This window comes from Catharus ustulatus, chromosome 21, assembly GCF_009819885.2.
Source record: "Catharus ustulatus isolate bCatUst1 chromosome 21, bCatUst1.pri.v2, whole genome shotgun sequence".
NCBI classification, from domain to species: domain Eukaryota; kingdom Metazoa; phylum Chordata; class Aves; order Passeriformes; family Turdidae; genus Catharus; species Catharus ustulatus.
The window spans coordinates 11136637-11257700 of record NC_046241.1 but is presented as its reverse complement, the minus strand read 5'-3'; the positions used below and the strand labels follow the sequence as shown (position 1 = coordinate 11257700).

Below are 121064 nucleotides of genomic sequence, written 5' to 3'. Positions count from 1 at the left end.
CTAGCCATTATATTTTCAAAATGCAAGTCAATTTTTTTAAAAAGTACAGGGAAATTGATAATAACACAATGATAAAAATCCAGTAGTTTACCGGAGTCCTGTCTACTTTCAGAGATGGATGTGATAGCTGAATAATTTCTACAATAAAATACACAGTTGGCATTCATAGGGGTTCTATGGTGGGATTTTCTTTTCTAGTGCCAAAGGCCGTAAGTTACAGACCTTTGTCCAGTTACAGAGATCTCAGACATAGAGTATCTTTATTGCTGGGGAGAACACAGGAATAAAACGCTTATTAAAATTAAATGCTTTATATTTTATTATTACATTTAAAATTGTAGCATACCCAACACAGTTCTCTGTTTCAGAGTCAAAGTTGTGTATCTCGAGAGGGATGTATCCTTGGTGAAAGAGATGTCACAGCAATTTCCTGCAAGACATGTAAACGGTGTTATTAGGCACTTTGCAACCATGTGCAAATATCTGTAGAAAACAATGGACTGAGGCCTCAACCACCCTATGTGGATCAAATAATTTTTTCCATTGTGAAGGTCTTTCCTAGATACATTGATCCAGTTCACAAATCAAATACATTTACTAGTTTACTCTTGTACAGTATGAAAAAGGGCTGCTGCCCTAAATTTCTGCCAAATATAAACTTCTGTGGAAATTTTAATGTGATCTTTAAATGGTATCCTCTGCCTTCCCACAATACAGGTAGCACTCCACTTTCTTTCCTTATAACCAATGTTTCACTTTTGAGCTTGCAGTAAAGTTTGATATAGCCATGTCATGTCAACATACATGTAATAATGTATCAGAAAAATTAACAGTCATCTATACAATTCAAATTACAAATTGCATTTGTCTGCTTTATGAACTACTTAGAGAGAAAAACTCTCCATTATTAGGACTTGAGGAGGAGAAGACAGCTAGTGGGGTAGAGGCCTCAGCAACCAGGACGAAATGCCTCAATACTGTGACAAGTCAAGCAGAGCTGGCCATGGTCAGGATCAACTCCCTTTGCCTCTGCCACCTGAGGTCACCCAGTATGTCTGTGGGGTGAGACAGGTTTAAAGCTGGGAGCAGGGACACTGGCCTGCAGAGCAGGACAAGTCCAGTCACTGCAGGGTACCAAGGGGACAATGCTGGACCAAAACTGAGGCTACCTGCGGTTAGGGCCTGCACTACAAGGTCTGTCAGACCTGAGCCTGCTAGGGCAGAGCTCAGCCAGGGGCAGAGGGCCCAGAACAGAGCTTAAATGGACTCATGAGCCCATAATGGGGTGGCAGGTGGGCTAGTCACGGTCATTAGCACCCACAGGGCCCTGACAAAAGGTACAGTAATTTCACCATTATAAGCCACACTGACTATAAGCCACATCTCCGGGTGCCAGCAACTTTTCATTCTTTGTCCATACATAAGCCGCACCTGATTATAAGCCGAATGTTACAATCCAGAGTGTGATAAAAGGTATCTGTTCTATCACCATCTGTTGAGGGTGGGGGCAGTGATCCTGATCTCAACGGCAGATATTCTGCTAATGGGCCATCCATTGAAACCAGGCAGGGCATTGTTCTTTATCTTTTCACAACCCATCCTTCCTCCAGCCAGTCATTTTCTGCTCATGGCCATTGAGTCCCACTGTGGGACTGATAAAATTACTGCATCCCGTTGGGAGTTGCTCCAGCCAGGGGGAAGAGCCCAACAGTTCTTACCAAGATAAAAACAGAGGTTTTGGGACACTAAGGGAGCCCCTTTCTCCACTGGACTCCAGAGGGAAACGGGATTGCTCCACATCACCACTGGAGCTCCGGAGGGAAACTGCACCTTGTACAGGAGCACTGCTCCAGCTGAGCCACATCTGTCACTGCAGGAGGATGCAGCCACCATGGAATGGGACTGCTGCCAACACCCTGCCTGACAGGGTGTCAGGTTGTACTCTGACTGTGTCAGGGTTTGGAGTTTGTTTCTTTGTAGTGCTGTATTTCTATTTTAATTTCCCTAGAAAAGAACTGTAATTCCTAATTCCCATATCTTTCCCTGAAAGCCCCTTGATTTCAAAATTATAATAATTTGGAGGGAGGGGGTTTACATTCTCCATTTCAAAGAGAAGCTCCTGCCTTTCTCAGCAGACACCTGTCCTCCAAACTAAAACAGCAACTTTTCCTTCTTTGTCCATATATCAGCCGTACCTGATTGTAAGCCGCACTTTGGGTTCAGACCAAAATTGTAGTCAAAATGGTGCGGTTTATAATTGTGAAATTACTGTACTTCCTTTTTAACTGAGGTACAAGAACTCGACATGCATGCTTATAGGCCAGTTACTTAGGGAAAAAATACAAACCACGAAAGCTGCAAATTTGGAGGCTTTTCCAGTTTTATCCTAGAAATGTTGATTCTGTTGTATTTATACTACTAGATGGCTAGACACTGTGCTCTATAAAGTCTGTTCAATTATATTACCATTCATTCACAAATAAAACATGTATGCTGCCTTTTAGCGAAAACATTCCTTCTGCACCTCTACTATTCTTTTTCAGAATATTTTATTGTCAACAGCATACATACCCTGCACATTTTACTTACAACCAAATGCTATTACTGTTGTAGTAAACAAACTTTTTTACATTAAAGTATTTAGTTAGTAAAACAATTATTATTATCAACAAACTGAAAAATGCAGCAACTTGATACAAGACTGAGGTAACAAAATACTTTGCCAAAAACCTAGATTCCAACGCCAGAGTTCTTACAGGTGAGACAGTTCACAAGAATTATAGAAAGAATTCTTTACACAAATGGCATGCAGTGGACTGCTGGAAAACACAGCCAAAAATAGTGCAACCGTTTCCACACAAAACAAACCAAACTGCTGAAATTGATTAACATTATAATGTGACAAGTCAGTCTCAATTTGAAAACTAGTTTCTTTGCCTCATTTTAGTGCTATTTGGAAAAACATGCATTTTGGCACTGAATTACATCAAAATTGCACATTTAATAAACTAATAATATTATCTACAATTAATATATCTTCACAATTGTGAAAATAGTAATTATGACACAATGTTTACATGTTTTATGTACCTTTTGCAGTTGTTCTCTTTGATGAAGGAAAACTTGTATGGTTTGTGATATTTTTTGTGAAACTGCTGTAATAATCAATAGTGATGGGCAACATCCTGTACCACAACAGCAGCTTTCAATGAACTACAGAAGTACCAGGTAATAGCAAATGGTACCAAATGGCATCATAACACCTCTAATCAGCAGCTACAACCTGTTTAATACTTAAAGACTAATTTTAAAATGGTTTAAGATGTTTTACTAGTATTCTTTCACTGCCTTCAGTACTCTTTCATTGCCATCAATCCGAATTTCTCAATACTCTGCAGCAGTTTCATAATTGTGCTATACTGAAAAGACGTTTAATCTCGTTGACTAATCATAAAAATCCACAGGTGCATAATAATTCAGACTATATCACAGTCTAACAGTCTGAAGTCATTTACTGCTGACAGGATGTTACCACATTCAAAAGCTGCTACACCACCTCTAATGGCATTAGATGCTCCGCCCTTGCAGATAACCATGTTTTTCCTAGTTCAAAGTTAAGTTAGCAAAAAAAGAGAAAAACGATACAAATATATTTTGCATTACCATTCTTTTCACACAGTTCCTCAGTTGTCAACTTTACATACACTTTCTCATGTCCCAGGATCTAAATGCAGTTGTCATCAGGAACTGGTCTTCTTGAAAAGTTGGTATGTATTAGCTTTCAGGATTGTAACATGAACTCTTAAAAGAAAAAAATATTTACTTTTGACCTACAGTTGACAATACAGGTGTTTTTTCTCCTTGTTGTTAAAGAAGTTTCAAAATAAAAATGTTCAAAATCATGGAAGTCCACAGAATACATACTGCTAATGCCAGGGAGCTTGATCTAGTAGAGGTTCTGTTCATTTAAACTGACTTCCACAGTGTTCCTGGTTTGCAAGCTACAGGCTAACTTGCCAATTTCTCCTCTATGCAATCTTAGGAAAGTCAGAAGAGGTTTTCTGGTGATTGATGAAGTCTGAATAATGATGCTATATGGCAAAAGAGCTTCAAACAGAAAAAGTGATGAATTCAACATATGAACAGAAAAAGATTCTGACTGCAGGAGTGCCAGGGCACAGCGGGAATACAGCATAGAGAGAGCTGCTTCAGAGGAGAAGGCCCAGTTACACTTCATTGGTTCATTTGTTCTCTGGATGTTGACATGGAGACTTCTTTGTACTTGCTCCACTGTTAGACAGTCTTTCACTGCCACCATGATTTTATAAGAGCAGCACTATCTACCAGTACTAATGTCCTGAAGTTGCAACACATACCGGAATTGTTTGGAGCCAAGTTGTCCACAGAAGGACAGAACAGAAACAATGATATGGAGTCACTCTGAGGAGCCAGGACCATGTGATACATAACACCTGATTACCTGTGCTAAGGGATTTGAAACAAACAATGTTCAGACTGAACCAGTATGCCACTGGTAAAAGAATGGAAGACAAACTTCAGCATAACATAAATTTAAACAGCCTTAAATCCAGCCTTAAATCTCAGGGTATTCCTGAGCAAAATAACTGAATGAAAAAGAAAACCAACTGTCCTATGCCAAAATACATTTTCCCCAAATAGCTCAAATATGAACAGTAGAATTGTCCAGAGATTTGATAGAAAATTCGAGGCAGCCACATTGCCAAGCAACTCAGTGCACCTAGATTATAAAAATGTTGTTCCACAATTTTCTATTCTAATTGACACTCTGGAGCAAGGTAACACTGTCAATCATTCTGTGCATTAGAAAGAATTGAAACCCAACATGGGCCAAATATTCTTCAGTCACACAAAGCAGCTTAACAATAAAAAGAACCACTTAAAAAAGAACAGGCAGAAGATATGAAGCTCAGTTTGAGGTCAAATATCAGTTCATGCAGTCTCTGACCACAAATAGTTGAGGACTCTAGAATCCTGCAGGTGTCAGGATTGATCTTCTGTCCATCTAACTTGTCTGCCTTCACTCAGTGCATGAGACTTTATCTGGTCCTATGGACAACATTCACTTTCTGCTTTTAAAAGCTGTGTCAGAATCACTTTCAAGTTACATAGGAAAGTGCTGAAATATCTGCGGCTGGCTCATGTCAGGAAAACCATTCTCCTCTTCCTCCTTAGGAAGAGTAACCTGCTTCTTCAGTTTGGCACTTGAAGTCACACCAGGTAGGAGAGGAAATTATTCGAATGACATTAGATTAGCAGGTACCTGGAAGAGATTATGAATAGAATCATTACATTTGGGATAGATCTCCAAGATCATCAAGTCCATCCTAATATGGTTGCTTTCATTTTCCATGAGACAATCCCTTCTAAAGAAGAGATGAGGCTATCTTGCTTGAAGCAATTGAGAGTAGGAGTTATATGCTCTTAAGGTAACCAAACCAATACCTAGACCTGCACAAAAAGTAATTTTAAATAATCTTTCTTTGTCCTATTGAAGAAATGGATCAATGTACAGAATTATGAACTATGTCTGTCCCCACAGGAATGCCTGTGCACACAGATTGAAAGATGTACGTTTTATTGTACGGATTTTCTGGAAAATAGGAAAAAGTGGGTAGAAATAGTTTTCACAACCTTACCTGAGGCTTGTTGCTTTTGCATGCGTCATCCAAATGTTTATGCCATAATATTGCATGAAACCTTGAGCCAGTCTGAAACTTGTAAACATTGCCTACAGAAAGAAGAAAATGAAAGACTCTGAACCTGCAGACAGACATGTAGTTTCAAAGGACTCTGATTTCTGTGCAGATACCAAAGTCCTGAAGTAAACTCTTAAATTTATTTGCACCTCAGATGCTCAAACATGATGCTGCTAATATAATAAATACCACGTGAGGCACGTTACCCAGCAATTCTTGGGTGAAGCAAGTATGAGAACATATGTGGCCTCATAGGCAGAAAGGCCAAATTTCAGCCACAGAAAAGACCATGTAGGTCGGTGTGGGGCAAGAAAACAAAGAACACTTAGTAATAAGAGAACAAAGACCGCTTGGTTAAGAAGAACAAGGACTATTCAGTCAGGGCAGAAGAGATGTAACAAAGTTTCTAAAATGTAACAGGCAGTAGAACCTCGGTAGTTTGCAGAAAAAATTGTTATACAAGCACTTGATTTAAAGAAAAAAGGCTGATGTGAATATTAGGAATGTGATCCCTTATATTATTGGTTAGCAGATGCATGAACACTATTGGCTATCCAGGTGCATGATATTCTAATCTAACAGTGAAAATATTACAAAATCTATATACACTTTTAATAAATGTTTCTGGTTATACCATAACTGGGGACTGTGCATCATTCATACGCCGCAGGTCAGATCTAATTTAATCCTGGCTTTCTTCTCATCAAGGCTTCTGATAAAGTTTTTCATATTTGTAAACTTAGTTTTCTTCAATGTCCTACTGCAAATTGTTTCCTGCAATCAAATATTTTGTGCATTTTAGTTAACACCCAGATGAGGCACTTCACACATGGGACACCATATCCAGCACCAAAGCTGAAACCATGGAAACTGAAGAAAGCCTCAAGAACCTGTAAGCAACCACTCAAAGTGCAAAATAACTCCAGTTTTCTTATCTTTTGAAGTTTTTGAAGTTTAATCAAGGGAAAAGAGCTATGGCACTGCAAAATTAATTATTAAAAAGTAATAATTACGTAGCAGACTTATTTTGGTAAATGGTTTGATACTTAATTGGCCTCAGTGTAAGTCAAGATTTGATACTGACTGATTTTAAGGAAGCTGCCCAGAGACTTGGAGATCAATGTATGGAGACACATGGACATGCGCAATCTCATACTGACTGTGGAATTTCTGCAAAACTTACAGTAGCTGTCAAAAGAAAGGAATTTTTCTGTAGGCACCACTGAAGCACCACAGCATATTGTAGAAACACTTTCCATTTATTTTGTACCTTCTCTTGAAAATTCTGAATTGAAGATCTCCCTCTCCAGTCTTTTATGAGTGCACTGCAAGTTCTGTAATCTACAAGCTCATTAACAGACATTAATCTACATCCTGTCACAGAAATGCAATGCAGACATTGACCATCTTGCAATATCTACCTTTGTCAGGGTTATTTAGCTGGAAAATATCAGGATGCTCTGGGTCGTCAGGCAGTGCCACCATCCAGCCCACAATGGAGACTTTTTTCCCAGGTGTAGATTTATACTGGAAAAGACAGACAAGTCAGTTATAGCTGAGACTGCGGCAGAGATTAACTTCTGACTGTAGAACTTTGCGAAGAAATATGGCTTAGCCTGGAAAAGGAAGTACATTTTGGATGCCCTTTCAGATCTACTTATGAGTATTCAATTTTTGGTTTTAGAATAAATTTAAAGCTTACATGTTTTCTTTCAGTGCCTCTTAAAGCTTTTGCTCCAAAGTAGAGAAGAGTTGATCCTGAAAGCATGACCCAGTATCTAGTCCACGAGGACAGCTGAATGAAAAAGGGGAAAAAAAGACTTAGGAAAAACTCTGCATATCTCTGACATTTCAAAAAGCTATGCACAGGCAAGTCCAAGTGGCACCAAAGTTGATTTCAGAAGCAAGGAATGGAGATAAAGAGTGTCTCTTGGTGTAAACCAGCCCAGCTACCTAAATCTTGATGGCTGGATTTGAATACAATCCTTCTTAGTTAGGTATCAAATAAATGTGACAGTACTGATTGCTTAGAGAAGAATAGTTGCTGCCTTCTGCTCTACAGATCTTAGGCTTTTGATTTAAAAAAAAAAAAAAAATTTGAGCTGACAACTCTGCAATTCTTCAAATCTTTTAGCTCTGAGCTGAATTGGGTTGCATGTGAAATACATCAATCAACTCTACAGAAAACAAATAAATTATCAAACACATAGGACTAGAATCATGTGAAATTCATGAATTCAGGTTAACTATGAATTGCCATGACTTTGGTGTTATGGGTGGCTGCCCTGCAGCCTATCCATTTTAATGTGACACCACAAAAACACCAAAGTATATTGTAGAAATATGTTCAATTGAATTTGTACCTTCCCTTGAAAATTCTGTATTGAAGATCTCCCTCTTCAGTCTTTTATGAGTGCCACTGCAAGTTCTGTAATCTACAAACTCATTAAAAATTATTAATCTATATCCTGTCACAGAAATGTAATGCCGACATTATCCATCCGGCAACATCTGTCTTTGTCAGGGTTATTTGGCTGGAAAGTATCAGGATGCTCTGGGTCACCAGGCAGTGCCACAAGATTTATTTCTGCCCTCACAATACAGCTTTGTGTGCTGGTTACAAAATTGCTTCACTCCTGCTCTGCGGTATCAACTAGAAATGTGACTTGCACCTACAGGGAGAAGCAAAACTGCTGTACATCAAGTGACACACAAAGGTTACAATCTTACTATAACCTGATTATAACTTTGATCAAAAAATTACAGTTGTGGTATCAAGCTGCAGGTTTAGTCTAATCCTGAAAATTAAAACAGCCACTAAGTAATTAGGACCATAGGAATAATTATAATTAGAATCACTTACAGTAGGTTTCTTGCCTTCTTTGAGCAGTGTTTTTCTTCTTAAAGGCCCTTCCATGGTAATGACTCCTGTGGAACCACCTGCTGTGCAGCTGCAAGCACCCGTGGGACTGCAGAGACAAAGCATTCCTCTATGTATTTGAGCAGACAAATAAAGACAGTAAGTACCAACTTATTTGAGCTCTAAATACATCTATCCTGCACTGCTTTATGTATATTGCATCATCTGAAAAGTGACTCTAGAATATGTGTTTTCCTAACCTAGCTATCAAATAGGAACCGGGATCTTTCAAAAAGGTTCTATTCTGGGGCCTAGACATGAAAAAATAAAGCAGAATAAATACTGAAACCCAAAGTCAAAGTGAAAACAGGCAATTTTATTTTTTTTTCTGGTAAATTTCAGAAATTACCTGAATTCCAGAAAATTTTTGGCTTACAAAATAGGCAGTAAGAGTTCTTACAAATGTTACTTTAAATTAAATTAAAATACCTTGTCTAATTGGAAAAGAGTTCGGAAAACGATATGGTAATAAATTAAATAATTATTAATAATTATTAAAAATAAGTTAAATAATTTAATGTACAGAGATTACAATAGTTTTTCCTTTTCCAGAATGAACATAAAACTTCCCACATACAACACTGTGAAAGAGATACAACTGATAGAACCCAAGTACCAGCAAAGTTAGGAATGCCAACAGCCATTAATAACACCACAACAAAATATTAGGTAGGTTATCTGCTGCTAACTTCTCTTCATTGCCATGTGATCACAACCCTGATGTTCTTACATGGACCAATAAGGTTTATCAGCACCAAATAAATCATGTCTAATAGTGAATACAAGGAGAAGGACATGTATGATCTACCTCTCAGCTGTAAAAGGAACACTATTGTGTCTACGAATGAGTCTGAACTCATGCTGGTGCCAAGTGATATGCACAACCACATCTAGGGAAGAGCAGCCCCTCCTACTGCCCGGTGCATCTTCTTACATTGCTGGCACCTGCCTGGTCTCTAATAATGTGCATTCTTGCCAATTCTGTATTTGACAAGAAACAGTAGGCTTCAGAAAAGGAAGAATGACCACAAGAATTAGAATTATTTGATGGTGGATAAATGTAAGCAACGTATTTTAGGGAGTAATTCTTTGTGGATTTAATAGGGTTTTCACATTTTTATCTTCTTATATTTTGTATTTCTAGCTTTTGTATGTTTTTGAAACAGATCTACTATGGTCATGTTAAGAAAGTCCTGTATTTTCCAGGAGCAGGTGCAATAGTTGAAATACTGTTCCAAAATATGTTCCTTTATGAATTTATAAAGTATGCATTTTTATTTCTGTCTGATCTCTAACTTGTACTGTTATCAGATATTACTGCCACAGGTAAAGCAGCTGTAATTTATACATTATATTGATACTTCTACAATGGCTGAAGAAAATTAATTTAAACAAAATTAGATCTGACTGGATTTACTAAATCACAGTATTTGCAGAATACTGATTCAGGGCCCATTTCCTTAACTGTTGGAATATATGTCTTCATTTGCCAGCATCACAAAATTTATCAAGTTCAGGTCAGGTATACATGCAAGGACTGATTTTTATCCCTCAAACTATATAAAATTTTCTGTGTCACCTCTCTTAGATCTATAAATGGATTACCTGCTTCTGAAAAGTCCACATCTTAGTGAGTAACTGCCTGCTACATATGGCTTGCAGATGTTCCCTCTCTTACTTGAGGTCCAAGGTAATACCCTTTTACTGAACAAAATCAAGACACCACACTATAGCTCTCTGACATGGACTGATGTTATGGGTAGCTGTCCAGTAAATCAGGAAATTGATTGTGAGAAAGTATCAACAAGGTATATCCTTCTAACATCATGACCTGTTCACAGGAGTCAAAGATGGCCTTCACGACAAACCTGCTTCTGTAAAGGTTTCATAAAACCCTAAGTAAAGCCTAGTTTTCTGCAAAAATGGAAGCCAGCCATCATTAGTTAAATCAATAGCTAAACTGAATTTCACCTGAATGGGCCCTAATCCTACTTTACCATTAACAGGAGTTTTTACAAGCAGGAGGGGAAGACTGTGTAAATTGTAAATACAATGATATTTGGACACAAAATACATTACACTAGGAAAGTGTAAAGAGCCAAATTGAAGTTTAGCACTATATAATAAAAGAGGCAGACCCTGGACTGTACCTGTAGACACAGCTTCGACTCCGAGGAGAATTCCGGATTGGTACCCTCCAGTTAGGCCCCAACGTGGCATATAAACGACCCCTGTTTGTGAATGCAAATATCTGAGGATATTCTAGCTTCAGATTACAAAAGTTAGGATTTGGTAAACATGACAGAGATAGCTCCTAATCTTTTCAGGTCCAATACCTTTACTTCAAAATGCTTTATTTCATAATGTTTGCCATTTTGTCCCTAACTGATCAATAATTTGATAAAAATAACTATTGATTTAGGGCTTACCTATGTTAGAGATAATTTGTGAATTTCTTAGCTAAGACTGTAGAGTGCTCAGTGAGTGTACATGAAGACTAACTCACCTTTCAAGCCCTGACGGCAGCTCCTCACTAAATTCTGAGCTTTCACTGCTATCTAGAAAGAGAGTAGTACAGAGAAGGAGTAAGAAAACCACCCATGGGAAAATACAAAGCCAATGTATGTGGATCACCAGAATACTCTTTTATATAGTACCGTGGACACCGCTTACTCAAATCATGTGTTTAAGTAGAAGTGTTTAGAGTTCGTGGTAAAATCTTAAGTTGGAAGAGGCTTACACGAGCCTCTCCATTTATAGTATTTCACACTAAATTCACGTTACTGCTGTGCTTTAATACCATTACTTAAATTTTCATCACGCTTTTACTTGAGAAGCTGAGTACTTTAGGTACATAAAATCCAGCTCCTTTGTAAGGCAATATTTCTACCACAATATCTGTAAGTTGACTGAAGTTATTAGACACGGTATCATGGTTTATTTTCAAGAAGAAAACACACCTCTAATAGAGGATATGTCAGCTGCATGCTGCTGCTAGATGTTATTAAAATATATATGGTATTTGTAACTAAAGTTCCTATTTCTCCTTCAAGGCCATCACCCATTTGTCCCTCTGTTTCTGGCACCACTTTAATTTGCCCAGGAATGATTTTTTCTCACCACTTTAATTTGCCCAGGAATGATCTTCTAATGCTCAGTTTTAACACAGTAAGCTGTGCCTGTATTTTCAGAAGTGCAAAATCATCTCAGTGTTTAACTCTTGGTCAAGTTAAGTGCTATCTTTCACAGTTCATTTCCTATTCTAGAAATAGCCAGAGTCTCTTAAAAGGTGGTGTTCTCTTGCTTAGAACACAGATTTGTGATCACCTTTTTGATATTACAGTAATTATTTTACTAATTATAATACCATAATGTGTTTATGTTTCTTTTTAAGTCTTAGAGAGAGTAGTGCCAAACAATTCCCCTACCTTCTAAAACATATTGATAAAATTAAAGCTTTCTTTGTGTAAAGGTAGCTTTTAAAATACATATCTACTTTTGCCCTGGTAAAAGCTGACAAACGCTTTGTGTCGCACACTGAACATCTACAAAACCAATCTTCCTTCATGCCCCTTTTACCAAAAGCATCAGTGGATAACTGAGGAAAGCTGAGGTAATGCTGACCAGGTAGCAGCTGAGATTTACTTTCATCCATGAAAACAATTAGTCTTTGCACAGGAACTAACATTCCTAATTCTCTGCTTTCAGGTATCTGTGAGTCTGCAGCGCCCTGGGCCACGAGCACCAAGCAGATGGTACCTATGGAGAGGACACCTATGGAGAGGATACCTATGGAGAGGACACCTATGGAGAGGACACCTATGGAGAGGACACCTATGGAGAGGACACCTATGGAGAGGACACCTATGGAGAGGATACCTATGGAGAGGACACCTATGGAGAGGACACCTATGGAGAGGACACCTATGGAGAGGACACCTATGGAGAGGATACCTATGGAGAGGACACCTATGGAGAGGACACCTATGGAGAGGACACCTATGGAGAGGACACCTATGGAGAGGATACCTATGGAGAGGACACCTATGGAGAGGACACCTATGGAGAGGACACCTATGGAGAGGATACCTATGGAGAGGCCGTTGGCGAGGCGCGCGCCGGCTGCGTGGCCACGCGCGGGGCTGTGACACTCCAGAACGCTGTCGTCCAGCAGGTGCCGTGGCCGCTCCGTCGGGAAGGTGGCGCTTTTGCTCTCCACGACACTCAACTGACACATCATACTGGAACATGGAAGAAGAGAAAAACACGAAACCCCTCTTATGTCAACTAACAGCAACCCTTGGCTCATATTATTTCCTCTCAGCCTCTGTCTCAGCAGCAGCTTATTAAGGAGCAGGCAATTCTATGCTACCACTTACTGTACATATGCTCCTTTACTACCAAAATGAGTTTCGGATTTTACTTCTCTTTGTCAGTAACAATTATTAAATATCTGCAAGTGGGAAGTCGTAAATGTTTTGACTGCTCTCCGTACTAAACCTGAATGTCCTTGGTGGCAGCAAAGGCAGAAACCCAGAAAAAGGAGGCACACCAGGAATCCAGAAACCAAACTGGATAAGCAGCTTTCAAGTATTGCCAGTGCCTGGCACTAGCAGAGAATAGGGTCAGCAAAAATAACAAAAGTGTCAAGAGAAACCTAGAGAATACATAGTAAAGCCTGAAACACCGTTGCAATATAAGAAATGCAAAGGACAAATACTAGCATGTTATCTGCGGCTATCTTAAATTTTCATGACACATGTAACTGCCTGAGCATGAGACAGCTGGGATTACGCACTTGTTTCCCAGGCTGTGACTCTTCCGGTGCCTTGGTACAGGAGGTGTAGATAGACTTGCTGCTACTGAGGCATCAGGACATGTGGGTCTCCTGCTGAATTTCATAACTGCTGACATGTCAGATGGACCTAAAAGACAGAGATTACTTAACACTGAACTGATGCAAACCCCAGAAATTTCATTGGCTGGTGTGTTTAGGAACTGTTTAAAATTAATTTTTACAGATAACCAAAAGGCACCATTCCTGAAGCACTGTTTCTTGCACATTAGGGTTACACCATCCATTTTTGTTATAAATTCATCTCCACAATCTTTGCTTATACTTTTAACAATGGCATCTTTTAAATACTTTTAACTCTTGGCATCTTTACAACAGTTGGATGTGTCAAAGTGTAATATGCAGAGCCATGAAGTCAGTTCGTACTTCAGGTGTGATCAGGAACATTCACACGTGTTTTGAATTTTGTTCACAACTTCCTGTTGTGAATAAACTGTAAACAATCTGCTCATACTGACTCACTGACTTACTACTGGCTTGAGTATGTAAGAGAAACCAAGGGCTTTTCATATACTTAATGCCCAGACAGATGCATTACTTCTCAAACACCCATGAGTTCTAGAGATGTCTCACTGCAATCATTCTTCCTCTCAATTTACAGATTTTATGAGGCCTCACAGAAAACATGGACAAACTCGTTCCAGCTCCTTCATGCTGTTCACAAAAGACAGGCAGTGACCTTTGCAATACAGTGGAAAACATGGACTATCATCATCCTCAGTAAATGCCAGGCTCTTCTTGGCTTCACAGCAAACAGTTGAGATTTCACTTTTAAACATTTAGTTGTGGCATTGGTGCTTGTGACAAAAAACAGTGGTCATGAAAGTCTCTATCTGCCCCATATCCTTCTCCTTGGGACAGTCCAGGTACCAGCAGAACAGACTTCCCTCTACATTACAAATATCACTTCTTGGAAACTCCAGCAACCTCAGCTTAGTCAGCTTCTGTGCTCTAACCAAACCCCACTCATTAAGAGGTGGACACAAGAAGAAACTTTGTGATGTGAAAAGCCATGTACAATCATCATCAGAATCTTTGCAAAAGTGTTTGCAAATAAGTAATAAACTGAAACAGAAAAAAATCCAAAATACCAACATTCCAAAGTTTGACAACAGGATGTGAACATGAACTTTTAACAGAAATGGTTCTGAGAGACAAGACTTCCCAGGGAACTGGTCATGGCATCAAGCCTGTCAGAGTACAATGTGATTCTGGACAACATTCTTAGTGAAATAATTTAGTTTTATGTAGCCCTGCAAGGAGCAGGAAGTTGGACTCAATGATCCTTATGGCTCTCTCCCTACTTGAGATGTTCTGTTTCTATTTGTTGTATAGGCTCTCTCTATTCTGAAGCACCCTGAAGGAAGGTATCAGCTTCTTCTGCCTTGAACTGAAGATTCATGAGACACAACAAAAAATACGAGAACTAGTAATGAGTTTGTCCCGGTAAGAGGCATAAAAACCCAAACAAATAAATGCAAGATGTTTTCCTGCCCATACTCATTCTACAATATAAACTTATATCAAGTTGTATGGAACATAAAAATTAATTCCAAATTACTTGTATTTTTATTCCCCCATACCCCAGACTCTGGAATTTCACTGTGAACTGGACTGCATTTAGGAAAAATTGTGAAGGGTTTTTCCTAGCAGTAAGGGGAAAGATTTAATCCACAGAGTGTTCTGCACATTTCAGTAAACAGTTCATTATGCTGCTTAATTAGTAACGAAAGGAGCCCCAAGGCAAGCAAAAAGACAAAACTTCTTTTAGCAATACAGAGGAAAGGGACAATTTTGTTAGAGGAACCTTCAAGTACTCATCAGACCATCAGTTTAGTTGGAGAATAAAGACAAAACAGTTTTTAAGCCTGTTTTCCGCCTCATTCACATATTCCATCAGGACAGCATTTTGCCTGCCTGTCTTTGCTACCATCACACAACTGCAAATTTGTGAAACACAACAGTCATAGCATTAGTCACTGGCATATGCAGCTTCAGAGAAGGTCTTATACCTGATAGCCATGCGCAGTTTTAAAAAATGCACTTTCAGTCATTACTTCATCTAGAGATTCACCTAGGAACACACATCTGGGATGCTGGAGAGGGCCTATTACAACCTTCTTGCCGCCCATACAACTAAAATTTTGATGCATTTGGGCTGTAACACAACACTGGAAGCTTCTTCCCTAAAACCAAAGCAATACATCTTCAATTTCTGCCATGGAGGCGAAGCACAAATCAGGACAGAAAAAGTATGACTATGAGCGCAATTATCTGCTGCCTGGTTTAATGTAAAAGCTGTATGGATTCATATTTCACCATTAGGTCTGAAAAATCTTATCTCCTGCATTAGTAGCAAGAATATACATTTCACTAACGTCTTTTACCACGGGTTTTCATTACAAATTAAAATTTATGCAGAGACAAAACAAATGCCTTCACAAGTTTCAGAAATGATTACAAGTTATTTAGTTTGGAAACCTCCAGTTCTTCTGATGGACTAGGTTCCCCAAAAAGGAGTTTGCTCTACATGCTTTGTTTGTAGTGCCTCTCCGTCAGACACTTTTCAACTTGTGAACAGGAAAATACTTGGGACTACTGAGGTACTTATTACCTGCTAAGAGGCCTAAAATACATTGGAACTGATACCCAGGATAAAGACAGTGGCAACTAAAAGAGAATTTTCCTGAAAATTAGGAGCATTTATCAACAAGAGTTTAATCTGAAACCCAGCATAAACTTCAGTGTTCATGTGCCCACTCTGAGGCTTGTCCCTTAATTTGGCTGCAGGATTTGTTCATTTTTATACTGCTTCCTGCTGTCATGCATATGTTTCTGGTGCCAGTTCTCAATCCTGATTTACATTAAGTTTTTTTCAAGTGGATGACATTAAGTTCTTTAAAGTTCACTGAATGATACTGAAGCATTCTTTTTAGCAAGCTACTGAAACCACAGCCTGTGAAAGAGTAGCAATCTTAAGGCACAACCCTAGAGGATTACCAGTACAGTGCACTGCTTCTTCATACAGACATTGCACCACATGTAGAAATAAGTTAAATTTTGTAACACATAATAGTTTAAAGGTTAAGTTTCTCACTGTGGAGATTCAAAGACCTGAAAGCAGTTCAATTAATTGTGTTCCAAAACATTGATATGCAACAAAACAAAAGCATGAGACTGTATCAAAATTACTTTATCAGAAAGAACAGCAAAATGACAAGTCCAGTGCTAACACAACCAAGCTATTACAAAATCAAAATTGGCTGGATTTGACTCCAAGTAGGTTCAAATGTTACTATCAAAAATTACAAAGAGTAAGAGATATTATCTAGCAAGAAATAACAGTTTGAGACTTTTCACTCTACACTCCCTTTTTTTCTTCCTCTTTCTAGGGAGCATGAACTGAAATTTACTCAAATATGACTGCAACACAAAACTAAAGATTGATCATTATAAAGATGATAATTGCATGATTTAAGTAAGAGCTTTTATTACCTGGACAGCTTCAGAACAGAAAAAGTTCATTAAATTGGCCCCCCTCCCCCTGAAACATGATGTAGCATGTCTAAAAATACTCCACATCTCAGATTATAATACAATAATAGGGAGTGTTATGAACAATATGAAAATAATATTAGGGAATAAAATTTCAGTTCACATAAAATATTGCCAGGCTTAGGATGTGATGTGTCAAGGGTGACAGAATTTATGTAAAAAGGTGTAAGAGTCTTACAACTTAAGACAATCATCCAGCTTAGCTTCCTTGCTATTATATATGGATATCACAATTGCTTGCATAAGTCCTGTGAAAGAAGAAAATGGACCTGGGTTGACAGACCACTGGAACAGGTTAGGGTGCCAAATGCCAATGAAGAAGGATGATGAAGTCTATAGAATTCTCCTCAGCTGGCTATACTCAGTTCAGCAAGAAATTTGGGGTGCAGTGAGTGTCAGCATGAATTATGGGGTAGAGGGAAGATGACCTCATTTCTGTAAAGGAATAAGAGACAAAGAGAGCCCACGCCAAGAAGGATGCCAAAGAGGGCAAGCAGTGAGATACTGATGAAAACTGCATAGACCAAGGGATGTTTATGGGCATACCAGACTGCTGAGCAATTAGTTGGGGAAGTTATGCTTGATACTGCTGATAACAAAATTCCAATACTTAAATTCATTTGGGATTGAGTTATTTTGCCCCTTTTTTTCCAATAAGTGAAGTAATCTGCTACTGCTAACTCTTGTCTTTACTCTTCTGGCTCCACTCCTAGTGCATACTGTTACCATGATTGCTATTCTGTTATTTTGCCTTTCATGGAGACAAAGCACTCTTAGCAGGATTTTCCAGTCAGCTGGCATGAACAAGGGTTAGTTTGGTTTTCATTATTTCTCAGCATCATTTTCAAGATTATGCTGACATGTACAGGAATGATGTATAAAAATATTAAATGTTATTAAAAATTTGTTTGCATTAGGGAACGTGAGACAACTTCATCAGAGTGAGCCGAGTGCTGTTCAGAGATCTGTGGCAAGAACATTTGGAAAAGTTTACACATATCCCAAAGGATCTTACTGTTTTTTCCTTTGCATAATTTTTCCATGAATAATCCTTCAAATGTTATAAATGAATGTTACTTTTGCAATCCTTCAGTAAAACATGTGAACATTTACAGTCTCCAGAGCTTTTAAGAAAAGGAGCAGGGTGAGGGAGTTACAGTTCACAATTTTTCTCCACTAAAAAACTATCAATAAATCAGTACCAGATATGCAAACTAAAAACTGAAAATGAGTTGAATATTATATGATAAAGAACTGACTGATTTTTCTGAAGGACGAAACAGTCTCAACTATTTTTTGGTGAGCAGTTAAGTAAAACTTACCAGCTTTGTTTCTAAAACTTAACAAAGACATGCCAAGCCACAGACTCTCTAGTTAAATCTTCACTGTAAATTTTTACTATTCTGTTTCCATTGTAACCAGTATGTGATAATTCAAACCTTCAAAGAGAAAAGACCTACTTATAAAACACACAATAAATAACTTTAGGTTAATTTTGTGCACAGAATCAAGAATGGCACCAAAAAATTACATCTAGAATGATGGCTACTGTAAAAGAACAGTTTTAATTTTCAGAGTATTGCTTTATATTTCAACGAAAGGCTACTAACGCATACAACACGTAAGAGAAGTATGTTATGACTGCTTCTCAGACAAGAGCAAACTAAAAACAAAAATCTGAGTTCTTGACTGCATCTCCCTATGCTCCTCCAAGCTCCCCAAAATCTGTCTCTCTCACACACTCTCTCTCACACACACACACACACACACGTACTTCTGACTGCACAGCAGACACACCTGAGTGTATTTTCTTCAACTGCTTCCTGAATAGAAGTGATATTTTTCAATTTTAAGTGCCACTTTTGTGGAATCACTAATTGTCAGCATTTGTGCTACTTACTCTGCACCAGTGGAACACACAAACTCCAGACTTACACTTCAGCAAAAATGCTGAAACTTCTGCAATTGGATCTGCAAGGCAGTTATATGGGCTTGGGTGACATCAAGATTGGCAATGAAGACATATCCATTGTGAAAGTACAGCTGCAGGGAAACTGAAATTTGGGTTCAACCAAATACATTTACCAATCCATCAAAAATCCCTAAACTTTTTAGAGAAACTATTTCAGGTGACTGCTGCGAAAAAAGTCAAGAACAAAAAACCAAAACCAATTAAACCTCAAAAAACAAGGCAGAAAAGTCCTTTGTCCTCTGGCTGGTCTATTTTTGTAACATTCCTCAGGATAATAGCTTGGTAGTTAAAATAAGCATGAGTGTACTAGGTCATTAGACTTGCTTGGTAAGGAAGTCACAGAAAGTAATAGAAAGTGATAAAGTTAAAAATGAGCACAATCATTCTCTCCCTAGAAACTTCATATTTGTTTTGACAGAACATTATTCTACAGTTTTTGTGAAGCTTTGGTATGTTAAGAAAAAATCCACAGTACACTAATTCCACTGGATTTAGTGGTTGATAACATGTGAATCCACAGATTTGTCTGGCACTGATTTGTTTCAAAAGTACTCCAGTGAGTTGTAAAGGTTTCTCAGGAAAAGTATCACAGAGGAAGGGAATGTAAACCAAAGAGTAAAGTTTTCTGGAGAGTCTGTAAATTTATGTGAAGAAAACTTAGTTCTTCCATTCCTGTCCTAACTCCTGTGTAAGAAAAGCAGGCATGATACACATGAAGCAATGATCAAGAACTTGAGGATTAGACAATCCTCATTTCCACAGAATGACTGGCTGCTAAAGCACTTAGCACAAACTATTTATTAGTTGCCAAAGCAACCAGTAAAACAAATGGCAAAACTAAATGTCAGACTCAGTGTTTACATGGAAAATGATGGCGTGGGGGTTTTTTATTCTAAAATGCTGGAACTGCTGTAGAGATATCACTAATGTAGTATAGCTACTTCAGAGGGTTACAAATGTGCAAACATCCTCAGTCTGTCTTCCTTCTGTTTCTACATTTTCATCTCCTAGATCACATACTCTATATCCAGTAATTGACCTCTTCTAATTAATTAAAATATATATTCCAAATTCATCATGGGCTAGCTCTCAAAGGTGAGTGGACTTGGCACAATGGGCTGAATTTTACCCCAGTGGCAAAGAAGAGAGTATACCTGTTTCAGATTAAGTACTCCACATTCCTGGTATGATGGTAACATAAACTTCTGGTCTAATTTTTTTCTCCCCTCAAGAATTACACCAAGACCTACTTGGGGAAAAAAAAAACAAAAAGAAAAAAAAAAATAACAAAAAGAAAAAAAGAAGAAAAAAGGAGGGGGTGAGGGTCCATCTCTGACTACTGCATAATAAACCCTCCAAAAAGAGGGGTACCCACAGCAGAGGCCTGGCTGCTGCTAAAATTAAATGCTAGGTGTTAACTTTAATGAAGGGGTTCATTAAAAATCACAGAATTGTTCAGACCAGTCTTTGGGTCACTTAGTATTAGATACAATTTTCTAGATATGGTAATTATTTTACCATTATTTTAACTTTTTATATTGTTTTTCAAGACAGAATAAATATGTTACATTGCAGAGAATGAGTAACCACTCTGCATGTTCTGATTAGCACTGTGCCCTGAACTTTTCTAAATAACATGATGAGAAGAGTATGCATAACAGAACATTTCTCCACTGAGCTACACTTGGTGTGCAAATTCTGAGGAACTTCAATTGCTTAGAAGGCTTACATTTGCCATTGCATTAAATCTTTTCCTTTGTTCTGGGAAAATGTATTGAGTTGCACCTTCTAAAACAACCTAACAGCTATACCATAAAGGACAAGCACCTCTCAGCTAACACTACAGGAACACAGATGTCTTTTACAGCTAATTCAACTAGAAAATGTGAACAGCTAGCATACTTTAAGCTCTCCAGCTACATTCTCTCTCTCTCTCAAACCACAGCAAGGCAGAATGAACAGACTTTAGTTGCTGCCAAGGAAGTTGTGTGAATCACACGGTTCCTGAAAGCATTCAACTAAACTCCTTAAGACTCCTTAAACGCTACTTGCAAGGGACAAGAATCTCTGCAGTGTTATGGACGACATTAAATCTTCTTGTGAAAGCACTATTCACAATTATATATGCATTTGGTAATTAAATGAGACCCTCTTAGCCACTAATATACAAAACATAGCTTGTTGTGAGGCAGTCACTTTAATCAGATGCCTGCCTCCTGTTTGAATTTACTGGAAAACTAGTTGGCAAAAGAAGTGGAAAATGGACACATGGTTTTTTGCAAACAGAAATGCTGTAGGATTTAACTGTTTTTATTAAGCCTCACACTCATAAAGATATTTCAAAGGGAAATAAAGAAACCCATGATGTCTCTGGCTACAGGAAACTGTTAATATTTTTTTGAAAAAGAGAAAACTGGGTAGAAGATAAATTCACAGTGCTGGCAAGTAAAATCCATTTCCATCATCAACACATGCAATTACATTTTAGAACACAAAGATGACACTATTCCCTGAACTTAATCCCATTATAGACTTTGGAATTATTACCAATGGCATTGAGGTTTTTTTCTGTCCTGGAAACACATGCTGATCTCTAAGGAGGCAGCATGTCACAGGCAGAACTCAACCAGACTTATTGCTATTAGTGATGTATTAACCTTTGGACTATTGATACAACTGAACTGATGACTGACCTTACGGTTTTTATTTTAGCTTTAAAACAGTTAATTTTCAGAGTATTGGTATTTCAGAGTATTATCAGACTCCCATGCCTTAAACTACTGACTGGAACATACTCAAAATATTCAAAGTATTTTGAGATCATCTATTATCATTGTAGTTTACCAACTGCAAACGACTTACTTCTAGCATACAATGTCTGAAGCAGAATTAATTTCAAGGTAAAATTTGAATCCAAATAAAATTGACAGCAATACCTGCAAATCTGTTGTTTTTATTTTTCTATGTTCTAATATCTCATTACTGATATTTGAGTATTTTATTTATCGGTTTACTGAGTATTTCAGAATTATTCAAGACTAATATATGGCTATACTCCTATTTATTAATGTTGTGAAATTAACAATAACTTATTGCCTTCACGCTTAGTTAAATTTCAATTTGAATTCATGCTAACTTACTTAATAAACATTCTCCAGGAATAAAGTTTTCAGTAAAATTTATTTTCAGTAAAATGTATTGGATTCCATTTAGTAGCATTTTTGCAGGCACACAGGTGCAGCTCACTGAAAAATTCCTGTGGGTATTACAAAATGCTGATGGCATTCATTGCCTAACTGGCAGTAACTGAGAACTCTGTAGCTGAGCAAGAAATACAGCAGTCCACAGAAGGGTCAAGCTTTCGAAGGAAATACTAAGAGAAGAATGAAGCAATAGGAATGACTCAGCACTTGGTTTCTAGTCATCATATTAACTCTCACTCAGAGTAAAGCAACCTTACAGAGCACTTAAGGGCACTGCAGATACAGAAGGGAAAATCCACCCTCTCCTAATACTGCAATATACTATACAACCACATATTCAATGAAGTAGGTACTACTGAACTTTGTCCCAATCATTTTTTGTGGACTCCAGCAGAACTCACTGCAGTACCATGCTGTAATACTTGCCTAGATCAGGTAAGTTAAAAATTCTCATTTCCAACTTTGGAACTGTAATTTTAATTGCCTTCCATCAGAGTTCTAATAAGGTCTCAGTCCTTGATTAAGACTTACAGAGAACTGGTGATGATCACATACTATGGTGCTATGACTGAAACTATATTCCATAATCACACAAATGAAGTGTTAACATCAAAGCCTAAGAGTTGAGCATGTAGACGTAAGTAATGTAAGTTAAAAGCCAGAAAACAGAGATTTTACTTGTCTGCTGTACATATGTAAGAAAGATGTAATCATATGAGAGGCAATGACTTAGTTTCAAGTCTCCAGTATGAAAAAGCAAATCCTCATAAAAGCAAAATGTGACATGATGTGGTGGGTTGGCTTTCATGGGCTGTCATTTGCTCACTGAGGTGCTGTATTACTCCTCATCCTTCACAGGACAAGGTGAAGAAAATAAGATACAAAATCTTTGTGGGCTGAGATAAAGGCAAATTAATTTTCAAAAGCAACGGCTGTGTGCAGAAGCAAAAGAAATCAAAAGAAAAATTTATCATCTACTTCCCATCAGTGGGCGAGGAGCATCCATGCCTAACCAAGCATTGTAGTGCATGCTTAGGAAGACAAACACCTTGAAAAGAAATGCCTTCCTCCTCCCTTTCTCTTAGGTTTTACTGATGAGAGTGTCATATGGTACAGAATATCTCTTTGGGCAGCTTAAATCAGCTGTCCTGGCTATGTACCCTCCCAGCCTCTGGCCCATTCCCAGCCTGCCTTTTTGGCAGGGGGTTAGGTTTGAAGAGATAGCCAGTGGGCACTGCTTAGCAGAAGCCTGGTACCTTATCAACACCTTTCCAGACACAGAGTACATCACTGTGATGGCTCCTGTGGGGAAGTTAACTTCCAAATGCATTTCTGTATGAAGAAAGTACATTAAGAACTACTTTTGAACTCATCTGATTTAAAAAAAAAATACAGTGAACTATTTATGTTTTACACAGCAATTAATAATACTGAGCATCAAGCAGGGAAAGGGAAAGCACCTTCCTAAAGAAACTGAAGACCAGGTCAATTGTTTATCTGACTCTGGGAATAGCAATCACAATACTAGAACAAACAAGAGGTTCCCTGTAAATGACTGGTCATTTGACAGCAACCAACATGAAATGCTGAGAAGCAGAAGAAAAACACACGGGATGTTTCTTCGTTTCATATTTAGCGTCTTCCTTTTTCTTTCTTTCATTTACTTTGCCTTTCATTGGTGAGAAAAAAAGACATTTTGAATGCATGTCAGATGCATTCTAGACTCCTTGGGGTTTTTAAATTCACACATGGTTTTACACAATGAGACAGAAAATTGGTCATTCAGGTTCTAGAGATTAAAACAGAGCAGCTTTTGAGATAATGGCTCCTATAGCCTGATGTTTGTTTAGTCTGGTCATAGCAATAAACAGCAAATTAGTATTTGTCAACTTATGGATGGCACTCTGGTTTTCCAGATGTTGCTAGAAGCTATTGTTGCTACATATCTTTTGTCCTCCTGCTTTCCACAATGAAAATATTTTAAACATATGTAATCACATGGAAAGAATGGAGAGAATTTACTATGTTTTTCACTGTATTGGTTTTTTTGTACGGTAAGAGGGCTCTTTTTTCTTCACTTATTAAATAATGACAAAAATGCAAACATTTGTAGAAAATCCCACAATCTGATACCTGTTCCAACACTAGCAAACACCCTGTGACATCCTTTGACCTGGAACTGCTTTTACACAAGTCAGCAATCTTTCTTGCTGACTTATGTTACTGAAGTACCTCTGGGTTTTCCCATATACTTAAGTGGAGGATTTCTGTAATTAAAATTGTTTCCTTACTCGAATTTTCAAATGATGTTTTATACCTGCAAGATCTTCTTTGGAGGAAACCAGTCGAGGAGAGCTGTTACCTGGCTCAATTCTTAAAGATAATCTGGAAAAACAAGTTTTTAGAGAAATTAACAAAAAAAAAAATCTCAACAAAAGTTGAAAGAAATTGAAGAAGTAATTATATTGGCAATGCCAGCTAGGAATTTTACTTTATTGGAAGTGTAGTTATTTATTCTGTGATGCAACAAAACAGTAATTTTTTTGAACTAAATCACTACCTGTCAGAACCAAAAAAGAAACTGTGAGGAAAGTCTATGAAAGTAGAAAGAGAAATCATTATTTAATCTTCTCTCTCAGTTTAAAAATGTAAGTTCATACAGTCTTTCACCTAGGGAAAAAAACCTCAAAAAGTTAGTAATTTAGACACAAACCTAACATTTAATTCCCTGTAAACATGAAAGCGATTTTACTGTAACCATGTCAAAATGTGCACACAGAAATAGCTATTTCGTTACTGTAACTTAGAGAAAAGAAGCTTAATAGGGCAAAGGGATCAACATTTAATAGTAAAATTAATTAGAAGAATGTATTGTATGCCACGCTGACTCACTCCATGTGTTTCATTATGCGCTCGCTCACTCGCTCACGCACGCACTCACACACTCACTCACACTCTCATGCACTCATTCACACACACACTCACTCACACTCTCATGCACTCATTCACTCATTCACTCACACACTCACTCACACACTCACACACACACTCATGCACTCACACACTCACACACTCACACGCTCACACACTCACTCCCTCACACTCACGCACTCACACACGCACGCACTCACACACACACACTCACACACACTCACACACTCACGCACTCACTCACACACTCACTCACACACTCACGCACTCACACACACACACTCACACTCACACACACTCACTCAGTCATGCACTCACACACTCACTCACACACTCACTCACACACTCACACTCACACACACACTCATGCACGCACACACACACACACTCAGTCATGCACTCACACACTCACTCACGCACTCACTCGCACTCACGCACTCACGCACTCACACACTCACTCACACACTCACACTCACACACACACTCACTCAGTCATGCACTCACACACACACTCACTCACTCACGCACTCGCACTCACACACACACTCACTCACTCATGCACTCACACACTCACTCACGCACTCACTCACTCACGCACTCGCACTCACACACACACTCACTCATGCACGCACGCACTCACACACTCACACACTCACACTCACACACTCACTCACACACACACACACACACTCACTCAGTCATGCACGCACACACTCACACACGCACTCAGTCATGCACTCACACACTCACTCACGCACTCGCACTCACACACTCACTCACTCATGCACGCACTCACACACTCACGCACTCACTCACTCACCCACGTGCTCTCAGCACTCCAACAAATCTCAGTCTTCCAATGCACATCACTTCTGCCATTTCTCAAGTTTAGGCAGCCTTAACTTGACATTCATGGGTTCTTTACTCTGTACCAGTCTGACAAAAATATATGAAGGACTACAGTGTTAAGTAAATTTTAATGGAATAGGCATAAATCCAATGGAAATAACTGCTGTCATTGCACAGCAGTGAACATGTGCAAAAGCTGGAAGGTTTCTAGCTGCAGCACCCTGCTGTGCACCCCAAGTAAAGGCTTTCTGACTTCAGATAAAAACATGCAAAGGGGCGGAGGGAGAAACCTATTACAGCATTTCAAAATACCATGTATGGCTCAGCCATCACTTTTCTTATTATTCTTCGTTTGGAATACCTTTCAGTTCCTTCTCTACAATATTCCAACACTGTCAACTATGCTTTAATGTGAAGTCAGTTAATGAAGCTACAGTCCATTTCATGTTTTCTAATTTCTATTCTTCTGGTAGTACTAGATTCTCTTAACTACCCAAAATAATGTATTTCAAGTAGGTAATGAATAATTTTCTTTCTGTCAACTTGATCTCTGTGACCAAGAAGCAGTAACATAACTGTATTAGAGAGTTACAATAAAAGTCAGTGCACAATTCAAATGTTGATCACATGGGAATTTTTTTCAGTATGGAAAAAAGACAAAAGAACTTAATGAATTCCTTCCCTGTAAATAAGGTCCTGCTGTGTGAATTTATCTTCCATGTCTGTAGGAATGTTCCAGTTGCATCCCTTGCACAGTAGTTATTATTTTGTTCACTTTCAAGGCTGATCTGTTCCTCACACATTCAAACTTTATTATTCCCATGCTGTGAGCTTGATTTTAGCAAAGAAAGTTTTTTAGCTTTGGTTTTTGTTGTTGTTGTTTTAATAATCTTATGCAGAAACCGTGCCACAGATGCTACTCAGAAATTTGGGTACTAAGCCCATTTTACTGGCTTAGCACATATTTGACAGACCAAAGTCCCCAGGCAAAGCAAGCATTTCAAATTGTTTCACAGTTTTTCTCCAAATGCAAGCAGACCTTTCTTCTGATAACCCACCACTGTTCCACAATTGCTAATTTCTTCCGTACCTGTCTGTACAGCCTTTTTAATTTTTCTAGCTTTGAGAAAGTCATCTCTGAAGCTCCTTCCTTATCTTGCATCACAGAAGGTACTCAGTTTCATTAGTCCTCTGTGGCAATAGCCACAGTTTATTTGGTCACAGTGGAAACATCCATCTAATAAGTCCTCACTAAATATAATGCTAAAATATATGATTGCAGTTCAGCCCACACAAGCTAATAGCTTCTTTCTTTTACAGTGATGTGATTTGTAATGCATTCCTCCTGGAAATTTTTTGCCTGGTTAGAATAAAATTAATTTAAATCTGAATGTAAAGATTAGAGACCATATTTATTCCTAAGCATGCTGAACTGAATTGTGCTTATTAAGCAGGTCCAGTCTATAATATCAGTCTATAATTTCAATATTTACAGAATCACATATATTTAATAGCAAAAATGGCAGGACTACACCACATACTTGATAAGGCCAGAAATCATTTGTCTAATGTCACAGTTTTTACCAACTTCACCAACTTACTGTGTATCACGCTCCTGGATCCAGTACAACTCTTACGTTTGAAAAACAGCACGGGTGAAATATTGTCTATGAATATGTACATCAGAGGAAGTACTACGACCTGATAACAGATTTAAGGCAAGTGCATTCTTACACTTTCGTACACTTTCAAAGGCAAGCGAGATCAACTTCCATGCGACTATTTGCACTATACTATTTCTCTTTTTCTGCCTAAAATTGTTCTTGTAAGGAAGAAAAGAAGAACATAAGAGCAGGAAGAAAGACCTAACACCTTTATGCTTTCAACAAGGTTTTAGGAAGAGGCATGCTATGATTGTAATACCTATAAAGCACATGCATTGTGTGCTGCACCTAGAAATTCACTAACAGAGCAACAAATGACTCTTCAGTGCTATAAAATGAGATGACATCACTCTCCACTGGTCATCTCCCCAGAATATGTGAAGTTAGATAATGTTGGTTATCTGATTGGTTATGTTAAACTGCACTCTGAATCTTAGCCCTTTCTAAGTCTCTGACAGTTTGGATGACAACTTCCACGATGCCAGAATTCTGCAAAGTTTCCAGAAAAACTAGAATGCAATTCATCTATTTTCAATCTACAAAAATACAGGATGTATTAAAAGAAAAACAAATAAATGTGAGCCTAAATATATTTTGGTAAATATAAAATACTCATGCTGAAATGTTATATTTTAAATAAACTGTTGCGAAAAGGAAATATAGTCTAACAACGAGTTGTCATTCCTGAGTCACCTTCTCTTCTAGTCCCCCTCTCCTCCAGAAGGCTGGAAACAATCAAAACCATTATTTATTTCAAAGAAGAGATACTGACAGTCAGTACAGTTTCAACCAGTCCCGGCTTGTTTGTCACCACCCAAATTCAATTTTGCAATTCCTCTGACACTCCATTTTCTGTGAGCAGCACCAGTTCCACACATGCACACACATGCTCAGTGTCTCTCAAACAGGACTCCTGGAGCGAGAATCTGTGGCCCCTGAGAGGCCTAGTGTACTAGTACTTTCAATAGATCAGTGCAGACTTTGAGACCTGATGTGCTTACCACCAACATGCATCGTCCATATCTTCACACACCAAACAACATTCTCACAGCTGACCGTCCCATGTCATTCACTAGCATTACTTTAAATAATAAACTACCTTGGTTCCAGCATGCCTAATAAATCTTTCATAAGGCATAAAGACACTCTGTTTGTGCTTGCCCCTGCGTACGATCAGAAATTCATCGAAGCATTGGGAAGGGCTGACCAGGGACATAATGAAATCATCATCCCTGGAAATGTTCAAGAAACAACTGGATGTGGCACTCAGTTTACCTACTCTAGATGACAAGGTGGTGATCAGTCAAAGGTTGAACTTGTTGATCTTGGAGGTCTTGTCCAACCTTAGAGAGTCCATGCTTCTATGATTCTATTTTGGGTCTTGTGGAAGAGGCAGTCAAGCCACAATTACAGCAAATGAACCATATGGCCACTGGACCACTACGAATCTCAGACTAACGGTGAAAGTTTTCTTCCACCCTGCCTTTCACCACAATACTTGGTGGGAAGGATCCAGGGAATATAGCTGCCTGAGAGGCTTATTGAAGGTGAACTGCAACCAAGGTTCACTGTTACATGCACTAATGTAAGTACTAATACTTCATGTAAGTACTAAGCACCTGCCATTTAATCCTGTTCCCATAGGACTGGAACTAACATGGTACAGATAGGACTTCCATAGCACCAGCACTGCTAGGAGTCCGTACAGACTTTTAATTGACTAGCAATTTCTCTTGAATGTTTTCCCAGAGCATCTTACCTTTGTGAACCTAAATTTGAATTGATTTTTCTGGAAGACATCTTATTACTTTATTGCCTAACGTGCTCTGAAGAACCAAATTAAAGGCATAGATAGCAGCCTCATTGTCCTGTACAGACAGGTAATAATGTACTACAAATAACAGTCTTCACACTGGTTTCAGTCAAAAAACAACTGTGAGAATACAAGGCCTGACCTAACAATGCCAAAAGGTCTGCAAAAAATTTTATAGGAATGGCTGCAAGGTACGTCTGGTTAGGAAAGGATGTGGCATTGTGCCACAGTGTTACATACTGCTAAAACTGTGCAGCTTCTGCAGTATATGGGCTGACCAAGAAAGATCTGCTATTTTTAGCATATGACATCATTGTCAGGGGTTTTCTGGAGCATTCCTACTTGCTGACAAGCACAAACCTAAAGGAAGCAATTGGACTGGCACAAAAAATTGTAGAGAAAAGCTTTATTTATATAAAGTGACTGCCATATTTTCCTTTCCAGTGTAATTGAGGTTCTCATTTGGCAAAGTGTGTGTTAGGATTCTGCCAATACATTTTAGGACAACTATCTAAGCGTCTCTCCCTGACAGACTGGTACTGAGGTAGTTCTGCTCTTCATGCCAAAGGTCACACATACCTCTCTGCAGAGAGCACTAATGCTGTCCCTGGCTCAAAAAGAGCAGTCACTGCAAAGAAAAAGATGGAAGAGATTTTTACCTACTCTAAAAACTTAGTACTCTCTGCATTTTTAAGGCTTACAGTTTCTTTTGGCATAGGACCAGAAAATGCTATGAAACTAAAGATCCATTAAGGGAAACTGAGAGGAAAATGTGAAATCAAATACTCAAAACAAAATCCAAAAGCTTCTTCTTGCCAAGTACAAAAATGGAAGAAGAATGAGAGTTTTCTCATGTGATGAGTTTTGATTAATTTAAATTAATTTTCTAAAAATTTAAAGTTTTATTCTGATGAAACAAACATGGTAGAAAAAGAAAAAAATTCTCCAATGTATATAAGCTGTAGCAACTTTTCTGTGGTAAAAATAAAATCTTTCCCTCTTTTTTACACCTTTTGTGACTTTAGTCCAGTTTTTCCTTGCCACAGTGAAGCCTGGAAAGAAAACTACTAAACTTCATTGAATTAATCTCACAAATTACTAAATCCAAAGAAAAAGTATTAAATTATCTTTAATATGTATCAAATACCTTCAAGCATTACCAGCAACTTGCTGGTAAACTTACATAAATATTCAAATTTAAAATAGAATTACTTTCAGTTTTTACAAATATTATGTTATGGTATCATATGCTCATGGAAAACAACTTATCTAATTCATTTTTTCTGAAACAGTACAGTTCAGGAAAGCTGTTGTATACATGGTGTTAACACCACTGCACCATCAGGAAACTCCATCTAAAAACCATATTGAAGAATATGAACAGTTTCTTTAATCCAATCCAGGGGTTGTAAAGCCTCTACTAACTACACCTTCTTCACCTTTACCAATGACTACTTAGTTTAATTTTTCTCTGTCTTCACAACTTTAATGAAGCACAGAAGTGTGTGGGAAATTAGTAAATAATGTCCATTTGCTAAATTTTAACACTGAGACTTAAACCTCAGACTACCCTTAACAAAAGTCTTGGACTGCTTGATCTTTTCAAAGGCTGTGTGCACTGCTCATGGTCAATGTGCATCGCTTGCACAATGGGTCCGTGTATGAAACATATACAATGTCATGGAAGTAAAGGAAGAATTTGCACATTCCACCATCAGTACTCTGGCAGGAATTCTAATTCCATGGAGTAAATAAATTTTGCTATGAAAACATTAAATACTTTCTTCTTTTTTTCCAAATTATTTTTCTACAGAGTCATCACTATTCTTAGTATCTGAGACCAACCAGACACAAAAGCACAAGCATCTCAAATCATCAAAGCAAGAGCTTTTGCAGTGAATGACCCAGTGCTTTTTCAACTTCTTTTGCAGAAGTTTAGCCTAAGCACAGGGACAAATTTTAGGCATTTTATCTCTATTTGAAGTACGCCCTGAAGAAAAGAACAGTACTTACTTGTAATTGTCATCTTCTACAAATTTCTGAAGTTCTTCAATGTAATGGACAGACTTCAAATACTTTTGCACATGGGGAAGTGTTGTGAGATAATCTGTGGCAGGTTTAAACAAACAAACAAAAAACATTAACATTCATGTCATCCAAAATTATTATTTTTTCAGGGTTTTTTTTCTGGTTCTTACGATACCTGCACGGAAACAGAATGTGAACCTTCCTAAAAAATAACTTGGGCAGAAATACTACTTTAACTCTAAAAAGGTGCTAAAGACTTGATTGAACAAAAGTGATGCTCTCAGTTGTTAAAGAAAATACAGATGCATTTCATCATCATGAAAACTGGTGGATTTTATTTGATGCTATCTCACTGGTGGAAAAAAATTATCTGCTGCAAAACCCACTTGCATTTTTGGTTCATTGCTCTGGGGAACATCAAAGCCTGAAGATTTGGTACTAGTGGTTCTCAGGAACTGAGAAGACTTCAAAGTTGTTAAATAACTAATTACTAATTACAATGCTGAATACCAAGAATGAAAGACATTAAGTTCAGAATGACAGAAAAACATTTTGACACATAGTGCATAGACAGGAACATGCCTTGTAGTACCCATCTTAACGTTTGTGCTCTTGTAAAGGTAACTGTTTTAAAGGCACCCATTTCCCAGAATGCTGTTTGAAGGCTATATTTTAATTTTCATCTTGATTTTAACAAGAGCACTCAAAATTTATGCACAGCACTGCAGGAAGCTCCCAAAATTGTAAAAAGGAAAGGGTCAGCGAAATAATGAGGTTTCTCTGTCAACCAAACTACTAAGAGACAAAATGAAACTCACAATAAGAAAATAACACCTGAATAATCTAGCTATTCAGAATCATGCATTATTATGCCTAGTTCCCACCTTTAAATACCTCAAAATACTGAAGCTGACAAAAAAGGATAAGAGCTGGACACTTAAGCATACACAGTTAACATCTCACCTTGTTTTTTCACAATCTAACATTTTTTTTTAAGCTCTCCAAAACTGCAGCTTTTTGATTTTCTGAATTTGATTGTTTAGCTGCACTCAAGGCTTTTCAGCTTGTTACATGTTTAAGCAATGAAAAGTCATGCTAAGTCACCAAGAGTACATAGATAATTCATTAAGGCAACAAAACCAGCACATTTCTTGATATACAGCTTCACTAGCAGGCTAGAACTGCAGAGATTATTTTTAGAGTAAAATCCTTTTAACAAAAAGAAACAATCCCTTGAACACACGTGCAGAAGCTCAGCGCAGTTGAACAACTGCTGTATAGACTGAAATATTTGTATTTCATTTTGTAAATATATCACCAGGACACTAAAAACAAGATTATTACCAAATGAACACATTCCACACTCTAGACAAATAAAGGGAAGATATCAAGATTATTCTCTCTGATTGCCTCTGGTGGAAACAGTATATAAACCAAATGCAATAGCTACACTTAAAAGTGTGTAGTTTGTATCCCACATGTAACATTAAACTCTACACAACCTCTGATTTAGCTCTTACAGCTTAGAATACATGCTTATCTGCCCTATTTACTGCTAAGATTGATGCTACACAGAAGGGGAAACTACATCACGTAGTAGTGTTCAACTCTACTAACATTAGCCTCCTGTGTTCCCTCAGGGCCAAAATCTGCTTCCACAATTTCGCACTAAAGAAATTTTAGTTAAGGCCTGATAAGCATAACAAAATTTACCAACCATAGTTGCAGGATACTTGCAGATCAGCTATTATTCGGAGAATGTTGTTCATTTGATTGGATCTTTGTTCATTCTCCATTATGCTGTCTGAAGCAGGATATGCAGAATCAATGTAGATTAAATCCAAGAGATAAATTCCTGAAACAAACAAATCAATCAACCAATTGATCTAGTGTTTCAAACAGAAACAGTTGCATAATTTTTAATGAATATAGCAGCCAGAAGCTGTTTACCCCACTGTGGTCTAGGTCCATTAAACAAAGAAGAGTTCTGGATTTGTATTTTGAAAAATTCCGTAATTGCTGTTTGAGTTCTATGACAGCCCTTAAAAAGACAGAATAGCTTTTTTGCACTTGGGCTACTGCCTACTATGAGTGATTTGCAGGACCATAAAAAGGACACGAAAAAAAGAATGAGAGTTGCCCCAGCTGGTGGTGCTGACAGTGGGGGGACACAATGCTGCTGGCTCCCATGACCAGAGACCACTGCAATGCTTCCTTTGTCTGCCACCAGTGTGAAAGATCTCCATCAATTTTTCTGCCCTGAGACTTAGGAATACTTTATGGAAATCCCTCGCAAGACTTTTTCTCACTTAAGCTGAACTTGTCACGTGTCTGTTTATTCAGCTCTCTGCCATCTTGACCAGTACATTGCTCACTGGATCACACTGTGTTATGTCCAGCATTAGCCAGGCTGCAATATGAAATTTCTTTACACTGCTAAGGGAGGAATGAATGAAGAAATCATATGACCTGTCATTGAAAACTGAGGAGACAGACAAAGAAGCAGCAACAACCCAGAACAAATTCAGTTTGTTATGAACTGTTAAATGCTTTGCTTGGAAACCATAAGACCATAACTAAACTGTCTCTCAAGTCCCCAGCAATCTGTGAATTTGGACTGTGAAAGAACTATCTGTGTTCATTAGACCCACTGACATGATAAATAGGAGAGTGCTCCAATGACCAAAGGTAATTCAATAACCCAACCAAAATCGAAACGGACATTTAGACCTTGTAAAACCTTGTAAATGAGTGGAATAGAGTTGGATTAAAAGCTGAACCACAAACAATAAAAGGGAATTTCCAGTCATGCTGGAGTTAAAACAAAGAAAAAAGATGCTTAGAAATCAGGTCAAGTTTTACAGTCTAGTTTAACTTTCTGCAATGACTCAGATCAGACCTTCAAAAATTTTCTTCTCTCTTGAAGAAGTAATATATGTCATAAATATGAGTACAGTTTATAAAGTAGAAGTCCATATGACTCAGACTACCTTAACAGTTTTATCTTAAGAGTAACCTGGGGTATTTATTGCTTTCTCCCAAAAAGTACCTTCTGAAAACCATTCAACTTATCTTCACTTCTCTTTCTACACATTTCTACCTCTATAAGGACAGAATGATGTATCATCAAAAGTTATTAATGTTTTGAGTGATGCTGTATTTGCTCTCTTTTCTTAAAACAAAAAGAAGAAACCTCTGTTATTGTAATTTATATTAGCAGTTATATTTGTAGTTCTGGACCTACTGATTAAGTATGTTGATGTGATTCTGCTTCTCTCAGTTACAGTAATTTCCCAAGCCAAAGGATGAGTGAGTTTAAAGGAAGAGGAAGTAATCAGGGTTTGCTTTCCCAGATTATCAAAATATACACAAAAGCAGAGAGGTAAAAAACAAAGAAAGTATGACTTTATGTGATTAGAAGACAATTTTCCACAGGTTTGTCAAGGGCAGCAATACCTGCTCTTTCTTTGTCCTTTTTCACTCTTGTGAAGATAAGCTGTTAATCATACCACTTTATTATATCTCATACAAAATTTCACATATCATACTAGAGAAACATGAACAGCACTTTTGTCCTGCTTTGTTTCCACATCCCAGTCTCAGTTAAATTTTAGAGGGGAAAAACAACCCCTATTATTATTTTCAGCTTTTCTGAATTTTCTCTGAACAAGGGCTTCAACCACACTGGGAAACTGCTTCAGTCACACTCGAGTGATCCTAACACCTACACAAAACCAGCACGGCCCAAGTATCTTACACTTCAGAATGAGGGGATAACTCCTATTTCCCTAGTTAGAGTGGTTTTGTAGCAGTTTAGTGTTGAGCAAATCCTGAGTCCCCAAGGTTTTGCAATGACCTGGAGATCCTACCCAGACGAGGTTACATACAGCAGCTCCTCACTGTCCCCTCTTGTCAGCATCAAAACACACCCAAGAGTTACAATTAAAAATTCCATTTGTGCACAGCCTCTGCACTGCAACTCATGCCTTATGGCAGCCTGGGTCAAAGCCACTTTCCAGCTATTTTGGGCAAGTCTGCAGCTATTCTCATAGATATTAGAAGTATAAACACACTTCCACTCTGTAGCAGGGGTTGTAAGCATTTTTTCAGGACAAAGAATCAATTTTCCAGGACAACATACAGATGAGAACCAACAAAGTACACAAGCACCAAAAAGGACCAAAGGATGTTAGCCTAAGCCCTGTAAATTCCAAATAAAAGTGTAAGGAAATGAGCTTCTGGTAGGTAGCAGGGTGCAGGAAGAAAAAACCCAAACTCATAGACATCAAAAAAATGAAACTGAATGTAATACACTAGAATATAAAGGAATACTTTTTTTGTAATTACACACCAAGCTACACCTTTCCCATATTGTTCCTCTCCCTTTCTATTGTTCCTCTCCCTTTCTTCCTTTAAAGCAAGAGGGATAATTAGGTTTTTATGTTTTTATTTAAATCTGGGAAGTGATATTTTAAGCTCTTCTATATATATGATGTGATGTGATAGCAGGTATTGATAAGGATCAGTTTGTTTTGCACATAGGAATGACAAAATTATTCTCTTCAGCAAAAGACTTCAAGAACCGTTTCTCAAAGGAAAGCCTCAGGGCTGCCTCATGCCAAAGCAAACACACAGCACTAGCTTTTCAAATTTTGGCTTGCATTTGTGCTACTGTGCACTGAGAAAAGCTAGGATGTGAGGCCATCGGGATATTTTCCAGAGGGTGAGCTCATGGGCAGCTTCTTAGTATCATTTTCCAGTGATACTCACTTTTCTCCATTGTCACCAGAACAAATTTTTGCAGCTGGATATTGTATGCAGACAGCAGTGTTCATTAGTTTATGGTCCCACAGAAGTAACAACACATGCTAAGGAAAAGCACAGCCAAATAATCCAAGATCTTCATTAATGAAAATCACTCTGTGTAAAGGGGACCAATTATTTTTAAGTTGGCAAAAGAAAACCAAACCTGTAACACCAAGCTTTTAAACTTCTAGTGGAGAGATCAAACAAAGCAGTAATATTAGCAACAGTTTAAAGACAGGAAAGCATTAGTACGGCAAAAAAGTGAACTTCAAATGTAGCAGCCAATGCCACCCAGCTAGCATATCTTGAGTGCTCCATCCACGAGACAGAAATTTCCAAGAAAATTTTACTGAAAAAAATATTTATACAGAACTGGAGTGTTCAGCAGGATCCAAACCTAAGTCTGTGTGCTTGTGTCTTGATTTATCGTTAAGCTTCTACTATTCTCTTTATTCAATACTCAAGGTTTCTGAGAAGGTAGCATTGAGGTAGATAATAAATAAACATACTTTGGAGTTGATGGGTATTAACAAAGATGTCTTAGGAAAAACACTCTGAAGCCTTTGAAAATCAGTGGTTATTCAGCTTCAGTTCTGAAGAACCTGAGCTGCAGCATGCAAGCTTTAAAATATTCATGAACAACTATGGTGTGCAGTTTGTTTCTTGTTAAGAAAGACTGGCATAACATGCTATAAAGACAAAACACTTCCAGTCCAGTAAATCACATGTACAAAGCTATACAAATGAGAAAAACTGGGCAGGTATTGCTTTAAATACCAGTAACAGAAACAAAGAGAAATCTGTTTTTTAAGGCATTTGCCTGCAAGTTAGAAAGCCTGGGTTCAAGTTTTCTATTCTGTCACAGATTTCTTTGACCTCAGCAGCACCATTTATTTTTAACAATTCAGAATTTCAAATCTCTTTGTGGGTTTATGACAACTTGCAGGTACGAACACCTAAAATTGTTTCACAAATATACACTGTAACAAAACTGATAATAAAAAAATCTTTGCAGATAAAGACTGAAAACTTACATCATTATCAACTGTGTCTTTTTTACTTTTTATTTTTTAAAACCTTTTTTTATAATGAATATAAAACTATACTGTAAAATAGTAGGGCAAACAAACTAAAAATTAGGTGGTTAAACCACACCACTACTGCATACCTGATACACATTTTCATGCACAGTGCTTTGTTAAGGGTCTGTGCAATTCTGCAAATGCAAGTAAGCTAGGAAACAGCTATTGTATGATAGCTGACATTCAGACATTCACTACTTTGCAATAAAAAATAATTAGCTAATAGAGAAGTATTTCACACTAGCCTAGGGACTTCAATTTATTATTCTTAGGTAACATTTTGATCAAGTACTATAATAAAGTATCACATTTATTTGGTAAATTGTACTATTACTGTGAAAACCACAAACACACGCTATAAAAGGAGGTTAAAAGAAAAGTTTCATGTTTTATTGAATAATTTAGTTCCCTACTTACAATCATGTACACTTCTAAAGATATTCACAGCCCTTGAATGCACATATGCTGCCGTGTAACACAGATGCCTGGGCATCGAGTAATCCTTCAGGACAGGAAGCAAGGTCTGCAAGATACGCAGTAACTAGCACACGTAGCAGAAGAGAATCTACAGGAAGTAATTATTTTCTATTTTTGCTCCTCTCAAATTGAATAATGACACTGGTTTGATAGCAGAGCCAGAAGAGACAACGATATGTTTCCAATTTGTAGTCACTATATTTATGAAAGCATTTTCCTACATACAGTAGTGTGGTTGTATCACACTAAACAAAGCAGAGGATAGAGGAACAGTAACTTATCAGTTAACTATGTGGTAGAAAGTCCAAATTACAAGAGTCAGCAGTTTGTAAAACCAAAGACACCATTGTTAGGATATTAGCTCATAGGCAAAAAAGCCAACTTTTTTGGTTTTGTGGTATTGCTGGTTTCAGGAAGACTGGATATTTTCCACAGATTAAGGGCTGGAAAAAGTTTGTACAAAACCAAACGTATATACTGGTTAACCTTGGCAGGATTTGGAATACTCTACAATAACCTGAAGACAAACCTTTACGAAGGCAACATCATGTGATTTGTAACATACAGAAATGCATGCATTATAAAATGTCTCAAGACAGACTTTACCCATTTACAACGTGGTCCCACGGATGGTCATTAAGGTAATTACAGGATTGGAGGGCTTGTCATAGGAAAAAAAGGCTAAAGGTACTGGGTTTGTTCAGCTAAAACAAGTGAAGGGGCAGGAAGGGAACCTAACTGCTCTTCCAGGACCTATGGGGATGGAAATACTCTCTCCAGAATGATAGCAACAGGTCAAGAAGTCATGGGAAGGCGTTGTATCTGCATATAAGCAAATTTCTTCTCTGTGAATACACTTAAATATTGAAATAGGTTTCCCAGAGGAGGATGGCAATCTCCCTTACTGGAAATATTCAATATATGGCTTGACTGGACACTGGATAAGCTAATTTACAGCCCTGCTTTCCACAGAAGGTAAACCAGATGATCTCCAAGGGTCTCTTCAAGCCACAACTCTACTGTTCTACGACAAATTCGATAAGTGTGCTAGCCTATACTTGTGTGTCTATTATTGAAGGGGAGTTTGGAGTACAGCAGTTACATGGACTAACTTGCTGCAGCAGGAAGGCTCTGTATGTACAAGCAGACAATGGACCCTGACTTTAACTGTGAAAAAAGCAAGTACTTCAAGCACTCTATTTTATCATGAGATATAAGCAACATTTACCTTGTAAAAATGTAGAGCTAGAGAGGGCACCTTATTTTGGCTCAATCTGGCTCAGCAACATTAACAAAATTAAATTAAAATTTTATGTTTATCCTATGGTCTTTCCTGAGGAACCTCACCCTATTCAACCACTGGAATTAATCATCCCACATTTGCCACTGCAGCAGAAATAATCGGATGTTAGCACCTTTCTGCTAGTAGGATGTTTTATTCTCTAATCATAGACTTTAATGCAAACTCAGTATTCTCAATATGAAAGAAAAATCAACTATGAAATCTTTTGCAAATCACATCGTTCAGCCTAAAGCCCCTTAAAAAACCAATGAACTGTACTTCACAGTATTACAAACCCAAGAAAAAGGTACGCCCATTTGGTCTAAGTAGAACGCGCACACAAAGGCAAATCCCACTTTTCGGTCCTTCCCAAAAAGCAAACACCTAAAGTTATCCAAACAATTCAGTTATGCTACAAACACCTGGCACGTCCAACTAAAAACTTCCTGCCACCTCTCAGGTGAGCACAACTTTTCTCTTTCCCTGTAGACAAAACTGCAACAGGTTGAAGAAATAAGCTTTGTCATACGCTATTTGGAACAACCCATACACAAGGGTTTACAGGAACAGGTTCTTCAGACAGCTTTAAGAGACAAAAAACCCTCTCAGTACCTAATCAAAAGGCTGGTCTCTGTAAAAATATGTTTCTTGTTCAGCAAAGAGGACAGTCAAAAAAACAGAGTTTGGCTATTTTTGATTTTTCAAGTATTTTATTTATAATATAAATACCTGTAAGAGAATGCTAATAACTGAAAAATACAGCGCAGGAGAAATCTCTAGGCTCCTTCAGTGAATAAAACATTTAGGCATTTACCTGCACTTATTTAAGTGCCCTAAAATCAATGGACCTGAACTATCTGTTAAAGAGCTTAAAAGTGGTTACGGATACCTTATAAATACGGGCCTAAATAAACAACCACATCCTCAGGAAATAACTGGTTTTTCAAGAACCTTGGAGCTGCAGGGCATAACTTTAAGTTAGAAATCTGTATTTTCCTACAAAAGCAAAGAATCCAAAACCGTTCATTTTAAAACTAAAACTAAATACTCCACCCAAGTAGTAATCTAGCTAGAGAATCACCTATCTAGCTCTACAAGTAGACAGGAATTGGAGAAACTGATCAGGAAATGACGACAGGAAACAACCACTCTTGTATCCTGACAAACACTCACGGCCACCCACTCCCTCCACTCTTCCTGCTCCCACTTCCCTCCCGGGAGCAGCTCTGTGTATCCTAGGCTGAAAAAGTACCTTGGGAAGGACGGAGTATGAATCAAACACATGTTGAAACAAAGTTCAATGGGAAAATTGCTAAATCTGTCAAAAGTTAACAGAATTATCACTTTCTGGTTCTATGAAGCCAACTTTTTCAGTATAAAACTGGTACATTGGAAAAGCTGTGGACTGCTTTAATCCCAAGCACCCAGATTATCTTCCTAACTAGCACTGAAATGGCCACTCCAGTCAGTGGTCCTCTCTCTTTAGAACAGAAAGGAATAAGCTTCTGAGTTAAAATAGAAAAAAATTAACATAACAACAGTAAGTTGAAGGAATCACAGGACGTACAGGAAAGGTACAAAAAACTACAAAAACTAAAGGCATACTGAATTGATCATGTAATATAGTTAGACATGGGGTTTTTTGCTGACATTCACTTTTAGGATGGAAATAATTTATCATCACAGTAACAACTACTTGTTAATGTTTTGATTTGAACACAACTAGTTTTAATACAGTATCTTTAAACCTCTTTATTTGTCCTCTGGTTAATTCAAGCGCTCTCATATTGGCTTCCTGAAACTCTACAAAATCCAAATATCTTCAAAACTGATTGACAAGTTGCAAACACATTTTTACAATATGATATATCTTTCTTATGATGTCAACGACATACGGTGACTGAAACAACTCTTTGGTTTCCTAAACTGTAATAAAAAAGAACATTTTTATGTGGCTAAGTTTCACTTTTAATTTTGCTAATTTCTTTGCTCAATTCCCAGTAAGTTATAAAAGCAGATTTTACATTCATTCATTCATTCATTCACTCATTCATTCATTCATTCAACAAATCTTTTTTAAACCCAGAGTTAATACCCAAAAACCTTCTACACACAGGGAGTTCCATAACAGCAAATTTTTAGAGAGGTTCTGAGAAAATTGCAGGAATTCACAGCATTCAAATGAGAAAATTACCAGGACCAGTACGAAAAATCATTCAAAACGCACTGAGGTTCAGCCAAATAATGAATTCTCAATCTTCATTAGAATGTTTCAAGAGCTGGTTTAAAATTGGACAATTTACTGTCCATCATTTCTGCTTTCGAGCTGCTGCCTGACAAAGATGACCTAGGAAGTAGTAAGAAAGGAGCCCCTCAGCGCTCCGCGGAGCGAGCGCCCGGGATGCACATCCATCCCTGCATCCCGAGCCCGCCGTGACGAGCTCGCAGGGCAGGAAGTGCCCCCCCCGCGCCCCGACATCTTGGTCCCGTGCAGTCGCGCTCCCTCCGCGCCGCTCGATCCAACAAGGCGGACCCGCGCTGCCCGCGGGCTCCCCCGTGTCCTGTCCACCCCGGCATTAGCGCTCTGCCGCGGCCCAGCTCGGCGCCCCCCGGGGCCGGGTCCCGCTCCGTGGGCGGGGAGGGCTCCGCCGGGGTGGCCGCCGCACGAAGCCCCTCCCGGCAGCCCCGCTGCTGCCGCCGCGGCCCGGGGGCGGAGGCTGCCCGCCCGTCCAACCAGCGCCCGGCAGCTCGCCGCTGCTTCGCCTTCTCTCCCCCTTTCCCGGCCAGGATAAGCCTGCCACAAAGAGTAGGGGTTCAAATGAGGCTGCTCCGGGCTGCCTGAAGGGACGGCCGGGAGCGCCGAGCGCCCCGCGGGAAGGCACCGCTTCGGACACGGGGCGCAGCCCGGGCTGACGAGGCCACAACGGTCCCTTGCAAGAAACACGCAGAAGAGGAAAAGAATTGCGCCAAGTAGGTGCCATCTGTTCCCAGCACAGCACACGCGGTGGCCGAGGCGATGTCACGGCGGCCGGGCCGCTGCTGACGGGAGCGGCCGGGGGCGCAGCGCGGCGGGGACGCGGTAAGGACGGGCAGCGCCGGGGCTGCCGGGCGGGTGCGGCGGGCTCCGCACGGAACCCTGCGAGCTCAGCAGAGCAGGACTGCTTCCTAACATACAGCACAAAGCCTGTTTTTTAACTTCATAAAACCAAAAAATACCCCTAAGTCCAAACAAAAATCCGCCACATATTAAAATACAAGTTGTAAAGATCGCTGAGACATTCATTACGTGCAGGCAGAGAAAGCCTTGATATTTTCAAGAATACGATTTTATTTTTTAAAAAAATCTTACTTGTTTTTGCACGTAACTTTGATCTTCGCACTTCCCTAAACTTGCCATCCAAGAATTTTTCTAGGACATCCTATTTTCTAAAGGACTTCTGTCTTAAAAATTATTTTCAGTCTTTTCAGTCTTTTTTACACTCATTTCTGATTAGGGAGATACAAAACTTTCTCATACTTTAACAGTCTATAAAGTAAATACTTGAGGTATTTCACAAAAACTTAATTTAAAAAACAAACTAGCATTTATGAGTACATTCATGTAGGCATCAAACTATTACACTAACTGCCGTTTTTCACGGGTAAAATCAGTCAGATTTATTAAAATAAGAATATTAAAGTTTAAAGGCTATTATATACAATGTCCATGCACACATATGAGCACACACAGTATGAGCATTTTCTGGCAGTGATTGGATTAAGTGAAAATAAGGTGAGGCCGCCGTTAAGGGAAGCAACAACAAAAGCAGGGCTTTCTTTCAGTAATTACATTCCACGTCTATGACAGAACTTTAGTAAAGCACAAAGAACAATCCACAAACAACTAAAATACTTCGTAATCACAAAGAAAATTTGTACTTCTTGTAACTGAAGAAGCTTTTGCCAAAACTTGAAGAAAGCTACAGGGCAACAAAAGAGACACAATCTTCTGCAGTTTCTTGCAGCAATTGATAGTATTTCAAAACAAAAGCTCTCCAAGACCTCATGAAGACACTCTCGTTCTGAAGTGCTGCTTTAGTCATCCATTCCCCTCATTAGAAGAAGTATTGCCTTCTAAGAATACTGAAATTTTAGTTCAAGCACCAGTTCAGTCTTAAGTGGGCAGAAAATCTGACAAGAGAATGTATTCTAACACAAGTATCTTAAAGGAATTCATTGGTTAATGCCAGTGTGGCACTTTTTACAATGGAAGCAAGTAACTGGTGGCAAAACCACAAAAGTGATTCCCTCCATAAGTCTGGAGTTAAATTTTTCAATTCAGTTTAGCACCATGTTTTCATAACTAACACTGTATGCTACTATGTGTCAGCCCTTTCCTATGTATTTACTTTAAAACTTAAAGCCCAACTTTAAAGTTTTTTCAATACATGTGGTGTACATATTACTGTGCTGTATTTTCACTATGAATTGCTGTTTCCTTTTACAAAACAAAACAAAAAAAAAATCACTACCCAGTTTTTTCAAAGCAATACTTTTCATCTAAAAGTCAAGATGTAATCTTATTCTAAAAGAAACCCTGTAGCACTGGAAATCCCTCCTCTTAGACAAGAGCAAACTTCACATTAAGTTTGAAGACTACCTTCGAGAGGTAAAAATTGATAGGATAAATTAACATAAGTCCATGGAAGAAAAGGTGTGAAGGAGTAAAAACAGAGCATGAGCTCTAAGAGAAGGGGAAGGGAGTAGGAAAGCAAGCAGATCCAAAAAATTCATGCTTGTCTGTCTTATCACAATGGCGTTGTGAAATCCAGATCATATTACTGGCTTGGTGCCTGGAACATGCCAGCTAACTGTAAGTCCACAGACACTGGCTATCAAAGGATTCTGCAGAAGCAAAAACCTAAGATTTGTTAAAAACATGCAACACCAAGCTTTCTGATCTTTTCATAGCAGGATATTACATTTTCAACGTAATTGCTTTGCTTTCATAATGCAACAAAAATGTAAAACTGCACTAATCTAAAAACATCTTTCAGTATCAAAGACAAAAGTATTAAACACTGAAGATGTACTAGCTGTTCCTGTTTCTTCTTTAGAATGCACAGTTATTGAATTATGTATGAATTCACAATAAAATAGAGCAGTTTACAGTTTAAAGAATAAATGCTGTCATAGCTAACACTATGCCCTTTGTGAACATGCCTTCCTTTGTATGCCTCAGTGCCTGAGGACTCTGCACAGAAGATGGCATATCAGAGGTATGGAGGAATAGACAGCCCAAAAAGGACTCCTAGCCTCATTTTATTAAATACAAACAGCACAAGAGAGCTGATTAACCCACAGAGCTGAATTTTGTAACAGTGGTTTAGCATAGCTGAATGAGCTCATCTGCATGTACTGTATAATTTTTTCTTCATAGTCAAAGCAACCATTTCAGAAAATACAGTGTTACGCAAAAGTGTGTGTTTTATCCTTCTTATATGTGTGTTTTTCACCTATCTGGGTATTCTAAAAGGCTTTGATGTGTGAGAGTAATTACAGTGCATTCAGTTCTGGGACACAGGACCTACAGGAACTCTTAACAGTGCAGCCTCTAGACTGTAAGCCCTTCCTCAGTCAGAGCAATTTGTAGAGATGGAAATAAATGCTGATTGTCAGACCTTGCCTATCCATTCTTTAATTAAATGGAAGTCACCTATTACAAAAAAATCCGATCTCCCTGAAAGAAATCCAACCCACACCACAAAAATAAAACCCTATACAGAAAATTGATTGAAATATTAGAAGAAATTAACCCCCCACAATCCTGAAATTAACTTCTAAAGTATGTAATACTCTGGGAGCCTTTTTAGGGAGGCTGAATGACAATTATTATTTTAAAAACAACAGTTGTTATCCCAAAATTACAATGACTTAAATGGAGAATCCTATTTTATTTTGACAGCTTCTGAGCATTCTGCTTAAGCCATGTAGGAAACCTACTGCATCACCTCGTTTACAATAATTATCACAGCCCACTAAACGAGTAATGCCTCCTTGGTTCCTCAGCTGCAGCATAAAAGCCAGTAAAAATCTTTTCTAACTTGCTGAAGTTTGCTATGTCTGCATCATATACTAGGTTCTCACTATCAGTTCCATAAACTAAACAGGTAGTGTTTTTTCTTATCTTTGCAGTAAACTCAACTGTACTGCAATCCAAATAGCTGCTTAAATCCCCAGAAATGCTCTCATTATAACTTCTCAGTTTTAGCACAGAAAATTGCCTTCTCTGTAAAGGAGTCTCCAGGGGTAGCGAGAGTGTCACGTATCATGTGCTCAAAAGCTGCCTTTCCATGGATCAATGCATCACAATGTCACACCTATGTTTCTTCGGCTTTGTTGCAGTTTACTACACATAGAAATACAAGAGCAGCAGCCAGAAGCAATTCTATTGCCTTTACCTACTGGGATCTGTTATGTTCCTTATCTGTAGAAATAACCCATAATAATGCATTTTAAGGCTACTTCAAACTTCTATTCTGGTATGAAATTCAGACAATTATTTTCCCCATTTGTCTTAGTTAAGGTTTTCCACACAAGATTCATGCAGATCATTATTTTGCTTTTGTACTTTTCAAGAATGCTATTTCACAAGTGATGTCTTGTGATGTCTTAAGTATCAAAACCTTTCCTCCTTAAACCTACTTGTAGTGTTAAGCAACACATAATAAAGTTCAATGCTCAGCCACCATCCAGTAGTCTTCCTGCTGTTTTAGCTCTACTTTTTGCAGGACACTGAAAAGCACAAGTATAAAAAGGACGTAGTATAAACTCCTAGACACAAAATGCCAATCTCTCAATGGCTGAAAGACTGAACATTGCAAAACCACTAGAGATCTAGATGTGAGTATTGATACTATATACTCAGGCTTTCATATACACACTTTTTTCCACACTAATAAGGCAAGTGTCTCTGTTATGAACAAGTGTCATTTGAAAAAAAACCTAGCCACTGTATCAAAAAGCTACTGGCAACATTTTCGGATGAGCTTAATGATTCTATGATTATAAGTTATGTTTTCCATCTGATGGAGACAGACCCTCATTTATACACAGAATCCCACAGGCAAAATATTTCATAAAATCTGAAAGAGACAATGAACCAGTCTCTTTAGTAAAAATGAGATCCTCTGAGGCATGGCATCAAAACCAACAATTAATGAAAAAAGGTATACAGTTTGGATTATCCAATATGAAGTATATTGTAAGTAGCTGAAACCCAAAAAGATCATAGTGCTGACATTGCTATCTTTAATGCGCCCTCTTAAGGCAAGCTGATTAGAATAGAAATAGAAATGAATATTTGCCAAACACAGTATTTTTCATATAATATTTTAAATATATTTAGAAATATTTTTAATAAAGTATAAATATTTTTTACCTTTATAATTCCAGGATCATGACAGTGATTAAACAGTAGGTTGTGAAACATCTGTGTAATTTTATATTGTAAAATACTAAAATCTTGAAATACATAAATTTCAAGATATTCGTAAAAATTAAAAGGTAACACATTTTGACTAATGAAAAGCTGCATATAAACAAGACAGAATACAGGACAGAAAAACGGTTTCAAAGGAAAGCCAAAGTAAGATTTTATTAATGTTTTCTCTCTAAAGGACAGAAAAAGCAATCAAATGCTGGAACATCCAATATCCCTTTCAGAAAGTTTATTTCCTATTTTGTCACCAGATCATGGAAATATCCTTACTTGGATAAACAATGAATGAGTAAGCCACCTACTTCCAATTATATGTACAGTTAGGCAAACATCTGGTGTACAAGCTGAAATTTTAACTAAAGCACTTATGCTGGCTAGGAGTATAAAGCTGCTACAATTATATGCCACACAACAATGCTGCCAATGCAGTTATACTGGCAAATTGGAAAAAAAAGTATTTTGCCTGAATTAAAAGTACAATATACTGGCAAGTAGGACTGAGGTTTGGTGTATCTGCACTAGGGCGAGTTTGCCCCAACTCAGTTGCCATGAAAAGTGCTTTTAGAAGTACACGTCTTGAACAGCCAGCCAGAATCTAGAAATGAAATAATGAAATTACTTCAATCTGTTTAGAAGCTCCATTTGATAAGCAATCAAAATAACTTCTTTTTAAGTGTGCTTCATTCACATGGTTTTTGTTGGTATGCTTGCGTGTTAAAATTTTGTCAGTAGCAAAAGTTTTTTTCAGTAGCAGTAGCATGAGGATAAGAGAGAGACAATGCTGTATTTCCAGTAATGAAGAAAATTTGCCCCAAACCTGCAGGTGTTCTTTTAGGTTGAAAAGTCTACAGCTGCCCAAGTGGAATTCTGCACTGGGAACAAATATGGCCCCAGTAATACAGTTTCCTCCCCGTCCAGTGCAGAAGAGCTATTGGCAGAGGGGAAGGGAGACAGAGAAACAGAAGAACTGAGTGATCAGCAAGCAACAGCAGCACTCAAGTACAGGGTGTATCAGCAATTACTGGGCACAGGAGAAAACTGAAAGTTAATGTCCTAGACATCAGATATAATCTTCCTCTCACCTGGGAAGAAATACTAATGTCCTAAGAATCTAATGTTCTGATACTCAAAGAGGAAAGTATTAAAAAAACATTAAATCCTTCCTTAAAACTGTTTCTCTGGCTTCCCTCCCTACTTTCTCCATTCCAGCAAGCTTTTTTATCCCTGAAAAATTAATCATTGAGAATTGTTCAAATGACCATGTTGTGAACTTCATTTTAATTCAACTGCAGAAAGGAAGGAATGCCATTTATTCATGTAGTCCTTCACAATATGCAACAAATAGGCCTCATTCTAAACATTTTTTTAGCCTAACAAGAACAGACAATAAGAAATTTACAAAATTATCATATACAGACTACAGGAAGAAAGCCAGCTGATGACAGTATGGTTCTTGTTTCTGCTTCTACTGGGGCATTCTCTAACCAGTGTAATTTTCCTTAACACTGCTTTTTCTTATAAGAAAAACATCTTAGAAAAGATGACATGCAGGCAAGATCATGACAGAGAAACATTTCAGCACGGTCTAATTATGCTGATGTCATTCACTGGTGGCCTGCTGTCTGCAACCACTGGTCAAACCCTAGAATAGGCTTCCTAGAGAGGGGTCACCCACATAGTCAGGCAGTGGGACTAGACGATCATTAAGATATGTTATAACAAGGCTGCTGAACTCTGTCCCATTATTTTCGAACACAGTTCTTAAAACCAGGAGAAAAATCTGTAAGATGTTGCTCTTTCTTCAGCTCAGAAAAGTTTCTTTTTTCTTCAGAAAAGTATGGGCACCCCACAGCCATACTCAAAAATATGAGATGCTGCAACAGACAGAAGTGAACTCTGAGGAAAAAAACAGTTTCTTCTTAGTGGTCACAATAAGTACAGGTTTAGAGAGGGGAAAAAAAGATATTAAAATTCCAACAGCGAAATAAAACCATTTTACACCTATATGCAAGAGACATTTGCAAAACCAGTCATCTGTGCAGGAACATGAGGCCTGGAAAACTGCCAGGTTTTCCAAGTGTGACCTGCTGTGCAAATGCTGATTATGCAAGTTAAATCTGTCTGGAGTGAATTTACGCTCCCTATTTTCCAGGGCTCCAAAATAGCATTGCTTTACTTACAGAAAGCATGTCAAACTCCAGATCTTCATATGACATGTTTTCAAGATTTTTGAAAAGTTCTGTACAGCACAACTCCTTTCTACTTGCAAAATGAAAATGAGTTTATTCTAAATAAGAAACTGAGGCAATTTTGAGGAGGATTAAGTCCTGGTCACTTTGTTTCAATCTTTTACAGAAACATCAATGGCTTATTTCGAAAAAAAGAAAAATGTGAATGACAACCGTATCTCTTCTCAGTACGAGCAATAAAGGATGCATATCCATCATTAGCTTGAAATTAAAAAAAAAAACCTTCAACATCAGCAGCTGCCTAGAATCATAAAACAGTTTAGACTGGATAAGACCTTATCTTCGTCTTATACAGCAAGTCCAGTTTCAAGATTAGATCACACTACTCAAAGCCTTACCTAAATCAAAACTTCATGTATGTCCAGGAATGGAAATTCTGCCACCTATCTGGGTGACTGCTTCAGTTCTCAGTCACCTTCCCAATGAGGTTCATTTTTTAATAAAACCCAATTTTTTCCTGAGGTAATTTGTATCCGCTATATACTTTCACTGTACACTTGCAAAAATAATTTATCTTCTTTGCAAACACCCATTAAGTAGCTGAACATGTCTTTCTTTACCTTCTCATCTGGAGGCTACACAAACCTTGTTCTTCCTGCTACTCTTCATTCATCGTGTCTGCCAACCTCCAGCTATCCATGCTGGATGTACTCAGCTGGACTTACTTATTTCTCACTAATGTTACTATCACCATTTCATGTAATTTAAAAAAATTATTGTACTAAAGATGACCAAACAGTAAGGCGAAGATACTTAAATACTGAATGATTATTTAATGAGAAATGTTTTACAAGCTAAGAAAAACACAATGGCAACACCACCTTGGTTAAAAAGTATCTGTCTTTATACACTGAAAAAACCTCCTTTTTCATCCATTTTATTTAAGAAAACTAGGTTGCATATACATGTAAGTATTGAAAATCAACACCAAAAAAGTTTTAGAAACACATGACATCCAAGTGCTGTTCAAGTAGCTGAGGGTGGTTTGTGACATGGGTATTTCTGGCAGCAGTGACAATGCAAAGCCCATGTTTCCAAGTCTACTGTTGCCTACAAAGTTCTGGTGTTGACTTACTTTTTGAAAGACTGTGAAAGCCTCAGCTGTCCACCTTGAATATGAATCTGCATGGAGAACTAAATTAGGGTATTTCACCAAAGGGCAACTGTTATAATATGTCAGTAGACACTACCAGCTGATTTAGATCACCATGCATCATCACTGTCTACCATGCACATATGCAGCTATTTTTCCCCTTTCAAGTAGGGACTCTGAAGTGAGATGACTAGGCTGAGTGTAGAGACAGTGTCTTCAGTGAGAGTCACTGCAAATGTTTCAGTTGTAAATTCAACTAGTCTAGAAAAGTAACAGATTTTACTGCCTATAATCTCTGAGTAGTAGAGTTTTTAACTTACAGTTATTAAGGACCAATGTAAAATTAGTTTCTCCTTTTTTAAGCAATGGAGGTTCAACACTGCTGAATAAAGTAAAATTGCTACATGTCATCTAAGCTGAATCTCTTGCAATATATATGCAGTTATAAAATACTGCAAATTAATTGTTAGACATTTTTAGAACTTTTAGCAGCATTAATACACATTAACTTACATTCTATTTACATGTAATAAATGTAAATAATGTAATACATTGAAAGTGTAATTAATATTTCAATGAAAACACCAATCTTGAAACTTTTGTGGTACTTGCCTGGAAGAAAGGACATTTCAAATCCTTGTATTTATTGCTTACTTTCTTACAGTTCTTAGCAGGCTTTAGATGAACTAGCAACTAGTAATTACAGTTCTGACCACAGAAAGACACAATTACTCCCCATGATGTCCACTTTAGTCAACAGAAGTTAATGCCAGACAACAAAAATAGCTAATTTGTACACACAGTTACTATGCACTATTTTCTAAGTTTTAGAAGAGATTATCATTTGTAAATCCACACTGATTCCCTCCTCATTACTTACTGATAAATTTATTTTAAAACAGATTTTAGGAAGTTCTTTGCAGAAGAATATTTGACCGGAAATACAGGATCATGATGACAACAAGATTCATCTGTTTAATGCTAGTAACTGTTGTGGGAGTTACTACGAGTGAAACACAGGAATTTGAAGGCAATGACAAGGAAAAGCCTCAAGAATTCATTTATACGAACAGATACAAGCGTTCCAGTGACACACAGGACAAATGCACTTACACCTTTATTGTACCTCAGCAGAGAGTGACAGGTGCTATTTGTGTTAATTCTAAGGAGCCTGAAGTTCTGCTTGAAAACAGGGTAAATAAACAAGAATTACAGTTACTTAACAATGAACTTCTTAAACAAAAGAGACAAATAGAAACTCTCCAGCAACTGGTAGAGGTGGATGGTGGAATTGTTAATGAAGTTAAACTCCTAAGAAAAGAGAGCAGAAATATGAATTCTCGTGTCACACAACTCTACATGCAGCTATTACATGAAATTATCCGAAAACGTGATAACGCCTTAGAACTTTCTCAACTTGAAAATAAGATTTTGAACCAAACTGCAGACATGTTGCAGCTTGCAAACAAATACAAAGACTTAGAGCACAAGTATCAGCATTTAATGTCAATTGCCAATAATCAGACAATAATAATTGCCCAGCTGGAAGAACATTGTCAAAGAACGCCATCCATAAAGCCACTGCCACAAACTCCACAACCTCCAATTAAAGTGTACCAGCCTCCTACTTACAATCGCATTAATAACCAGATATCTACTAATGAGATTCAAAGTGACCAGAATTTAAAGGTTCTGCCACCTACCTTACCAACTATGCCTGCAGTTACTAGTATTCCAACTTCAACTGATAAACCATCTGGTAAGTAATACTATTGATATATTTACATTAGTTTATGCTAATATGCAGTGGGTAACATTTTAATTGCAATATCAAAAATGATGTCAGAATTTATTTAGCTAGCGAATTTTACATGTGTGCTGTAATAGAAACACAGAAAGAAAGCAAGAAAATTAACTGGGAATGTCTAAGACAGACATACTAGCCCCACAGATTTTTCTCACGTTACTTTGCCAAGACAAATCCATCATTCATATTACATCTATGAGATAAAGGACTTTCAGAAAAATCTTACTAATCAAGTAATCTAAATTTGCTCAAGACCGAGCTGCTACAGTTCACGACATCTGAAGGAGTTTGTGTAAACATGTGTGTTGATCTAGCACCTGATAATGTGCTTGTGTAATTAAAAAAGGAAAAAGTATCTGCTCTGTACCTTATATGGGGCACTTGTGCTTAGGAGCAAATGGAAGCAAGTGGTGGAATAGTAAGGGGATATTTTACAGCCCTCATTAAGAGTCTTAGGAGTTCTGCCACAAGCATGATTTGATGACGTGAAATGACATTAGAGATCAACGCGGTAACAAAATCACAGGTAAAGAATTCAGTTTCATCTATGGTCCCACATTTGAAAGAAAGCCAAACCCAAAACAGTTCAGTATGTGATCCATACAAGAAAGGTTTGCTCTTCACTGTGTGGACAACACATACTTTCAGAAAAATGACGGTCACAGATCTCTGTTTCAGTTAGCTCTGAGTTCAGAGTATTGCAGGGGAACTGCACTCAATATATTTCATAGCTATTTGCAAAATATTCCGAAGGACATCAACAAACTTTTTAGGATTATCAAATAAATGCAACTGCCACATATTAAAAACCAAACCAAAGGACGCCCATCTTGTTTCTCCCTGGAAATATTCACAATGAAAGACACATAAGCATGTAAGCACTGAGTCTCTTAAGTTTTTGAGTCTCTAAAACATTTTCTTACAAAGCAATATTTTCACAGAATTGCCAAAGATAGCGCACCAAAGCCTGCATTGTGGCATGCAAAACTTCTGCCAGAAATATCATGATTCCAATGTACTATGTAAGGAAAAATTCTCAAAAGAAAATCACATCTACTACAAATCCCTTGGAGCAATACACCGTGGCCTCTCTAAAAATTACATTTTGATTTCAATCTCAAAGTAGGTCCACGCTTGGAACAGTATTCCCCTATCTTTCTGGAAGTGAAATACTTTCCCCCTTTATTTCCTTACACTCTTTGAAAACTTGTTAATTGGCGCACATCCTCCTTGTGCTTTGAAGCCCTTAAACTGGAGCTGAGGATTCACTATCAAACAGCAGAACAGAAAAGTTACTTCAGGTGCACAGTAACTTTTGCTGATGTATCCTCATACATCTTCCTGCTTTTGAAAAGTAAAACACTAATTCCAAACCAGCTTACAATCTTGTAGAACTTCCAGAGGAAGTGCTGGTTATCCAGCAATTTTTCACACTGATCTCCAGAGGTCCCTTTGTCAGTCCACAATTCTAAGATTTCACATGTGCTTCTTCTCCCTGGATCATACAGTTTATCAGAAAAAGAAATTTCATGCTTCTTTTGCATAAATTGATTATAATATTCTCTCATTTTCTCACTTGCAGCTTTTTATTTGTTCAAGCAAGTTTCCAACCACTGAAGTTAAGCTAATTAAGCTTTTATTTCCACGTATCCCCCTTCCCCTTTCCTTACATTTCTTTTCAGTCAAGAAGCAGTTAATGAATTATGAAACAGCATAGGACTGAAATAATTTAAAACAGAAATTACTCTTGATAGCAGTATATGCTTCAGTAAGGCTCCTACTCCTTCAGTGGGTGGGGATAATCAATCCAGGGTCTCTAATCTCTAATCCTGAGGATTCATGTTGACTTCACTCTTCTACTCAGGAAGCAAAACAGCTGGGGGAGTCTACCTGCAGATATTAACACAGACTCTAAATAATTTATATCTTAATTTCTCAGACTCATTAAAATAGAATCAGTCTTAATGCTGGAGAAAAATTCTTGAAAAATCAGGAATATAAGATAATTTCAAAAAGCATAAACTCTTTATAGATTCTATTGCACTGAAGGAAAAAAAATGCATTCTCCTTCTGAAAACAAGACTATGTTTACTGCAATTTCTGTGAATTATATATAAAGTATATTAAGACTCCTGTCATTTGTATAATGTTTCTCTCACAAGCACTCCATATTAAAAAAAAAAAAAATCTTAATTTCTATGTTATTTTGTAGTTTATTAAGGTGGTGGCAGTAAGACCTACAGTCTGAATTTATGTTGGTGCTTCCACTGTTAATGTCTGTGCCAGTTACATTTTTGGGGATCTAAAAAGGTGAATTTCTCAATGATAGAATCAAGGTCAAACTTACTGTGTTGTTTTCTAAAGGAAATTCTTATCTATGGAGTCATTCATATTTAGTTTCTTCAAAGATATAATTCATGGCAAAAGTACCAGTACAGCTGCCTAAATTTCTTTTTTTCAAATCTACCTTTTGCAGTAATTCATTGTGAGATATTTCAGAAATAAAGTTACAACAAATGAATGTGCTTGAAAATACCTGGTGGATACTTATCCTTTACTAAAAAGGAAAACAACATACGCTATTCAGTGAAACCAATCTAATATAAAATGCTACCAAGTCAAATACTGCCCTGCATTAAAGAAATGCTCAACAGCAGCTTGATGCAAAGCCTTTCTATTTTGACACAGGGCCCTGGAGAGACTGTCTACAAGCATTAGAAGATGGCCACGACACAAGCTCCATCTATCTTGTAAAACCAGAAAACACGAATCAGCTGATGCAGGTCTGGTGTGACCAACGGCATGACCCCGGTGGCTGGACGGTCATTCAGAGACGGCTGGATGGCTCTGTCAACTTTTTCAGGAACTGGGAGACATACAAGGTTAGGATACAAGAGCAGATTCATGCTTTCCACCCTCTAAAATTTACTGTTGGATTTAATTTAAAGGGTGATCTTAGAGTCTGTCCAAGAGCCGACTTGAAAAAGAACTTGTGTGTTTACCCTTCCAGAAAAAGGAAGTCTCTACAACATAAGTTACTGCAGTTTTCTACTTGAGAATACACTCAGATTTATCAGTAACACAGATGCAGGATATTAACATGCTTCTCTTGCTTCCTTTACAGCAAGGATTTGGTAATATAGATGGAGAATATTGGCTTGGATTAGAAAACATTTATTGGTTAACAAATCAAGGCAACTACAAACTTCTCATAACAATGGAAGATTGGTCAGGTCGAAAAGTATTTGCTGAGTATGCCAGCTTCAGACTGGAGCCTGAGAGTGAGTACTACAAGCTGAGACTGGGACGCTACAACGGCAATGCGGGAGATTCTTTCACTTGGCACAACGGCAAACAGTTCACCACCCTAGACCGGGACCACGACGTATATACAGGTAGGAGGTCCCTCTCAGCTGCCTTGCTATTTTCACCTTTACATCCGTGCCTCCCTCGCTTTTCTATCTCTTTTTGTGTTTTGAAAAAGGAAAAACACTTAGGGTCATATATACAAAAAAAAACCCCAACAAACCAAAAGATATTGCACTTATAAAGGGATTTGTCAATTAGTGCCTTATGAAGTACAAACGGATGTGTCAACCCTTATACATACCAACACCAAAACGAAAAGTTTTTACACTAGTCAAGGGTCTGTAAAATATGCTATGAAGGGTCATTTGAGACAGTAACACATACTGATTTTCAGACAAGAGAAAGTAACACGAAGGATTCTCTCTGTAGAACCCAACTACTTAGCTGGTTCCTGAAGAAGCCTAAGTTCACTTCGTATCACAGGATATCTACATGTTAAACATACAGTTACTTAAAAAAGCCCAGAAAAACCAACCAACCAACAAAAAAACCTGAAGTTTTGTACACAGCCTGCTTGCTTTAAGATTTTTCATTTGCTTCTCAGCCTGAACTGGAGCCTTCTTTTACAGGTAATTGTGCTCATTACCAGAAGGGAGGATGGTGGTACAATGCTTGTGCTCACTCAAACCTCAATGGAGTCTGGTATCGTGGAGGACACTACCGCAGTCGATATCAGGATGGCGTTTACTGGGCTGAATTCCGGGGAGGATCGTATTCACTAAAGAAAGTTGTTATGATGATAAGACCTAACCCTAATACATTTCATTGAAATAACTCTTCTCTTGGTTTGCTTTGTTGTTCTAAAAATCACATAAAGCTACAATGTTATTACCAGAAATTATCTTTTCAGAAATGAGGAATGTAAAATACTGTACATTTATTGAGAAGATATGAGGGCTTGTATATTATATTTTCAAGAATTATCCCAGGAAAAAGAGCTGAAGAAAAGGAACTGTAAAAAAATTCAGAACACCACTTGGTAGTATTAGAACTTGCAGTTTAGATGAAAACTGTAGGTAAGCTTCCTGGTTTTTACTCCCTGTAAATTAAGTTTGGATGATAAAAATATTGCTACCACATTTAACTATTTTTGTATGTTATGTATAAATATTCTCAAATACAGGAAATATTACAAACTGTACAGCAAGAGTTTTATTATTGTTATTGTTATTATAAGCAATCATTTGACACAGGAATCATATCCTTTGAACTATGTAGCTGGTATATGTACATCAATGTGATGATTATGTAATCTTTGTTAACTACCATGAATAAAGTTAGCACTACATAATTCTGTTTTGAGAGCAGAAAAAACCATTATTGTCCTGATAAATCTGGCCTTTTCCCTTTACTATGTCCATTTAGATAATCTGCTCCTATAAAAATTCACCATTAATTCAAGTATTTTCAGATTAGAACCACAAATTATTTTTCTTTCCAAAATGAAGTATGTACTTGCATATGAAAATTATACCACACAACTTTTACAGTATTTTGTACCTGACTTCAGTGATTACCTGCTGTGTAGCCTCTGTAATCAGAAATGGCTGGATATAAATTAAAAGGTCTATCCAAGTTTGCAGGCAAATGATGGATACCAATTTCTAAGCTATTAAATAGCCTTAGCCTTTAGTTTAAAATTATACAGAAAACTTATCAGTAGCAAAAAGAAGCTATTTTTTAACATATTTCACAATTATAACATTACTGTCAAATTATTAAATAGATTTACTTATTTATATTTAGAGGTCAATCACACTTATGAAATATAGACTGGCATAATTCTAATATTCTTCTGAGATAGGTTTCTATAACAGATTGCTAACACACCCATTACAAAACAGCAACTACTACAAAAAACACAAATTATAGAATGCATAAAGAGGCAGAGTAAAAGCCTCTAGAAGTTCAACATTTTTGGTCAGCCTGTACCGAGTGTTTATGTGTGTTTGCATACTTTTCTCTTATAACCTCATCACATCTTTACCACAGTATGTGTGATGTAGCATGTGTTGTATATAAGTGAAAGTAGGGTTTTTAATATATTAGATTACCCCTGTAATATTATAACCCTTAATAAAGTAACAAATGTTATTTTGACATGTTGAGATTTCATTTTGTTGTAGTTCAGATTACTTCACATTAGTTTGCCTCTGAGTCAAACAGACTCTGATATGCTACCACTGTTCACATGTGTGAAGTGTTAAAATATTTCAATATAAAAACAAAAACAATTTTCAGCTGAGAAAAATACAGAATTTTCACACAGCCCAAGGAAGAACAATGTTTTGTAGGTGATATGAAAGGCATAAATTTTTCAAACAGTATTCAAGCTTTATCTTCTATGGGTTTGCCTACTGAATTCTGGAAAAATATTTAGATTTGAGATTAGAAATATTAAAGGTCCTAAAGCCTGGCTGCAGTGCTCTTATAATTAGTAGCATTAAGGTTACTTCATGCTTGGCTTGAGGAAAGAACCGAGAACTTGAGGTATCCACTGTGCACATCTCAGGAATGAGGCATTCCCTCGAAAAGCTATTACAGTTGTTTGTCTGTAGCTGGAGATATGGCTGGAAATACGTCTTCATATCATACACTCATAATAGATTTTAAACCCATGCTCAAGCTGACAATCTTTTGTTAAAAGAATCATATTTCTTAACCTTTCTACCTAAAAGGTGAGTAATTTTCCTAGATACTTATCCATGTAGTAATTAAAAAAGATAATGCGAAGAAGTCTGTTCATGATTACCTGGAAATACCAAATGTGAGAACAGAACTTACTAATTTTTTATATAAAATTTGCATGTTTGTGTGAAATAATTTTAAACACAGAGCCTGGCACATCAAAATAATTAAACATTAGGGATTTGGAATTTATACTGTGAAGTTATTGGTAAGTACATTACCAGAATCACAGATTTCACTGTGCTTATTTTTTTAAAAAATTCACACAACAGGACTCAGTTTGCACTAGGTCCACCTACTGTAGTAATGACATTACTACAAACTGTCAAAGGTCTTCATTTTTCTCATTTCCCTAATTTCCAGAAGTGTCAATTACATTACTTCGTTGCTTCCTGAATGTACATCCTTGGCAACGCTGCAGTCTAAAAATCCCATACCATATACTTTTCTATCATTTGCAAAAGCACATTAGGTGAGTTTATACAAGAGAGAATTGCACAACTACGGAGAAGATTTCTAACAACTTAAATTCTCCTGTAAACTTCCATTTGAAGAAATGCCATAGGAAACTGAGGTTGCTCTTCTGAATTTTTGAAATATCGCTACCTTTTTCAGAAGAGTAAAGAAAATGCTGTCAAACTAACACATTATTTATGTAACAGAAATGAAACAGTGGGGCTTCACTATAGCATTGAGATAAAAGGCTGTGACAAGATTGATGTTACCTCAGAAGACAACTACTCTTTTGTATACACATTTCCAAATAATTCTTTCCTGAAACTGTTCTATTATCACTCAAAGTTTTCAGAATTACCCCCACTGTAATATTCCAAGGAGAAAAAAAAGCAAACAGTGCAATAAATGTATAGATTATAAGATCACACATCATCACATCATCTTTGTTCTGTAACACACAAATACAACCTAAATGATCACCAGCAATGAAGACAAGAAAACACTATGACTAGGAATTACACACATGAATTCTCAAAATAACGTGACTGCTATTTTTTCTGTAATCACCCTGTGGCTAAACACTTTCAACAGTCCACATCACAGCTTTGTCAATATTGTGATTTGTTTTTTTCTTTCTTTATCTCTTTCTTTTTAAAATTGAAAGGCCTGTCCGAAAACAAAACAACCGTTGCATCTTTAAACAGTACTTCTAAACATAGTAAGGAATATATTAGTCTCTCATATTATAGCCTGAAGTTGGAAACATACCAGTAGTTGTCTCCTGTATTCATCTGGTTACACAAAATGTCCAACTACACCTCTTAGAACGCAGGGAGAGCCTTACTTTACAAGAACAGCAACACTGCCTAGTCTTGGCCATCAGCAGGGAGAAGGTCTCTCGAGTATGAAACACAAGATACAACATATGGAGGAGGATTCAAAGTCTCAAGGAGACTGGTTCAAGACCAGCACACTTCACGTGCACCCTCTTCCCCTACAAAAAGGATACAGGACTGAAACGCTGCCCAGGCTGGTTGTCAAGGATGATGCCAAGTGGCATCTGTACAAAGCATGATCAAGTAATCCAAGGACTCTTCCTTTTGGAAGAGAGGTAATTGAAGATTTACTGTGAAGGCAACAGATAATGACTGAAGTCCATAATGCCAGGAGTAGCCTCAAGCTGTATAAGGAATGAGGCACGGTTTATCTAGTGAAGGTAAACATTACCATGCTCAATTCAAGCAAAACAATGTGGAACCGGACAGAGTTGAAGAAATCCTGCCAGCTGGGTGCTGAGTACTGTGCATGCAAGCTTATGGGTGTTTAAAGCGAGAGTGCAAGTGCTCATGGAAGATAAATCTACTGAGGCACTAGCGGTTGGCATAATACAAGGAGAGCAATTCTGGCCCAGGAAGACTAAGCAGAATTCTTGAGTTCCTGTCACCCAGAGTCAGCAATTAAAAAACATTTATTCTTTTTAGCTGTAGTTCAGCATCTGACTAAATCACTAATAAAGCCAGGAAAGAATTCATTATATTGGACTACTTTCATTAACAATAACATTTGTGCAGAAATACCTCTGGGTGAAAAACTGACCAAAAACACAATTCATCAAATGGCTACTTGATGCATGTCACAAAAGAAAAGGAGACAATATCAAGACTAGACATTATTTTAACTGTAGGTCTCCCTTTTAATACATCTGTGCATCGAATTAAACATATTTACTCAGCACTTGAGAGAAAAACTCCTTCCAAAAACAAGTAAACATACATATAGCCTAAAAATCTCAACCTGACCTAATTTTTCCAAATATGAAACGGAATGAACCATTCTTGTACATACAGTGTTCTTCAGGTGCACAACATGGTACATTAGCACTTGTCTGTCGAGCTACAGATAAATAAGGTAATTGCTCACACTCACCTAAATATGGAATTGTAGGAACCATTTTTAAGCTTCTGATGTACTCTCGTGTCCTTTTATAATTATCTTCCTTAGACAGTAAATAGTCTAACTTCTCAAAGGTGGTCTTGTCTTTTCGATTCAAAAGCTACAGAGAAAAATGAAGATCATAAAATTTTCAAAGACAAATCCACACAAAACTAACAACCAATAACTTCTTGAATTGCCCAGTGTGAAAAAAAGGATAGTCTAGTTAAGACTAAATTTATCATCATCATCATCATCCAAAGCAGCATGTTTGAAAACATGCTACCTGTTTTAAAAAAAAGGCAATTCGGTTGAAGTCTTAAGGTATGAAAAACCACGACCATTATGACTGACTAATTTGTCAGTGATTCTCATTTGCTACATCAGTTTTGAATAACCTCAGCGATATTAAATTTTTAGAGAAAAAAATTGTTATAATACAGTCTCCAACATTCTCATAACTTAGCAGAGTTGATAAAAATCCTCTGAACTTAAAAAGTATAAACAGTAATGGAAAATACTCTAAATAAATGCAAACTTTGCCATTTCAACAGTACCTTATTAAAAGTATGACAAAACTTTTCAGAAAAAAGTATATGGAAAGGAAATTATTATGATATTAAATCCATGTTTTCTATTTATTAGACTTACTACAAAAAGCTAGAAAAACATTTAGGAATGCAAAAATCCTAGGCACAGAGGGCTGAAAAGTAAACAAAAAATACACAACTCTAGCTATAAGAACACATTTCCTGTTTCAGCTGGTTTAAGAAACCTCAGCAATATTTTTAAGATGGTTTTAAAAGCCAGTTGAGTTGGAGTGGGTGGAGAATTATAGCAGTGTACACTGGCTTATTGCATGTGTCCTTTCTGACAACAGACAGCTGCTCCATAGTACATTGCTTCATATACCTTTTCCTCTGGAAAATTCGAGTTCTTGTACTACTTGGCTTTTAAGTCTAGCTGTTCATAAAAAAATAACATACAAAGGATAAAAATGAATACTTCAGAATGATTTTGAATAATTTTGCTGCTTTCATTTTCATTTTGGGAGCACTGAGAATTGCTTGAGGCCCTACCACTGAAAAGTATTTTATTTTTGAACTCCTGTGCCTAGAAAGAGCCTGGTACCTCTTTAGGTCAAAGTCAAATTAGTCACATACTTCACTTCATACATGAGCAATTTTCCCTACTTATTTCCAGTTTCATCAAGCAGCTCAAAACATCAGGCACTTACTGTTTAATTAAGACTATAATCTTATTCTGAGCAATTAAATATTAAAATAATTGCAAGCATTTTAAAAGCTTGATAAACTTATCTAAGATTTAAGCCTAGCCATCTTTATTTATAAGCTCTGAACATTCAGTGTGATCCATGGTGTGTGGAATACTTAATTGATGAGAATTACCCAAACCTTAAACATTACAGAGAGTAGAAATAACCTATAATTGCATATTCCTCTTTAAAGAAATACTTAAATTTACTCTAAGTTTTGCTAAGAAATTCTGCTTTCCAGAGACAGAGTTTCTGAAAATAGAATTATCAATGATTTCAACTTCTAAAATACATAAAAATTGAAAGGTATCACACAATAGTCACAAAATTAATGCTTGCATATTTATAACATGCCTTTTCCCTTACTTTTAGCTAATGTATTAAATAATAAACTGTTTTGGATGAGGCGACACTGATATACGTTCTGTACAAGGGTGTTATAAGATTACTTATCAACAAGTCTTCTTGAACATATAATCAGTGGCTTCTAGAACACACAAGAAAACAGAAAATTTACAGGAAAATAGATGCAGCTGAAACTCTACTTTTCACAAAACATGCTGCAGACCACGGCTTCTCCCACCACAGTACCACAAAAACAAGAACATAAAAGCATCTTCCTCCAGAGTTTACAATATCACAAACTACAAAGAACCTCAGAAATCAAGACAGAAGGGACAAGGGTCAAGGCAACACTTACAGCCCAAGTTTTGGTCAGCCTGAAGATAGGTGCGCTTTGTAGTGCTGAGACAACAGACATGAGAGAATGAAGATTATTCAGTTCCAGAAGCTTCTGAAAAAAGGCAATAATAGCTTTTAGCACATTGAAATCAGGTTGATTAATATCAAAGTTGCATTAATAAACCATAAATGTTTTAATTAATAAAATATAAAGTTTTAATCTATGACTGCAGACAAAATATTATCCAATGCTGTCATGTGCAAGATTCTTAAGACCACTCTAAAAGTTGCCAATTTTACAAGTATACCCATCAATATAATAGGCATTTCAGTTTCAAGAATACAAACAGTATTTGATTTCAGTTTGTTATTTTCTATGTCTGCTCCTTCAGGAACAGAAAATAGCAAAAAAGTATTTGATGTGCTGTTCTTGAAAAGTCATGTAATTTTGGAAATTAAAGATTTAATCAAGGAAAAACATTATAGAAAGATGCTGACAACCCTCTTAGAATTAACACTACTCTTGCATTTGTACAGTAATTTCAAGACTATAAGGTGTACCCTTTTGACTAAAATTTTGGCCTGAACCAAGGGAAGTGCGCCTTATAGTCCGGTGCGCCTTGTAGTCGTGAAATTGCTGTAATCTGTTTTATAGGAAATATTTACCTCACTTCGATGTACCTTAAATTTACCCCGTGTGTTGACAATTACTCAAAACACTGATCTCAGGCAGACAATACAAGTCGTCAAGATGATAATGCTTGCTACAACAAGCACAAAAATGTAAAATAGAAAAATGTAAAGCTTAAAAAGAGGTTGGATTCATCCTCAAGTGATCCATTTACTCACTGCTCAGAAGCATTTGAGGAAGATCTGGACTTTATGGAGGGAAAAGCAGGAAAAGTGAAAAAGCAAGAGAAGGCAAGAGAGCAGTGCTCCCCTTTGAACAGGCTAAAAAAACCCCAACCAAACACAACCACTCTTATTTTTAAGAGCAACCGAAGACCTCCAAATTGAACACTCTCCTATTACAAGGACAGTTACCGGCACAAAAAAAAAATCCAGATACATTTTCTTCTAAAATTACAAAACTGCTAAGTAAATTGATTGGAAATATGCACAACTCAAAAATTGTTTAGTACTACATGGAAAATATTATTTTAATTACCTACACGCATACACAATTTGCACATATAAAATCTGCACTTGGGACTTTGATGCAAGTGCTGTATCATTTATGGTCATAAAACAGAAAAAACAGCTCTCATGCCTTTATCTTACTCATGTGGTACAACATAACAGATGTGCTAAAACAGAATTGTTAGCCTCTGCAATCCAACAAGGGCTCACAGGAGTAGTGCAGAAACAAACAAGAAAGAATTAAGGTTTTGAACGATAGTGTAAGAAATTTGCACTTACTTTAGCTATTTTCACAAAATGGCTCAGTATTTCTGCCCTTATTTTTAAGGTCTGTGCTGTTAATATTTCTCGTACAACCCAAAAACTGACCTATGAAGTAAACACATACAAGTTTAATTTATTACAAAAAAATGGACTTTATTAGTCTATTAGATGAAATATTTGCAAATTCTCACAAAGCTCCAGGAAGAAAACAGGGTAAGGAAACTCCTTCTGTCCCCATGAATTCTCATCTGTATCACTGCAATTGCCCTGAAGCACTACCACAAAACAAGGTAGAGAAGTGAGATAACACAAAGAAAACTGAATGAGCAAGTGAAACCCAGAAAAAAAAAAGAACAAAATTGCTAATGTTGCACCATAGCAAAACAAATTAGGAACTAATCATTAGGAACAAATGGACTAGAGGAACAACATGAAAATGTGGACAAATAATGGAAAATGGGCTGTCATTTAAAAATCTTAATCCTTATTTGGAAAAAAAAGGTTTTAATTCACATGAGCAGTTTCATTTAACTTTATACTCCAAGACAACTGTCAAACAGCACCTGTTCACGACAGTAATCAAATTATATACCTGGTTAAACCTTCTAGTAAAGGCAACAATATTTGGAGCGAGGGTGTGTTTTTCTTTCTTATTCCATCCACAGCTGGCTAGTTCCTAGGAAACACATTAAAAATTGCCTTAAAAACAGAAATGAGTTCTTAACACTAGTTCTAAATCACTCTTCTGTTTTCAGAACCACAAGTCTCAGTTTCAGTCAAAATGTTCAACTTTCCAAATGTACACTACTAATTTTAGACACCTTCATATGGAAAGGCAGAATCAGCCAAAGAGAATTCTGCCTCTGAAAAGCACTTTGTAATGCTGATAAATGGAACACACTCTAGAGATCTGTACATGTCTGTGCAAGCAGCAGGGAAAGCACTTCCAGTTCTGAACATAATCTGCATCTAGAAAAGTACAGCCATCTCCTTTGGCAACAGATGACAGATCAAAGTAGCTCATGTTGGATTACAGATTCACAGTGCTAACAGGGAATATGCCTAGGAAAATATTAGTGTGGTGCAAGAAGGTGACCATTTTTGAACAAAAGAACACTATTTGAATCATCACATTTCCTCAGGCACTGAATTCCAAAGATGTAAGCAGATGGTTTAAGAAAACCTACCTCAGGTTGTATAGCTTTAAATACTGGCATATCCATCAACGTTATTTGGCTCTGCAATGAAAACAGAATTATACATCATGTAATATGAAGAGTTAACAATGACATATTTCCATGTGCTCCTCAGTAACTACAAACCACATACATATTCCTCATCGACCAGAACTAAGCTATGCTAGGGTCTCCTAAAAGACTTAAAAAAATACAGATGACTTTATATAGTACCACAAATATGCTGAGTCAGATCAGTTCTAAATGAGCAAATCCCAAGACAGGTTTATTTTATTGAAGTTGATAAAGTGAGAAATTTGTTCTCAAGAACACTGGAAGTTTATTTAAAATACTTCTTTTTTTTCTTTTTAAGGAAAAAGATTTCATGTTTTTTAGTACTCTGCAAACCTTGAATAGTATACAGGCTTAAATGCAAAAATAACATTTCTACTTACAGCAAACTCCTCAGGAGTTACTTTCAACACATCAAATACAACTGCATCGTAGCTTTTATTGGCATAATCTGAACTTCGCCCATCCAGAGAATCTGAGCTGCTACTACCCTACAAAGACAAAATAGTAGGCTTACCTGCAGAATGATGAATTTAATCTCAAAATCAGGAAATAAACGTGTAAGAATACTAAGTAACAACAAGAAAATGTATGAACTTCAAGAAGTTTCAGACACCAAATTATCAAATTTAGTTTTGCATTGTTCACAGAAATTTCCAATTTCCTTCTGCAAAAACTACAGTGACAAAATTTTAGCTCTATGAAATTTTCAGCTTTAGCAAGCCATTTTTAAAATCACAGACTAAATGAAAGAGCTGTCACACAAAAGGAAATGTGTTGAGATTTTGAAGATTCATTCTCCATAGGACTCTTAAAATTAAATGCACAAAGTAAGGACTGGGTAGATCCAAGCCAGCCCGCTCTATTCACAACATTATAACAAAGGGAAAACTGACACATTCTGAAATTTAACCTGCACACTACGGATTTGGAAAGCCTGATATTTGTACTGTCAAGCCTGAGAAGAGAATAAAGGGTTCTATTTCTGACTGACTCCATTTTGGTGGATTATTACATTGCTCTGAACCCTCTAATAATACATGGCTGCTCTAACTTAGAGTAGCTGGTCAAAAATGTTATATAAAACTAAACAAAATGAGTAATCAACAACAACAATAAAAAAAACGTGGCTGTGAACACCAAGAACCATAGAGTGCTCTACAATTTTTCTCTTGCCATGTTAGATTTCTTTCTTACAAATGGTGTGGTATTTGACTAGTAGTGGAAAGGGAGTCTGTGAAAGCCAAAATTTCCATTTTGATACAGGAGCTAATAAAACCCAAGGAACTGTACCTCTGGAGTGGCGGAGGTGACCATCACATTGGCCATGAGGTCATTCCTTTTATACATGCTCCCTACAAGATGCAGGAAGTTTCAGCTCAGCCAGCACTTGCTGAAAACAGAAAACAGAAATTCCTGCAAAGCAAATTATTTGTGGAATAAACAAAATTTAGTAAAAAACCAAAACGCACAGAGAAAATAACCCATCAATACAAAATATTTCATTTTTCTCCCTTGGAGCAAAGGATTAAGAAACAAGATTATCTTAGGAGACAGATGCTCTTTTCTTTTCCAGGTACCAATTGTGAAGGAATAAAATTGAATATTGCTAAAGCCATGCCAAGTCCTTACCGTTACCTCCATTCAACTCAAGAAATTCAGGGGAAGAAAGTGTATTATTTATCATTTATGTTGAACTAGGTGTTATGCAAAGTCCCTCCTAGGCAAGGTAAAGTCTCAGAAACTGCAAGTTACCACAAACTGCTTACAAAGCTAGCAAGTCAGCTCAAGCTCTGACTCTCTTTAACTGAGAAAACGGCATGGTTGTGTCACTGTTCCCCACAGCACACATGGATGAGCCCATGCCAGGCACTGCCACTGATTCCTGCACATGGACTCTTTCAGCAAAATCTGTAGTGGCTCATATGTGCAGCAAGGGATACTGCCACATCTCCCTCTGCGTCCTTGCGTTCCCTCTCACAACACTGATCACACCAACAGAAAAACTCTGAAAAACCAAACAGCTGGGAATAAAAACAACCTCTTAATTTTACTCTCTTTAGAAAGATGAGGTCTCCACTTCTCATTGCTTCAAAAACAACAATTCTCCCCAGGATCTCGCATGAAACAAGTCACTAATTTGGCTTCAAATAATGCCAAAATCTTCTCTGCTCAACAAGGCAAGATTCAATTTTTTATCTTTTCTCCCAGTTAAGTTTACTCATTTTGAGCACTAACAGGCTGCTAAGTATTTCTATGTCTGGAGTTGCCCTTCCTAACAGTCCTTACAATCCTGAAGAGGAAAGTAATTCTGTAGATGCAATTTTTTTAACATGTGGCATTTACATTAAGGCCACAAAAATATTCTTGTGTCTTCCATCCCTGCCTTTCTGAATAGGTTCTCCAGGGCATGAGGAATCACTAACACTATGAAAGGGGAAAGAAAAATCCCATATGTGAACTTGTATCGCACCCAAGTTCAGTTTTACACCAAGTTTTAACGTTCATTATATCAAAGTGAGACAAAAATGCTTTAATATCTAAACCCAAAAGCACTACTATACTTTCACCTTTCAACATTCAGCATGTACATAAATCTGGCAAGGCTAGAAACTTTAATTCTAGACAGGATCAAAATAGAGTCCCCTAGCCTTACCCCATCCTCTCAAAATGTTCCAAATATAACATAAGCATTAAAAATGCCCTGCTACTTCCTATGTGCAAAGATTTCTCCAAGATTATCCCCGAAAAACTACTTCCCTATACACCCACTTGTTTTGCTACCTTCCTGAAAGTCACAGGAAGCAGTTATCCTTTCAAGACAAGTCCATTCAATCATTTGAAGCATTTCCCCACCTGCAGAAAGCATCACTCTGCACACAAAGTAACACAGGAGCTAATACTAAGCCCACAGTATGAAGAGGCTGTCAGACAACATAGAGAAAGATATGAAAAATAATACTCCCCCGTACTTGCCATATTTCACACCAACAAGATTTAAAAGAAATTTTTAAAATTCTAAAAATTATCAAAGACCCAAAATGTCAGCAATAAAAGGTAAAAAGTCACTAAAATGACATGCAACTTCTTTTCACAGTTTTTGATTCTTCCAATTTCTTTCAACTTGCTCAGGTTAATCATTAAAATGATGCATTACACAAACAATGCTAAAAATCAAAACTAAGAAAACACCTTAACTGTTTACACAGAAGGTTCACAGCCACTCTGTAGTAGATCTCCTTCATAGGTTGCAAGAAGTAAAATGGATAAATCAGGATGCAAACATACATACCACCAGAGGTTGTCTGTTCTTCTTTGCCAGTTTGACAAACCCATTTAGATATGTAGTGCTCTCTGAAGCAAAACTGAAGACAGTGCAAAAACAACTGGAAGGAAAAAAAACCAAAAATAGCACCATCAAAACCAAGCACAGAAGTAAACCTCGGAGCCATTATTTTACCGGCATTTGTCAAATCTTGTTATCTATGCCACAGAGGCAACATTCTCTGAAAGTAAAATGCAAATTTGATATTGCTGTTAGTTATGTACATGAAATGCAGTCAAAGTGCCCATAAGTTCAGTCTCAGTATTAGTAGCATTAGACTCAAGAAAGTCACTGAGACCCTTAAGCACAGAAAACCACTTCTGGCCAACAAAGGCCCTATGCTCTAATTTCTGAATGCTAGCACAGCAAACTGAGGAAGTTACTGACTGTTCACATCACTTTCAGCAAATACAAAAATAACCATGTCAGCAACCACTGATGACCGTTGTTCTTATTGATTTTCTCATTGGAGGGAAAAATACTGAGCAATATATGCTTCTTACCAGCCCTAATTCTGCTATTCCAGACTCCACAAGTCAACTGGTTTAGCTGGATTTCAAAAACCATTTACTTACTATTTTCATTAATTGATCATGGTTTTCCTAATACCACTGAATCATGAACTGAGAGTTGCTATACGCCTATAAGAAAATATACTCCAGTGTTCAACCAAAAGATAAATGCTCTTTCTTAAGTTTAAATTATTTGGACCAACTGGTTCAGTGAAAACCATTAAAGTGTACTAGGGCCCTACCTGGGCACTGACAAACTTGGTTAGAACCAAATGAAGTAACCAGAAGGGTTTGGTTTTTTTTAAAATAAATTTAGAACAGATTAATTCCAGTTGGAAGGAGCATACAGTCTAGTCTCACCACCTGACCAGTTCAGGGATGACCAGAAGTTAAAGGCATTGTTCATTAATGGCATTGTTCATTAATGGCATTGTTCAAAGGCACTTAAACACTGACAGGCATGGGGCATCAACCACCTCTGTAGGCAGCCTGTTCCAGTATTTGACTACCCTCTCAACTAAACAAATGCTTGATGTTCAGTCTGAACCTTCCCCGCTGCAGCTTTGAATCATTCCCATATGTCCTGTCCCTGAGTTCCAGGCAGAAGAGATCACCACCTGCCTCTCCACATCCCTCTCAGAAAGCTGCAGAGAGCAACGAGGCTGCTGCTCAGCCTTCTTTTCTCCAAACTAGATAATCACAAAGCCCTCAGCTGCTCCTCAGAGGATATGCCTTCCAGAATTTGGTACCAGACATCAGAATGGTTAACTGGCACTGATCAAGATAAGGGAATGAAGAACACCTAAAAAAATGTTGCTTTTTATCTTCAGCAAGGCCAACTACATACTACTACACTCCATTGCCAACACTCAGCCTAAAGACACATTTACAACACACCATACAGAGCTCATATGCAGTTCTGAATTGTTCATCATTGCATTCATTTTCCTTTTCTTCATTCATAAACTATTCTTTCACATGTTCATCACTAGCACCTTTCTTTCCTTGATGAACCATGAACAAAGTCACACTCAGATGCTATGGGCGTAGGGTACAAATCTACGTATGTTAGCACAGCTAACTACTGGAAGAAAAGGGTTCTCTTAAGAAAACAAAATGAAACAGTAACAGGGTTATATTTTTGCCCCTGTGCTTGCAGTCAGTCACTGATGTGGAACTTGTATCACCATCTACATCATGTCCAGCTACAGCCCTCTTAAGGCTGGGGAGAAGTCTCATCATTTTGTTCTGTTGATAATAAAGACAAAAAAAAAATACCATCACAGTATTTAAATCAATGCACTCACTGTTTGTTTCTCCATACCTACATGTTTACATATCTTTTCCCCCTCGTCTCACTAGGTTTCTTTTAAGTCAGTATCATAACCTTAATTAAAACAAAACAAAAAGTAAATTCAAAAGGATTTAAAAATCCTACAGTAATCATAGAAATTACCCATATGAACCCCACTTTCTTCAGAAAATATCTGTATGCCACTCTGAGCCCTTTTATCACATAGACTTCATGTACAAACATGGATATGAGACTGGACAGTTAAGGAAGTCCTTAATATACTTCACTGTGCTTTAGGCAACAGTACCACCTATAGATAAAATACACTATGAACAATTTAGCAGTTTCATGCTCATCCTTTCCTGAGAAACTTCTTACTGTATAGTTAATGATGAATAATGAAAATATAACAGAAATAAAACGGGGTTGTGGATTAATTTAGCTGACCATAAACTGAAATCACTCAAGTAAATATTCCTCAATAACATGCATTGCTTCTGAGTAAATAGGCTGAAAAAAACTGAATCTTGGATCATGTCCCAATAGCTGCCAATGGATCAAGTCTAATTTAGGAAAAAGCACATTTAAAGCTGACTTATTTTTCTAAAATTCTCTCAATTCTCCTGCTTCCTGCCAGTGCATGTACTCAAGTGAGTTTCAATGTGAGCAGGGAAACAGTTGCTGTGATAAGTTTAAGAAAAAACTTCAGAATCCAAGTCCTAAACTCTTGAGTTTTATGAATACACAACTGATTTGAATTATATCTAACAGTACATTAAAAACAATACCTAATGCATTTATGACATGTTTTACTTGACTAGCCACATGTTACACTAGACTGCCATTGGTCCCTTTGTTGTCACTAAGTTGCCCTACAACAATTAAAATTCCAGCCTTCCAAAGTAACTGTCATAGAGTAACCTGAATACAAAGATAACTGTGGCAGTCACTACACCAAAAAGGCAACCTAACATTCTACAAGCTGAATAAAAATAAGGTTGTCTTATTTTTTTTAAAATTATAATGAATGCAATGTCAAAGTTTTCTAGTTTAAGAGCTGTATGCAAAATTTCATAACAAAATTATTTCAAATCTCACAGGATCCTCAATTGCTAAAACCATTAAAGACTAGGAAGCTGACAATACCTGCTTGAATGTCCAGTGCTCTTCTTCTGATTATGCCCCACTATTTTACTATATCCACTGATTACTGAGTTCACTCTAATGACCATTTATTATATTTACAAATTTACTCTTAAGTATTTGCTTCTCTCCATTCTTCTATCTGCACCATTACTTACTTCATTATGATCAAAATTATTTGTATAAGCCAAAGAAATACAACAAAGTGGCACTCTACTATGTAAAGATAGCAGCAAGATCTCCATCTTAAACAAATTAAGACAAGAAATACAGTATGGGTTTCTAATAATTAGAAACCATTTGAAGGACTTGGCATGGACTGGAATTTTATCAGTCTCTGGAAATCTTTACATCAAGGTTCCATATCAAGACAGAGCTGCAGTACCCAATCCTGCAGAAGTCCTCCTCATGCACGCATTTGCACACTCGCACACACACAGAATAAATATAATAAGTTGTATACTACTTATCCTATAAATAGTAAGTGAATATCACATGCCCCCCATGTAATAAGTCATTACCATTCAAGCAAGTCTGCAAACTTGAATAACTTAGAAGACCAAGATAAATGTTTAGGGAAGTTGTACTTCAAAGGAATCTTCATTAAACAGTTACAGGAAAAGAAACATACAGTAACAGAAGAAAACAAATTATAGTAAAATACTACTACAACTCTACTTCTCTAAATAGAAGAGAACTGACAGACACTTCTGTAATCTATGGTTATCAAATGTAAGTGAAAATAACAAATACGTGTAACTTTAAATACAATTGCATACTTACGGTGGAATAAGGCAGCTGTGCTCTCAACCCATCTTGCTGCACACCTCCATTAGTCCATTGCTGGGTCTAGCTCTGGCTTTTCACCAGTTTGATCTCTTTTATGTTTAAAAGCATAACATTCCTATAAATATCAAGAAACAGGATTACAATGACATTTATTTTACAACTCAATTCTTCTTAAACTGGGCACTCCTCACCTGAAACATGCACTCTAGTATTTTTGTTCTTATCGCTCCCTCACAGCTTTCATTGTTAGTTCCCCATTGTAGTTTCATTGGTATGCGACAAATCCCCAAACTCAAAGAACTACATATACATCACAGAGGGGAGAGCAACACATTATACATTTCGTAGCTAAATACACTCCGAATACGTGCTTGTAACTCTCCCTGACTCTGTCAATCAACACAAGGTCCAAGCCAAGATGCACTGTGTATTAGTTTCACTTCTTTCAAGGCACTTTATGAATTGTAAATGCTACTCCATCCTCACACCATTTTCTTCAAGGCTTAACTAAACAAAGCAAAACAAACACAAACCCAAATACAGTAATTCTATCTCTGTATCAGCAAATAAAGCCATAGTTCTTCCACCAAACATGATTAGCAACCAACCCGAGATAAATACTGCTTAGGTAACTCATTTTGGTACTATTTGTATTAGGTATAGCCCTTCCTTTTTCTCCTCTTTCGTCTTATAACAACTTTTATAAAACCTAATGTTTAATAAAATTATGCATCAAATGAGAAGAAAATAAAGACAGCTTTCCCATAGACTGACATGAAAATCCCATTAAAGCCCATGTTGCTTTGACAAAGGTAAAAATCACTGCAGATCAATTGGTGTTACAACTATGCCTCTACTACCGTCTCTATTTTCCTTCTATCGTTAGGGAACCTCCACCTTGAAAAAGTCTACCTTCTAGACTACAGCTACATGCGATTCCTACTGGCATCAAAACAAGCTATCTTTTGTGGGAAAAGCAGTATTCTTTTGGCACACCCAAAACTTATCCAGTAGGCACTCCTTGCATGAGCAAATGATCCCAGCTCATGGAAGACTCAAAATGACAAGTTAAAAATGAGTTAGCATCCACTCAAGTATTTCAATCAAATTACAGACATGATGCCTGTTGTCTGCCCTGCACCACGTGGCATTTTAGTAGAGGGCAAACTTTGTAATTACTACATGCCTGAACTTCTAGATGTCTTCCCTTCACTAAAATAAAATAAACAAACAGAAAAACAAATAAATTAAGTTGGTTTTAAAGCGTTTTATAGTTATTCTTCTTCAAACTGGTGCTACACCATCCAGGATGGGCAACATACAAAAAACAAACAAGTGTGTGCAGTTCTGCCCTTTACAGCAGCTTCTGGCTCTTCTCAGACATGAAGAACATCTACTAGACATGGCATGAATGGTCAACAACGAAAAAATTATCTGTTAAATCTGGACATAAAAGACAGATTGCAGTATTCATAGATAAGGTTTCTGAGGCAAGGAATATCCTTCTTTCAAAGACACCAATGTATTTCAATTTTTTCAATAATTAATAAGACAAGAATACATATGCTCCATTTTGTTGCGTTCAGAACAAACCACAGACAAAATGCATGATGTACCTCTATAACCAAGAATTTCAACATCCATTCCTTCCTACTACATGCAAAGCCCCAGGCTGAAATAAGCCTGCAGAAGCTAGACCAAAAGCTATCAAGTCACTGAAGTGACTTGAAAACAGACCGCAGGCAAGGTTCTTAACAAGACCCGCACGGTTGCATTCACGCGATATGCAGATAGTTTTCAAATTTATTCCTAAAGACACAGGAGGACGCGGCCAGCCCTAGGTGCTTTCCATCTGCTCCCCTACACCCCGCAGCAGCGCAAGGCTGCTCCCGCCGCGCAGCCCCAGCCTCGCGTACCCGCCCCGCCTCAGCGGCCGGGCCAGCCCCGGGGCGGGCAGGGCCAGGGGGACCGCGGGCAGGGCCAGGGGGACCGCGGGCAGGGCCAGGGGGACCGCGGGCCCGCGCCGGAGCGACACCGCCCGGCGGGGAGGGGCCCGGGGCCCGTTCCGATAGAGGCCGCGGGGCTGGCGGGGCGCTAGCGGAGCGGGGGAGCGCCGCCCGGCCCCGCCAGAGCCCGGCGCCATCCCCGCCTCCCGCGCACCTGCCGCGCCCCGCGCAGGAGGCGCCCGGACCCGCCAGGGCGGGCGGCGATGCGGCAGCGCCCCGCGCCGGCCCTCGGGGGGCTGCGAGCCGCCGGCCTCCGGCAAGCGGCGCCTCCCGCGGGTGGGCGCCCGTCCGGGCCCGTCGCCGCAGAACTCCGCCCGCAACGCACGCCCGGAGCGGAGACGGCAGAAGGAAGAGAGGCTGTAGCGGCCGGTCCCACGTTTTTTTGCCGGGCACGCGGAGCTCGTCCGCGGCTCACCTGTCCGGGGCCCGATGCCCCCCAGCTACGCCCACGAACTCTCCCGGCGAGAGGGAGGCGCCCCCCGCGCCGCCGAGGACGAGGCCCGGCCCGGCTGGGGACCGCGGGGCGGGGCGGGGGCGCGCGGACTGACGCGCGTGCCAGCCAACCGCCTCCCCCCGCGGGAGCGCGCGCCAATGGGCGCGGGCGGGGCGGGAGCGCGCGAGCGCAGGTGCTGCTGCGCCGTCCTTGGCCGCGCCCGCCCCGCGCGCGCCTCCTGGCGGTCGCAGCGCGGCTGCGCGCGCGGCTGCGTGAGGGCGGCGGGAGCGCGGGGTCCAGGCCGGGGCGAACCGCGGCGAACCGGGACGAACCGGGACGAACCGCGGGTCAGGGCAGAGCTTCCCAACAGCCCCAGAGTCCCTCCCGGCCGCGGCCTGGCCCCGAGCAGCGGGTCTGGCCGCTCCCGGAGGAGAGTCAGTGAAGGGCCGTTCATTCGCGTCCCCTCGCTGCAGCATGGGCTGTGCCTCTCCTTCCCGGACGTATCGGAACCTCCAAATTAAAAGTGGAGTCAGATTCGGGTCCGGGTAATGATGCTGCAGGGCAGTGACCGTGTGTGTTCTTCCACGGCAATCAAACAAAGCTTTGTGGGCTTCTCGGTAATCGAGAGTGCTACTTGAGGCACAAGGATGGTGCACCTTTCTCTGCTTGACAGGTGCTCTCAAAAGCCCCGGCCAGGCAGTGTCTGCAGGCACCGCTACAGGGAAACACTGCCTCTGGACTGGTAGCTACATGCAGGATTCCATCCAGCCATCAGGCTGGCCTGCAGGTTTGCATGTTAGAGAACTAAAGTCTGCTGAGGGTATGCAGAGGAAACTTTGAGATTCTGCATGATACCCAGAATACATTTAGGAGGTGTCTTTTCAATCTCCTGGTTACTAAGGGTTTTCAGCGCCTATCAAACTCAGAGCAGTTTAAACATCTTCAGACATCACAACTAACTGTGTATGAGTGTGTTTTTCAAAGCGGAAAAAAAATCAACTTGAGTATAAACTATAAAAATAACTTTAAATATAGATTTGAGATCTGCTTACGAGTCCTGATGCTCACAACACAAAACCAAAGGCACTATACAGAAGGTATTTTCCCTACCCTTCCCTCCCCCTCAGAGGGGCTAAAGAAAATTATTTTCATATGAATCTCCAATTATTTTATAGACTATTCTTATTCGTGTACTGCCAAACAATATACTTTCCTCTAATATTTATAGCATCAGTTCCCACTAGAGCAAAAGTACAGAATTCTCTGGCAAAATGTTTTCTGCTCTGTCCTGTATCACTGTGCCAGGACATTAAAACAGCAGTCCATGGGCTACGGTCTTTGAAAAATATACCGTAGTTACTGGTATTTCTACAGGAATTTGGAAAAAAAACCCCTACCTGAAAACTAGTTAACTTCTTATTTGAATGACTATGAGATTCTTTCAGCTACCAAACTGATGCGTACAGTACTGTAAAATGGTGGTGTTCACTGCCCAGGTAGGTCTCACGCAGCACAGCAGGACAGCCCCTGAAATCCTGGATATAAACACTGCTCTCCTAACAGTGGAAACACCCAGCACCTGCTCCTCCTGAAGGTGTCATAATGAGGACTGGAAACTTCTTTCTTTTTGTTTCTATTTTAGGCTTCTGCTATGACAGTGCCTTAGATGACCCCTACATGACATATTTTTTTTAATCAGCCAGCACCCTCTGGTGGAGAAGAATGCATAGACAAGTAATGCTGTTTTAGACAATGTCATCAGCCGTATAATTTCTCTAAATTTTAATGAAATTTTTCTATCCTATAATTCAACTGACTTTTGACATAATATTCAATTTAATTTTTTCCTAAATCATGCACAATACAAATGTACTACGCTATTTCATATAGTTCATGAAATGTAGCATCCATGGGATTGGGCTTCATTTCTCTGCATGATTATTGCAAGAGTTTAACTTCCGTATGTCAAGTTCATTGGCTATTTTACCTTCCCCTCAACCTGTTCTCAAGAAGCTGGCATTACGAGAAGTTAAACAATGGGGCCTGTGTCTGCATGTACACGGAGATCAAGTGAACAGAACTGCTTTTTAACCTAAGGCAATTTTTTCCCCTTAGCCATCTTAATAAAACCCTTTCACAAAATTTTTGCCTTCTATTTTCTGTTTTGCTGAAAGTGGTATTTATTTCACAGCACTTTTTAAACAGGTATCCAACCTCTGGGTCTGTTTTTCAGAATGTGAAATCTGAATTCAGATGTGCCAGTTAGGATGAAAAATGCAGGTATTTCAGAACGTTCACAGAATGAGAATGATTTGGATTGGAGTAATTTAAAAGCTCATCTCCTTCTACCCTCCCTGCCATGGGCAGAGACACCTTCCACTGTCCCAGGCTGCTCCCAGCCCAGTCCAACCTGGACACTTCAGAGATGGGGCAGCCGCAGCTTCTCTGGGCACCCTGTGTCAGGGCCCCCCCTACCCTCCCAGGTAACAATTCCTTCCCAATATTCCATCTATCCCTGCCCTCTGGCAGTGTTAAGCCATTCCCCCTTGTCATGGCACTCCAGGCCCTTTTCCCCACCAAAATGCAAGCCCCTTAGTAATTAAATACCTAAATGTAGACACTGACACCACAGATTTGCTCTAGAAGCATTTTAATTTACAAACAGCAATTCTGATTGACTTTATACCATAAAAAAAGCAATTTACAAGCAAGAAACAAATTCATCAGAACAAAATAAAGCAGCACAGAAATATTCATGTCACAAATCTAAAAACAAAGTGAATACAAGAGTAAAATATCATTTGAATAAATATTTTAAAGTTCATGCTGTAAAATAATCCTTAATGGCAAGTTACTAATTCTTACAGCATCAGCTTAGCTAGCTTCATTTACTTCACGTGGCGATGAAGTGCGGAGGTGTGAGGTTCCCGGTTTATATTGCAAGATAATGACACCAAGTCAAGTCATTCAAACTGTTCAATTATTTATCTTGAAAAATAACCATACAAATAAAAGTTATTTAAAAATACAAAATTTCAGTCAGAAACTAACACTGTTAAAATCGTGCAAGAGCTCTATCTATAACCAGATGTACAACCAGAGGTTCTCAGGCTGAGTCCAAAGGCTGAATCCCTGGCCTGTGGGAATGGGAGTCGGCAGGTCTGTATCTGCCACAGCAGGAGTGAGCTACAGGAGCAAGAAGCAAACCTGCTCAGTCAGTGGTACATGGCTTCACATCTCCTGAAGAAATACAGGAACACATGTTCCAGGCTTACTTATTTGTTCAGCTTTTATTTCTTTTAATGTAAACTTGCGTAACTTAAGTTAATGCTGCCACAGGGATGTGCAAGTAGTATTAAATCTACAATATTAAATACAAGTATTCTGGCACTTGATAAAATATATGTAAAATGCATGCAGATTATAAAGTTTGAACATTTTGAATGACTTTACTAAACTTCCAATTTGATCACTGAGTATTATGAAATTTACAATTCATGAAATAAAGAGATTCATATAAAGAATTTACATAATTCCCCAAATACTTTCAAATATAAAATTTAATAAATAACCCTGACCAGTCAAAAAGCACCATTCAAGGGTAAAATTCCCTTGGAAAATAGATTAGGTGTTGCATATTTGAGTCCCTTTTGATGGTTTCATGTGAAACCTGTTTAGAAAAATGACAATAAAAGAATCACAGTAAACTAATACAAAAATTCAAATTATATATATATATATATTTAAAGGTAAAGCTTATTCAATATTTTCCCAGCCCTTGATTTTATTCCTGTTGTTCTTCCCATAATTCAGCCCAAACATATTAAGAAGCCTCATTGTTTTGTCTAAAAGTAAACCAAAGGCTACAGCATAAACCATGAATTTATGCTAGGGAAGACTGCATTAGAACTCTCAAATTAGGCCTACAGTCTACCCTGCTGACAGTGAACTGACAGTATCCTTTATGCTACAGAAAGATTTCACACTTAAAAAGCAGAACCAATCTTGTGGCCTTAGTGACCAAACTGAACTTTTAATACATTGTAAGTATTTACAAAGCTATTTTCTAAATGTATTTACAAGTTTAAAAGAAATAATATGGGAGATAACTGATAAAGAAATCTAAAATAATAGTTTTAAACCAGAAACATAGCAAAGGTATAAAATCCTTTATTTTCACAGTTTGTCAGAATAGGTTAAGCATCTAGAGGAAAGGACACTGTCACTGTTTTCACATTTGTCTAGAATTAAAAAGGTAGATTAAGAGACTCAATTATGAACCAGCCTGTATAATTTCATTACTTATTTTGCTGTCAAATATTTCTTCACATATTTTATTGACTTCTGCATTTATTGTAAATGAAATGAGTAACAACTCTGTGCTGAGAACTGCACAGACACGAGACCCTGTACAGTGTTTCCACCATTTGCTCAGGTGAGGGCAAATGCTCGGTGGGCTGGTGGCATAAAGCCCATGAGGTGAGGCCTGTGCCTGTGCCAGTGCTGACCCTGGCACCCCGCTATGTGACAAGGCACAGTGGCACTGCTGCTGCCGGGGTGAGGCTGGTGAGCACTGAGCAGAGCTGGACTATGGCTTGGAGTGAAGAGCTGCCCGCGGGGAGGGCCGGGCGAGCAGCACTCGCACACTGCTGAACCACGGGCTCGACAAAAATGCATCATTTCCTGCCCCTTAACAGTCTCTTACAATGTTTTGAACCTGAACCTGTACAATCAACATGATGTTGTTTTTTTGTTTGCTTTTGTCTGAGACAATTTTGGATAAGTCACTCTTTGGTAAACTCAAACCATTTAATACATTTACAAGTACAACGAACTATATTTAAATAATGCTAAGATTGTGACACAGAGAAATTCAAGAAATATAAATTTTTACCCATATCCTGCTATCCTCAAGTCATCCTGCCAGGGAAAAAAGTCACACCAAAGGCACCACAGCACAGGTTCAAGATAAAGGGTTAAGAATAACTGTACATTTCTTGGATTTTGTATGTCTCAATTTACCAAAACACACTTTTTGCATTTAATTACTTAAAACAAACACTCAAGGAAAAAACTGTATCAGAAACACCATGTTTTTAGGTGGGTAACATACAGACTACCTGCCTTAGACACAGACTATCCCTTGCCTTACTGGAAACAAAATTTCTGTTGCTGCTTCAAGGAGAGAAACATCTCCACACCCCCTGCCTCTTTATATAGGCAGTTTTAGGATAAAGAGGCAAATGATGTAGTCAATTTAACTGAAACTGCTCCAGCGGAGCAGATGGGGGTTATACTGTAAATCCGTTTGAGAGAGTCATTCTTATTGCAGTGTCACAATATAGTGTGATTATAGTGTATTTAATAAAGCTACTGCACAAATATGCCCCAGCTTCACAGGGACCAAAAAGTTTTACAAGATAGCAAACCTACCTTTTTCTTTCCAATAAGTTAGAAATGAACTTTTATTTTCTAATTTTTGGGAGTTAAACAGGACGTTCACAAATGTATTTTCAGTATCAGCTAAACAAACATATGACCCAATAATATAAAACCTGTATTCTAAAGAAGTATGTGATTAATTTAATAATTAATTCTGTTCATCAGGTAGAATGTTAAACAGTAGTGTTTGCCAGTCCATGCTTTTGAGGTCTCTTAAGCCATTGTTTTTTTGTGGTATGGGTTTGTGGTTTTTTTTTTTCCTTTCCTTTCCTTTTTCTTTTTTTTTTTTTTTTTTGTTTGTTTGTTTGTTTATTTGGGGGTTGGGGGGTTGCTTGTGTAGGGGGGATTTTGTTTGTCTGTTGTTGGGGATTTTTTTTTTCTTGACCATTATGACTATGATTCACATTTTCTATATTATACTGACCTAAATTATTAAGTTAGCACCATATTAAAAACACATATTTGGTGAAACAAAAAAGATTTAGAGTATTTTTAAAGTTGTTGGTAGCTCCTTTATAGAGAAAAAAACCACTGAAAAAACAGAGAAGCCATAGCAACTCTGTAATACACATGAAATAACATATTGCTCAAAATTCCCATAGAGTATTTGTTTTTCTATACAAAAAAAGTACAAATTCCAAGTGCTGGCATATCACTTGGAGATTTAAGTAGGAAGTCAACGTGCACCTGAAAATAGCTCTCTGTGAAGAGACCTATTAAAATACTGCTTGGAAATACTGTGGCTTAAACGACATCTCTCCCATGTTTTAAAAATCATGAAGAGTGATGAAGTTAAGTTTAATTACCTGGTATGGTTCTACAGTACGAAATGAAGGTAGATTCTGAGGCCAGTAAAAACACATTTTAGACCACAATGCTACTTTTAGGTTTGCTAATATTTTATATATATATATATATATATGTGTGTGTGTGTGTATCTATATATATATAGATATATCTATCTCTATATATATAAAAAGGTCAGCACCACAGGTTGTCTAGCTTGCATTCTAGACAACTAACAAAATCTTTCAACAATTTAACCATAGTTTAATAGATTTATGGCATTTGGTTTACATATGTCATAAAGCAAAGCTATTAAAACAAGATAATTCACTTTGCTCACTTTTGCACACAAATAGTTTAATAAAATGAAAACCAAACAACATTCATTTAAAACCAAAACCATCCTCCCGAAGTACTACACCCTAAGCAGAGAGGGGTCCTAACAGTTGATAGAGCGGCATATGGTATAAGCCTTGACATACTTCTACATTCACCTCAACCAGAACAGGGAAAGTGAAAGCATTTTATATATATAAAGCCAATTTATATATATAAACAGACTCACTACCAAAACCAGTTAGTAAGAGTGAACAGATTTCACTGTGACAGAAGAGGAATCAAAGCTGTAATATTCCCTCTCCCCACTGCTGTGTAACACATTACCAGCAACAGGATTTAAGAAATAAAAGAAATTACAGCTTCTCTGAGCATTCAGCAGAGCTGCCAATCTTATTCTAATATCCTTCTCCACTGGCATTTGTGTCTCACCAGATCAATCAGCAGGGACACTTCAGAAGACTCTTCCTAGCCTTTCCCAAGTACACTGTCTTTATATTCTGAGCATCTTCAAAAATAAAAAAACAAACTCCAAACAATTCAGCCTCCTTCAAAAACTTCTGAATAAAGAACAGAGAACACTTCTGAAATCTTCTCCAGAAACCATTTCTATCTGATTTCCAGAAGGTCAGGAAAATTAAAAGGCTGTTACACTTGTACTGAAGATTATTAAAATAATAAAATACTTTAAAAATACATTAGTAATGTGCTTGTTTGTGTTTTACTTAGATGCAAGATTTTAATCAGATGTGTTAGACATTGCATGAATTTCCATACTAGAATCCATGGCTTCAGAAGCTGAAGCATCATTATCTACTTTCTGTTCCACAAATGCTTCTGTTCTGTCTGGAGACTCAACCCTGTTTCTCCCTTCTGTAACCCCCGGGTGATTTTTTCGCAAGTGCTGGTTTAGGGTACCCTGGAAAGGAAAACATTTTCCACAGATCTCACAGCGAAAGGGTTTGTCATCTGTGTGACCACGAATATGATACTCAAGCTGGTCCTTACGGGTATATTTCTTTCCACAAAACTTGCACACAAAAGGAGTTATTCCCATGTGCAGTCGCATATGTCGATCAAGGCTCCCTTTCTGGTTGAAAGATTTGCCACAGTAAATACAAATTAGCCTCTCATTGTATGGATACCAATGACCTCTTGCATTTCTTTCCCGTGGACTGTTTTCATATCCTGGATTACTCACCATGGATTCACTGTCAGCCCCTTGCACCAAGCCCTGGACATCACTATGCAAGTGACCCGTAGTGACTCGTTTCTGGCGCGCACGACCCCCTCTGAAACAGCTCAGCATTGACCTTGAAGGACTTGTATTGCTCAGGCTTCCAAAGGTTTCTGACACACCTGTAGCCTGTGATGAGGCATGGGTAAATGAATAAACATGTTGTAAGACAGACCCATAGGAACCAACATTTACTGCCACCACCTGCTCTCCATCCACCATTTCAGTGTGATATCCATCATCACCAAGGGAAGAGCTGTCAGAGCAGCTTGGCCTGTCAGACTTTTCCATCTTAACTTTCACCTCTGCAATCTGACTTTCTCTCACTATCAGGTCTCCTTGCTCATGATCACCTTCAATCTGAATCTCATATTCAGAGATACTTCCGCTGCTCCCTCGGTCTGAATGCCCTTCTTCTTGCAGACGACTACGAAGAGTTTTGCCTGGAGTAGTTTCCATCCGAAGATCGCTGCCTGCTGCTGACTGTCGCACCTGAGAGCAATAGGGAGGAGATATCTCAATAGGGTTGGCAAAGTAGCTGCTGTCTTTAACGCCATTGCGATTCTCTGAATTTTCTTCGGCACCAACTGTGACAGAATCAACATCACCCACAGTGATCTTTGAATGGATACTCTCCAGAATCTGCGTGCACTTGTCAATGACGCACTGCATCTGTAGGAAGCTAGCTGCAGTCAGAAAACTGACAACGTCCTTCAGTTGCAAGGACATCCTTCCAGTGTAACAAAAAGAAAGCAACTGTTCAAAAACATTGGGGTTTTTAATAACTGATATAGATAGGCCACTCATGGTGCTTAATGCTGAATGGTCACGGAAATACGGAGAACTGGCAGCTAAGACAGCTTTATGGGCGCGGAACGGCTGACCCTGGATGTGCACAATTATGTCACAGAGCTTCCCTTGCAAGCGGAGTTCATTTAACTGGCTCAGAACAGTGTTGCTGTACTCCGGCACATCAAACTGAATGAAACTGCTGCTGTCCATTTCTACAGATGTAAAGAGTAATCTGAAAGAAAAATTAGAAGATTTAAAACAGAGAATGAATACGGAGTTTTCCATTTCAAAAGCAAATGCTTGGAAATGTTTAAGTTAAATCACCATATTGATCTGTCAAAGGTGCATTACAACCAAACATTTAGCATAAATACTTGATATAATAAAAAAGTAGAGTCTTAATCTACACATTTATTAAATTTCTGTAATTCAAATTATCCCTCTGCAACATCCACAATGCAATTGGTAGAATACATCACAGTCTCCCTGGGACAGTCTGTCCTGAAAGAAACTTTGCAATTTCATTCCCTGGGAAGAAGTGCAGAACAATCTACCCTCCCAAAAGAATATAAATTTTATAGCCATTAGGCAAGGTAAACACTTCAGAACCCTGAGTAGGTGCTCAAGCTAGGTATTACAGTGCTTCTTGCATTTAACTGCATAGTTAAATTTCCCAAGAATGATTGTTGGAAGGTACTTAGTGAAGTTTGAAAAACCTCCTAAGGAAAAGGCACAGGCATGTGTGCGTGTGCACACTTGGAAAAAGGTGTTTGAGCCACCCATGAACTTCCAATTTAAAAAAAAAAATTATTTTGTGGGTTTTTTTTTAAAAACATGATGTGAACTTTGAAGCTCATCTGACACAGCAGTGACTTCCTATCTAGAATAATTTGACATTTAAATTCTAACTTAACTTAAAAGCCATGAGTACTCAAACACCAGGAAAGGACATTCAAAGAGCCCTTAAAGAAATGTATAGAGTTCCAAACAAAAGATAAAGAAAAGTGTATTTCACAGATTACTATTGAAAAAAGCACACACTATCAGCCTGAGAATGTTAACCTGTAACATTACCTTACATTTCCAAGACTGGGCACTAATCAAGCACCCAGAACTTCCAGACTTTTATTACTATTCTAGTTCTTATTAATGCAGAAGTCTAAAGACATAATATTGCCATCATACCTGCTTTTCCAATTGAACAAACAGATCTCAACATCATCCACTGACTTCAGATGCAGGAAGCATATCCAATGTATCACAATATACTAGTGGATTTTTTTTTCTATTATGTTACATGCTGTAATGGGACATATCAACAATTTAAATCAAATTATGAAAATTCAGGTATTCTAAAAAGAAAATTAATAGGTAGAAATAGGATAAAAACCTAAAAGTAAGCACTGGAGCTCTATCAGCTGACCCTCACTTAAAACTAACATTCACAACCTTCACAAATGGAACTTCTTTTCAGCAGACACAAGAAAGCCAGATTCCTGACTGGACATTACGTTTGACTTAGAAAACTGGCAAAAACTCTCACAGAACATTCAAGTTATCAGACTTGCTAAACATGTTCTCTAACTTACCAGTGTCATTACCCATTAAAACGGGCAAAGGGGGTTTCATTTGAGTTTTTTTTGGCTGAGATGTAAAACTGAGAAGAAAGACATTTCATAGGCTTTTATATCTGACGTTCACTAAGCCTTAGAAGGGCTCTGTGTTGAGCTTCATGCCTATTTCTGTAGGAGATGATACAGTCACATAAATTCTCTTTGTATCTGCACTACATTTATTCATCAGGGTTTTATACAGCAAATGTAGCCCACAAAATGGTTTTATAGTAGTGGATCACTGCCCTATGTCTTCAAACAAAAGTGTTCTTTGAAGAAACCTGTGAACGTGAGAGTGATAGGCACTTAACATTTCTTATTAGATTTCAAAAGAAATTTAGTTTAAAAATTGTGTTCTATGAAAACTCTTATTTAATTTAAAAATCAAGAATAGATGTTTACAAACCACATAAAGTATTTCATTTTACTGACATACAGTAGCAGCAGAGAAGCCTCATATAACTATAACACGAAGCTGTGTGTCTGCCAACATAGTATTAGTTTCTGCTTCTAAGTCTGCACCTGTTTAATTTCCTTCACTCACTGAAGTATGATTCACCATTCCCACAGCCAGGTGAATGACACAAATTACACTCATTTTAACTCACACTAAGGTGTGAGAAAAGATCTCTTGCATTTTCCTAAGTTAGCTCAGTAACAAGGAATCCTTGGGAAAAAACCACATTACAAACCATAACTGTTGTAGCATAACTGAGAACAGAAATACATAGAAAAGCTAGGAGGGTTATAATGAAAATTAAGACAAAAACAAAACAAAGTAATCCATGACACCAAAAATGTCTCTACCAGGCAACAAGTGATAGGACAAGAGGAAATGGCCTCAAACTGCAGCAAGGGAGGTTCAGGTTGGAAAACAGGAAGAATTTCTTCACTGAAAGGGTTGTTAAGCATTGGAAAATGCTGCTCAGGGAGGTGGTAGAGTCTCCATCCCTGCAAGTGTTAAAAAACAACTAAATGTGGCTCAGTGCTCTGATCTAAGTTGACAATGTGATGATTAGTTAAAGATTGGACTCAATGATCTTAGAAGTCTTTTCAACTTCAATGATTCTGTGATATTCCCTCCATACATTACTGCTGAGAATACAGAGAAAGGACAAGAAAATCAACAGAGATTTGTATGAATCAGTGCACTCCTCTCTTGCATTTTGTAGGAGCTAGCAGTATCTTCACCATCTGTGTGAGAATTCAGGACATCATTGCAAAAATTTACCTTCATTCAAGAGAATTTTAACCTAGGAATGTAACCTTCTCAGCTGTGATCATGAAAGTTTTTGGGCAAAAGCCTTCATCACTCTTATTCCTTTCAGACTGCATTTGCATCAATCTTCAGATTTACAGCAGCGTCACTAATGAACACTAGCTGTATCAAAGAAAAACTGCCAAAATGACACAAGTTAGGGGAGGTCTCTAAGACACTAATGAAATAATCTTTGAAAACAGAGAAGTGACTGAATATAGGATATTTTACCAGTTTATAACTCTCATAGCAGTGAAATATTAATTATCCTTTAAAAGTCAGCATATAGGGCTCTTAAATAGACTTATATAACATGCCACACAGTACCACTGCTGCACTGAAACTCCATCCCCAAAGCAGGGAAGGCTAACCCACTGATAAGAACCAGTTTAACTTTGCAGTCATTAAAAAAACCCAAAACTAAAGGAGGGTAAGAAACCCATATAATATCCCAACAACTGAGATAATTTTGAAGTACAACAAACTTCTAATAATACAAGCAGCACTACACAGACACATAGAATTTGTTTTTGCATTAATTCTTCACTTCCTCCGAAGTGCTCATTGGAATCAAAGAAGACAGAGGCAGTTTGCCCAAATTATCTGTAGGAGAGCACACAACAAAAGGTGAATGTGGCATATTATTCATTGGAAAACAGCCTGGAAAATCAGTCTGCTTCACGTCTGGTTTGGACTCCAATACAAAATCCATTAGACAACAACGACACAACAATTTAAAACTTCATTACTTTACCTCATAAAAATGCAGCAAATGCCCACTTCCTCAGAAGCAGAAGCCAGTTAATACAGGCTGAACTGTAGTCACTATAAAACTTAGCTCTTACACTTTGCATCCACAGATACCAGAACAGTCCAGTGAAAATCACCATACCAGACAGGCCACGTTCTACCCAAAGTACTGAACACCTGCAGTGAAACCATAAGCAAAGCTCCTGCCTGGCAGGTGGGAGCTCTGGCAGTGCTGTGGGACACAACCTCACTAACTGCCTGGAGAGCAAAGCAGCAACCCCTGACACTCAGTTCAGTAAAGCTTTTCCAATTCAGACTTCTGTCTAACAAAAATTTAAAAGGATTTATTTTTATCTTACTAAGATTCACAACATGATGAACAGAAAATCACTTCAAAGAGTGGATGATTTCTGCATCAAAATAAAATCAATTTATTTAGATGTACATATATGGACATGCATACATACACACATGCCAATACCAGCAACACTGCAAACTCATTCTCAGTCGTCAGCACAGTGCAGCAGATATAGTGTTGGAGCTGCATATTTAGAATTTTATGGGGAAAAAAAAAAAAGAACCCTCTTATTTGAGCAAATATCCAAAGAAAGCAGGTATGAAACTGAAGTCCAAGTGACACCTCTGTCAATTCTCTTAACTGCCTTCCTCACAACTGCTCGCCTGTGTGAAAGTGATTGAAAAGGCAAAAATGAAAGACTTATCAATGCATAAAAATAGTTCCACCTAAGAACTAGAAACCTCAACAGAAATAATCTCTTAATCTCGTCTCTAGAAATCAAATTACCAGAACAGTAGTTGCAGGTATGTATCTATTTCTGAATGCAAAAAAAGTCACCAGGAGGCAAACTAGAGATAAGCCAAGATCAAAAGGTGCCTTCTGAATCAAACACAGATAAACAAAACAAAGGGACATGTTGGTGACACAGTAAATTCAAACCAGCAATATCTTACAAGTCATGATAAAAAACTTTTATTTTGTGCACAAATTTCACAATATCCCTATTATGTAATGCTAAATAGCCACATTTTCTAACAACTCTGAGATATCACTACTATTATAAAAAAACTCCAGATAGTATTTTGAGCCTGAGGATATATATATAGCCAGAACTTTTACAAGTGGGAAGAGAGCTCCTGAACCTTCTGATACAATTTTATTTACTACCAAGGTAATACTTCATCACTATTGTGCATTTTAATCTCACTTTCTTTTTCGGTTTTGTTGGTTTGGTTTTGCTTTTTTCTAACAGTAGCCATTCTTCATCCAATTGTTGACTTTTTGGCTCCAGCGTCTCTTTTAAGCAATGAAGTGACTATGTTCTCTAGATATCAGCAACATTTTTTGCAGTAGATTTACAATAGCTGCGAAGAGCACATTTTCATGGTATTTTCCCAGCACACTGCTTGGGACAGATGGAATTGTTTGGAGCTGTCCCTGCACAGGCAATGAAGCACATGCAGATCCAGATGTTGAGTATTCAGTAACACGTAACAACTGCAGTGCAGCTAATCCGGTATCACTTTGTTTTCCCTGGAAAACCAGGCTCACCCACATCAGTGTTCCTGAGACTGTTCTGGCTTGCTCCAAATTAACTCCCCACTATGATTTACTCTAAGCCAATTCCAATTCTGCATGCTGTGCACACCTGCCGGGATTCGGAAAGATCTTTGCATTACAGAGATCGGGGTTTCAACAGAACTTCCACTCTCTCTCTGACAGAACAGCCGAAAGGTCCCTCAACTCCAGCAATAAACACCTCCCCGAATGGGTCCAGGTTCACTCCGCCCCAGTCCGCCGTGCCGAGGATTTTACGCCTGGCTCGGGTTAGCAGCAGACCCCGACACAGGCGCGCCCGCCCTCCCTCCCCTCACACCAAAGCTGCACCAGAGCCACCGGCTCGGGCTACGCGACAGCTCCCGCCGAGGCACGGCCGGGCGAGAGCCGCGTCCGCGAAGCCGCTGCCGCCGCTGCAGGCAGCCGAACCGAGGCACGGCCCGCCGGGCCGCGGTCGCCGCCCCCGCGGGGCCTGTCAGGCGCCGGGACCCCTCCTGGGCACGGCCCGGCCCCGCCGCGCCGCCCGGCCCGAGCGCCCTCGGGCGCCGCTCACCTGGGGCTGTCGGGGGCTCTCACATGGCGGGTCCCGGCCGGCCCGGCCCGCTCCCACCGCCGCTTCCCGCCCGCTCCCGCAGCCCCTCGCACCCGGAACTGATTCCGCTGGCGGCCGTTCCGCTTCCTGGTGCCGCCCCGGCGGCGGGCGGTGCCCCCGGGCCGCTCGGAGCCCGCCCCGCTCCCCGCCGCCGGGCTGGGGCGGAGCCGCCTCGCAGCGCGGCTCCTCACCGCGGCTCCTCACCGAGGCTGAAGGAGCTGAGCGTTGGCTGAAGGCGGTGCGTACGCGGGCAGGGCTCTTGGGAGATCGCTCGCGGTGTGCAGCTCCAGAAGAGAACGCGCACTCAGAGCCATACCCCGACTGGCAGTCGCAGATGCATCGAGGGAGCTTTTGGGGGAGGACATCCCCCACTCCAGCTGTGAACTGCCACCTTTACTGAGCGAAGAATTAAAACGTTCATCTGTGTTACACTGGCCTTGTCACTGACAGAAACCACTTCACCAAGCATGCAATTTTTTTTTTTTTTTTTTTTTTTGGTTATCGTGCATATGCTTGTAGGTCAGTTATGAACCAGACAGTTCATGTAGTACTTGGTAAGAGTCAGTGACTGGTGCCAGTAGGTCCTGCTGGGATATCCACCTGGTCTAACTGGACACCGCACATGCTGTCTTCTGGAGGTATGTCTCTCTCTCCCTTTAAGACACAGAACAGAGTCTTCATATATTAGGCATTGAATCCTGATCAGATAAAGCAGCGGCCGGGGAAGCATCCTGGCCAGGATACAAATAACAGGGTTAAAAAACACAGAGACAAACTGTTTACTCAGATAAGAAACACTCAAACAACTAATTCTGAACAGGAAGAAGACTTTGGGCTTATTCTTCCATCTTCAGTAAATGTAACCAAAATAGAAAATTAAATTTCTGTGGTACGTATTCCATTTGAATTTGCTGAAGACTGAGTGTGTTATACAAACATTGACTTCTCCAAGTATTGACTGAACATGCTTTCATGAGAGTGAACTCATATTTTGCTCAGGTAGTAAGCAGCAGCTGGGACAGTTCCACCAGGACTGAGCAGATGGAGGCTGGACAAAATTAAGTTCAGTATGAGTACCTAAATTTAGTCAGGGAGAGAAGGAATTCTCAGAGGACAGTAAGGGAAACTTAATCTTTAATATATTTTGCAGCATTAAATTTCTTTTATACTTAGACAAGAAAAAAAAAATCTATTTTATCTGTACCTACTTCACATGGCCCAAGAAGCCTTTGGGACATGCAGTTGCTGCTACTATGAAGTGAGCATTCTGGAATTTTCCTATCAGCATGTACATTCTCTACTCGAACTTCAGAGATCACCATTTTGCAAAAAACAGTTACAACAAAACCTGTCTGACAAATTTGAACTAGCATGGAAGCCAATTACCTAGAACAGCAAAGAAATGGGTCCAATTCCACAAATTCATCAAACTTACTGTGTCATGAAAATCAGGTTTTAGTTTAATGTTTTCTTAGACTAGGCTGGCATTATCATTATTTCAAGAAGACACATTGCTAGATACACATTTTTATATATTTAATAAAGTTATATATCAACAACTTTTGGATTTGTACTTTTGTTTGAGACTCAATTTGGCAAAGTGAAATATTAAATACTAGGACTAAACATGCATTCCTTTCATTCAGGCTTAAGAAAACATTTACAAAGTTGACAGATAACATTTATTAAAACATGTTATAGAAAAAAAGGGGCATGGGACTCTTCTATAAGAAGAAAATATTGAACAGTAACATTAAATTAAAACCATGCTGTACAATTAGGACAGCAATATTTCTAGACAAAACTATCCAACCTCTGTAATACAGGCATAACATCTCACAAAATATCAAGATATGCAAATTTACTATTATAAATGACTTGTTTAGAATAAAAACTTATAGCTCATTAAGGAAGATTCACTTGACTTGCATAAACAGTTACATTTCTGAAAGAAATATGGAATCCCATGAATAAAAAAAAGAGCAGCAATTGACAGACAAAGGCTTCAAGCAAAAATCAGAACTTGCAATTTAATCACATTAAAAATATACCATTTTCTTTTCCAGCATCTTCCTCTAGGCCACTGACAGTTTACAGCTAATAGCTAAAAAATCCAAGCTATCCAATTTAAAAGACAAAAAAACCATCTTTCCTTTGTTGCTTTGAGAAAGGTCCTAATTCTGTTACACCAAAATTCTCAATGTACTGCTGTAGGCTCTCATAATTCAGAGACAGGTCACCTTGCTGGCACCCAGGCAAAAGTATTGAGATTACAAACCCTGATGTGCCTCCATTCTTTTAGGATCAATAATACTGGAACATTCAATACATCAGCCTTTGATCATCTGCCTTGCTTATGATACAGGATGGTTTCTCAACCTCAGACACACCTCAGATGAAAAAAGCTGTGACCAAAAACTGTACAGACAATACCTTCTAGGGTCTATCTGCTCACCCATAAAACTAATAAGGAAAGTTTAAAAAAATCAAACAACAAAAAAGCACCCCGCAAACCAACAGTGGTGTGTGAAATAGGAACCTTCTCCCTCAAAAGAGTCTGATATACACCTAAGCAGATTTTAACCCTGCTAACAGTTGAGTTTTTCAGAATGTTGGCTACACAGATTCTGTGGTAATTAACAACACAGTTACAAAATGGAATGAAAAGAAACTTAGCTGTAGTATCAATTAAGTCTTCTTACCACTGCTAGGACAATGAATGGCTTCAAAACAGCAGGGAAGTCGGAAAGCCACCTGGGTGTACAATATTGCTGGTTTTCAGAAGACACTCACTTTACTACAGCCAACAGCCACATCATCAAAGGTAATGAAACACATGGGAAGATTAATGAAATTCATCATATACATATGCATTCATATTATATATATACATATATATATATATATATGGATTGCTTCCCTCCTCCCCACAAATAAGAAATAATTTTTCATACCTTGAACAAGACCACTCCATTAGCAAAGATCAGAAGCTTGGCAGAAGCTGTGTCTGTATATCTTGGCTTGCTACGTTCAACTGCACTGGCCACCAGTGGCAGGGACTGCAAGGGTGATGTGTGGCTAGAGGTTGTGAGCTACCCTGTGCTAGTCAAAAGAAGTTCAGCCTGCACAAAAAATTGATGTGAACAATCCACTGCAAGCCAAAATCTCAACCAGAAGTGCATATAATGCTTCTGCTTAAACATACTTAAGGAAGAGTGGCAGCTCTAGCAAGAGGTGCAGGGAGATATATGGAGAAGATATTCCTGGGTAAATGTGGAGAAACTGAAGAGCTGCTCTTGGGAGAACACCTGAAGAAGTCACTAAGAACATGTACAGACTTACTCACAGAAGGACACACTCCTTGCCTGAGGAGATTCACTTCTAAGAGGACTCTGGCCTACAGCTAAGCCCAGCCAGAGCAGGTACACCTCTGAAATAACTGAGTTCCACAGAAGAACCAAGCTGGAACAGACACATCCCTGAAGGGATGTAGCCCAGTGTCACCATGAATAGTGACACTGACCAGCCCAGAGCACCAGAGGACACCCACTAAGAAATGAAAAGCATCAGACAAGGAAGTGTGCATATGACCCCAGCCTCCTGTGTGACCTGTCACCTTACTAAAGGTGAAAGCAAGAGAAACTGAGACTACAAAGGCAGGGAGGTGTTAGACTTAAGCTGAACATAAGGAAGATTGTTTAAGTAGTTTTTCATCTTTCCCCCCCATTACCTGAAATGGTAATTAGAAATTTGACAGAGGGCAATAAACTGAGTTCACGAAAAACACCACAAGACAACTGTTTCACCTGTGACATGCAAAAGTAAGAATTTTAGACATGGATCTCAAGCTGTCCTTAAATCATCAATCCTCTCAATTTGATCTCATGACAATCAGATCAGTATTTTTCTGCAATCAATTGGTTTCATGTAAATTAAAAGCAGAAAGCCAAGTGTTACAAAATCAGTGGAACAACATTTGTTGGACTTTCAAGACAATGCCATAATATTGGGTAAAACAGCAAGAGGCAAATACTAAAAAGTTACTATTCATGCTAAGTCATTACAAAAAGGACATGGTTCTATAATATGATCTACTGAACCTGCTATAAAATCTTTAAAGTGTCTCTCGCAGTACATTTGATTTTAAAGCTTTATTTCAAAGTAATCTAACTGCAAATATAAGTAATGTTAAATCTTGAAATATCCCATATAAAAGTCATTCCAAGCTGGTAAAAGAAACAGTTTTGCTGGCAGCTCTGTAGGATGGTCTGAGTTCGACTTTTTTTTTTTTTTTTTTTACCACAGTTTTCAGACTGGTGTTTCTTCCAGCCTTTTTTAAGGTTAAATGGGAAGAGGCACCATTATCCTTTTTATGCAAAACTAAAATGACAATTGGAAAGGGGCTGAGAATCAATGTAATACACAAGATCATTCTTGAAATGAATATGAGAATAAACACCTTGGACATGTTCAAGGTCAGGCTGAATGGGGCTCTGAGCAACCTGGCCTAGTTGAAGGCGTCCATGCCTATGGCAAGGGGGTTGGAAGCAGATGACCTTCAAAGTCTCCTTCCAACCCAAACCATTCTATGATTCTAATGCCTTCTTTCAAATGTGATGATGGTACTTGCAGAAACGACACCATGTATGTGGTAAGGCCTTGGAGAATGGAAAAATAGGGCCACCGAGTGCAAGAACCCTTTCCTCTACTCTTATGTAAACAGGCAAGCATTATAGTATTTTTTAGTATTAAAAAGGGGAGTGTTAGCAGTGTGTAAACAAACCATAGAGGGAATATAATTTCTCAGTGTAAAAAACATACTTATAAAGTTTTATGGTTTGCTTTTTATTGTTGGGGGGAGTTTTTGTTTGTTTTGGTTTTTGTGTTTTTTTGGTTTTTTTTAAAATTTTGTTTTGTTTAAATACAAAGTGCTTCTATACATTAAGCAGGTTACAGTGTCAGTGAGCAAAATCCCTGTTTCAGTACCTTGATCACAAAGATTAACCATGGCCACCATGGTATTTGTAGAGTTTAATTAGTGCTAAGGACAGTAACTCTGTGGTGCTGATCATCTGTGCCCATTGCCAGCAATGGGTTCACTGTACTTGGGAACATCTGTTTTAACAAAATTTCTTATGAAAAAATATTTGAAGTATTAGAAGATTAATAATTAAGAGCCTCCTAAAAAAAAAAAAAGATTTGTAAGTAGAATGCCAGTAAAGAAATTACAGTGATTACAGTGCACTGAGTAGAAAACCCTCAGCTTGCAGTAGACATTCATTTTCAGGACACAGTTCCGTTGTATCTTAAGACAATTTGTAACTGGGAGTTCAAAAAAGAATCTGAAGTGTAATAATCTTTGTGTGATTTTGCTTCACTATACAGGATCATCCTGCACACAGCAGTGCCTAATACAGAAATTAGGGCCAGACAGACTTAGGTCTTTAATGCGGGTTAACTTTTCCCCCATGTGAACAGCACTGTACTTGGATATCACCTCTTTCTATTATACTCCATGTGTGTTCTAAAGGCTCTTTCCTTTTCATATTTAAGTAAGCTACTAAGAAGCTTTTGCTTACTAAGAAGCAATTGCTTTCACATTGGATTGCATTAAGCTTTCAACCCCAAAATTCCGTTTTCACCTCTATAACTGATGCCTTTACTCAATCTGCAGAGCTGATGGCATCTCTTACTACTACACACTCTATCTCTGTGAATGAGAGCCCCCCACAGTTCCTCATCCGAACAAAGGACAAGTGTCTCTTTCCCAGCAAAAATCCCAACTTCAGACATAAACGTGATACCATGTCCTGCAGTACCATTGGAAGATCCAAATCACATACTTCCTACTTTTTTCCACAAGCAACTTCATTTGAGGAAGTAAACAACTCTGCTTGTAATCACCAGTCACAGTAGTTCAGTACCGAGAATCTGTATTATAGGTCTTATTATTCAAATAGTAAAGAATTAAAAGTATAAATACCTACCAATGACTAAGTCATTTTCCTAAAACAGGTGTCTAAAACTAGATAGAAGTTCTCAAAGAAGTTTTTGTACCAATAACAAGTCAGTTCATGAATCCAGAGTTTGGTACTTGCTACTGTAGTAAGCCACAAAAATTTGAACAGAAATTTATACTTTAAATATTGATTATTTTGACTAAGTTCCAAATGTTACATCTTACTTTTTGTTGGTGTCTTTTTTTTAATAAGACATACTTATTACACACACTTCTAGAAGCTCTCACAAAGTAGTAATTAAAATCTAATGAAGTCAAGAATCATACAACATTAGAACCTAGAAGAGCAAGGACAAAGTATACTTAATATATACCGAAGTTTATATAGTGATAAACTAAGTGCATTACAGACTAAATAGAAATCAGCACAAAATTAAACATTTGTTTTACTGAAGATAAATTTAAACAACAGAAGATGGATAAAGGAAAGCCAAACCACCTTTACCACTGCCTTTCATTAAGCAATACAACAAAGGCTACTGAATGATGCACACTACCTAATGATGCATGTTAAGTACGTTGGCAGTCTTCACCTTGAGGTGCAATTCTCTCTTTTTTTTTTTTTTCTTCATTTAAATATGAATTATATAACCAAATACACTGGTCATCTTAGTTTTCTTTTCCAATAAGGAGTGCTACCTGAATTCCTGGCTCATCTAAGTATTTTCAGGATTTTTGTGAATTTAGAGCTGAGTTTTACTGTGAATTTAAATGACTTAGAAATGACAAGACGGCTTCTAAATACTCCTGTGATTACAGTCAATCTCAGACCTAATTTTGCAGGCACCTTTCAGATTAACCACAAGCACTTCACACACTGAACACCTGAAGAAATATTGCAGGAAGCAAAATACATATGATTTGTTTATACTAGCATACTCATGAAAACTTTTTTTTTGTACAATAGCAAGTACCAGACATAATTTGCATAATTAGTTTATTTTTCTTACTCTACTAAACAAATGTAAGCACTAATGTCTTAGTTCATCTCAGTAGTACTCTGCTCAGCTTTAGTAGCCTGATAGGACTTAGTACAAGAGGTCACATGCCGATGAAAACTGTCCCGCCACATAAATCTTTTCCCACAGATGTTACACTCATATGGTTTTATGCCTGTATGAATTTTCATATGGCCTACAAGATGGTGTTTCATTTTGAATTTCTTACCACAGACACCACAGCCATAAGGTCGAAGACCAAGGTGCATACTCATATGCCGATCTCTCTGACTTTTGTGTGTAAAGCTTTTTCCACACTGACAAGGATAGAGCTTATCGGCGTGGGAGAATCCAGTGAGAGACGTTTCTTCTTTAATCGCCGCAACCATATCAATGCTTTCACCATAGCCTGCTGCCACCATAAGATCCTGTCTGTGAGCACTTAAATTTCCATCTGCCCTTTCACCAGAAAATTCTTCCATAGATGAGCCATAGAAGTCAACTTGTTCATCATAATTACTTTCATCTGCCTGTTCATCAAATTCTGGTTCCATCTTTTTGTCACCTATGTGAAAATCTTCGACGCCTGAAGGCTGGATTGAGTGATCTGCCTGGATGGCATTCATGGATTCAGAAACTTGGTGTTCATCATAAGGATTATCAACGCCTTCACAGTCTTGTTCAAACCTTTCTGGTTTCACATGGATCCACCGCTTGTGAGACATGATGCTGGGTTTGCTATACATTGGTCTGGTATACTGGTAGTCTGCACTATCACTGGTTCCCTCTTCCCCATCCTGACTGGTCATTCCAGTGCTAAGTCTGTCATGTTCTGTTGAAGAATTACTGGGAAGGTACTCGTGTTCTGTCAGCTGACACGACAGTTCATCTTTAGAGCTCTCTTCTTCATTTTCGCCATCCCTTAGCTCCTGCACTTTGTGGAATTCTGTCTGTCCTCCAGAGCCAAGTTCAAAGGTTTCAACAAGGCCGTTGTAGCTACTACTGCTTGGGGACTGATGGTCACTGCCATGATTCATCTTCTGACACAGAACTGTTGGGTTTCCCTCAAGCACTTCAGTGCACTTATCTACTACATGCCACATCTGAAGGAAACTTGCTGCTGTCAGGTAACTAACAATTTCTGGCGCAGGCATTACCAGCCGGCCTGTATAGGTAGACAGAAGAATGTTTTCAAATACTCTGGGATTCATCACATCAGGCAGCACTATTCGCCTGCTGTTTTTCAGGAGAACCTGATCACAGAAGTAAGGTGAACTAGCTGCAAGAACAGCTTTATGGGCTCTGAAGAGATGGCCCTGAACCACAATGGACACATCACATAATTGTCCTTGCTGGCGCTGTTGGTTTAACTTCTGCAAAATGGTGCTAGAAAAATCTGGAAATTCCACTCGAAAGGAGCTTGAGCCAGACTCCATTTCATTACAAATTTAGTGTTGTGCTGCAAGGAAAAAAAAAAAAAAAATTAGAAATTCTGCTTGGTAAAGTATTGACCTTCCAGTTTTCTTCTATTATTTTTCTTTTTTCTTAACAGACTCACATGGAACTCAACATTTTCTGGAACCTTTTGCCACTGTTGTATTTCTCTCAAGCCACTTCATTTCTCTCTTCTGAAAGCTGTATTAAGGCCATAAACTGCTATGCCAGCAAATTTTGTTGTGTTTCTTCTCTCCAAGAGGACTCATCAACTACAGCAGGATCTACGAACAGCAAGTTATCCAGCTGGGATAGACTAAGCATTTCAAACATGAGTTTAGGCTAATGAAACCGTTATTTCATGGAATTATATTTCATGGAGTTCTAACTCCAGGATATTCCACAGTTTGTACCAGCATATCAAAGATTCTGTATTTCAAATGCCAATAAAAATCATCTCACTGATCCTCCAACAAACACTGATTTTACTCATTAAATATTTCATTTAAAATCAATTTTCAAAAACAACAGTATCAACTTACAGGATGACACTGGAAGCACAGGCAGAATCCCACTAAAAATGAGGCTTATGACCCTTCTCATGCATTTCCCTAATGTTTTATTAACTGAAAGGTGGAACAGCAACAGCTTGTACAGTTTTTAATTCCAAGCTTATTCAGATATTTGGGTTAGCATTAAGGTTATAATGTTCCTTTCAGGGAAATAATACAGAATTTAAAATGTCAACCAAGAAATTGATACCTTTGCTGCATAGAACTTTTCCTGCCTGTTCCTCGTGTATTTGTAACAACATAAAAATTACAAGCCAGAATCTCAGGTAAGAGCTCCCAGATTTTCACATCTGTATTCTCACATAATTCAGATGTCTGACTCCAAAGTTAACAGTCCTTTAAGCAGTAATATGACTTTTTCAAATGCATTTTGAAAAAATGCACTGAAATTTTAAATTGAATCTGAGATAAATTTGCATGCTATTGCAATTAGAAATTACAGAAATTTAAATGCCACTATGAATGAACAACATTAACGGCTTCAGTAAGTTAAACCTGTGCGATTTTTCTATTTGATAATGTGTAAATTGAGTGCTATGGGATTCTTGCAGAGCATGGAGCAGCAAGTGGTTTTCTTTGTGAAGTTCCATGAAGTTGTCACCCACATAATCGCAGAAGACCACCTTTAAATCTACTGTCTCCAGAACTCCTCATGTTATTTTCCTCAAAGCACCAACTCTCTTCAAAACAGAATTAGCTACCCGTACTTTTACAGTGAGCAATGGGAATACTGCACCTGCCAGTTCAATTTTTAATTGTTTTACCACTTTGCTTAAAACAACTTGACATAATTATTTCAGTATTTCAAGTTATCTTATACTTTGCGTATATTACATCTAATTTTTAAACAATCAGATTTTCTTACACAGATACAGTACCTTACCTCCCTTCAGAATATTCTCAGATTTAAGATTCTATTCTTCAATACTTGCCGACAAAAAAAATAAGCCTTCAGGAGATGTTCAACTGAAATTTAAAGACAGATGCCTGTACAACTTATACACAATTACTGCTAATCTAAACTGTCATCTTTCAGCATGTCACCACAAAAACATTTCCAGATGATAGCAGAGTTTTTCTGCATTTTAAGTTTTCATGCAGACGAAATGTAAGCAAAATATTTTCAATTAGCAAAGCCATAAAAGTGAAGCAAACCGGTTTTTGAGGTTTCACTCCCTCCTTCTACAATCCGTTTTGTTTTGCATTTTTACTCCAAACTCATAAAAAACAAAGTCTTTCTACTCCAATTAATAACCAAAAAAAAAAAAAAAAATTGCCATGCTGGAGCATTGAGTAGAACACACAAGTCACCGAGTCACACTTCAATTGTTTCAAAATAACATTATTTGTAATAAGAGCTAGCAGAGAGTTCCTTCTCCTCTCCCCGCGCAGGCCTGCAGATACGGATCTCTCCTCCTCGCAGCGCCCCCGCTGTGCTGCCGCGGCCACACCGTCGGGGCCCGGCCAGGAATCGCTCCAGCCCGCAGGACCGGACAGGCCCAGCGCCTCTCGCGGCCGCGCGGACCCGCCAGGAGCGGCCCTCGGCCCCGGTCCCGACGGGGACACCGGCCCGGCCCGACAAGAGCGCGGGACCTGCGGACGCAGAGCGTGGGAAGGCCTCGCCCACCGCCCCGCCACGCCCCCGCGCGGACCCCTGCGCACCGGGCCCGGGGCAGCGCGACCTCTCGGGGGCCACGAGCGGCAGCGTCTCACCTGCGGGTCGCGGCGTCTCTCTCATAGCGGGACGCTGTCGGTGCGGCCCCGGTTCCGGCCCTGCCCGCACCCACCCGGCCGCACCGGAAGTAGGTGCCCCCCCTTCCTGCGGGCACTTCCGCGTCCCGGTCACGTGACTATCTGCGCCCAGCCCGCAGTGGGGCTCTCCCCCGGGGCGGTGGCGGCGCCCCCTGGTGGCTCATTTTGGGAGCGGATGTATTGGAGCGGAGCGCTGCGTACGAGCCCGCTGGGCCAGGCTCTCCTCTCCTCTCCCTCTCCCTCTCTCCTCTCCCTCTCCCTCTCCCTCTCCCTCTCCCTCCCCTCCCGCACAGATGCCCGATGTGCCGGGGGCCGGGCATTGTCCTGCAGCCGAACGGTTCCCGTGGGTACGCAGCCGACGCACCTGTGCTGGGGCCTTTGCCCGGCTCGCCCCGCAGGGGGCGCCGCTCCCCGCCGGGGCCGGACCCGAAATCCGCCCCTTGTGCTGGAAAATGCCCCAAATAAACGCATAAAAAGTTAGTATTGTCATGCTTAATCTGTAATATTTTTAAAGAAAACGGAAGACAATATCTCCTTCTTTTAATTAATCACAAAGTGAGCCGGAGCACGAGGCTCCGCGGGCAGAGCTGTCCCGGCTCTCCGCGGGCAGGGCTGTCCCGGCTCTCCGCGGGCAGGGCTGTCCCGGCTCTCCGCGGGCAGGGCTGTCCCGGCTCTGCGGGCAGGGCTGTCCCGGCTCCGCGGGCAGGGCTGTCCCGGCTCTCCGCTGTGCCCTTGAAAACCTCACTGAGCCAAAGCCAGACAGCTTTCCTGCGGGTGAGCTGGAGCAAGAGAACGTGCCAAAACCCTGGGGGAGGAGGGAGACCAAGTTGTTCTATGGGAGCTGAAGTAGTTCTAGACAGAAGCCATCCCCCTTTTAGCAAGAACTGTATCTGAACAGAATTTGGTCTATTGCCTATGTCTTCAAGTTTGATATTGCCCATGCACATATTACAGTAATTTCACGACCATAAGGTGCACCGGACTATAAGGCGCACCCCCCGGGAGTCGGCAAAATTTGCAACTTTGTAGATCAGATAAGGCGCACCGGACTATAAGGCGCACTTCCGGGTTCAGGGAAAAAATTTAGTCAAAAAGGTGCGCCTTATAGTCGTGAAATTACTGTAAGTCTATTCCTTCCTACATTAATAGGAACCCTAAGATAAACTTGGCCTGTGTGGATAACAGTGTCATCCCACTGAAGTGCAAAAAGTGAATAATTCATTATATAATAAATTATATTATATAATTTATTATTCACTTTTAATAATTATTTAAGAATTATTTATAAGGTAGATGTGAAATCAACTCATAGCAGAAGAGAACGCAGCCCAGCCTCCAGTGGCATAAATAGAAGCAGGGCAGAGAAGAAGAGTAAGGGTGAGTTGCTCCAGGTACAGGGAATTGAGCACTCCCTTCAGGCAGGGAAGTTGTTCAGGTGTAGCCTCATCTGACTTGCACCACAACTGATTGCACAAACCGCTTTCACAGGGAGGTATTGTGGATTTTCTCTCTAGACTACTGTGTGATTAACTCTGCACCTTGTTTGGTCTGCTAGGCAGCTTTTAATAAGCATTTGGATAGGAAAGAAACCACATACTACACTTTTTAAATGAGAGATTTCTGTAAAGAGTCGAAACACACACACACAATTGATACCTGGCTCAACAGGCTTCATCCTCTGGGTGTGACAGCACAGTTCCCCAGCAGGAAGCCCACAGCAGCTTATCTCAGTTTTGAAGAGATCCCAACTAACGCCAAGCTGATACTGTAAACTGGGATGTCAGTGAGTCTTGAAAGCTCCTGCTACCTTCTCTGCTAAAATGGTGCTGATGATTTTTCACCTGCTAGGCTCCCCCCTTGCTTTGCAATGGCCTCTGTCTCTGCTACATCTAATGAAAGCCAACTGGGAATCATCCGGTACAGCTCTGAACTACGGAGTCAGATTCTGAGATCATGGTGGAGAACTACAAACCAAACCATCAATTTCTCTCTCATGATTTTGGAAGCCACTAAATTCTTTGCTAAGATGGATTCCTACATTTATGTGATGCAGCATCCCACACGGGATTAATAATAAAGCATTGTCCTCTATCCCACCCGATCCTTTGCCAGTCATGAAGTCCTGAATTTTCTTCAAGTTTACAGAATATATACAACCTTGCTTTTTTTCATAACACTGTCAATGAAAGATTTGGAATATTATGTTGCCTCAGCATTTATATTGAATTAGGGCTGGCGGTCCTCGTTAAGAGTCAGGATCCCACAGGACTGAGTAATGAATGAACAAAGGATGTTCCTGCACAAATACTTGTGGAAAAAGGGATGCGAGACATGGCAGCTGGCTGCAGCACACGTAGTGGATGGAGTAAGTGGGATAAGGGTGTTGAGGTGTGAATCAGATACGATTATTTTTTGAAATACAGAAAAAAATCATTCTATATGGATAAGAGACAGAGAGCATGTCTCAAATTAGCATTAAAACTCTTGTGCTGTGAGCTCCTGTAAAGGTTTACTTTCCAGGATTTGGGGAATTAACAGCTACTTTTGCTACATTTTTCTGCTACTTTTGCTGTCTTTTTCTGCTTTCTAGCATTTTCTTCAGGAAAAAAAAACCAAACACATTTTTAAAGGGAAAATCTGCCACAGTGCCAGTTATGATTAAACATAAGTGTGGCATGAAAAGCATTTTGGATTTCCTTCATGTGATCAGTTCTGCAGTCTTCATGTGATAAGACTGACTGCAGAAGCAGGGCTGTAGGGTCAAGGCTAGTTTATTAAATCAAAATTCATGTTTTACAAAGGAAGCAAATGGAAACAGCATTAACTAATGTTTGTATGTTTTACTTTTTCCTGAGGTTATGGAAGTTGGGTCAAATTCATGAATGATCATTCATCTAAGCTTAGAGACCGTAATTTTTCTCCCTTGAATGCTTTATTATTATAGTATGTTTTTTTAACTCCTCTGTACTCCCTACTGTGATTCATTCAATTTATTTTTAAGGCAGTGAGTTTCATACCTTTTCTGTTATAACAAGAAATACAATGTTCTAATTAATGAGCTGAAAGGGAATTTTTCTTGACATTTGATAGGCTGACACAGGTGTCTTTCCAAAGCATAATTGTTTGGATTTTGAGATGGAGATAGTCTGCATCACCTTGTGTTGGCAAACTAAAAGTCTCTATAATTCTTGCATGACAAGATTCTACAATTCTGTGAGGACAGCAGTGCTTAAGCTTCACTCTGATGGTGAAAAATATGTCTTTAGGTGTCTCCCATAGTGTTCATATATTATTAATATTTATATTCTTGGTGCATCTAGTAAGATGACACTGGTTCTACATTGCTGTATGAGTCAGACTTTAACTCCCAAACTGCTCAGACAGGCAAACTGGTACTTCTGGATCCTGCCTAGTTACATATAGAAAAGATTCCTTCTCCAGAAAATTCGAGGTTCAATGCCACAGACCCTGCTCAGATAAACCTCTTGCTAATTTTCAGTGCTGGACAACTTGTCTCAGAGACAAATAGGGGAGGGTATTTTTTTCTTTAATCAGTTTCTACATGGTTTTAAAATTTCTTTCTCTAAGTGAGAAGAAAAAATTGATACATCTGTAATTATGTAGGGTGGGTAATTTGTATGTTGTCATTTTCGGTTTTATATTTGTATAAAATTTTATTTCAGCAGACAGACACTGTCACTAAATGCATTGTAGCACTATTGCTCAGAAACACAACAATCTATTAATCTCCCCATTATATTATTGAAGAATTAAAAAAACAATGAGCATTGATGGAAGTCTAAGAAATAATGATGTGTGTATCAAATATTTATTGTTTGCTCATAAAAAAGGGAATGCCACAATGATAAGACAGATACATTTTACAATGTAACAAAAAATTGTAAAATTTTATAGCATTCATCAAGAACAGAAAAGTAGTCAGTTCCACAACACCTTTAAATTTTAAACAGACACACATTGCAAAATCCCTTGAGCAAAGCTTAAATAATACATTATAAAAATATAAATTTCATTCTGCTTCTCCCCAAAAAGGGGAGGCCGAGTGCTGAGACCATCCTGTTTTGAAAATAGACTCCAACATTGATGCATGCAGAAAACAAACCAACCAAACAAACCCCCATTTATGATCCATCTATAGACTTGTCTTTATTGTACTTATAAAATATACATAGGCTTTTATTGAATTGCCTGCTGTCGAAATCTGCAAGAATTTTATTGCTTTTTACTGTCCTGGAGAGGAATAAAGCAGCAGCCTCGGTGTAATTTCATAAGAAGCAAGGACACTAAATCTAATTTTGCTGGATATTGGCTCAATCATAAAAAACCACGCAATGACCAAAATTTAGGATTTTGGAATACGGAGTATTCCATATTATTATATATGTTTTTCCTCATTTGTATTTTCCAAAAAAAAATCTATTGTATCTATATCTGGACATATACCACATTACAGTGCACTGTGTGCACTACTGTAAGCTTTGCATTTATATGTTTCTCATGGTAGGTGCATGAGTCTGTTTCAGTATTAAATCAGGGTTTGAGTCTGTGCGCTTTACAGCAGTATCTCCTTTCTTTCACTTTGAAATGGGGTGGAGTGGACTCTGCAGTACAATGGGAATTAGGTGGGCTTGGCTATTGAACAAAATGCTTCCCTTGCCTTTTATTGCCTTTCCTCTAAACCTAATGAGGGATCAAAGCATGACTTGCCCAGACTGTCTCCAGAGAAGCCACTATCCTTGAACCTGAAAATTGGCATATTTAAATTATTTTATACTTTTAAAGTAAAATGTGTAGCGTAGGAACTTCTCCACAAGATTCACAGTGTGCTTCTGTTGGCTGTTTCCAGTCTTGGGATCCACCACGTCTTTCCCAAATTTCCCAGATATCCAAGAGAATACTGGACCAATATATGCCTCATTCAGGGGTGAAAAAAATTATTTGACCTCCTATTTGGCAAATACTGATGTTGAGAAGCAAGGTCAGTTTAAGAGTTACAGGAAAGAGCAGGAAGAAAAAGTGCTTCTCTATTATAAGTTTTGTAATTTTGCATGAGGAGAGGACATGCAGGAGCTGATATTACCAGGTCCATCTGCTCTTATTCTGGACAGGACATATGAGTGTGGACTGTTTCTGTTGCTACCAGAAGACTACAGCATCTCAGTCACAATAAAGTATGGAATGGCCTGGAAGCAGGATTTTCATTTACCACAAGCTGAAAAGCCCCTCAAACATAATAAGACCTGCCTGTGAGTCATAAACTTGTTCCTATCTAGAGTGTTGAAAATCTTTACTCATCTTTTAATCCAAATTTTGTTTTTAAAGGCCATTAAAGTTTAAATTAACTACGTTTTCATGTTAAAATAGTGAATTTCATCCAGGGAGAAACCTGCAAAATGTTCCCGGAGGAAACAGTTGGGCTTCATTTGAGTAAACAGAATAAACACTACTTAGGATGAATTTGAGTATTGTCACAAAATCCTGTAAAAAGAAATTAGTGCCTGCATGGGAAAATTAATTAAGAAAAATCTATGAAGCAGAAAAATATTTTAGCTCAGCTCTAATACAGCAGCTAGGGGGAGGATGCATCTCTGCTGTCGAGGCGGTGGCTTTGGCCAGCACAGGGCTGCCCTGCCCATCCCGGGTGATGGATGGAGCCCGTTTGAGGCAGGCAGCACAGGCACTGCAGGACCCTGTGGGATGGCAGTGGGAACGCTCAGGTGGCAGGTGGGTTATCCTGTCCCACCCCGTTCGAGGCACTGCATGCAAAGTCCAGATGTGGCTGCAAGCACTTCAAAAATTTACTTCTAGATTGTAGTGGTTGTTATAGGGGTTTTGTGAGGAAGAAAAAGAAGATTCTGTGTCATGTGTCACAGAAAAAAATGTGCCTTTTTCTCAGACATTTCTTTATCCAAAGTGTTTGTATTCCATCTGAATTTCTTTTGGATTTTTTTTTTGAACTGCACAGGCACTTATGAGGAGATTTCTCTCTGGAAGCACCATGGACAAAAAAAAAGGTAAAAAATTATTTGGCATTACATGCTATATCCTGGTATTTTCAGGAAGCAGCTTGATGCCAGTGACTTCAAGTAGACACATATTTTGGAATAAACTGACACCAGGCTCCTGCAGGAATAATTTGTTATCAGATGCTGACTCTTTAAAGCTCTTAGATATTGAATACCTGCAAAAATTCAATTAATTCTTTCTTGTGAAACAATCTGATTCTTAGTGTTTTACTGTCTAAATTCTGTCACAAGGCCAGGAACAAAACATAGAGCACTGTGTATTTACTGGTGCTGTCTATTCTTTCAGCAACCTCAATGAAAAAGGAACTCAAAAGGAGCTTGAAAGTGTAGTTACTGAGGAAAAAAAGCCATGTTAATCTTTTGTCAGAAGTACAGGCATGAGAGTTACCCAAAAATGAAGGGCTACAATTTTGAGCATGTCACTGGTAGAGGGTCAAAAAGGATCAGAAAGGGTCAGCCCTGCAAAAATTGACTCTGTGAGTGGATTCTCTGAAACTTCTGCTCTATTCCTGGATGCACATTTCTGGAGAACTGCTCAGACTGGGAGTGTGCTGGGATCTGCACATGCAGGGCTGGTTCTGTGTGGCTGTGTAAATGAGCTCATGGGCAGGCCACGCTGTTTGGGTCCAAAACCTGCAACAACCCCAAACCTGGTGTTGGGGAAAGCAGGTCATCCCCCAGGGCTAAAGAGTTGCAGAGGCCAAAGTGAGTGTTGCCAACCAGTTTGGCACTGGAATTGCAAATTTTAAAATTATTATTATTTTTTCTGGAATGTGAACTACTGCCTTTAAAATCAGTCTGTTTGGGGATTGGTGGTGGTGTCAGTCTTGCTTTTGTGAGGCTACAACTCTACAGAGTCTCAGGCAGGGCAGCACACAGCCAGGGCTGTCTGCAGTGACTCAGCTGATTAACTCCATAGATCACCCTTGCTGTGATGGAATCAATGGCTGTGGTTAAAGGTCTGTTAAAAGGTTTTTCCAGTAATGAGTTTATAACAAAGCTGCCACCAAATAGTTTAGTGCCATGTGTTTTCTCCTTTATTGATTTCAATAAAGAGGCTAATTTGGAGATATGCTGGATTGTCATTTCTGGGTGGAGGGTGGTTAATATAACTAATAGCATTGCTGCAGCACAATGGAGACATCAACCTGACACACTTGCAGAGAACAGACAGTGTTTAGCAGGCAAAGAAAGATGTTCCAAGTGCACATCCTGGACTTGACAAGACATGGCAGCTACCCAGATGCATGCTGGTGGAAGTGCAGGTAAAAAGCACAGACAGATCATCCAGGCTCTCGCTTGCTCTAGAAATCCAGCACCTATTTCCAGGCCTTGTTTGTGTTCTTCCAGCCCATGACCATGGGCTGTCAGCCCGCTGAGGTTCTCAAGGGACAAGGACATGCAGGCTGAGCAGTGCTGCTGCAGGCAGAGGGACAGAGCCAGTCTGGGGTGCTGGGATCGCAGCCAGCGTGGATGGAGCAGTGACCACTGCCCAGCCCTGCTCCTGGGGTCCCAGCCCAGCATGGATGGAGCAGTGACCACTGCCCAGCCCTGCTCCTGGGGTCCCAGCCCAGCGTGGATGGAGCAGTGACCACTGCCCAGCCCTGCTCCTGGCAAGCAGCCCCATGGTGGGAGCTGGCTCTGCTAAAACTGGTCTGCCCCAGGCCCTGGCTGTGACCAGGCTGAACCTGCAGAACCACAGTGACATTCAGACCAAAGCTCTCCCCTTTGTGCTCCCAGACCAAGTGAGCATTTGCAGGGTGAAGCAATCTCTGTGTAAGAAGCTGACTAATCCTCTGAGCCAGGAGATCATGGAGGGCCCCTGAGCACAGCCAGGGAGGTTCCTTCACCTTTGCATGCTGCTAGAATTCAGAGAGATTATTTCTTCTGGGCTCATGTTTCCTTAGGTTTAGATCCCAATCTGTTCACTGCATCCTCTCATAAGTATTAGGATTATAAATTCTAATGCTTTTCAGAGTGCCAGGGCTATGCTCAGAAGAAGTCTGCTGTCAGAGAAGTTGATGCAAGATTTGCCACAATAGTTTAAGAACATAATACTTGCCTAGAAAATACTTCAGTGTCAGACTCTGAGGTACATGGCTCTGAGCCATTTGAGATTGTGCCCGTAGCTTTTTTAAGAATTCTGGCCTTGGAAATATTAGCTTAAGTAGTTCTGAGCAATACTTCAGGAAAGTATTATATTGGCTTTAGCTACTGTAAGTCCAGCATTAGTAACAAAACTCCAGTTAAATACTTGATGAAAAAAAATTCTCAAAAAATTCGATATGTTTAAAAGTAGTATCCACTTTGGCTATATTAAAAGTTCCCTTATTTCAAAAGAAAAGGATTAAACAGATTAAAAAAATCCCCCACCAAACTAAACATAGTTTGACAATGAAGAAAGCCTGCTTAACTGTGATCTCTTCTAAATATTAACCTCCACTCAGTGCAACATAATGGGAGCCTGCAGCTGCCTGCTGAGGACTCTGTGGTTTGCATCTTTTCTGTGTCATGAAGGAAGGTGACAGTCCCAGTACTAGCCCTTGAGCACAGCAGCTCACAGCCCAGACCCCGCACACAGCAGCCAGGGGAAGGACAGAGCTGGAGCGGAGCCTCTGGTGATGAGGGCTGTTCTCATTCCCCTTCCAGACCGGAGGCAGAGAACGCAACCAGGGGAGAGGTCAGTGAAACATCATACCAACTTTCTGCCCTGTCTCCGTTGTCCTCTCATCAGCTCTGAATCTTCACCTTCCTTCTCCCATAGCTCCCAGTCCTTCCTCTTTTAGGGAAGTGCTGCTAACTGCTGAAATTATGTGGTACTAAAAGAAACTTGGTAGTCTTGTTTCCAAGCAAGAGTGTGTCCAGTTGCTCTAGGTAGTTTCTGCTTGTGTTTTAGCTTGTTGTGACCATAAAATGATGTTATGATATATCTGCTGCATGTCCAGCTCTTGCATGTTCACTCAAGGAAAAGTTAACTGCTTGGAAATCATGTGCATGATGTATGCATGTGCAAATCTGTGCACCACATGTATGTAAAGACAAGTAGCACATGCAGACCTGCTTTTTCATTTCACCTCCTTTTACTTTCACGTGAGTGGACACATCACGCATACCTCTACCTTCTATGATAGGGGAGTTCTTCAGTTTTCATCTCTGCTTATAAACTAAATTGGTCAAATCACTGTGGTTTAAGATAGAAAAACACAACAGAAGCTGCTCAGCTGAATGATTTTTGGCACAATATGAAGAAAAAAAAAATAGGTGCTGGCTTCTCTTTCAAATAAATGCTGTGCTCTGCAGAGCAAAGATCAAGCCAAAGTTCACCTTATCAGCTGCTGTACCTCACCTGGGGCTCTGTTATTGATAGGTCTGTCATCCTCCCTAATATTGGAGGGTAATAGCAGCCGATGATTAGGCCACTCTCAAGCTATTAACTACATTTCTTATCCCTTTTATAAGAGCTTCTTAGTCAGCTGGGAAACAAAGGCTGCCTTCAATGAACAAGAGCCCGAATTGTGGGTCTGCATCCTGCAACCTGAAAGACACAACTGTTGCACTTAGAGGAGCCTCCGACAGCAGCCAGGGGGTGGATGTCAAAGGTTACCCTGTGGTGTTATCTGAAATGAGCGGGCTCTGGCTGCCTCTTGTGCTGACAGAAGCTTGCCGAGAAATTACAGAAAATTGCCTGTTTTGTCAACATTTTCTCGTGAGGTTTAGTAAAAAAAAAGGACTCTAGTTTCAGCAAGTCAAAGGGGCTCAGTCAGCCTAGAAGTGACTGACAAACACTCTATTATTCATCTATGTAAAAAAGTGATATTTTATATCATCTCTTTGAGTGACTGTTAAGTGACTGGATAGTGACACTGACATGCAAGCTAATCCCAGTAATATTTCCAGTTATTGTTTGGAGACAGACTTACACATTTGTCAGCACTGACAGTAGGTATATTCAAAAAGAAGTGGTGATGAGGAACCAGCACCCAGCACAATCCCAAAGCACTGGGAGCACCTGTACCCTCAGATCTCAGTGCAGAGGGCAATGGACAGGACTGGTAGGAAAGGCAGTCATGTAGTCCCCTTAACAAGACATTCACCTGAGGTAAAACTACAGAGATGACCAGTAAGACTTCTGCCACTTCTGCCACACTGTAGCTGGAAAAATCTTTAACTCTCTGGCTCTCATTTTAGCTATACAGCAGATTTTTTTTTTCTCTTTATAGACTGTTACTAAATTGGAAATGTTTTTACAAGAATGAAACATCCAGTGAGCTCGGAAAAAAGTGTCTTTATTAAATCTTGGTTATGAATGGTGGAGGCAGGCAATGCAGGAATCGGATCTGTAACTCTCCTTGCTTTCTCACAGAGCATGGAGTCTGGTCACTGCTGCCTGTTGTGAGGAGACTGCCCTCTGCTCTGTGGTTTACCTTTGGAGGCTCATTGCTGGTGTCACAGGGAAGAAAGGCATGTTTAGCAGAATACAATTAGAGCTAGCCTGCCTTATCATAAGCCTGAAGAGTGGTCATGTTACAATTTATAGCTGATCCCTGGCATTCTGCTAAGATGGCCCTGTTGTGTCCTCCAGCATTTGTTCAACACTCAGGGTAGTCATTGTCATAGGTAGTTAGCTGTCACATTGCAGTACAGCTGGTACCCCAGCCTGTGCTGGCACAGTGGCTCAAAACTGTGATGTTTCCCCCAGCTGTTTGCACTGGGCAGAGCAGATGCTGGAGGTGACTTTATGAGGCTGGTAAAGGCTACTTAGATCCTAGGTGAATTGATGGTTCTTAACTACAATTCATAAAACCATGAACGACTTGTTAGATTTGCTGGGTCACTGGTGGTCAGTGGATACTGTCAGATTGCTGGAGAAAACATGACAGCAAAACTGATCTAAAAAGCCAATTTGGAACAAACACAAGTGAATATACTAAGAGACATTATCTAGGATCCAGTATGAATTTTAAAATAAATGTAGCTTTAAAGTGTATCTGGGATCAAGTATGACATTTACAGTAAGGGTAGCTTTGGTGTACTGTACTGACATGTTTTGAGAAAAGATTACGTACTCTGGTGATAAGGTGCCTTTGACATTGCTGCTGCTGGTGACAGAAGGCTTGCAGTGAAGGAAAGAGATGCAAAGTGGTGTTCAGACTGGGATTGCACTCTTGGAATGCTCACCAGGAGCTGCTGGCTTTCACATGTGGAGTCAGTGCAAAGTAAAATCTATGGAAGTGCAGACATTGTGGATGTAGGATGTCTGGGTACCCTGAGTCTCAGAGAGGAGTGAGAACATATTTTTGCAAGGAGAACAGATGGTTTGGGAGAGCAAATTCTGCAAAGTGCAGCCTTTAGTCAAAGAAAAGTAGTTCATAAAAACTGGACAAACTTACTACAAACTGTTAGAATTACATTACTGAAATCTAAGCTCTGGGGCTACTCTCTCATTCCTAAAATGATACAATGCAAATATCGGTGAATCCATAGGCAGGCAACAAAAAGTGTCCAATTTTACTGTAAATAACTTGGTTTTGTTGAGAGAAGAGATGAAAAAGAAAGAATGTAATAATGAGAAATCAAAAAAGTCCACAGAAAAGCACACTCTCACATTCATCCTTGCTCATAATGTAAGAGCAAAAGCAGCTGAGGACGGGAGCTCTTCTACCTGGTCATCCTGTGGAATGCACAGGATGCTCTAGAAGGTGCTTACCAGATTTTAAACCACAAAAGAAATAACATTCATGGTTCCTTTCAGCCTTACAGAGATTAAAACCTGCTTCTGATGAGACAAGCATTAATTGTGTGTTGAGGAAGAAATTTGCCCTGCAAAGGGAAGTTAGACAAGATACATGGAGTGTCCAACTACCAGAATCTTATGGAGAAGATTTGGCCTCACTTTGCCTCTCCTCTTCAATTTGAATTGCTCTCCTCAGTTCTCTCTCATATGCTGCTAGTTCAGATGTGAGGAATGCCTGTATACCTGGAAGCTTGTCTGATGCTCCTGTATTAGCTGATATAATAAAAGATGTATGTTACTCTGTAAGTCTCGGGTTTGCTTCCACTCTTCTGTCCAGAGAAGTGTGTTCTCACCCTTCTTACCACTCAATAAACATTTTTTTTCAGCCGTGTCATTGGCAGTGTAGAAAAGTGTTTTCCATTGGCATTTCCTCATGTATTACATCGTGACAGCACAGCAGTGTGGCACAGAAGGAAAGGTGAAATTAGGTGGTATTTGAGGACTGTCTCCAGAAATCAGACTGTAAACAGAGCAGTGTTTATATACTCAGATTAAATAAGACAAAATACTCAGGCAGTTTATCACAGTTTATGTAGTTACCGTGTATCAGCAGAACCAGCGCCTCTCCCTCTCTGCACTCAGTGCACTGCATATAAAACCCAAATAGTTTGCTTCACATATTCCCCATGAGAAACACTCACGTGTTTTACCACCTCTTTGTGCCTAGTTTGCTTTCAGTATCGGGGTACCAAAGGGAGTGTGGCTGCTGCTGTCAGCCAGACTGGGACAGCCAGAGACCGTGGAAGGGCAGAGCAGGGAGCGGCCACCACTGCCAGCCACACGTTTGAGCTGAGGGTGTCACATTAAACCACTAAGCTCAAAGAACATTTTACATCCTCGTAATTTCAAAAACAATTTCTGTAGATAATGCTTCTCTCACTGCAGTCTTGCCAGGTAATGTGTATATAAGTAGAAGAACTAAATAAAAGGTGGCAGAAATTGTGTAAAATCTTTGTCTCCGTTGGTTAGTCATTGTCTACACCTTGCAGGGACTGGTTATTCATTCATATTGAACATATTGTTTTTAAAATGTTAGCTTTCAGTTCTCTTCAAAAGTAGGGAATTTGTTGGAAGAATATCAGCTGTTTAAGCACCACATTCAAAGGGAACTGCTATTATGTCCCATTTGGTACAGTGGTGATGTGTATATGACAAGATGTCAAGAATATGCTCAGAAATGTGATACTCTACATGAAATCTCTGAGTTAATTTTATATGGGGACTGTGCTGCTCACCTTGCGACCTCTGTAGTAACATTCTTGGCTCTCTCAGAGTACCAGATGTCAGTTTACTATTAACCATTTGGCTTCTAGGTGTAGTGAGGCAGCTCTCAGCCACATGCAGTGTTCGGAGAGAGGGCGAGCAGGAGAAAGTTTCAACAAGGCATAATCATTTAATCTTTTAGTTGTGTGGGGCCAGAGTTTTGGTCTGAGCCCAGAGCAGCTGTCAGAGTCTTGGATGCCACTGCTGCAGTACTGTATAAACATTGCCAGCAATGCTTGGTTATAAAAATAAAAACTGAGATTTTTACTACCTCATGCACAATTAGTATTTAGTAAGCACCTCTGTCTGCTGTCATGAAGTTCTAATCATTCAGAATTTCTTATGTTAGTATGGCAAATCTTAAATCTTCTCCCTCAGGTAACCAGTATTTTAATATTTTCTTTCACATTTGTTTGCTTCATAAATAATAAATTGGCAAATCTAATGGCGGTGTAGTATGCTACAGTCCATTAAGCTTTGTTCATCTTTGCAGAGGATGTTTTAGTTTTTAAAATATACCCCTCACCAAAGTCTGCAGTTTAAAAGTCTGCAGAGTAAGAGTCCTCACATTCTGGGCTTTTACAACTTGTCTTCAGAGTTGTTTCCATCACACCAAGGAGTTCACATGTGCTTTTACATGACTGTTGATACAGTTCACTGGCAATGGTATTTTGTATGATTTTATCAAGAGAACAAAATTCTTTAGTGCTGCTTTGGAGAACCTAGTAGTATTCCTAGCAGCCATAAAGTCAAGTCTCTTGAAAACTTGGTGTCACTTCTACTTCTCAGCAGTGACAGTTTACATCTACCTGCTACAGAGAACTGGGGTGCTTCTCTGCAAGTATTTTTTCTCAAATAGACTCTTTAATGTGCTCTAAAAATGCCTTTCCAACCTGAATTTTCTCTCAGTGTTATTAATTTTTTTATTACAGATCTTGTTATTTTCAAGGTTCCCAAAGGAACTATTTACAGCAGACATTTATGGAAAAGAAGCATGGTTAAACTGGTGAAAATAACTGCAGAAGTCATAAGTAAGTAATATAAGATGCAGCAAGGACACCGTGTGTTGTTTTAATTTCTAAAATAGCAACAGTTCAGACATTTAATTGCATTTTTATGACTTTTTTTTCATAGCTGTCTGGTGTAAAATATGTTGCCAGTAATATATAACTGCTAATAACTTTAAGTTTCCTAAGCTGGCATTAGATTTCTTATCCTATTGAAGAGAGAGGTCACTTAATATACTCTTCATCCATATGAGGAGAAAAATGTGGATGGTGGATGTATATCTATGTTTTTACACTTGCATTACCTGAAATCTTTTCTGCAGTAAGAAAGATACAGGACAATGAATTATTTATGTCTTCTTATAGTCTTAGGTGTGTAAAGGGAGCTTTTCTACCCAAGGGATTTTTGGAGCAGCTAGCTTAGCTTAATTTTGCAATAACTGACTCCTAGTGCAGTATCTCTGTCCTACTGTGCCTACCAGTTCTTATTGTGTAGGGACAAAGGCTGTAGCAGTGCTCAGCTTGGGCCTTAATATTGACCTAAACAAATATTAATACCAACAGTAACTTAGGAGAATGGGAAAATGAGGCAGACAGAGACACAGTCCTGCTCTGTTCATAGGTCATGTCTGTGCTGTTCATGGTTAGCATCCTTTGGAAAAAACCATGTCTATCCATACCAGCAGAAGCTCCTTTTCCTTGCATGCCATGTGCTCCCAAAACACCTAGTTGTAATTTCTGTAGTAATGAAAGGTGCAGGGGTGCTAGATGATTTTTAAAACATTGCATAGAGGATGAATGTTCTGTGTCTTGTAGCATGGCACAAAGGTGGATTGGAGGCTTTTGAGGTAGTGTTCAGTGCTGTCCTGGACAGAGGCAGAGTTATTTGCCTCTTCTCATGCATAACTTCTTCCTGGAGTATCCCTTGTGTGAATTAGTCAGCTAGGTCTGCTTAGGTTACTTTAAGAATGGAATTAACTACAACTAGAAAGGAACCTAAATATCTTAAATGAACTATAGGTTTTGCAGATACCAGAGCCTACATTAAATAAGGACAAGTTAGACCTGTAGGTTAGCCACAGGGAGGACAAAATTGCATATCAAGAACCAATATGACCATTTAAGTAACTTACTTCCTTCTCTGCTTCATAACTTTAATCTTGATGCCAAAAAAGAGATACACAAAATTCTCTAAACTCATAACAAGGTATTACTCACATCATGCCTCTCTCTTGACCTCTTCCATCCACTGATTTCTTTCTAAATCCCTGACAGTATGCTGAGGAGCCATTGCATTTGTTAGGATCCAGTAATGCATTACATACCATGCATTCTTCCAAGTGATGCACTTCTAATTTTTCCCTTGGGGATTATTCAAACAATACTGATGTTGGGAATATACATTATGACTGTTCAGGTTAATGGCCCAGTGATTCATTAGACATTCTTGGAAAGTAATTGATTGTATTAATTGTTCACTCAATAGTGGCAATCACAGCTGCTGCACGGCCCTCCCAGCACTGGCCCAGAGCAGCATCAAGGGGGGAATTGCTGCCAGCTTTGTGCTACAGCTGCTGGATCTCCTTGTTTTACTTTGCCCAGGGCTGGGATCTGCTGCCTTTTTGTCATTGTGACTAATTCCTTTAGGAGATCTGTGATAGCATCTCAGAGTGGAGCTGGTGCTGAGGCGTGGGGAGTGATGTTGAGCTGGCAGTGAGGAAGGTTACCTGCTCTTTGGCACTGGCCAATATTAGGTTACTCAATAGTCTCATTCAGTGCAGTTGAAAATAGGGCATTTTGCAAAACTCTATTACGCTCAGAACAGCAAATGCCTTGGTGAAAGTCATATTGCTCAGAGAGAACACAGCTCTGATTCAAAGACTCTCACAACTGCTGAAGGGGAAGACTAAATGGCCTGCAATAGTGAGAGATAAAGCAGAATGACAGGGTCTAATATGTTAGCTCTTATGTACCCCATTTTTCATATGGCAGTGCTCCCCTTGCCTTTGCTGCAATGACCCAAGGAAGACAAACAGTAACAAGGCAGCTCCTGTTCCATCTGAGCTTTAAAGCAGCCTGTTAGCCTGTGCAAGCTGTTGGTGTTCTGTCCTTCCCTGCATCCACTCTGCTCTGCAGCCTCAGGCAAGACACTTGTCCTCTAGGTTTGGCTTTGGGTTTGACAATGCTAAAGGCAGTGGGCCAGAAACCTCAAACCTGTGGGTGCCTGCAGGATCTTCCAGTCTGAGGTTCTAGTTTTTTCTGGTCAGTGATTTGTAGCTATCCTCTCCCTACTCTGGCAGCAAAAAAGCTGACATTTACAGAGTGGTGGAGACTCTCATTTCCTTCTGGGGTGACTCATCCCAGCATCTTTATAGATTGCTGGGTCCTCCTGTCCTGTGTAGCTCTGAGAGCTCATTCTTGCAGGTCAGAGAGATTTTCTAGAGTGGAACTGACACTGAAATATGTGCCTGACACTGTATGGAAAGATCTGCTTTAGATCTGCAGGAATTGCTGCACAGTGGTGACAGAAGGAAGGCTTCCTTGTGGATTAGCTCACCATAGAATGCTTTATCCCAGAATGAAAAGTGAAAATTCCCCTACATAGGGAGCAAAATTTGGTTCTTTATTCTGTGTTGATCCGAGCTGGTGGAGGGCATTGCCTGGGCAGGAGTGGCTGTGCTTAAAAGTAACCTTTCCAGGATGGAATCACATGGCATGGCACACCTGAGATATAAATGTCACCTGCCACCAAAAAGAGGCTGTCACAGAGGGGCACAGAGATAATACTCTGACCAGTACAGTCAGCACCAGGCTCAATTTGCAGGAGGAAAATGTATGCCAACAAAATAAATATGTACTGAAGTAAAAGCAATGCAAGACACTGGAGCAAACCCCTATGACAATGATGCATCCTAATGTGTCTGTTGTGATTATGACCCTTACAGTAATTGACCTTGAAAAACATAGAGCCTATATCAGGCAATCTTATTTATGATCCTTTTAGAGATCAGACCAGAGAAATCTGGCAACTTGTAATTGAGGTAACAAGGCTTGGTCATAAGGAGTTGAAAGTGTCATGGAAGGTAAACTTTTGTAATAGTTTGCTTAAATACTCCCTTAGAGATTTCATCACTGTAATTTACTCTTGTTCAGAATGTTATCTTTGTGAGGAGTCGTGGTGATTGATTACTTGGTATCTGAGCAGTCTAATGGGGAACAGTTGTGTAACATCTCACAGAGAATCCCTAAATTTCTCAGGTTCCTGACAGGACAGTCCTCCAAATATTCTGTACCTGCTCCAACCCTTACATATGTAGCTCTCTGTGTGTGTATTGTTATATCTACTTATGAAACCTGCACACCTTATACAGAACATTGCCCAAGTATTTAAACACTGCTTTGCTACACACATAAGGAAAGCAATCTATTAAGAAAATACAAAAGCAAATGCAAATCAGAGTCCCTGTAGGGAACTGTTTGGGGTGTGGAGTGGACACACACATCTGCGTACATGTTTCAGTCTGTGGCATATGCAGAGTAATGCAGTATTTCAGAGAGATAAGCTAAGATTGGCTTCAGAGAGACATTAGGTAATAACATCATTTAGTCTGAATTTGGAAAATAGAATATATGTATGCCATATGAAAATGCAACATCACTACCAAGAAACAAATACCACAAAGAGCATGCCTTTATTTTTGATGACTGAAGAAAATTATTTGGTACTTTAGAATCAATAAATTTGGCTTAAAGAATGCAGCTCAAGGCAATCTTAACTAATCACTGTTTCAAAAAAGCATATAAAATTCAACAAAAAGCTTTAAAAAGAGATATCTCAGACACGATATCAGTGTCAGGGAGAGTAAAACCTTCTTTGAACATCCAGCCAACTGCTAGTCACTTACTGAAGTTTTATAACATTAGCTTAGTAGTGGCAGCCTTCTGTATCTGTCACATCTTGTTTTATTTGCATCAGAGGCTATAATTATATTCATACAAACTTGACGTCATTTTAAAAGCTGAAAGCAGCCCTTGATTTATGCTCCCTACAAGGCAATATTTTCTCTTCTGGATGTAATATGTCAAGGAAAAGAGTGAAGCTGCAATTGCTGCCATGCTTTAGCCTCCTCCAGGCAGCTCCAGGACTCTGCACCACAGGAACCAGGAGCAGCGAGCCTGGCTCCTCTTGCCTCCCTTGCGCTGGGGCAGCTCTGTGACCTCTGAGAGAGCTTGCATTTGAAAGTAAGAGGAACAGAGAGGACATGGGGGCATTGCAAACCACTCTGTCCAGACCTTGTCTGCTTTTGGCTAGAACAATGATGTCCTTGCTTAAGCTTCATCTTCACTCATAAAATATCCAAAATAAATTTTGAACAATAAAACTTTTCTGAAAGAGCAGACATACACCATCAGTGCTCCCATTTCAAAAGCACTGGTGTGAAAAATATTGCCACTAAACTACTGAATTTTCCTGCAGACTCCCCAACTTCACTTCTAAAGAAATTCAGGTGCACGCCCTGTCAAAATGCCATTAGCTGACTAGAAAGATAGGCCTTTTGGCTAAAAGGCTAAAATGCAGATTTATGGCTTGTGATGGTTCTCCCTAGGGTCATTTCCCAAATTGTCATGCAAAGGCTGACACTGTCCCCTTACTATACACATGATTTGACAACTTTCTTCAAGCTGGCTTCTTATTGTCTCTTAAAACTCATTTTAAAAGAATTTTCTGAAAACCCGTGGTAATGTCAGTTAACATGAAACCAGCTTTCAATTGCCTAGCTAGGGTTTGTCCAAGTTTGGCTGGTATGTAAACAGAAAAAACCAGGAAGTCTTTAGAAAAAAATTGAACTGAATACTCACAGAAGCATTTCTTATGCACAAATATTGATTGCATGGGTCTATGTTTCTAAATGAATTGAGTTTAATAATTTCTGGAGAAACAGCTGGGAAAGAAAAATCTGACCTCGGAACCATTTCAGTCTCTACCCTGCTCACATCATCTCTGCCCTGCTCACATCATCTCTGCCCTGCTCACATCATCTCTGCCCTGCCCACATCATCTCTGCCCTGCTCACATCTCTGCCCTGCTCACATCTCTGCCCTGCTCACATCTCTGCCCTGCCCACATCATCTCTGCCCTGCTCACATCATCTCTGCCCTGCCCACATCATCTCTGCCCTGCCCACATCATCTCTGCCCTGCTCACATCTCTGCCCTGCTCACATCCTCTCTGCCCTGCCCACATCATCTCTGCCCTGCTCACATCATCTCTGCCCTGCTCACATCCTCTCTGCCCTGCTCACATCTCTGCCCTTCTCACATCATCTCTGCCCTGCTCACATCCTCTCTGCCCTGCTCACATCATCTCTGCCCTTCTCACATCATCTCTGCCCTGCTCACATCATCTCTGCCCTGCTCACATCATCTCTGCCCTGCTCACATCCTCTCTGCCCTGCTCACATCTCTGCCCTTCTCACATCATCTCTGCCCTGCTCACATCTCTGCCCTGCTCACATCATCTCTGCCCTGCCCACATCATCTCTGCCCTGCTCACATCTCTGCCCTGCCCACATCTCTGCCCTGCTCACATCATCTCTGCCCTGCTCACATCCTCTCTGCCCTGCTCACATCATCTCTGCCCTGCTCACATCATCTCTGCCCTGCTCACATCCTCTCTGCCCTGCTCATATCCTCTCTACCCTGCTCACATCATCTCTGCCCTGCTCACATCATCTCTGCCCTGCCCACATCATCTCTGCCCTGCTCACATCTCTGCCCTGCTCACATCTCTGCCCTGCTCACATCATCTCTGCCCTGCCCACATCATCTCTGCCCTGCTCACATCTCTGCCCTGCTCACATCTCTGCCCTGCTCACATCATCTCTGCCCTGCTCACATCCTGCCTGCCCTGCTCACATCTCTGCACTGCTCACATCATCTCTGCCCTGCTCACATCCTGCCTGCCCTGCTCACATCTCTGCCCTGCTCACATCATCTCTGCCCTGCTCACATCATCTCTGCCCTGCTCACATCCTCTCTGCCCTGCTCACATCTCTGCCCTGCTCACATCTCTGCCCTGCTCACATCCTCTCTGCCCTGCTCACATCATATCTGCCCTGCTCACATCCTCTCTGCCCTGCTCACATCTTCTCTGCCCTGCTCACATCATCTCTGCCCTGCTCACATCATCTCTGCCCTCCTCACATCCTCTCTGCCCTGCTCACATCCTCTCTGCCCTGCCCACATCATCTCTGCCCTGCTCACGCCTCTGCCCTTCTCACATCATCTCTGCCCTGCTCACATCTCTGCCCTGGTCACATCTCTGCCCTGCTCACATCATCTCTGCCCTGCTCACATCTCTGCCCTTCTCACATCATCTCTGCCTTGCTCACATCCTCTCTGCCCTGCTCACATCCTCTCTGCCCTGCTCACATCTCTGCCCTTCTCACATCATCTCTGCCCTGCCCACATCTTCTCTGCCCTGCTCACATCTCTGCCCTGCTCACATCTCTGCCCTTCTCACATCATCTCTGCCTTGCTCACATCCTCTCTGCCCTGCTCACATCATCTCTGCCCTGCTCACATCCTGTCTGCCCTGCTCACATCATCTCTGCCCTGCTCACATCCTGTCTGCCCTGCTCACATCATCTCTGCCCTTCTCACATCATCTCTGCCCTGCTCACATCCTCTCTGCCCTGCTCACATCTCTGCCCTGCTCACATCCTCTCTGCCCTGCTCACATCCTCTCTGCCCTGCTCACATCTCACCCGTGGTCTTTGCTGTAGTCGCTGTGGGTTCATGCACAGCCATGTGAGAGGAATGGCCAGAAAAGTCACCTCAGATCTGCCCCTCAGGTCTCTCCTGAGGTCATGAGAGCAGCACTGCGAGGGCATCAACCCCTTGGTGTTTCCCAGCCACCACTGGATCTGAATTTTCCAACATCTTCCCAGCCAAAAAAAGTTTCCCTCTAAAATTCCATCCTTGCCTACATCATGTCATTTTCCCAGCAGCTTCTGAGACCCTCCACGAATGCGTTGGGATTTCTGAGGAAACGAGGGTCACAGAAAGCTGCAGGAGGAGCAGGCCCCTGTGCCCAGCAAGTGGGGCTGAGGAATTTACAGCCCTCCTAGTGCTCACACTTTATTTCTCCCCACAGCCATGTGAGTCCTCTGTGTTGTGTCAGCAGAGATCTCGAACAGGAGAGCGGAGCGTGTTCCCCTGCCCTGCCCGCGCTGTTTTTCCAAGTTTCCCATCTCTGAACTCGGGCACGTTTCCCTGCTGCTCAGGGAGTGTGGATGTCAAGAGTGGGGAGCAGGGGAGCAGAGCTGCCATCATCCTGGAGGGAAGCACAAACCAGCCCCCATCCCAGTGCCACTGGCCCCGGGACAGGGGACGATGGCCCCCAGACAATATGCACTTCTGCATTGCTCATAAACAAATGTATCTAAACCACCACACTTTATATCCACTTAAAATTCTGAATACCTTTTCATTTAT

The 121064-nt window shown here is 39.3% G+C and overlaps 4 protein-coding genes across 16 annotated transcripts; 1 reads left to right on the top strand and 3 right to left on the bottom strand.

Annotated features, from left to right (window-relative positions):
* Window positions 1–2532: 2532 nt before the first annotated feature.
* On the bottom strand, window positions 2533–74449 carry RALGPS1 (Ral GEF with PH domain and SH3 binding motif 1). Of its 6 annotated transcripts, none has more exons than XM_033077856.1 (22): window positions 74342–74449; window positions 71915–72035; window positions 68150–68243; window positions 66151–66273; window positions 65241–65348; window positions 64798–64848; window positions 64203–64286; window positions 63626–63715; window positions 62226–62318; window positions 60244–60370; window positions 33246–33383; window positions 31514–31607; window positions 24561–24628; window positions 13457–13583; window positions 12748–12899; window positions 11165–11216; window positions 10809–10889; window positions 8602–8728; window positions 7441–7533; window positions 7160–7265; window positions 5679–5770; window positions 2533–5302 (listed from the first exon to the last, which is right to left on the bottom strand). In XM_033077856.1, exons 4-22 carry the CDS (start codon window positions 66205–66207, stop codon window positions 5273–5275), a joined length of 1770 nt encoding a protein of 589 aa, XP_032933747.1. In that variant the 5' UTR covers window positions 66208–66273; window positions 68150–68243; window positions 71915–72035; window positions 74342–74449; the 3' UTR covers window positions 2533–5272. The 6 variants fall into 6 exon arrangements, 5 of the variants coding, with proteins under 5 accessions (XP_032933747.1, XP_032933750.1, XP_032933749.1 ...); XM_033077859.1 differs by having other exon boundaries at window positions 8602–8707; XM_033077858.1 differs by having other exon boundaries at window positions 62226–62315.
* ANGPTL2 (angiopoietin like 2) lies at window positions 41895–57273 on the top strand. 3 transcript variants are annotated; one of them, XM_033077862.2, is made up of 5 exons: window positions 41895–42145; window positions 50900–51756; window positions 54493–54686; window positions 54929–55199; window positions 55743–57273. In XM_033077862.2, the coding sequence occupies exons 2-5, from the start codon at window positions 50949–50951 to the stop codon at window positions 55940–55942; spliced, it is 1473 nt and encodes a 490-aa protein (XP_032933753.1). In that variant the 5' UTR covers window positions 41895–42145; window positions 50900–50948; the 3' UTR covers window positions 55943–57273. The 3 variants fall into 3 exon arrangements, with proteins under 3 accessions (XP_032933753.1, XP_032933752.1, XP_032933754.1); XM_033077861.2 differs by having other exon boundaries at window positions 41895–42254; XM_033077863.2 differs by lacking the exon at window positions 41895–42145 and having other exon boundaries at window positions 48565–51756.
* A 5714-nt stretch (window positions 74450–80163) lies between the features above and the next one.
* On the bottom strand, window positions 80164–91506 carry ZBTB34 (zinc finger and BTB domain containing 34). Of its 4 annotated transcripts, XM_033077217.1 has the most exons (3): window positions 91444–91506; window positions 88946–89395; window positions 80164–84252 (listed from the first exon to the last, which is right to left on the bottom strand). In XM_033077217.1, exon 3 carries the CDS (start codon window positions 83235–83237, stop codon window positions 81663–81665), a length of 1575 nt encoding a protein of 524 aa, XP_032933108.1. In that variant the 5' UTR covers window positions 83238–84252; window positions 88946–89395; window positions 91444–91506; the 3' UTR covers window positions 80164–81662. The 4 variants fall into 4 exon arrangements, with proteins under 4 accessions (XP_032933108.1, XP_032933110.1, XP_032933109.1 ...); XM_033077219.1 differs by lacking the exons at window positions 88946–89395; window positions 91444–91506 and adding an exon at window positions 88703–88785 and having other exon boundaries at window positions 80164–83184; XM_033077218.1 differs by lacking the exons at window positions 88946–89395; window positions 91444–91506 and adding an exon at window positions 88703–88771.
* ZBTB43 (zinc finger and BTB domain containing 43) lies at window positions 90257–99511 on the bottom strand. Of its 3 annotated transcripts, none has more exons than XM_033077223.1 (3): window positions 99418–99511; window positions 97257–97416; window positions 90257–97157 (listed from the first exon to the last, which is right to left on the bottom strand). In XM_033077223.1, exon 3 carries the CDS (start codon window positions 97132–97134, stop codon window positions 95740–95742), a length of 1395 nt encoding a protein of 464 aa, XP_032933114.1. In that variant the 5' UTR covers window positions 97135–97157; window positions 97257–97416; window positions 99418–99511; the 3' UTR covers window positions 90257–95739. The 3 variants fall into 3 exon arrangements, with proteins under 3 accessions (XP_032933114.1, XP_032933115.1, XP_032933113.1); XM_033077224.2 differs by lacking the exon at window positions 99418–99511 and adding an exon at window positions 98588–98893; XM_033077222.1 differs by lacking the exon at window positions 97257–97416.
* Between the last annotated feature and the right edge of the window lie 21553 nt (window positions 99512–121064).

Coding starts and splice junctions, on each gene's coding strand:
- RALGPS1 (XM_033077856.1), bottom strand. CDS start 66,207: ATGTATAAAAGGAATGACCTCATGGCCAATGTGATGGTCACCTCCGCC. Junction 8,729..10,808: donor AGTCGAAGCTGTGTCTACAG/GTACAGTCCAGG, acceptor TCAAATACATAG/AGGAATGCTTTGTCTCTGCA. Junction 7,534..8,601: donor AAGAAGGCAAGAAACCTACT/GTAAGTGATTCT, acceptor TTTTTCATTCAG/CTGTCCTCGTGGACTAGATA.
- ZBTB43 (XM_033077223.1), bottom strand. CDS start 97,134: ATGGAGTCTGGCTCAAGCTCCTTTCGAGTGGAATTTCCAGATTTTTCT.
- ZBTB34 (XM_033077217.1), bottom strand. CDS start 83,237: ATGGAAAACTCCGTATTCATTCTCTGTTTTAAATCTTCTAATTTTTCT.
- ANGPTL2 (XM_033077862.2), top strand. CDS start 50,949: ATGATGACAACAAGATTCATCTGTTTAATGCTAGTAACTGTTGTGGGA. Junction 51,757..54,492: donor TTCAACTGATAAACCATCTG/GTAAGTAATACT, acceptor ATTTTGACACAG/GGCCCTGGAGAGACTGTCTA. Junction 55,200..55,742: donor GGACCACGACGTATATACAG/GTAGGAGGTCCC, acceptor CTTCTTTTACAG/GTAATTGTGCTCATTACCAG.